The sequence below is a fragment of the Hylobates moloch genome, unplaced genomic scaffold (genome assembly GCF_009828535.3).
Source record: "Hylobates moloch isolate HMO894 unplaced genomic scaffold, HMol_V3 SCAFFOLD_1, whole genome shotgun sequence".
NCBI classification, from domain to species: Eukaryota; Metazoa; Chordata; class Mammalia; order Primates; family Hylobatidae; genus Hylobates; species Hylobates moloch.
The window spans coordinates 8,387,171-8,530,126 of NW_026652276.1; the positions used below are offsets into that span (position 1 = coordinate 8,387,171).

The window sequence follows — 142,956 nt, forward strand, 5'->3', positions numbered from 1 at the left end:
GTTCCATCCCAGAAGGCTGATCCATGTGTACTCCCCATCTAGAACCCCTCCCACTCACCCTCTGCCTTCTGTGAGTAGGTTGAACTGTGGAGTAATCTCCAACCCCCATTTACCCTGCTCCCTTAAAGCATGGACCAGAGATGGACCAGAGCCTACTCATCCCCATCCCCTCCTTGGCTGCCATGAACCTGTTCAGTATCTGTGCCATCAGCAGCAGGCCCGGTGGGTACCTCAGGGCAGGAAGGGACCCCACAAAGGAAAGGCCCTGGTATCACCTCTATTATCCCTCCTCCACCTGCAGTTCACCGTCCTCCCTGACACTCAGAGTGCTCTCCCCTATGCCTTTCATGCCCAATCTCAGTGAAGCACGCTGTAAGTAAGCCCATGTGACTCACAATCAACCCCTTCTTCTGAGACTCTCCATCTCCAGGGCTGGGCTCTGCCATCGCTGACCACGGGGTGTTGATCCTCCCAGCCAAAGCCGAGCCAGTTGGATTCTCCTTCCCAATAACTGCCCACTGGGACCAAGAGATGCAGCAGAGCTGGGAGCGTGTGGTGCTGAGCCGCATGAAGAGCCGCCCTGGAGAGCGGGTCCCTGACCCCCCGAGCTTCTCTGACTCCTGCTTACCCCAGGTGCAGCAGCTCAGGTTCGTCCTTCAGTTCTCTGATCACACCAGGGTCCTCCCACTACCTTCCTTCTCCCCACCTCCTTAATTTAACCAAATCTGATTTTGTTTCTTGCATTGAATAGAACTTTACCAACAACCCAAAGCTCAAACAGGCACCTGGACCCAAAAGTTGAATCAGTAACCAAGAGTATTTTTGTCCGCAGGTGTTCTCTGCCCTGTTTAACTTAGGAGGCTCTTTAGGGGCCTGGAAGTTGGGACTGGTCAGGTAATTAGAAACATGCACACCAGGCCAGGTACAGTGGCTCACACCTGTAATCCCAGCACTTTGGAAGGCTGAGGTGGGTGGATCACCTGAGGTCAGCAGTTTGAGACCAGCCTGGCTAACATGGTGAAACCCTGTCTCTAATAAAAATACAAAAAATTAGGCGGGCGTGGTGGCACATGCCTGTAATCCCGGCTACTCAAGAGGTTGAGACAGGAGAATCGCTTGAACCCGGGAGGCAGAGGTTGCAGTGAGCTGAGATCACGCCACTGCACTCCAGCCTGGGCAACAAGAGCGAAACGAAGGAAGGAAGGAAAGGAGGGAGGGAGAGAGGGAGGGAGGAAGGAAGGAAGGAAGGAAGGAAGGAAGGAAGGAAGGAAGGAAGGAAGGAAGGACAGGAAGGCACTGTTTCCAGAGAAACAGCTCAGACTGGGACTCCTAGGAAAGCCCCTGGACACACCAAGGGCCCCACCTGGTGAGCACATTGATTTCCAGACACCTTCTCTCCCTCATGGGAGCGGTGAGCCCTTCTGTGGGAGGCTGGCCTCCCTCTCCCCAACTCTCCCACTCCAGGGACCCTAAAGGTGGCAGCTTGTGTCATGTCATCAACTCAGCCTCCCCAACAAATCAACCAACTCATGACCCAGGGGAGAACAAACAAGCTTTATTTCTCGGAAGAAGACTCATCCTTTCATACGTAGCATAACTCCAAAGGACTAAACTGTGAGGCTTTGCTCGTTGCACTGGTAACTACAGGTCATTTTCCGGCATCCTGAGCCGACATCTTCACTCATCAACGTCATTCTTGTCTCTCTTCCCCTCCTCAGCTTCTCCTGCATCTTTCAGATTATGGCGAGCAAACTCCTCAAAAACTAAATTTGCATCCTGATAACTAAAATAAAACAAATAATATTTTGATCATTGCACGCCCTTTGAAGCTGAAACTGAAACAAGATCCTTGATTTTTTTGCAACGAAGGAACTGATTAAGGTTTTCCCCATGATAGAACATGGGGGCACGCCATTTTCCTCAAGGCTTCGTTTCAAATTCCTTTAACTAGCACCAATGGGAGAAAACAAAGGCACGCGCAGAGTGAGCAAGCACGCCCAGGGTAATGGTGTATGCGTGCCCTAAGCACTAGGGAGCAGACGGGAAGTAGCGGATGTGCCTCCTGAGCTTGGGATATGTGCAGAGACTCAAACAGGGGTTTGTGCTGAAGGAGAAGGTCCCAGGGCATAGGGCAAATCAGGGCCACATTCAAGAGGCTCACTCACCTTTCCTTAGCTGTAAGCATGGAATAAAAGGGAGGCAGGGAAGAGGGAGAGAGAGACATTTGTTAGTATAAATTCTATATCATAGCTGGACCTAGAAAATGTCTACCATTTAGGTGACTTTACAATTTGAGAGATAAGGCCTAGATACATGTAATTCATGATCACTGTGTGTAATTCCTGCCTCCCTGCCTTTCCCATTTGAACAGATTTTCTCCTTGCATTTTATTTTAATTTATTTTATTTTATTTTATTTTATTTTATTTGAGACTGAGTCTCTCTCTGTCACCCAGGCTGGAATGCAGTGGCACAATCTCTGCTCACTGTAACCTTTGCCTCCTGGTTTCAAGAGATTCTCATGCCTCAGCCTCCCGAGTAGCTGGGATTACATGCGCCATTATGCCTGGCTGATTTTTGTATCTTTAGTAGAGAAGGGGTTTCAACTATGTTGGCCAGGCTGGTCTCAAACTCCTGACCTCAAGTGATCTGCCCGCCTCGGCCTCCCAAGTGCTGGGATTACAGGTGTTAGCCACCGCTCCTGGCCTCTCCTTGCATTTTAAATCACTGCTTCCTTTACAATGTGCCACAACCTTCACCTCCTCAAATGAAACCCCCTTTAGTCTCACCTCTAGGATGCTTTCCCTGATCAGCCTTGCCCCCTCTGATGTCGCTTCTCCTTTCTTATTTATTTATTTGAGATGGCATCTTGCTCTGTTGCCCAGGCTGGAGTGAAGTGGCACAATCTCAGCTCACTGCGACCTCCGTCTCCCAGGTTCAAGTGATTCTCCTGTCTTAACCTCCCAAGTAGCTGGGATTACAGGCGCTCACCACCATGCCTGGCTAATTTTTGTATTTTTAGTAGAGACGGGGTTTCACCGTGTTGGCCAGGCTGGTCTCGAACTCCTGACCTCAAGTGATCCGCCTGCCTTGGCCTCCCTGCCCAGCCAGTTGCTTTGCCTTTCAAAGTATTTCTCCTTCCATGTCCTCTGGACCCCATTGAGGTCAGGGTCGCCAGGGTGCCATGAGCATGTGCGCCCTGGCACCTCCATCTGTCAGGCTTCAGAGGGCTGAGACCTGGGACTTGACGTTCACCAGCACCCCAGGGTTAGAGTATGCATTAAAGCTTGAGGACCAACCCCCAGCCACAAAGTTTTCAATTTCTGTTAACATATTGATTTTGTTGTTGTTGGGTTATGTTTTCACATGTGTTGTATCCCCAGATTAACTGCTATTAATTTGAATGGTTCTTGTACCTTTTTAGCTTTCTGCCCACCTAGTTTTGGGGAGCACAGCAGCGATTCGATGGTGAGCCCCTGCTCTCATCTCTGGTGCCCACCTGGAAGCCAGCACTGGGAGGGAGTGTCTATGAGGGTCTCTACATACAGGGACCCTAGAGAGGCTAGCTTGTCAAAACATCCCCTGGGCAAGAAATACCCTGCGGCCCACAGTGCTAAGCGAAGAAATGACACTAAGCGGGACCATCAGCCTTGCAGAGGTAGACAACAAGGAAGAATCAAATCAGCATCTTCGGATTCAGTACAGATGCCCTTGACAGGGGACGATAAAAACTTGGTAGCATGTCACAGCACTTATTACACACAAATTACTTGGTCCCCAGGCTCCAGCAGGGCTTAACTACATATAGCTTATGCTTTCTCTGCTTAGAATCTTACCAGCCTAGACTCAGGGAGCCGAGAACTAGGCAGAGAAGACAGGAGAGATGACATTTATCTCTAGAAATCTCATCTATCTCATATCTCTAGAAATCAGCATTTTGTAACCATGGGGTGATTTGTCTTAACCTTTGCTCCCAGAAATCTCACAGTACAAAAGATCATTGTTTCATCCTGACATTGTGATATGTTCACTGTTAAGGCCATAATGACTGGAACGTGAAAGTTGTATATGGAGAAAGAATTTTTAAAAATTAAGTTAGGCCGGGCACGGTGGCTCACACCTGTAATCCCAGCACTTTGGAGGGCTGAGGCGGCAGATCACCTGAGGCCAGGAGTTTGAGACCAGCCTGGCCAACATGGTGAAAACCCATTTCTACTAAAAATACAAAAAGTAGCCAGGTGTGCTGGCGCGTGCCAGTAATCCCAGCTACTCGAGAGGTTGAGACAGGAGAATCACCTGAGCTCGGGAGGCAGAGGTTGCAGTGAACTGAGATTGTGCCCCTGCACTCTAGCCTGGGTGACAGAATGAGACTATGTCTCAAAAAAAAAAAAAAAAAAAAAAAAAAATTAAGGCATAAAGTCTACTCAAAGTTCCAGAAAACAACCCAACATAAACTATGACATCTCCTCAAGCGACTATCTTTTCAATGTCCTTGAAAGGAACCAGAAAGCATCTTAATCTCACAGCATTAAAAAGTAATATTTTAATGACACAAGCATAAATGAATTGAAAACATATAGCTAGACTACATTTTTCTCCAAGGGACAGTTTTGGAAAAGTTCATTGAGGGTCTGAATCCAAAATATTTGGAAGAGCTACTTTGAAACAAAGTACTGTTGAGACAAAACCTAAAATGAATAGCAGGGGCTCATTCTATTGTTTAAACGGCATTTCACTATCAATATAGAAAAGCTATTTGTAAAGTATGAGAAAAATAAACCCTGCTTGTTTATATCACTTTTACTTAAAATATCCCTTATCCCTATACCTATGGAGAGTTCTTATTTAGACAGATCTGTTTTTCTTTCCCGTCAACTAAGCTGCCTCAACGCGAAGAGAATGTTTCTTCAGAATTTCTGAGATTTCACCTATATTATTTTTGCTGCTTCATTTACCTTTTTAGAAAGAGAATGATCGAAATCAAATTCATATACCATATAATTTACCTTTTCACAGTGGACAGTCTAGTGGTTTTTATATGTTTTCAGAGTCATACAACTATTGCATCATTTCGCATCCATATAAGAGCCAGTAGATTTACAATTCAAATGAGCTGAGGTGTCAGGAACCCAGCCTGACCCTCTTTTCTAGTATTTTCTGTATTCTTGCCATAACTGCCACTGTCAAAAATAGTTATCTTCAGGCCGGGCGCCGTGACTCACGCATGTAATCCCAGCACTTTGGGAAGCTGAGGCGGGTGGATCACCTGAGGTCAGGAGTTCAAAACTAGCCTGGCCGACATGGCGAAACCCCGTCTCTACTAAAAATACAAAAATTAGCCCGGTGGGGTGGCAGGCGCCTGTAATCCCAGGTATTCAGGAGGCTGAGGCACGAGAATCACTTGAACCCGGGAGGCAGAGGTTGCAGTGAGCTGAGGTTGTGCCACTGCACTCCAGCTAGGTGACAGAGTGAGACTCCACCTCAGAAAACAAAACAACAACAAAAAAAACCCCCAAAAAAACAGTTATCTTCAGGCAGGTGCAGTGGCTCATGCCTGTAATCCCAGCACTTTGGGAGGATGAGGCAGAAAGATCACTTGAGCCCTGGAGTTCAAGACTAGCCTGAGCAACATGGCAAGACCTCATCTCTACTAAAAATCAAAAACATTAGCTGAGGGTGGTGGTATGCCTGTAGTTCCAGCTACTTCAGAGGCTGAGGTAGGAGGATGGCTTGAGCCCAGGAGGTCGAGGCTGTAGTAAGCTTGATCACAGCACTGCACTCCAGACTGGGTGACAGAGTGAGACTCCGTCTCAAAAAAACAAAAAATTATCTTCTTTTAAATGTCTGTTAATGCTTTCAAATGCAACATGAGGCCTTTTGTTTCCAAATGAAATGCAAAATCCTCGTGCTCTCAAATTAAGTTTTTACTTAAATCATCTTTAATTCTAAATCCAGGTCTGTTGACAGCAGAGCTTCTGCTGTTAAATCATTCTTGATAAAACCTCACGAGATTGTCCCTGTCCAAGAGCAAGGATGCTACGTCTTGCAGACTCCAGCTGAAGATGGATAATCTACCCGGCTCAGCGCTGAACAGATGGGCCCTCCCTTCCCCCCAGACTATTCGCCTTGTAGATGACATGGAATCTCTTCCACCTGGCCACTCCCATGCTCTGAGGTGTGGTCAAGAAAGACTAGAAATACATCAACAATAAATCTGCAAGTAGTAAATAATTAAAGAAAGTCAAAAAAGGACATAACTGACCTGGGTCCTCAGGCTGAGGGTGCATGAGGCGGAATGGGACCTCAGTGGCGACTTCACTAGAAACAAAGAATGAAGATTGGTGTGAACACACACGCACACAATTACAAGTAACACAGCAAAGACCTATGACTGCGGAGATTCACAAAAGATCCCCAGGCCCAAGCTGAAAGACAATGCAGTGGGATTTTTTTTTTTTTTTGAGATGGAGTCTCGCTCTGTCACCCAGGCTGGAGTGCAGTGGCGCAATCTCAGCTCACTGCAACCTCCACCTCCTGGGTTCAAGCAATTCTCTTGTCTCAGCCTCCCAAGTAGCTGGGACTACAAATGCATGCCACCATGCCTGGCTAATTTTTGTATTTTTAAAAAGTAGAGATGGGGTTTCACCATGTTGCCCAGGCTGGTCTTGAACTCCTGACCTCAAGTGATCCACCTGCCTCGGCCTCTCAAAGTGCTAGGATTATAGGCGTGAGCCACCCTGCCCAGCCTTCACCATTTTAAAGTGCAGAATTCGGTGGCATTAAATATGTTTACACTGTTATGCAACCATCACCACTATCTAGTTCTAGAACATTTTTATCACCCAAAAAGAAAATCTCATCCCCATTAACCAGTCACTCTCATTTTCCCTCCCTATAGTCCCTGGCATAACCACTAGTCTGTTCTCTATCTCTATAGATTTGCCTGTTCTGGATATTGTGTGTAAATGGATTCATATGATATGTGGCCTTTTGTTATTGGTTTCTTTCACTTAGCACAGTGTTATTGGCATAAGGTTTATCCATGTTGTAGCTAGTACTCCATTCCTTTTTATGGCTCAGTAATATTCCATTGCATGGATATACCACATTTTGTTTATCCCATTCATCTGTTGGTGGACAGTTGGGTTGTTTCTACCTTTTGGTATTGCAAATAGTGACGGCTGCCTTTTAAATTATGCACGAAGAAGCAGCAAGCTAAGAAATGTTTGAGACAGGCATTGAGGTTATGTACTCCATCATCCCAGCTCTTAGTCGGGCATAGTGGCGTGCGCCTGTAATCCCAGCTACTCAGGATGCTGAGGCAGAAGAATCGCTTGAACCAAGGAGGCAGAGGTTGCACTGAGTCAAGATGCCACTGCACTCAAGCCTGGGCAACAGAGCAAGACTCCGTCTCAAAAAAATAAATAAAATAAAATGGTTAAAATGGTAAAATTTATGCCAGGTGTGGTGGCTCATATCTGTAATCCCAGCACTTTGGGAGGCCAAGGCAGGATGATCACTGGAGGTCAGGAGTTCGAGACCAGCCTGGCCAACATGGTGAAACCCCGTCTCTACTAAAAATACAAAAATTAGCCAGGTGTCATGGCACACGCTTGTAATCCCAGCTACTCAGGAGGCTGAGGTGGGAAGATTGCTTGAACCCAGGAAGTGGAGGTTGCAGTGAGGCGAGATCACATCAGTGCATTCCAGCCTGGGCAACAGAGTGAGACTACGTCTCAAAAAATAAAAAATAAATAAATATAATGGTAAAATTTATGTTATGTGTATTTTACCACACACACACACACACACACACACACACATACAAGCTGGCTGTGTGGAGTGTGCCAGTTCTCTGGGTGTGTATGTGTGTGTCCTTACCCAGGCATAGGTCTAGCTGTGGTCCCAAAGAAATCTGGTCCCAAAGAAACCCTATGAGCCACGATTCTGTGATGCATCCAAAGGCAAACCATCATTCCTAACACCTCTGAGCACAACTGCCCAGAAAGCAGCTTTCACCAGAAACTGTTTTGGAGCCCCAGGTTTACTGCCTTTGATATCTCGAGAAACAAGCAAACAAGGAAGGTGAACAGGCTTACCTGGAGGTGAGCTCTCCCAGAAAGCTAGAAAACACAAACAAATGCCTGCAGTTAACTGTCACAGTGGTAACACGACCCTTTCCCATGATTCAGAGGCAGGACAGAGCCCAGCTGTCATGGCCCTTGCGCCCGAACTCACAATGTCCAGGGTCTTCCCATCCCTTAACGTTCAACTTCGTTACCTGTGACTTCATCTCTTTCTCAACATGATTAGTTTAAAAAGGCTGGGCATGGTGGATCATGCCTGTAATCCTAGCACTTTGGGAGGCAGAGGTGGGCAGATCACTTGAGGTCAGGAGTTTGAGACCAGCCTGGCCAATGTGATAAAACCCCATCTCTACTAAAAATACAAAAATTAGCCAGGCATGGTGGCAGGCACCTGTAATCTTAGCTACTCAGGAGGCTGAGGCAGGGGAATTGCTTGAACCTGGGAGGTGGAGGTTGCAGTGAGCTGAGATCATGCCACTGTACTCCAGCCTGGGTGACACAATAAGACTCTGTCTCAAAGAAAAAAAGTTGACTGGGCGTGGTGGCTCACACCTGTAATCCAGCACTTTGGGAGGCTGAGGCGGGCAGATCACTTGAGGTCAGAAGTTCGAGACCAGCCTGGCTAACATGGTGAAACCCCATCTCTACTAAAAATACAAAAATTAGCCGGGCATGGTAGTGGGCACCTGTAATCCCAGCTACTCAGGAGGCTGAGGCAGGAGAATCACTTGAACCTGGGAGGTGGAGATTACAGTGAGCCGAGGTCATGCCACTGCACTCCAGAGTGAGATTACATCTCAAAAAAAAAAAAAAAGTCAAGCCCTAACATTCAAGATAAGTCACAGGGGTCATTGTGAAATACCTGCTGGTTGCTTTCCTGGACTGCTAAAAGAAACTCCACCCTGTTTTTAGATCCTTTTATGCACTATCCACTGTGGAAAAAAAAAAAAACACACTATGCTAACGAAAAATGCAAAATAGACCCATGTTCTACTTTGTTAGAAATTTGGGAAACTCTTTTTTTAAACCCTTATTTTACTCAAGGCAATTCTTTACTACTTAGAAGTATGAAACCTAGGCACAGACTTGCCTTTGATGGCAGAATTACCCAAGGCTCATCCAGGTAAAAGGCCAGAGCCTTTGGCAATGGAACTTGAAACGAAAATGAGAATTCAAGTTTTTCCCTTTTGGTAAGATTAAACAAATGGAAGAAACTGGCTTCACATGAAAATGAAAGTGGAAACCTGTTCCCTTCAAACTCTGAGCTATTGGCACTCTTTTTTTTTTTTTGAGACGGAGTCTCACTCTGTCACCCAGGCTGGAGTGCAGTGGCGCAGTCTCGGCTCACTGCAAGCTCCGCCTCCCGGGTTCATGCCAATCTCCTGCCTCAGCCTCTCCGAGTAGCTGGGACTACAGGCACCTGCCACCACGCCCGGCTAATTTTTTTGTATTTTTAGTAGAGACGGGGTTTCACTGTGGTCTCAATCTCCTGACCTCGTGATCTGCCCGCCTCGGCCTCCCAAAGTGCTGGGATTACAAGCGTGAGCCACCGCGCCCGGCCGGCACTCTTGTATGAAAAGAAGACTCCTGTGCCCTGTGATTACATGTGTGAGAGGGGAGGGGAAAGTCCCCACTTTATGGATGGATACCTTCTAAGATGCAAATACACGAAGATTTACTGAGAGTTATTTCACAATAGTTATTCTTTTCTGAAGGATAACATTTGACTAATCCTCATTCTTGCACATCAACTTCCACCACATGCACATATGCACACGTATTTTTGCAAAGTGGCACTAACAGTGCACACATTTCAGAGTCTGCTTCTCCACCCTTTCCCACCTGACATTTTATCAGACAGAAGCATGGTACTAGACAAACAGAATCTCTCCCAAGCTCTACTTGGTAACTCTTGGTAGAAGCTGTGGGCCTTTCCTTGCTTTCTGTCTCCCAGTCATTCAGGAAAGGAAAAGTTCAGACCATCTAAGACCAGGACAGAGCAGCCCAAGGGTTAGTGCCGGGACACTTACCCTGACACTGTGAGCTTCACCTTGATCTGGTAAGACACCAGGATCCCCAGGACGGTCCGGTCTATGCCCTCCTTAATGCTGCCCAAACAGAAAGGAAAAGGAGAAGGATGATGGAGAGCAGAGGAGGGTGAAGAGCGGATGGGCAGCCTTTCTGGTCCAGGCAGGCACGCCGTCATGGAGGTTCTCCAGGGACTGGTGAACTCACTGAGCTTCCAAAGTCCTAGAAGTTCGTGTACTTGGGGAGTGGGTGTGGGGACTCCTTGCATGCACTGGAGGAATTCCTGTGTCTTCTCCTCTAGAAGTTCCCAGAGGGCAGAGCGTGCAACCCCCTTCTCTGTGCTCGACCTCTATAGATGCACATCCCCCGGTCATCCTCCTCGGCAACTCCCTCCTACCACTTGCCAAAACTGCAAGTCCCCAAGTCCTCCAGCAAGCTTTGCCTGCCTGGATTATCTCAGCAACTCATCTCCCACGTGCCAGGCCCCTTCTCTGAGCTCTGTGGCCACTTGCAGGTTCAGCCTCAGAAGCAGCCCACGCGCTGCCCTGGCCTGCCTTTGGTACTTCACCCCCAGCTGTGTCCCAGCGCCCCCCGCGCCAGCCTTGCCAACACAACCCTACACCAGAATGCCCCCTCCTTCTCTCCTGCCTTCCAAGATATCCAGCTGTGTGTCCCCAGCACCCAGCATCAGACCTGGCACCAAGTGAGAGCTGTCAATGTTTAAGTGAATGAGCAGGATGGGCGAGACCCTCAGATGTGTCCCCAAAGACAGTGTAATGTGACATTCCTTGACAGGAATGTCATTCCAGATCCCACTAATATGTACTGAAGTCCTACTATCTGGCAAGCACCGTGCTGGGCATTTTGTCACGGATGCTTATTGTGTGAGATCCAATGCGGAGGACGTGAGTACTGCAGGATGTCTAAGAACAAGAATTAAGGTGTGAAAAAAAATCATGAAATGCTAACAAAAATCATGTAAATAACGATAGAAAAAAAGACCAAGAAACCTGAAGGCTACAGGCAGAAGGCAGTGGAGGATGCAGCAGCTCTGGAAAGAGTTGGGGCAGCAGCCAGCAGGTGCTGGGCCTGGAAGAAGACGTCAGCTCGGGAGCCTCTGAGGGGAGGTGTCTCAGGCACGTGGTTCCAGGACCACAGTGCTCCCCAGGGAGCTCCTTCGGCTCACTGGTGTCTGGAGCTCCTTTAAAAGAGGACAGAATAGCTGGACGCGGTGGCTCACATCTTTAATCTCAGCACTTTGGGAGACCGAGGCGGGCAGATCGCTTGAGTTCAGGAAGTTCAAGACCAGCCTGGACAACATAGTAAAACCCCATCTCTATTGAAAGTACAAAATTAGCCAGGTGCAGTGGTGGAAGCCTCTAATCTCAGCTACTCAGGAGGCTGAGCCAGGAGAATCCCTTGAACCCGGGAGGCGGAGGTTGCAGTGAGCCAAGATTGTGCTATGCACTCTAGCCTGGGTGACAGAGTGAGACCTTGTCTCAAAAAAATAAAAATAATTTTTAAAAAGAGGGCAGAATATCTTTATCTGGACTTGTGGAGTATGGCCAAGTACCTGGTGAAGAGAGGATGCTTCCAAAGGGAGAAAAGGGGGTATGAGCTTGAGACCCCCCGCTTTGCTGGGATTGACTTTTTTTTTTCTTTTTTGAGACAGGGTCTCATTTTATCATCCAGGCTGGAGTGCAATAGCATGATCATAGGTCACTGCAGCCTCGACCTCCTGGGCTCAAGCAATCCTCTCACCTCAGCCTCTCAAATAGCTGGGACTACAGGCACGTGCCACCATGCCCAGCTAATGTTTTAATTTTTTGTGGATATGGGTTTTCACCATGTTGCCCAGGCTGGTCTCAAACTCCTGGGCTCGAGCAATTCGCCCACCCTGGCCTTCTAAAGTGCTGGGATTACAGGTGTGAGCTACTGCTCCCAGCTGGGATTAACTCTACTTGCGCTGAATGGGGCCGAGCAGCTGCTGAACAGAACATGCTCTGCCACATGCTTGAGAACACCCTGCAAGCGAGAGCCCCTGGCATCCTCCTGGGCTGGGAGATTTGCTGTGGAGTGGACTTTGCTCTGCTATTAACTGATTCAGTGACCTTGGATAAGTCTTTCATTCTAGCTCAACCTCAATTTCCTTATCCATAAAATGCATATAAATATACCTTCCTCATGGAGGTGTGGAGAGTCATAAATGTTTTTTCGTTGTTGTTGTTTCCTGAGATGGAGTCTTGCTCTGTCACCAGGCTGGAGTGCCATGGCGCGATCTTGGCTCACCACAACCTCCACCTCCCGGGTTCAAGCGATTCTCCTGTCTGTCTCTCGAGTAGCTGGGATTACGCCCCCGCCACCACGCCTGGTTAATTTTTGTATTTTTAATAGAGATGGGGTTTCACCATGTTGGCCAGGATGGTCTCCAACTCCTGATTCGCCCACCTCAGTGATCCGCCCACCTCAGCCTCCCAAAGTGCTAGGATTACAGGTGTGAGCTACCGTGCCCAGCCGAGTCGTACATGTTCAGAAACTAGTCCACACACCATCAAACATTCCGACAGTGCGGTGAGCCATCATCATTCATCTTATGATTCCTACGCCCTTGAATACGTTGATCTAGGCTCTCGGTTTCCTTGATATTCTCTCTCCCGGAGCTTCACGAATGTGCTTTAGAATCTAACACAGTAACTTGGCCAATTATCCTCAGAAAATCCTTTGACTTCTACCTGCTTTCTGCCAGTTGTTCACTGTTCCCCACTCTTGGTCTCAGAGAGTGTGAGCTACTGAGCATCGGGGTCATGGGGTCAAACAATCCAGTTGGCATCACCTCAGAGGTGGTCTACTGGGGCCACAGAGGGAACCCCCAGCACATCACATGGGGAGGTGGCAGTGAGTGGGCCTTGAGCCTGGGTTTTGGCTCCAACCCAAAACTCTCAGAGTTCACCAACAGACACGCTTCTGGGAAGGGAAGCACAAAAGCATGGCTTGGAAGGACAGCGGACACTGACTTGGGAACTTCACTGTACAGTCTTCGCTAGATCTGCTGCCCAAATTCAGCCAGTCATCCTCTGAGTCAGGGTCAGCAGATCAGTACTTAATTTCATTGAAGTTTAATGGATATCTAAAGTCATTAGGACTTCCTGTTCTTCACAATTCCTGATGGAAATGGACGAATGAATGAATGAATGAATGAATACAGCCAAGAGCATTACTCAGTTTACATGCTTAGGGAACTACACTAGCTAGTGATGCTTCTAAAAACAGTAGCTGACATTCCTGGAGCACTCTCTGTGTGTCAGTCCCCACGCTTTACATGGATTGTCTCACTGAATCCTTATAACCACGCTATGAGACTTGAACTATTATCGCCCCACTTTAAAGACAGGAAAACTGAGGTTCTCAGAGAACTCAAGGCATTTTCCCAGGGTCAGCAGCAGAGCTGAGGTTAGCGCACAGCTGTCTCCAGGACGCACGGGTGTAACCCCCACCTCACCAGGGGTGAGAGTGGGATCCTTGTGTGGGCCCCTAGGTGTGCACTCCACACTACACAGGCTAGGCCGCCATGCTGCACATGCGCACCTGCGAGCCCAGCGGGGTGATGTGAAGGGGAGCAGACCAGCTCCAGCCCTCCCTGCCAGGGCTTATTCCCTGAGCCTCCAGGACTCACATGGTGCTAGAGGCAAGGTTCGTGTCCTCATGCTTGATTTTCCCATCCAGGGCAATGCCTCTCCTTTCTCGATTGTTAGCCAGCAAGGGCAGCAGCGTCAGCGTCTTGGTCAAAGTGCTGTTTGGCAGCACTTTTTCTCTAGAGGAAGAAGAACAGAGGAGATTTATAATCATCAAAGCTGCCATGGACCCCATGAGCCCTGTTTGACATTAGGCATTTTCCAGGATCCACATCCCCTGATGGACCTCCTGGGAAGAGGGGTTCAGGTGCCTGGGAACTTGCCTTACGAGAAGCAGAACAGTGCTTGTGAATCTCAGGGTGGGCTGGCAGCAACAGGAGGATATTTCTTCAAGCAACTCAGCCTATTCTGAATTGCTGAATTTCTAGAATGTTCTATGGAGTTAATGAGACCAACTGGCTCAAGAGTCAGAGACCACAGTCTCCTCCTGAGACTTTGTGAACCACACGGTGGCCTGCAGAACCTTCTGGTTGGTGTCAGCAAGTCCAGACCAGAAAGGCTCTTGTCACCAAAAACTGTCACTATAAGGGGGTCACAGTGTGACTGTGTAGTAAGTTGTCTAGAGGGGCAACGCAGGGACCCACAATTTGTGGATCACACAGACCGACTGGCTTAGGTCCAAAGCAGCACATGCTCTTTCTCTACTGGATCTTCTTCATCATCAGTCGGGGTATAGATTTCTCAACATCTGACAGATGGCGGGGACCCTGTGCCAATGGGCGGGTCTGGGATCAAGCTGGGGACACAGCAATGTGTGTTTCTCCAGGCAGACACATGGCAGCACGGCCAGGATCACGAAGCAGCCTCTGCGGCTGGAGGGTTGGCCCCTCCACTCATGTGCATGCTGTGTGCCAGGCCTAGTGCTAAGTCCTGTCCTCAAAACTCTCACCTTACCCTCATCAACCCCATACCAAGGGTGCTCCCAAGATCCCCATTTTCCAGACGGGAAGTGTGCCCACAGTCACGTGGCTGCACACTCTCTGACGGCAGAGCCCATTCATGCTGGCAGCACACCTTCCATCCTGTGCCTAGCCAGAACAAGGTGGGGTGTGGCCAGCATCAGGACCATTCTAAGGCTGTCCTGAGACAGCTGGAAGTCTGAACTGCCTCTCTGGGAAAGGACTTCCTTTCCCTAATCAAGTTTCCCTGGATAGGTAAAAGCAGCTGTCCCCTATCCTTCCTCCAGTGTCTACAGGAAGCTCTTTACAGAAATCTGCCAGAGCCCAAGGTGGCCCACATCCTACCATCTGGGTCCTGGTGGAACCTCTCTTAATGAGCATAATTTGGGCATTGAAAAAAGCAGAAACAGCATTGTAAAGATGGCTGGAATAGGAAGAGGGCCCTTGGGGTTGGGCTCAGAGGATGGACTTTTTGTGTTTGTGCAGAGCTTGCCAAAGGACTATGCCAAGGCCCTGGGGCCACTCCCCAGAGCTTCAGGATGTGGGTTTGGATGGCGGGGAGCAGCTTAGGAGTCAGGTCTGACCTGGTTCCGTGGAAGCCTGCCCACCAAAGCCCCATAAGCCACAGGGCTCTGGGACGATGGCTCCTGCTCTGCAGCTTTCTGAGTGGCCTCTAGCCTGAGACTTGTCAGCATGGTCCAGTCCAGTTCCCAGGCTCCTCCAGCCTTTGGGGGACTTTGGGATGCTTTCCAGTTTCCTGGGAATCTTTGACCCAAAATGCACCCAACACTTTGAAAGTGGACCAGGTGATGGAATACATATTAGGGGAAAACTCAGCCAGGACCCTTTGCTCCGATGCTGCTGAGCACATGCGGAAAGGTGAACCAGGGCCAAGACCCCCCAGGGCACAGGGATGTGCGAGGATCCCCTAAAGGCAGAACAGAGCCCAGGCTTGGCAGAAAGGAGGCAATGAGTAGCAGTTCTTTCCTGTCTCCCTCCCTTGTAGACCTAAAGGTTGAATCTGTTTTGAGTAACAGTAAGTTTCTCCTAAAGTTGCCTTTTAAATATTCCTGTATAGGCCAGGTGTGGTGGCTCACGCCTGTAATCCCAGCACTTTGGGAGGCTGAGGCGGGCAGATCACCCGAGGTCAGGAGTTTGAGACCAGCCTGGCCAACAGGTGAAACCCTGTCTCTACTAAAAATACAAAATCAGCCAGGCACGGTGGCTCACGCCTGTAGTCCCAGCACTTTGGGAGGCCGAGGTGGGCAGATCACCTGAGATCAGGAGTTTGAGACCAGCCTGGCTAACATGGTGAAACCCCATTTCTACTAAAAATACAAAAAATTAGCCAGGGGTGGTGACGTGCGCCTGTAATCCCAGCTACTCAGGAGGCTGAGGCAGGAGAATAACTTGAATCCGGGAGGCAGAGGTTGCAGTGAGCCGAGATCGTGCCATTGTACTCCAGCTTGGGTAACAAGAGCAAAACTGTCTCAAAAAAAAAAAAAAAAAAAAAAAAACAAAATTAGCCGGGTGTGGTGGTGCGCACCTGTAATCCCAGCTACTTGGGAGACTAAGTCAGGAGAATGGCTTGAACCTGGGAGGTGGAGGTTGTAGTGAGCCAAGATCGCACCACTGCACTCCAGCCTGGGCAACAGAATGAGACTCCATCTCAAAAAAATATATCTATTACCTTATATTATCTTAAGGAATCAGTTTGTCTTTCATCACTCCCCTACCCTAACCTTCCTCTAACCCTGCTAAAATTTTTTACATACAACGGTGCTTAGAACATGCCATCAAGGCAAAGAGTTAAGACCTGGTCGAGCTATCCTCTCAGGGGCTGGAGGTGGGGGATCAGCACCCCCCACCCCAAGCCATGTATTAAATGAATCTATTCGACTTTGTGGCACACAGCAAAGCTGGGCAGGTCTCTCAGGCCAGCATAAAGGAAACATGGCAGGATTCTCATTTGTTTTTGATTCTAACAAAGGGGAAAAGTCATTCACAACACCCGGCTAAGAATGGATATATTCTAATCCAGTTGTCACTGATAAAAGATTTCAATTTGAGATCAAAAGATAGGGAATCCTAGCCTGGGCTGACAGTTCATTTGACCATCTTCTGGGAGGCGGAAATAGTATCAAATTCCTAACAATTCATTCCAAGGATAAATAGAAAAAGCCAGCTGATCCCATGGTAACATTTCTGTCTTTATTTCTCTCCTCTGCATCATTCTTTGGCTTGGATTAATCCTCAGAACTCCTGTAAGATGGGCACAGAGGGGCGTGGTAGATGCAGAGCTAAGATGCTACCTTTCTGTGCAGCCCGCGAAAGGAGAAAGAGGAAGGAAGTGGAAGGCTGGTGAGCTAGCTGAACATTCTAGTTCCTTCTTCAGCAATAAACGGCGAGAAACTTGACACAGAAGGCTGAGACGCCCAGGAAACGGAAACCCCACCAGCTACTCACTGCGCTTCCTCCATAGCCACAGGCTTGACGTAATAATCACTCGAGTAGAGAACCACATTGGCCACCTGTTCCACTGCAAGGGGAAGACGGGAGTCGGGTGGTCAGCACTGGTCCCCCGACACATGCACGTTCCCTGCGGCCTCCCAGAGTACGCACTGGTCTCTCCTCTCTGATGATGGTTTCCCTCCACTTCCCAGGCTAGGCTTTCTCAGCCCTAGCTTCAAGATTTTGAAGTCCTGTCTCCAGGCCATTTCTGGTCACCCATAACCTGCTCTGTATCAACTCCCACCCATGGCCCAGTGCCCTAAAGCTGCACCTCCTGGGAGATCCCTCCTTTCCCATGCTCAGCCCCATCTAACATCCTCCATCTTACTTCATGAACATTGTCCTTCCTGGCCTCCAAGAGACTAGCTAGAGGCAGCACAGGACTGGCTGGTGGGTGGAACATGGTGCACAGGAAGGTGGACCTGGAGCCAGGCTGTTTGGGTGTCAGTCTTGGCTTAGCCACTAACTGTGGGGTGAATTATTTAGCTATTCTAAGCTTCAGTTTCCCCATCAGTAAAATAGGGGTAATAATTGCATCTAACTCATAGGGACATTGTGATGATTAAAAAGATGACTTTTAATCACCTTTAAAATTAAGCTTGAGGATTTTTTTAAAAATAAAGGCAGGGTCTCCATATATGGCCCAGGCTGGGCTTGAACTCCTGGGCTCAAGGGATCCTCCCACCTCGGCCTCCCAAAGTGCTGGGATTACAGGCGTGAGCCACTGCACCAAGCCAAAGTTTGAGGATAAACAATTTGTGCAAGGCATGCAGCACAGTGTCCAGCCTATAGAAAGCAATTAATATTTTGTTTTAAAAGCGTTAACAGCTATCTGGGTGCAGTGGCTCACGCTGGTAATCCCAGCACTTTGGGAGGCTGAGGCGGATGGATCACCTGAGGTCAGGGGTTTGAGACCAGCCTGGCCAACATGACGAAACTCCCGTCACTACCAAAAATACAAAATTAGCCGGGCAAAATTGGTGCACGCCTGTAATCCCAGCTACTTGGGAGACTGAGGCAGGAGAATGGTTTGAACCCAGGAGGTGGAGGTTGCAGTGAGCTGAGATCACACCACTGCACTCCAGACTGGGTGACAGAGGGAGACTCTGTGAAAGGAAGGAAGGAAGGAAGGAAGGAAGGAAGGAAGGAAGGAAGGAAGGAAAGAAAAGTCTAGAATTTCTTAGTCTGCATGCATCAGGATTTCTGACCCTCATCTGTGATGACTCACAGGGAAAAGTGGTATATGACACCTAGGGCCACTGCTCACCCTGGCTTGCCCAGAATAGCCCATTTTAGGACTGGAAGTTCCACATCCTCAGTCCTGGGCCCTGGGACAGTCACCCCAAGATGTATAAGTCTAACTTTGTCTTGGTCATCGAATGTTTGAGTTAAAAACTGAACTTAGAGGTTACCTTCACAGGTCATTCCATAATGTCTTTCTCATGAAAGTGCCACATAAGACCATCATATAAGACCCCCTGTGCTTTGATGCCCTTTGAGCTTAGTTAATGTGTGGGAACAGCAGGCAGAAGGTGCCTCCCCTGTAGGATATGGGAAGGTCAGCCATGACATGATGACCATTTGAGCCGAGACAGTCACACTTCACCATTTACAAAGTGCTTCCACGTGGGACCTCTCCTTAGAGCCACACAAAGCCTGGGAAGGTAGACAAGGAGCCCCTGCTGCGGATGCCAGCTGGGATCACAGAGCCCACAGCCTGAGTCCACAAACTAGGCCTCACCCATGACAATGTGCTGCACCTGTCAACAACGATGAGCACTGTGGGGCCCCTCCAGGAAGGCATAACCATGGAAAGAGATCACTTGTCAGGAATTTTGTTCCAAGACAAAAGCCAGCCGTAAGTGGGCAGGAAGTTGAATGAGATGACCTGTAAGGCCTTTCTCCCTCCGCAGTCCTGCTGCCTATGACAGCAGAGACAAGTAGCCAGTTCCAAGGACCCAGAAGGGCCTTATCAGACCAGAGAAGTGACCCCTCAGGAAACAGGATCAGAAATTCTAGAAGACTCTGCCCTCTACTTTTGAGAAGAAAGTCCTACCGAATGCTTTAATCTTCTTCACGGTCTTCTCTGTGTTATTGGTGACAGTCACGGTCACAGGGATGGGCTCCCCATGGAAATAGATCTAGAAAAGTCAGCAGATAGGTCAGAAGAAGAGAACAGATGTGGTGGTGTCTTTAATCTCACAGCTTTCTAGATTCATCTCAATCCCTTTCACTGGAATAAAAGCAGCAGAATTTAAGGAAGATGAAGTGATAGCAATACGTTTCTTCTAAGGAAGGGCCTGAAACACATTCCACCCATCTGTGGGAAGCTGGGGAGGGGAATGGAGGAGGCCAGGGGTCAGGAGGTTATGGGGGCAGGATGAGTGAAGTGAAAGGAAACCACTGGGAAAGCCAAGTGCTGGCATCCCGCCCAGCAGAGCCTGTGTAGCCCAGCCCCAGAGCCTGTGTAGCCCAGCCCCTGGGCACACCCACACACGTGTACACACACACGGTGCACACACGGCTGACTGCTGATCAGAGGAACCAGAGCCAGCCTCGGCCAGCAGCTCTCACCTTTTCCCAGCATGACACCCCTAAGAGATGACATCACAGGTGACACTGCCATCCCACATGGTTTCTGCGAAACTTAAATTTCCCAGGAAGTGAAGAATTTGGGATACCAGCTATTGATGCTCCATGGGTGAACAAGGCCCATGGAGGTGGAGAGGGCAAGGACAGCTCGGGGGCAGGTATGTGAAAGGCAGTGCCCCTTCCTTCCCCAGTCCCTCAGGACAGCCAGTGGGTGGAACGCAAGCCAGTTCCATCCTCCTCTAAGGACCATGCTGACCAGCTCCAGGCTGTGAAAACAGGCCAGTCACTTACGCATGTTGGTGCTTTATCCTAGAAACAAGCTTCCTTGCAAGGCACCTTGCAAGGCTGGGGAAGAGAGGGCTGTGGGGCCTGCCCCTAGGCCTGCTGCCCTGTGGGTAGTAGTGATGGTAGGTGGTTACCTCTTTGTTGAGAGAGACCGCAAGGTGCAGCGGCTTGTCAGACATGAAGAACTGCCAGGCCGCCTCAGCTCGGGGCTGGGGACCCATCTCAAGTGGCGCATGCTGTACTTTGCGGATCAGTAATCGCACAGAGCTCCTGCGGGGAACAGCCACAGACAAGCCAGGGATTGGCACCCAGGCCACTTCAAGGGGGCCTCTGTTCTCTCCCCATCGTCACACGGAGATTCTCCAGGAACGCTCCCCACGGAGACAGGGTGGATGGGAAGAGGGCAAGGACACTGGTCAGAGCCTGAGGCAGCCCTGACGGTGGAAGAGCCTGGGGGTCTGGTTTCTGGTCCCTTCCCTGCGGGGGAAGCTGCGGGGCCAGGCAACATCCCGAGGGCCAAGCTTAGCCCCTTAGGCTCCGTGGATTCCCGGATCTGCCTCCTCTCAGCGAGGCTGAGGTGTGAGGGCATCAAGGGCCTCATGGAATAGCTGCCATATACATGCTAGCTCCATCACTGCAGCTCGCTATCCTGCGCCTCCAGGGATGTGTACATGGGGCATGAGGAGACAGTGCGACGGGCCAGGCGGAAATCTTGTTTAGGTAAAAAAAGAAAACAGCACAGGGGGTGGGAGAATGGGAGGGATGGAGCAGTAGGCTTAATGGTTGTAGAGTTCCTGCTCAGGCAATGGGAAAGTTTTGGGTATAGACAGCGGTGACGGCTACACAACATTCAGAATGTACTTAAGTCACTGAATGGTACATTTGAAAGTGGTTAAAATGGGCCGGGCACAGTGGCTTACGCCTGTAATCCCAGCACTTTGGGAGGCCAAGGCGGGCGGATCACCTGAGGTCAGGAGTTCGAGACCAGCCTGGCCAACATGATGAAACCCCGTCTCTACTAAAAATACAAAAAAAATTTAGCCAGGCATGGTGGCACACGCCTGTAATCCCAGCTACTCAGGAGGCTGAGGCAGGAGAATCGCTTGAACCTGGGAGGCGGAGGTTGCAGTGAGCCGAGGTCACATTGCACTCCAGCCTGGGCAACAGAGCAAAGCTCCACTTCAAAAAATAAAAGAAAAAAAGAAAAAAAAAGTGGTTAAAATGGCAAACTTCATGTTGTGTACATTTTACCACAAAAAACAAACAAACAAACAACAACAACAACACCTAAACAAAGGGGAAACCCGGGAGCTTTTCGGGGCTTACGTGAGCCCTGGAGGTTGCTAACGGCCCTGTCATTTTCTTTTTTTTTTTTTTTTTTCCCAAAAAATGATCAACCTTTGACCTCCATCCCACATGCAGATGGTACCCCAGCCATGCTAGCCCTATGGGAAGAGGTCTGTCCCACAGAGACAAGGTGGAGGCCATCTCTTCCCTCCACCCCCACCGCAGACCCCTCACCTATTCCGTAACCACACTCTTACTTCTTGGGGATTTTGTCCTCTTCGGCATCAGTGCTGTCTGTGGCGAATGCTTTGACCTCAAAGTCAACCCCACAGGACTGTTGGGGAGAGAGAGCAGACAGGCAGCGATCAGTGACTCCCTCCCTGGGTGCCAGGCCAGAGGGCCACACCTCACACAGGGCACATGATGTGGCACTATCTCTTTTTGTCTTGGCCATGTCCTATTCGGGATTGCACCATTTAGGGGTTTGGAAGCATACTAACAGTAAAACAATGACAGTAGTGCGAGGAGTGTGCCATAGGCCCAAAGCCCCCAGAGGGAGGGGATCCGCCTGCCCCATGAGCCCTCCTGCTGCTGTGGAGAGTCACTCGCATCCTGGCTGTCCTTGCCTCCCACCACCTTGCACACTTATGTGTCCCCAACTGTGATCCCACGCATGTTACTGACTTCCACTGCCTACAGCAGGGGCCAGAGGTACAGGCACTCACGGGACCAGTGCTGGGGTCCAGGAATGCCCTGATAGGGTATGGAAACCCTGACCCCCCATGGTCACCTGCTGTTCAGCGGCAGCCTCATGTGGCCAGGCAGCAAGGCACCCAGTGCTGGCAGCTCGATTTTTTTTTTTTTTTTTTGGAGACAGAGTGTCACTCCGTTGCCCAGGCTGGAGTGCAGTGGCATGATCTTGGCTCACCACAACTTCCGCCTCCCGGGTTCAAGCGATTCTCTTGCCTCAGCCTCCTGAGTAGCTGGGATTAGAGGCGTGCACCACCATGCCCGGCTGATTTTTGTATTTTTAGTAGAGTTGGGGTTTCACTATGTTGGCCAGGCTGGTCTTAAACTCCTGACCTCTTGATCCACCTGCCTTGGCCTCCCAAAGTGCTGAGATTATAGGCGTGAGCCATCGCTCCCAGCCAGCTCGATTTTTAAAAAAGAAACTCCACATGGAATTTGGAGTGAAATCTCCTAGTTTTTAAATTAAATAAAAAGACTTTCAAGCATTGTGTGGGTTGAATGAACGCATCTGCCAGTGACCTTCACCCAATTCCCAGTGTGTGAAGCCCCTGGCCCCCAGTGCAAGCCCTTTGTAACCTCCCTCATCTCTGCATGTTCACAGGCGTTGGGGAGCCAGAGGAGGGCACCGGCCTGCCCTCCACCACTGCCTGGAGGGGAAAGTAGAGCTGGCAAAAATTACAGGAAGCCAGCTCTGTCCATGGTGACATATGAGGCACGGATTTATCAGTTCTGCAACCAGGGAATCACAGCAGTACTAAACTCTAGGTGGAAAATAAATATGCATCCTTCCCTGCCATCAGCCGGCCATTGTTCAGCCACACCAACGCCTGTTCTGCTCGCCCACCTGGGCTCCTCAGCTGTCAAGGCCCCAGGCCCCAGGCCCCCAGGCATTCAGGCACTTCTCTCAAGCTCCCTGGGCTCAGGGCGCATCCCCTTTCCTGAAGCCCTGCAGCTGTGCTAAGACCTGCTCCCCCTCCTAGAACAGGAAACAGGTGGTGCTTTGTTGGGCCTGTACAGTGTTATAAAAATCAAGAAAGGTCACTTAAAAATCTGAATTTGGGGTCTCTCTTATAGAGCACTATAAGATCTAACACAACCAATTACATTCCCCATTGTTCTGTGCCCCCTTCTTCTGTAATCACCTCATCTTCCCCCATCTTGGCTGCGCACACCCCACCCTGTTTTCCTGGACCAGTAGCTTCGAGTTGTTCTGAAAATTGGATTTGCAACACAGCCCAGTAAACAGACACAAACATGTGCAACAACTCTCCTGACACCATATTCAGCTTCGCCATGTGTGACACACTCTGAGATTTTCCAATCCATTCCATTTTGTTCTATTCTATTCTTTTTTTTTTGAGACGGAGTCTCGCCCTTTCACCCAGGCTGGAGTGCAGTGGCGCGATCTCGGCTCACTGCAGGCTCCGCCCCCCGGGGTTCATGCCCTTCTCCTGCCTCAGCCTCCCGCGTAGCTGGGACTACAGGCGCCTGCCACCTTGCCCGGCTAATTTTTTGTATTTTTAGTAGAGACGGGGTTTCATCGTGTTAGCCAGGATGGTCTCGATCTCCTGACCTTGTGATCCGCCCGCCTCGGCCTCCCAAAGTGCTGGGATTACAGGCGTGAGCCACCGCGCCCGGCCTCTTTTTTTTTTTTTTTAGATGGAGTCTTGCTCTGTTGCTCAGGCTGGAGTGTAGTGGCGCAATCTCAGCTCACTGCAACCTCCGCCTCCCGAGTTTGAGTGATTCTCCCACCTCAGCCTCCCGAATAGCGCACCACCATTCCTAGCTAATTTTTTTTTTTTTTTTTTTTTTTTTGAGACGGAGCCTTGCTCTGGTGCCCAGGCTGGAATGCAGTGGCACAATCTCGGCTCACTGCAACCTCTGCTTCCCAGGTTCAAGCAATTGTCTGGGATTACAGGCACCCGCCACTATGCCTGGCTAATTTTTGTATTTTTAGTAGAGATGGGTTTTCGCCATGTTGGCCAGGCTGGTCTCAAACTCCTGACCACAGGTGATCTGCCCGCCTCGGCCTCCCAAAGCGCTGGGATTACAGGTGTGAGCCACCACGCCCAGCCTGTTCTATTCTATTCCATTCTGTTCCATTCCATTCTGTTTTTTTAAAATGCCATTTTGGATCCACTACATTGATTTCACAAACTACTAACGGGTCAGATGCCCCGCAACAAAAACACTGCCCTTGTCATCACCTATCACTGCCCATCCCAGAATCCAGTTACAGAACCTGCCACTCTGTGAATCCCAGATCCAGTGGCTTATGGGGCCTGAACCCATGGGTCCTGGCACCTCCCTCTCCTCCTGTCCCCACCACCTCCTTCCATGCTGGGGCCCCGTCCACCTGGCTCACTCCTCTCTCACACACCCTCAGTCCCCACAGCACATGCTTGGCCAATTCAACTCTGTTCTCAACTCTGTGGCCATAGTGACCGTTTGGAAAGTCAGCGCATGTCATTCACAGCCTGCCAATGGCTCCCATCTCATTCAGGCAAAAACGCAAGTCTCTGCAACATCGACAAGGTCCTTCATTATCTGGCCACACCAACCCTTCCACTCTAACCTCAGCTTCCCACTTTTTTTTGTTTGTTTTTGAGACAGGGTCTTACTCTATCACCCAGGCTAGAGTGCAGCGCAGTGGCATGATCACAGCTCACTGCAGCCCCTGCTTCCAGGGCTTAAGTGATCCTCCTACCTCAGCCTCCCAAGTAGCTGGGACTACAGGCATGTGCCACCAATCCTGGCTAATATTTGTATTTTTTGTAGAGATGGGGTCTCGCCATGTTGCCCAGGCTAGTCTTGAACTCCTGGGTTGATCCGCCCACCTCAGCCTCCCAAAGTGCTGGGATGACAGGCCTGAGCCACTGCACTTGGCCTCCCTTTCATCCCTTGCTCCTCTCACTCAGCAGGCAGCCTCCTCGCTGCCCCCGGAACACACCAGGTGAGGTGCGCCCTCTACCTGGAAGGCTCTCCCCTGGGAGAGTGTGGCTTTCTCCTTTGCCTCATTAGAGGCTGGCTTTAAACACTCTCAACACACATCCCACCAGATACTCCCCTTGTCTCTCACAAGCCTCCTGTCCTCCACAGCATCTGTGGCCACCTGGCATGCCGTGCAGTTCCCTGTTATTTGGGTTTACCTGGTTCTCTCGGTTAATGTGTGAGACTCATGGGAGTCGGGACTCTGTGATTTTGTTCACAAGGATGTTCATGGTTAATATCTGCTGAAGATGAGTGATGGGTTCATGGAGGATCTTTATACTGGTCTCTCTAATTTTGGGTATGTTTGAAATTTTCCATGATAAAAAGCTATCTTTAAAAGTCTAATGGGCCAGACGCGGTGGCTCACGCCTGTAATCCCAGGACTTTGGGAGGCCAAAGCGGGCAGATCACCTGAGGTCGGGAGCTCGAGACCAGCCTGACCAACATGGAGAAAACCCGTCTCTACTAAAAATATAAAATTAGCCAGGCATGGTGACCCACGCCTGTAATCCCAGCTACTTGGGAGGCTGAGGCAGAAGAATCGCTTGAACCCGTGAGGCAGAAGTTGTGGTGAGCCGAGATCATGCCATTGCACTCCAGCCTGGGCAACAAGAGTGAAACTCCATCTAAAACAAAACAAAACAAAAAAGTCTATTGAAGGAGCCAGTGCAGTGGCTCACACCTGTAATCCCAGCACTTTGGGAGGCCAAGGCAGGCAGATCACTTGAGCTCAGGAGTTTAAGACCAGCCTGGACAACGTGGTGAAACCCCGCCTCCACACAAAATACAAAAATTAGCTGGGCATGGTGGCACACACCTGTAGTCCCAGCTACTCAGGATGCTGAGGCTAGAGAATCGCTTGAGCGCAGAAAGCAGAGGTTGCAGTGAGCCAAGATCGTGCCACTGCACCCCAGCATGGGCGACAGAGTAAAACCGTTTCAAAAAAGAAAAAAGTCTATTGAAGGAATGAACAAATCCATAAAACCATGGCATTTCTTCTTGAACTAACCTTCCCTGAATCTTGCGGAGCTGGCTGCAACATCACTGAGCAGGGCAAGTAGTCAGGAAACTGTGGAAAGAAACAAATAAAAATTCATTTATTTCAGAAGGGGCTGTTCCATAGGTAATATATAACCATGTAAAAATTAGAAAATAAAGATGATAAGCAAGAAAAAAGAAAAAACACATTCACCTATACTCCTGACACCCAAATACATGTTACTAACATAACCTTCCCCAAATTTCCTGCCTGTACACATAAATATGTATGTTTTGTTTTGAGATGGAGTCTTGCTCTGTCGCCCAGGCTGGAGTGCAGTGGAGTAGCTGGGATTACAGGCACACACCAGCACACCCAGCTAATTTTTGTATTTTTGCTAGAGATGGGGTTTCACCATGTTGCCCAGGCTGGTCTCAAACTCCTGATCTTAAGTAATCCACCCACCTTGGCCTCTCAAAGTGCTGGGATTATAGGTGTGAGCCATTGCACCTGGCCACGCCTAAAAATATATATGTGAGAAGACGTTTTACAGAAATGGGACAAAGTGATGATCGTGTTCTGTAGTCTGTTTACTCACTTCATTAATTCTAGCCCTTTTCAGAAAGCATTGTGACCATTTTCCCACATCATAAAATACAGTTCTGAATCATCCTTTTTAGGGCTCTATAATATACATTTGACGTAGCCAGTCCCCTTTGCTGGCTACTGAAGTGGTCTTTACTCTTTTTTATAAACAATGCTGTAATAAATATAAACAATGCTGTAATAAATCAGTTTTAGCCAATTAATTCCATAAGCTGAACTGCTAGAAAAAGCACTTTTTTTTTTTTTTTTTTTTCTCGGAGAGATAGTCTCGCTCTGTCGCCCAGGCTGGAGTGCAGTGGCACGATCTCGGCTCACTGCAAGCTCTGCCTTCCGGGTTCACACCATTCTCCTGCCTCAGCCTCCTGAGTAGCTGGAACTACAGGTGCCCACCACCACGCCCGGCTAACTTTTTTTTTTTCTTTTTTTTTGTATTTTTAGTAGAGACAGGGTTTCACCATGTTAGCCAGGATGGTCTCAGTCTCCTGACCTCGGAGAAGCACATTTTTTAAGGCTTTCAATACATGTTGACATATTGTCTCTAAAAGGTTATGTCACTTCAAACTCCCAGCACAGGTACATGGGAGCACCCAGGACCTTATAACTTTTTTGTAAACGTGATTTTGTAAAACAATTGTGATAAACATAGAATAACATCAAATTTACCATTTAAGCTCTTTTAACTGTATGGTTCATTGGCATGAAGTACATTCACACTATTCTGCAGTCATCACCACTATCTATCACCAGAACATTCTTCATCATCCCAGTCTGAAGCTCTGTTCCCATTAAACCCCCACTCCCCATCCTCCAACCCCCCAGCCTGTGGGAAACTCTATTCTGTCTCTGTCTGTATGAATCTGATTACTCCAGGTATCTCCTGTAAGTGAAACCATGTAGTATTTGTCTTTTTGTGTCTGGGTCCTTTCATTTAGTATAATGTATTCAGGATTCATCCATGGCGTAGCACAGAACAGAATTTCATTCCTTTTTAAGGCTGAACCATGTAACTTTGGAAGTGTATATGCTCTTAAGACAAATACACACGCTTGTAAAGCAGATGGTAGCTTCCCCCAATTGAGCTCACGCCCAAGACTTCAGAGAGTTTGCACGCTGGCACTGTTGGTAGCCAGGTCTCAATGGATGACAGACGGGCCCCCAGAGAGATGAAGATATCTCCTGTGATCCCCCAAGCTGTGGGCAAGGAAAAGGTGACATCTTACTTCACCAAGCTCTCCTGTCCTGTAGGGAACCCCTTCCTGCTTAGAACTCCCCAGGGCCAAGGGGCACTTCTGTGAGCTTTCTTTTTCGAGCTTAGCAAGCAAAGGAATAACACGTGCTCATGTAATTAGGGGGTCGGGTCAAGGGAAATATGTAAACGGTAGGTTGAAATGGTGTCTTCAAAGGCTAAGAGGCTATTTTCAACGACTTAAAAAAAGACAATCACAGACCATGCAATCTAGAATTTCTTTCAAGGGTGCAATTTCCAGGCCCACAGATGTGAAGTTCTTCCTCTGTCCCCTTTCTTTTGCCCCCATCCACATGATAAGGTGCTGCGGGTGAAGGAAGCAGGGCTGGCCGGAGGAGTCACCCACCGTCAGGAGAAAGGGGTACGTGTTGCTCCCCAGCTTTTTGAGCAGGCTCTCTTGCAGTTTTGTGGGGGTGCTCGCGGCCCCCACAGGAGGATACACCTGGACCCGGGAGAAGTACAGGTCCCTGCGGAAGGTCAAGCCAATCACGTCAATGTCCTCTTGGCCATAGCGGAAGGCGCAGGTCAGAGTGACATACACTGCAAAGGAGATGAAGGCAAGGTCGGACTTGGCCCTTGGCCTGGCGCCCACCACCACTGATGGAGTGGGCAGCGAACATGGGTTTTCAACCTTTAGCATCTGGAGGGGATAGGGAGAGAACCCTGCCACCCAGCTACTCTACACCGCTCTGGAGAATCAGCCCCTTCGTGAGGGTTCACCGCTCTAAAGGGAGATCCTGGCATCTTCCTCCCAATTGTATCATGTTGCCAGAATGGTAAGAATCTGAAGACAGAGGACCCAGTCCCCTCCATCCTGCCCGCCCCCTTCATTCCCTAGCTCTGTGGCCTCAGAGGCTTTGAGGCAGTGCTGGCTGCTCAGGTTCTAGAGGGCAGGATGTCTGGACGAATGAAGGAAGAAGGTAAGATGCAGAGGGAAACAGCGCTGGGCAGCAAAGCAGATGTGGGCCAGGGTCAATCGTGGGCTGAGCGAGGAGCCGGAAGGCTCACAGGCCACATGGGGAGGTGAAATCCAACTTGAGAAGGCTCAAGTTCCAGCCTCCTTTTCACGCTGCTCTGAAACATACTGAGCATTCTCCAAACCCCCACTTCTGAAAATTCCACTTGTTGAACAGACTTAAAGTGCACGTCCAGTAGACCAAAAGAATTGTATGAAGTTCACTACACCTTCTAAAAAAGACACGAAGCACCTATTTCTCAAATATAAAGCACATCAGAGGCAGCCCCTCCAAGTGCGTGGTAGCTGTTGGTTGAGAATTTTGCCTGTAAGCCCCAAAGGTAACTGCCCCTTGCTGCTGACTCAGAAGAAACAGTGGCCACTCACTTGCCCCTCATTCAAGGTCAGGACTAAGAAGGTGCTCAGAGACCACGTGGTTTGACAGCTGTCCTGTGCAGGGGCTTTCCCTGAGAACAGGCGCCCATCTCTGGTCAAGGACATGGGCTTTTGGGGCTCAAACCAGATGTCTCCTGGTCCAGAGAGGAGCAGGGCACCCAGAAGGAACGTGGAGAGGACAGAGGGGGCCGTTTGGGGCCCCATTTCAGCCATGCCCCTCTCGATGCTGATGGCGCCACAGCTGACATATTCCAGTGGCACATCCAGGGTTCTGAACAATTCCTTGATGTTGCCAGTAGCAACACTCAAAAAGGCATATTTAGAATGGAACTGAGTCAGTGACATTATCACAAGGATAGCTGGAATCTGTTCTAATTTGGTTTACGCAACTGTTATTAGTAACAAATTACTTACCACACACATCAAAACTGCCAGAAATCTTCAAGGGCACCGTGACACTGGTTCAGAACCATGGAAGTAAGCACCATAGTAAATTCTGGGTCTTACTCCCCCTGCCTCCCAGCAGGCATCATTTCCCCCTTTTTGGTGTTGGTTGAGAATTTTGCCTGTCAGCCCCAACGGTAACTGCCCTTCGCCACTGACTCAGAAGAAACACTGCCCACTCACTCGCCCCTCATTCATTCAAGGTCTGGTGTCCTCCTGAGTCCTAGGCACCCCAGGCACCCTCCTGAGTTTGCCCCTAGCACAGAAGTACATGATACAGGGGCGAGCACACAGGGATGGAGGCCACAGACCTGGGCTCCGTCTACCGTCTACTTATCTACCACCCTGGACAACGACTGTGCTGAGCGAGTGAGCTCTGGTGTCAACAGGACCTATGTCACATGAATTAGGTACAGGGTCAGTGGGCCTGGCACTGGTTCCACGTGCAAGAGCGCTGCCTCTGCCTTCCCGTCTCTCCTTCCACGTAAATGCCCCTTCCCAGAGCCGCCCAGAGAGCAGTCCACTCCGCCCAGAAACCAGCCTGAGACAAGGGGCTTCATCTCACCTTTCTTTCCTTTCACAAGATCAGGATCAACCAACACGACACCATCTAAGGCAAAAGAGGGAGAGAGCATTGGGGGTGGAGAAGATCAAAGAAACCAGACACCTACTTTAAAAACTATGTATGTTTTTAATTGCACATGTAATCCATGTTCATTATAAGAAAGAAAGAAAAGTTAAGCAAAGGGAAAAAAGTCATCCAAATTCCTACTGCCTGAGAATACCTATTGTGAAGATCTTGGTGCAGATTTTTATTTTATTTTTCCAGGCCAGGTGTGGTGGCTCATGCCTGTAATCCCAGCACTTTGGGAGGCCAAGGCAGGAGGACTGCTCGAGTCTAGGAGTTCGAGAGCAGCCTGAGCAACACAGTGAGATCCTTGTCTCTACAAAAAGATTTTTAAAAAATTAGCCAGCAGCCTGGGTAACAAAATGAGAGCCTGTCCCTACAAAAAACAAGAAAAAATTAGCTGGGTGTGGTGGTGCATGCCTGTAGCCCCAACTACTCAGGAGGCTGAGGCAGGAGGATCCCTTGAGCCTGGGAAGTCAAGGCTGCAGTGAGCCATGATCATGCCACTGCACTCCAGCCTGGGTAATAGAGCCAGACCTTTTCTCAAAACATACAAAAAAGAAAAAAGAAAAAAAGTTAGCAGGGCATGGGCCAGGTGTGGTGGTGCACGCCTGTGGTCCCAGCTATGTGAGAGGCTGAGGTAGGGGGATTTCTTGAATCTGGGAGGTTGAGGCTGCAGTGAGCTGTGACTGTGCCACTGCACTCCAGCCTGGGTGACAGAGACAGTGTCCCACACCCCTGCCAAAAAAAATTTTTTTCCAGACATATATAACTTAATTATATGAATGCTTTTACTAAGTAAAAAAAAAGATCCTATTGTACATACTATTCAGCTAACTGCTTTCCTCACTCAATTATACATTGCAAACATCTATTCATACTCACAGGCATACATCTATACACACACGTATATATATATATATATATATACACACACACACACACACACATATAGAGAAAACATGCACCAATCATTTTAATAGCTACATATTACTCCATTGAATGGATGTACCACAAATTATTTAATCACTTCCTATTGTTAAGGCATCTAGGTTGTTTCCAATTTTTCCCATTGTAAGTAATATTGTGATGAACATCCTTATACATACATCTTTATATCTCTCCATGACTTTTTAAAAATAAATTATAAAATTGGATTTGGCTTTTGATAACATGCTGCCAAATAACCTTCCAGAAAGTGTTTTGCCAAGGCACATTTGCATATCCAGTGTCTGAAACTGCCAGTTTTCCTACACTCTTTAAAAAACGTTTTGTGTTGAAATGATTATAGATTCACAGGAAGTTGCAAAGATAGTACAGAGACGTCCCTAGTATCCTTCATCCAGTTTCTCTCAACGGTTCCATCTGCCATAATTACAGTACAATATCAAAACTAGGAAGCTGACGTGGGACATTCTGAGAAACATTTTGGTTCTTTCCGGTTTGGAGCTACCACAAATAAAGCTGCTGTGAACAATCACGTATAGGTTTTTATAAGGACACAAGTTTTCATTTCTCTGAGATAAGTGCCCGGGATGCAACTGTTGGGTCATATGGTAAGTATGTGTTTCATGTTTTAAGAAGCTGCTGCTGGGTACAGTGGCTCATGCCTGTAATCTCAGCACTTTGGGAGGGTAAGGCAGGCAGATCACTTGAGCTCAGGAGTTCAAGACCAGCCTGGGTAACATGGCAAAACTCCATCTCTGCAAAAAATACAAAAATTAGCCAGGTGTGGTGGCACATGCCTGTAGTCTCAGCTACTAGGGAGGCTGAGGTCGGAGGATTGCTTGAGCCCAGGAGGCGGAGGTTGCAGTGAGCCAAGATCTCGCCACTACATTGAACGTAATGGCAAAAAACTGCAATTACCTTTGCACCAACCTAAAATATTTTAGCCATTTTGGTAGGTGTATAATAAGCTCTCACTGCAACTTTAATCTGTATTTCCCTAGTGGCTAATGATACCAAAGATGTTTTCACGTGCTTGCTTGTCTTCGTGTATCTTCTTTGATGAAATGTCTCTTCCTGTCTTTCCCCCGTTTTCTCATGGGATCTTGCTTTTTGTACTGCTGAGTTCTGAGCGTTCTTCATACATTCCAGACATGAGTCCTTTGTCTCCTCACACTCTTTAAAATTCTTTCCAGCTGGACACGGTGGCTCATGCCTGTAATCCCAGCACTTTGGGAGGCCGAGGCGGGTGGATCACCTGAGGTCAGGAGTTTGAGACCAGCCTGACCAACATGGTGAAACTCCGTCTCTCCTACAAATACGAAATTAGCTGGGTGTGGTGATGCATGCCTGTAATCCCAGCTACTTGGGAGGCTGAGGCAGGAGAATCACTTGAACCCGGGAGGCAGAGGTTGCAGTGAGCCGAGATTATGCCACTGCACTCCAGCCTGGGCAACAAGGGCGGAACTCCATCTCAAAAAAATAAAAATAAAAATAAATAAAATTGTTTCCAATCAGCCAGTGGCACCTCACTGATGTTTTAATTTGCATTTCTTTATTTAGATTATTAGCAAGGCCAATTTTTAAAAATACAAAGTGAGCAGTTATCTGCGACTTAAAGGAAAACCCGCATTACAATTTTCTCCAAGCAACTTACCCACAGGCTGGACTTGGCTGACATGGTCTATGTAGTCTCTCTTCCCCAGGTAGATGGTCACCTGCAAGAAGAACAGGTGTGGGTCTAAGGGCCAAAGAATGCTAAGCTAAGGCATCCATGATAAAAACCAGCAGCAGCCCGGGCGCGGTGGCTCACGCCTGTAATCTCAGCACTTTGGGAGGCCAAGGCAGGCGGATCATGAGGTCAGGGGTTTGAGCCTGGCCAATATGGTGAAACCCCATCTCTATTAAAAAAAAAATACAAAAATTAGCTGGGCATGGTGGCGCATGCCTGTAGTCCCAGCTACTCAGGAGGCTGAGGCAGGAGAATCACTTAAACCTGGGAGGTGGAGGTTGCAGTGAGCCAAGAGCACGCCACTGCACTCCAGCCTGGGCAACAGAGTGAGACTCCATCTCAAAAAAGAAAAAAAAAAAAGAAAATTATGTAAATGAGACTCTTGCCATCCATTTGCATGTTAAATCTTTTATTTTCAGCTGTGGAATGAAAGGTAGCCCCTCTTTGTTACAAGAACTTCTGGACAGGCCGGGTGTGGTGGCTCACCCCTGTAATCCCAGCAGTTTCGGAGGCTGAGGCGGGCGGATCACCTGAGGTCAGGAGTTTGAGACCAGCCTGGCCAACATGACGAAACCCTGTCTCTACTAAAAACACAAAAATTAGCCAGGCATGATGGTATATGCTTGTAATCCCAGCTACTCGAGAGACTGAGGTAGGAGAATTGCTTGAGCCTGGGAGGTGGAGGTTGCAGTAAGCAGAAATCGTGCCACTGCACTCCAGCCTGGGTGACAGAGCAAGACTCTGTCTCGAAAAAAAAAAAAAAGAATTTCTGGACAGAACAAAGAGGTAGGAGTTCTGGAGAAGCCCCTGAAATCCCACCAGGTGAACTACTGCACAGGTAGACCTAAAGCCATGCCCTGAGGGAGCTGGGTGGGGAGGGGATGGCCACTATCTGGGCCCACAGGCCCTGGCCCTGTCCTTTCCTGGCAGCAAAGGTCTCTATCCACTTATGGGAGAGCAGGGTTGGGTTCCCCAGCCCTCAGCACTTTAACCCATAGGACTGTGCCTTGGTGGTAGTAACCCGGAGTCTCTGCACATCTTTAAGCATCTACTGCAGAGTCTAGTACACACAGGGATTCAGTGTTTGCCAAGTGCACCAATGAATGAGAGCACACTCTTTCACTGAGCGTGGCCCCCTTGGCTGGCCCCCTTCTTCGAATAAATATTTTGAATTCCAGGAATGGCCTAAATCATTTTTGTTGGCATTAAGTCCTCTCCTATACGCTCCCCTTTCACCCATATCAGATGTCCTGAAGCATAGCCCTGTGCCCTCTAGGTTACTCGCATAAATGATGCTGAAGTGACTTCAAGCGAATACCACTGGAACCCTGGTTTACAGAGAAGATTCCGTAGGAAACCTTATACTCGAGCACTAAGCATGTTTGGGAGGCCTCACTAGCCTGGGTGGTGTGGAAGCCTGGCATCTGAGAGGAGCGGGCTGACCGGGACACACACTGCTACCTGCTGGTTCCTGCAGTGCGTCTCAGGCTGGAGTGCAGTAGCACTATCTCAGCTCACTGCAACCTCTGCTTCCCAGGATCAAGTGATCCTCTCACCTCAGCCTCCCAGGTAGCTGGGACTACAGATGCATACCACCAAGCCCAGCTAATTTTTTATATTTTTTTGTAGAGACAGGGTCTTGCCATGTTGCCCAGGCTGGTCTCAAACTCCTGGGCTCGAGCAATCCACCCACCTCAGCCTTCCAAAGTGCTGGGATTACAGGCATGAGCCACCACTGTACCTGGCTATTTCTTGTGATTTCTTTCACATCTGCCTACACCTTAGCAAAGAGCCCCCTTTAAAAACTCTCCGCTGGTCAGGTACAGTGGCTTATGCCTGTAATCCCAGCACTGAGAGACCAAGGTGGGAAGGATCGCCTGAAGTCAGGAGTTCAAGCCTGGGCAACAAAGTGATACCCCCTCCTCTACCCCCTGCCATCTCTCCAAAAAAAAAAAAAAAGATTAGCCTGGCAAGGTGGTGCCTGCTTGTAGTCCCAACTACTTGGGAGGCTGAGGAAGGAGGATCACTTGAGCCTAGGAGGTTGAGGCTGCAGTGAGCTATGATCGTGCCGTTGTACTCCAACCCTGCTCTCCCACAAAGGGGGCAAAGAGATCTTCACTGGTCTCCAGAGTAAGACCCTGTCTCAAAAAAAAAAAAAAAAATTCTCCTCATATCAACCAATTTGGAGGCTGCCTTGCAGGAATGGTAACTATGACATTGCTATTCTGCTGCTCAGTGTCTACCGCCTGCTCACTCCTTCTCTGTGGAATAAACTCCAGTGCCTTGTGCGTGGCCACCTGAGAGCATCCTCTCTAACAGCTCCGCTCTTCCCCGGGCTCTGGCCACAGCGACTCTGCCACAGCTCCCCCAAACACCACAGATTTGTGCCTCTGTTCCTATTGTTTCCACGGTAAGGAAGGCCCTTCTGCTGCACTTTCACCTGGGGGCAATCCTACCCACGCTTCAGGGGACACCTCAGGGTCCCCGTCTCTCCCTTTGCCCAGCCACCCTGGCTTTTGGTGCCCTGGGAGCATGTGGCTTGCGACCCCACCTTAGCGTGCAGCACACTGTGTTCTGGGTGCTCTTGCAGGGGCCTGTATCCTTTGCTAGACTTCGCCTGTCAATTAGGCAAATACTGCTTCCATCCATCCCACACATGGTTACGGAGGCCCCAGCAGCTGCTGGCTACTGAAAATAAAAACCGAAGAAGACATCCCCTTGGTCCCCAAGGTTCCTGCTCTTTGGTTGGGAGCCCAGCAAGTGAACTGGCAATTGTGCCCCTGGAATAAATGCCAGGGCAAAGGCTGGTGGGGAGGAAGCCCTAGGGAAGGGCAGTGAGGAGGGAAGGAGAGAAGGAAGGCTCTTGCTTTCAGAGGAGACTCTACCTGGTGGACAAATGGCATAGCCAGGGGACAGGGGATGGTTGAGGGCATGCTCTCTGAGCAAAATGTATACAAAGCCCGGGGCCCCGAGAACGCTTCCGGAACTGCCAATGGCTTCACCGTGCCACCGAATGGGGATGCAGGCTACTGCTGCTGAAATGGTCTCATAGGACGTGGCCCTAAAGAACCTCAGAAGACGTTGAAGCGTTTTAAGCAGGATGAAAGACTTGAATTAAACAGTATTTAGAAAAGCTAAATAGAGAAATAGCTTTTGGAAGAATTAAATAGCATTTAGAGTGCTTATCATGTATCAGGGGCCAAGCTAAGCACTTTGACCACATGGTTTCACTTAATCCTCACAGTAACTCAATGAGATGGGAATGGAGCCCATTTTATAGAAGGGAGCACTGAGATTTAGCTCATACCAGCAGCAAAGTGGAGAATGGATCGGCAAGGGGAGAACCAGTTAGGCAGCCTGACCGTGGTGCAGATGAGGGGGACTGCAGAGTGGATGGGAGAGATGAGGGTAGGTATTTCTTCTCTTCCAAAAGGTTTGGCTGCAAGGGAAGAAGAACTAGAAAGGATATAGGGTCGAGGGTAGCTGGTGGTTGTTCTTAAGGTGCACGAGGTCAGTACTTATTTATTTATTTATTTATTGAGACAGAGTTTCGCTCTTGTTGCCCAGGCTGGAGTGCAATGGCGCCATCTCAGCTCACTGCAACCTCCGCCTCCCAGGTTCAAGCGATTCTCCTGCCTCAGCCCCCGAGAAGCTGGGATGACAGGCGTGCGCCACCACACCCAGCTGATTTTTGTATTTTTAGTAGAGATGGGGTTTCTCCATGTTGGCCAGGCTGGTCTCGAACTCTTGACCTCAGGTGATCCGCCTGCCTTGGCCTCCCAAAGTGCTGGGATTACAGGCATAAACCACCGCACCCAGCTGGTACTTATTTTTATGCTCAGACAAAGTACTAGCAGAGAGGAGAGGCTGCAGACACAGCCAGACCAATGGCTGAGGCCCCTGAGGAGGTGCCCAACCATGAAACCCAGAGGGTAAGAGGTGGTGAACCTCAGATGGGCGCAAACTACCCCTTCCACTGCAACAGGAAGGACAGGGGCAGGTAGAGAAGTGGGTGATGTGAGACTGTAGCCAGCCTTCGGGGGCCCATCCAACAGCCACACACCACTTCTTCCTGGATAAAAGCCGCCAACTGTGTTCAGGGACCACCATCTTCCACCAGGCTGTGTGCTCAGAGGAGGCCAGCTCCAGGGAACGATTTTTTTTTTTTTTTTTTTTGAGACGGAGTCTCGCTCTGTCACCCAGGCTGGAGTGCAGTGGCGCAATCTCGGCTCACTGCAAGCTCCGCCTCCCGGGTTCACGCCATTCTCCTGCCTCAGCCTCTCCGAGTAGCTGGGACTACAGGCGCCCGCCACCACGCTCGGCTAATTTTTTGTATTTCTAGTAGAGACGGGGTTTCACCGTGGTCTCGATCTCCTGACCTCGTGATCTGCCCGCCTCGGCCTCCCAAAGTGCTGGGATTACAAGCGTGAGCCACCGCACCCGGCCTAGGGAACGATTCTTGATTGGCCTGATTCACTATGATCATCTAATTCTTCTGGCTTGGGATTGGTTTACGGTGGGCATGTGACCCAGTTTTGGCCAATGAGATATGAGAGAAGAGGATTGGGAAGGATTTCCTGACGCTTACAAGAGACCCCAGGAAACCACAGCCTCTTCATTCTGGATGTTGTCAAGTGGGGGTGAGACGCCAGGAGCGGGGGCAGTCATTTAGCCACCTGCTGGAGGATGAAGGTCAAAGAAGAGGGCAGCGTCGGGAGAATCACAGAGAAATGGGCTCAGAACACTGGCACACCATGCCTGGGGCCACACAGACGTCGCTGGCAAAATGATCTGAATACATGAGACAGGAATTGAATTCTCTTTTCCCCCCTGTGAGGACTTATCTGCAAAAACCATCTACATTTCTTGGTGGAAAGGATGTCTATCTAGGAGCGAGGGGAAAACAACGTGGGAAACCCACACGAGTGGTTTCCTCTTCAGCCAGAAGTTGAGATAAAATGAACTGGAAAGTTACAACCTGGGAAAGAGCTTGGAGAACGAAAGAATCAGGGTACTTGATTAAAATGACCGAGTTCCTTAACTAGGAGAGGAGAAGGCAGAAAGCACACAGGCAAAGCCGGACCTCCTGGGTGGCACGGTAAGGATGGGTAGGTTCTTTGGACCCCATACGGGGGTTCAGAAGTCAGCCACAATGGGCCAGACATGGTGGCTCACACTTGTAATCTCAGCACTTGGGGAGGCCAAGATGGGCAGATCACCTGAGGTCAGGAGTTCGAGACCAGCCTGGCCAACATGGTGAAACCCTGTCTCTACTAAAAATACAAAAATTAGCTGGGCGTGGTGGCGCATGCCTGTAGTCCCAGCTACTAGGGAGGCTGAGGCAGAATTGCTTGAACCCGGGAGGCGGAGGTTGCAGTGAGCCGAGATCACACCACTGTACTCCAGCCTGGGTGACAGAGTGAGACTTTGTCTCGAAAAAAAAAAAAAAAGCCAGAACGATGGCGAGCTACCCTGTCCAGTAGGGTAGCCACTGCTTAAGGTGGCTCCCGGACACCTGAAATATGGCCATTCCAAATTGACATGTTCTGTAAACACAAAATACACATCAGATTTCAATAATTCTTCTATTATTATTTATGAGTTGAACTGATAGTTTTTTGGATATAATGGGCTAAAATAAAATATAGCATCAAAATGAATTTCACCTGTTTCTTCTTACTTTTTAAATGTGGCTACTAGAAAATTTAGAATTACATATGTGGCTTGCACTGGATGGTGCTGAGCTAGATTTTTGGCCCATAAGAAGCTGTCGAGTGGAGCTATCCACAGAGGATGGACAGTGGACCCTCTCCCATGCCAGGAAGTTCATGGGCACATCTGGAGCATCTAATGTGTCCCTGGAGAGTGGTGGAAAGGGGGCAGACTGGGGCATGTTCCCTTATCCAGTGGCCCTGCAGGCCCAGCTGAGGCTTGAGAGCCCCCGGGTGGGGTAGGTGCACGGAGAAGAAGGAGTCACATTGATCATTGTCTGGGTTTTACCCAGGCAGGTGACACAATAGATAGACAAAAGGCCAAGGGCATCACAAGTACTGACAAAACAGTGTTTAAATAACAGTGTTTAAATAGTAAGTCAAGGGTTCAAGGCCGGCTAGGAAAAGTAGAGGTGGGGGGTGACAGTATGGGGATTGAGGGATTGGGAGAAAACTGAGGGTCATAGGACTAAAGTCTTGATGAGATTGAAGAGAAGCTCTATTTCTGCAGTTCATTCACTCATTTATATCTCAGTGATCATCCATCTTAGACAGAGATGAAAACAGACACAAAGCTTCCCTGGCCCTCACAGGGTTTGTTTGTTTTTTATTTGAGACAGAATCTCCCTCTGTTACCCAGGCTAGAGTGCAGTGGCACGATCTGGGCTCACTGCAACCTGTACCTCCTGGGTTCAAGTGATTCTTGTACCTCAGCCTCCCAAGTCTAGGATTACAGGTGCCTGCCACCATACCCAGCTAATTTTTGTATTTTTGGTAGAGATGGGTTTTGCCATGTTGGCCAGGCTGGTCTCGAACTCCTGGCCTCAAGTTATCCCGCCTCGGCCTCCCAAAGTGCTGGGATTACAGGCATGAGCCACCGCGCCCTGGCCCTCAAAGAGTTTTGATGTTGATCATGACTACACTATACTTGAAAAAGCTCCATTTTTTTAAAAACAATAATTTCTATCAAATCACTCACTTGTGCACCACTCACCGATTTGTCCCGGGAGATCTTCTTGAAGATAACATGGTTCGGTTCGGACTTGCTGGTCTTCCCGCTGGCTGCCATGTTATCTGTCCCTGGCAACTTCTACCACCTCGGGGTGTTGGTCAGGTGTTAGAGGGCTGGAGAAAGGTAAGACAATCCTAAATATCAAGTCAAGAACATCCTGGTTATGAAACCGACTCATGAGATCCTGTGCATCCTCACCATGCCCTTCTACCGGCTTCAACGTCCGAGTTTCATCGATGAGTCTTTGCTTAGTTTGTATTTTACTGCGGCATGCTTTGGGGTGTTTTCAATATTTTATTTCTCTTGGTAAGCTTCAAACATTTCTCAGTACACCTCACCAGGGAGTCTAGCTAGATTCCAACGAGGTTTTACCTTCTGGTGTTATCACACTTAGCCAGGTTGAATTTAAAGTTCTATCGTGACTGTGTCTAATGGCAAATAAATCAGAAAAGTTCCTGAAAACCACAGTATAACCACTTCACAAAGACTGTTTTCAAGAAGATACTAGTGGCCAGGTACTGTGGCTCACACCTGTAATCTCAACATTTTGGGAGGCTCAAGCGAGAGGATCATTTGAAGCCAGGAGTTGGAGACTGGCCTGGGCGACATAGCAAGATCCTATCACTTTTTTTTTTTTTTTTTTTAAAGAATATATTAAAATCCCAAAAGTTCTATTCAGCAATTCCTACTAAGAGATAGCCACTCTGTTTTACAATTAAGAGGCCATATTAGTGGTCTGGAATTAAACATACTCTGAGGTTTTTGTTTTTTTTTTTTAAGATACAGGATCTCGTTCTGTTGCCCAGGCTGGAGGGCAGTGCCACAATCATAGCTCACCACAGCCTCGAACTCCTGGGCTCGTGATCCTCCTGCCTCAGCCTGCTGAGCAGCTAGGACTACAGGTGTGTGACACCATGCCTAGCTAATTTATTTTTGTTTTTGTTTTTTTTTGTAGAGACTGGGTCTGACTGTATTGCTCAAGTTGGTCTCAAATTCCTGGCTTCAAGTGATCCTCCAGCTTCAGCCTCCTGAGTCACTGGGACTATAGGCATGCGCCACTGCACCTGCTCACTCCAAGTCTCCTTAAATAGCAACCAAGTCTTATGGAAACCACGCAGAAAAGGTGAAGGCAGGACATACTGTCTGCATGAAAATGCCCATCCTTGCTCTTCCCCACACCTGCCCCAGGTTTCTGAGAAGGTTTTGGCCTGTGGTGGTCACATACCTTGTGATTTGTCACCAACCAGGTAGGAAGGGCCGGGTGGCAAGGAGAGGGTCTCTATGCTCTGAGACGATGAATAGCCAGCCCCTGTTCTGAGCAAGCTGGTACCGTCTCACCAGATGAGCCTGCAGAGGAACCGCTGAGGCTCCTGGCCTACGTATGTTGGGAATTTGTAGGGGATCTATCGAGGATGCCCAGCATCCAGGTCTCAATGTCTAAAAGCCAAATCCCACTTAAGGAGCAGAGTTGGATTAGTGCTGAGACAGTGAACTGGTAGTTTCAGCAGTTCTAAGCATTAAGCAACACCCCCCCGGGCCGGTCTCCATACGGAGGGTTTCACAGATGTGTGAGTCACCCGGCTGACTTGGGGAAGGTTGGTGGGAGGGCCAACAGCTAAATGAAAGCTACTTTTTCTTCTAAACCTCTTTGGATTCTGGAAATAGACTGATTATCCCTTCATTCCCGGGCATTGCCAGGACAGGAAGAGATTTGATTAAACTCAGCAGGCATCTAATGCGACCTTGGGGGTGGGGACTAAACAAAAAGGTCAAGGAGAAATGTCAACCTCAAGATGAACCTGGCGTTATGCAAGCCAAGCTGGATCTGTCTCTCTCCTCCACCCGGTCCTACTGATTGATGGCTTCAGGAGTCCTGTTGATCCCCTCAATGTCTCTGGAACCTGTCTGCGTCCTCCCATCCCCAGCACCGCCTTTACTTCCCAGGACCGGAGTGATTCCCCACTGTCTGACTACATCTATTTCTTTTCTTTTTGTTGTTTTGTTTTGTTTTTTTGTTTTGAGATGGAGTCTTGCTCTGTCTCCCAGGCTGGAGTGCAGTGGTACAGTCTCAGCTCACTGAAACTTCTGCCTCCCAGGTTCAAGTGATTCTCCTGCCTCAGCCTCCAGAGTAGCTGGGAATACAGGTGCCTGCCACCACACTCAGCTAATTTTGTATTCTTAGTAGAGACAGGGTTTCACTATGTTGGCCAGGCTGGTCTCAAACTCCTGACCTCAGATGATCCACCTGCCTCGGCCTCCCAAAGTGCTGGGATTACAGGCGTGAGTCACCACACCCAGCCGACTACATTTATTTCTACCCTCCAAGCCCTTTTCCACACAGAGGCAGAGAGACCTTCCGAGCCTGGACCTGTCACCCCTCGCTTACAATCACCCATTGCTCTTAGAATGCAGGCAAAAAGCTTGCAGCCTCTGGAACCTCCACCTGCCTTTCCTTCCACGCCGTCTGCCACGCCTCCTCCTTCCCACTATTCTTTCTGCCTGGAACAAGCCTCTTCTCTCTCCACTTTGTTGACTCTTCTTGGCCTTTCAAATTTTTGACCAGGAGTCACTTCCTCAGGGGAGCTATCCCCAACCTCCAGGACCAGATTGGAGGCACGCTTGCATTTTACTCTTTTTTTTTTTCCTTTTGAGATAGAGTCTCACTCTGTTGCCTGGGCTGGAGTGCAGTGGTGTGATCTCGGCTCACTGCAGCCTCCGCCTCCTGGGTTCAAGCGATTCTCCTGTCTCAGCCTCCCGAGTAGCTGGGATTACAGTTGTGAACCAGCACGCCCAGCTAATTTTTGTATTTTTAATACAGATGGGGTTTCGTCATGTTGGCCAGGTTGGTCTCGAACTCCTGGCCTCCTGAAGTGCTGGGATTATAGGCATGAGCTACCGTGCCTGGCCACATTTCACTCTTGCTTGGGAATTATTCTACAGTCTCTCTTCCCTCACTGGAGTCCAGGCTCCATGAGGGCAGGGCCTAGGCCATTTCATTTCCTTCACTTTTGTCTTCACAGTGCCCAGAATAATGCCTGCTCCCAAGAACATTCAGGGAATGGATGGAGGGGACTCTGTGACCACTAACACACTTACATGGGGGACTGACTTGGGAATGAAACAAGTATATGCAGAAAGCCTGTTCTGACGATTGGGGTATCAGCATCCACCCAAACATTCCAATGGCTTCCCATCTAAGTCTGGACAATGCTTGCCAGGTCTGGCATGCTCTGCCCCCCTTTATCTCTGACTTTATTTCTCACCACTCTCTCCCTTGCCCACTTTGCTCCAGAGTACTGAGCCTGTTTTCTTTTCTTTTAGAGACAGGGTCTGGCTCTGTCACCCAGGCTGGAGTGCAGCAGTGCCATCATAGCTCACTACAGCTTTGAACTCCTGGGCTCAAGCGCTCCTCCTGCTTAAGCCTCCCGAGTAGCTAGGACTACAGGCACGTGCCACCGCACCCAGCTAATTCTTTAACTTTTTTCTAGAGATGGGGGTCTTGCTATGTTGCTCAGGCTGGTCTCGAACTCCCGACCTCAACTGATCCTCTCACCTCAACCTTCTAAAGTGTTGGGGTTACAGACATGAGCCACCACCACTGGCCTGCTTTTCTTTAAACCTCTGTCTAGGCCTTTCGACTTGCTATTTCCTCTCCTGGAACACTCTTCCCACAGCCAGCCACATGGCTCACTCCTTCAATTGCTTTGAGTCTTTACTTCAATGTCATCCTATCCTTAGCATACTCTATGGTTGGCCTCACCATACCTGAACTGCAAACCCCCTATTTTAAAACACAAAGATTATTCATTGGTGCTAAAACCATTAGGCGAAGAGTTGGTGGGAAAATGACTGTAGGACTAAAGCGATGCCACATGGATCATGGTGTCATCCCAAGGTGCACAGCAGATGCCATGGTCAATCTTAGCATTGCCGGTGGTGTCAGCCACATGGGATGTGTCCCCTTGGGTTAACTTGAATCCAGGAGCCTTCAGACATCATTTCTAGTTTATCGGAAATACAAGGAACGAGCTACATGACACAAGTGAGCTGCCAGACAAATCCAACAAACAGTGCCATAGAAATGGGTAGGCTGGGTGCAGTGGCTCACGCCTGTAATCCTAGCACTTTGGGAGGCTGAAGCGGATGGATCACCAGGTAGGAGTTTGAGACCAGCCTGGCCAACATAGTGAAACTCCGTCTCTACTAAAAATACAAAAATTAGCCAGGTGTGGTGGTGGGCACCTGTAGTTCCAGCTACTCAGGAGGCTGAGGCAGAAGAATTGCTTGAACCTGGGAGGGGAGGTTGCAGTGAGCCAAGATCGTGCCACTGCACTCTAGCCTAGGTGACAGAGCGAGACTCCATCTCAAAAAAAAAAAAAAAGAAAGAAAAGAAAAGAAAAGAAATGGGGTTTACTAGATTAAAAGATGCTAAGGCACTTGAGACCCGGATGTCATGTGCAGCTCCAGACTGAATACACAACTGGTCAAAAACGATGTGTAGGACATTTTGGGTTCATTGGGAAAATCTGACTATGGTAAAATGCCTGAAGTAGAAAGGTGAGAGATTGTGACAGAATCAACAAGACTGTGGAATGGTATGCATAGCATGTCCACGTTTTGAAAACACACAGAGACTATGTATTTGTGTATACATACATATATGTACATTTACACACACAGGCATATACACACAAGCATATTTACACACATACATGCATGTTCGTATGCATGCTATACTTATGCATACTTTGCAAGAATATACCTTAAGCTAACACTGGTAGTCTCTGTGTAGTGGAGATGGTAGGCTTTGTGTCAATTTTCTTGTCTGTAATTTTTCACATTTTCTCCTATGATCATTTACTGCTCCTATAATAGAAAGGTTAAAATACAAAACTGTATTATATATTATAAGTGAGGTGTGGTGGCTCACGCCTGTAATCCCAGCACTCTGGAAGGCCGAGGCTGGAGGATGGCTTGAGCCTGGGAGGTTGAGGCTGTAGTGAGCCATGATCACACCACTGTATTCCAGCCTGGGCAACAGAGCGAGTCCTTGTCTCAAAAAAACAAAACAAAACAAAACAAAACAAAACAAAACAAAACAAAACAAAACCATAAATAGGGCCAGGCACAGTAGCACACTCCTGTAATCTGAGCACTTTGAGAGGCCGAGGCAGGTGGATCGCTTGAGCACAGGAGTTTGAGAACAGCCTGGGCAACATAGTGAGACCCTATCTCTATAAAAAGTAAACAAAATTAGCCAGGTCTGGTGGTGTGTGCCTGTGGTCCCAGCTACTTGGGAGGCTTATGCCAGAGGATTGTTTGGGCCTGGGATGTTGAGGTTATAGTGAACCGTGAGCATGTCACTGTATTCCAGTGTGGGCAACAGAACGAGACCCTGTCTCAAAAAAAAATTGCTGTGGCCAGGCACAGTGGCTCACACCTGTAATTCCAGCACTTTGGGAGGCCGAGGTGGGCGGATCACCTGAGGTCAGGAGCTTGAGGCCAGGCCAACATGGTGAAACCCTGTCTCTAATAAAAAAAAAAAAAAAAAAAAAAAAAAAAAAAAAAAAGCTGGTCATGGTGATGTGTGTAATCCCAGCTACTTGGAAGGTTGAGGCAGAAGAATCACTTGAACCCAGGAGATGGAGGTTGAAGTGAGCCAAGATCGCACCACTGCACTCCAGCCTAGGCAACAGAGCCAGACTCCATCTCAAAAAAAAAAAAAAAAAACAAAGGGGAAAAAATGACTAGGGTGCTCCTTTCAGTGTCCCCATCAGAGGGCTGCCCTGAGCTGAGGCTGCAGGACCCAGGCCCAGTTTGCAGCTGTGAGTGCTTCCAGATTCCCCCATTCTCCTGCTGCTTCATCGTTCCCGGCTGCTGGAAGGCACAGATCGGCAGATCTTAGTCACTGCCCTGCCAATGCCGTGTAGGTGGGGAAATCTGGGTGGACTGGATGACAGATATCACTCTTTTTGGAAATGTTATTCCCAACTCTTGGTCTGTGATTTTTTCTCTTCTTGGTGGAGAAATGAGAAAAATAAGGACACTCTTGTGAGTTTTTCTGGGAGCCAAACTTATTCAATATAAAGGACTGTCCTTTAGAGATTATGAGCTTTTTAATTTTTTGGTATTAAAATATCCTTCTTCAGCCAGGCATGGTGGCTCATGCCTGTAATCCCAGCACTTTGGGAGGCTGAGGCGGGCAGATCACTTGAGGTAAGGAGTTCGAGACCAGCCTGGCCAACATGGTGAAACCCCTTCTCTATGAAAAATACAAAAATTAGCCGGGTGTGGTGGTAGGTGCCTGTAATCCCAGCTACTTGGGAGGCTGAGGCAAAGAATCACTTGAACCTGGGAGGTGGAGGTTGCAGTGAGCCAAGACTGCATTCCAGCCTGGGTGACAGAGTGATACTCTATCTCAAAAAAAAAAAAAAAAGTCATTCTTCTTCTTCTTGCCCTCTATCTTTATTGAGATATATATATGAAACAGGTGAATTTTGAAATAGAGATAGACATAGATGAGTGCAGGCAGATACATATAGAGAGATAAAATATATCTATTTAATAACCAACAAAATTCACCCATTTTGAGTGTACAGCTTGATGAGTTTTGGTCATCATATACATTGTGTAACAATCACTGTGATCAATTCCACCACTCCCCAAAGTTCCCTGTACCCATTTCCTTCAACTCCTCCATCCACCCTCCTGCCCCAGGCAATCACAGATCTGCCTTCTGTCATTAGCTCTGCATTTTCTACAATTTTGTTATGAAATTTTAAAGCACAGAAAAGTTAGAACAATACAATAGACACCCACACAGTCAACCTCAAGACTTGACACTTAACATTTTGCTGCCTGCAATCCTCTATGTCTATCTCTGTTTTTTCCCTTTTTAACCATCTGAACATACATGCAGACATCATGACACTTCACCCATATTTCAAAATGCAGCTCCTAAGCATAAGGACAAAAATGTCCTTTCTTTTTGTGAAATAATAATCAAGAGTATATGGTAGTTTAGAAAAAAGTCCCTACTTGGCAAAAATTAAAAGCTGGCAATCTTCCCCTAGATTTATTTTTGAGAATTACTGGTCTATGAATTCTCAAAGTCTGGGAACCGGTGGCTATAGCATGCTTGTTTCTCTGGGGTTGGCTTCCAGTGAGACAATACTATGAACCCTGTGTTTCATCTCCAAACACTAAACACAGCAGCCGGCTTGCCGGGCAGGGGAGGTGGGGGTGGGGTGGAGACATCCAGCTAAGAGGCTTATGGGCTTTGGGGTGGGGTTGTCGTCTTAAGGGTTTACTGGGGCACATGCACGAGGAAAATGGGTACACTCTGCTAAACATCAGCTACAAAATGAAAATCTTGTGTCCTCATTGCCATGGTTTTACTGAAGCAGAGAACACCTGGGCGGTTTGAGGTATCTATAAAGAGTGCCAGGGAATCGGAGCTTTTAAAAGTCACCTTATTTCCAACATGTATCTCCTAGACTTAGTCAATCAGTTTAAACAATAGAGGGCTGTTTTGGGTTGGGCTGGCTAATAATATCTGAAATCATAAACGCAATCCTGTGGGTTCACAAGGTAATCAGAGACCTTTAAAAAAAATCACTTTGTTCCCATTCCATCCCTTACTTTGATCTCCTCTGTTAACTTCCCCAATAAGTTACTGAATGCTTCCAAGGATGGGGAAATCACTACTTTGTTGTATATCCATCTTTTTTTCAAATAGCATAAAGAGTGAAAAAACTATTATTTACTAATTATTAGTATTTACTATTATTTACTAGTATTATTTACTAATTATTAGAATTAGTAAATTATGATTTACCAACACTAAATTATTAGTATAAAGAGTGAAAGATTATGTTAGGATGGAATTGGCTTCCCTTCTGCTTCTCTCCATTGCTCCAAGTTAATCTCTCTTCCACATGTGAATCCTTCCATGATTAGCCTTGTAGGCACTGAAACCCTCTCACCACCCTGTCCCACCCCTAGACAGATTTCCAATGTCTGTTGGGAGGCATCCTGCTGAAAATGGTACTTAATGTTGCAGGTTCCCATGTAATAGGAGCATGATGTACAAACAGCCCCAGATGGAGTCCTGGGTTCTTGGCCTACTGCTGAATCCATTGTGACCTTGAGGGAGTAGCCTGGCCTATTTCCTTTATCCATCTGTCTGAGGGGACCCCCCCAGCCTGCCTTGTCTTGCAAGGTGGAAAGATTCATGGAATGTGCAGATGGCCTTAAGAAGGTCAAGTCTTGTGCAGGAGGATCCTGATCAAGATTTTCTCTTGTCCTCTCCAGCAGTGAGGCTGACGTCTATCTTGTGTGCTTCTTCACCCTCTGGTCATGCCACCTGGGCCCCAACACTAAAGGGGGTACTGATGACGATGAGGTTGCTTCTACAGAAGAGTTGAGAGCCAACCACAAACCGAGGGCTTACCCTGGGATCCCTGGATGGGCTTCAGGATCTGTGAACCTAAGTTGCATGCAGAATTATGTAGATATGCCTTTTTCTGGGGAGAGGGCTCGCAAGTTTTCTTCAGATAGATCCACTGCTACTGATCAAAAAAGTCTGAAAAGCACTGATCCTCTTTCTTGTTGGAATTAGAAGGGGTGGTTGCACAACACTGTGAATTTATTAAATGCTGCTGAATTGTTTACTTTAAAATGGTTTATGTTATGTGAATCTCAATTTTTTTTTTTCTTTTGAGACACGGTCTTGCTCTGTTGCCCAGGCTGGAGGGCAGTGGCACCATCACGGCTCACTGCAGCCTTGACCTTTGGGGCTCAGGTGATCCTCCTGCCTCAGCCTCTTGAGTAGCTGGGATTACAGGGATGTGCCACCACACCCGGCTAATTTTTGCATTTTTAGTAGAGACAGGGTTTCATCATGTTACCCAGGCATGTCTCGAACTCCTGGCCTCAAGTGATCCGCCCACCTCAGCCTCCCGAAGTGTTGGGATTACAGGCGAGAGCCACCACGCCTGGCCTACTATTACATTTTTAAACGATTCTCTCTTCCTTTCAGCTAGTTATACTTTGGGACAATCTTGGGGCTGTTTTGGTTTGTTTTCCACTAATTCTACTACTATAGACCCACCATGTGCTAAGCACTCTATCGGGTGTAAAGCATATGATGGCCCTGAGATCTCCTTAGTCTCTCATGACCATCCGGGTGTACTCCTGGGGGCAACAGGACTTACGGCTTCCTAACTAGAAGCCAGGCTGTTTACAGTTGATCCTCTTACTGCCTGGCTCACAAGCATGCCTACCTATCCTCTCCTCACTGTAGTTCTCTGACAAAAATGAAGCCCAAAGCCAGAATTTGCCTGCCGTCATCTTCCTGTGCCTGGGGTCAGAGCAATCCACAGTGGGGACTGGGCCCACAGTCATGTGCAAGACTCATGTCCCTACTTGAGACATAAATGTATGCTTACGGAGAAGTCAGCCACATCCAGTGTGGGGCATTCAAAAAAAGCTCCGTAAGAATTACTGTTCTAGAATAAATACTCAGGTGATGGGGGAACAGCATGTAGACCCTGCTGCAGCCAGCTGCCCAGATGGCCGCCCCGTTCCCCTTGCTGTGCTCTCACTGCAGTGGGCTGCCTGTGCCATCCACGTTAGACGATGGAACGTTAAAAAGGTGACCCAAGGCCGGGCACAGTGGCTCACGCCTGTAACCCCAGCACTTTGGGAGGCTGAGGCGAGTGGATCACGAGGTCAGGAGATCGAGACCATCCTGGCTAACACGGTGAAACCCCATCTCTACTAAAAATACAAAAAAATTAGCCGGGCGTGGTGGCGGGCGCCTGTAGTCCCTGCTACTCGGGAGGCTGAGGCAGGAGAATGGCGTGAACCCGGGAGGTGGAGCTTGCGGTGAGCAGAGATCGCACCACTGCACTCCAGCCTGGGCGAAAGAGCAAGACTCCGTCTCAAAAAAAAAAAAAAAAAAAAGTGACCCAAGCAGAGTGACAAGGGCTTGCTTACACACGGATGTTTGCTTGCTTGCTTGCTGTGCCAGCTGTACCCCCAGCAGATGTGTGAACAAAGCCACCTCCACCATCCATTCCCACTAGGCCAGGCCAGCTGCCTCACAGAATCTTAGTAAATAATCATTGTCTTAAGCCATGAAGTTTGAGGTAGTGTGTTATGCAGCAAAAGCTAACTGGATTTTGTTTCAAACCAATCACAAGAAACACTGCTGCAACAATTAGGAACATTGGACTGGAGGGTGGGTGATACTGTCACTGTTAATTCTAGTAGGTTAATCACAGCCAGGTACCTTTGCCGATTTGGGTTGGGATGCATGGTAATTTTTTTTTTTTTTTTTTGAGACGGAGTCTCGCTCTTTCACCCAGGCTGGAGTGCAGTGGTGCTATCTCGGCTCACTGCAGGCTCCGCCCCCCAGGGTTCACGCCATTCTCCTGCCTCAGCCTCCCGCGTAGCTGGGACTACAGGCGCCTGCCACCTCGCCCAGCTAATTTTTTGTATTTTTAGTAGAAACGGGGTTTCACTGTGTTAGCCAGGATGGTCTCGATCTCCTGACCTCGTGATCCGCCCGCCTCGGCCTCCCAAAGTGCTGGGATTACAGGCGTGAGCCACCACGCCCGGCCGGGATGCATGGTAATTTATGGGTAAGACGACATGCTTGAAATTTGCGTTAAAATACCCTGGGGGGAAAGCATCAGAGGGCTGACTGAGACTGACAGGGCTGTTGAGTGGTGGGTACACTGGACTCATTAGAGACAATACTGTCCCCTTGGGTTCTGTTTTTCCTGGTTTGGATGTTCTCACTGTGCTCGCCAACTGCAGGTTAGAATATGAAGGCAACACGGTGCCGGGGAAGATTCACTAAGGAGCGGGGAAGGTTAAGAGGACAGGAACAGTTGGAGTATGCACAGAGAGGGAGGATCTGGAACACGCCAGGAAGGGTTGAGACCTGTTAGGAAAGCCAGCGTTCCTGGAGGCCCGAGAAGTCAAATTTTGCTTAAGTGAGGCAGCTAAGAATCATTCTGTGATTAGTCCTATCTTTTACTGGCAGGCACCACATACCTCATGCACTTTTACAGAATCTATGCAGATACAGGCATACCTCATTTTACTCAAGATTTCCAAAGGTTTTTTTTTTTTTTTTTTGAGACAGTCTTGCTCTGTCGCCCAGGCTGGAGTGCAATGGCACGATCTCGGCTCACTGCAACCTCTGCCTCCCGGGTTCAAGTGATTCTCCTGCCTCAACCTCCTGACTAGCTGGGACAACAGGCGTGCACTACCACGCCTGGCTAATTTTTTGTATTTTTAGTAGAGATGGGGTTTCACCATGTTAGCCAGGATGGTCTCAATCTCCTGACCTTGTGATCCGCCCGCCTCGGCCTCCCAAAGTGCTGGGATTTCCACAGTTTTTTGGATGAAAAATAGGAATTTCTAACATAAGCGGGACTTACTAAAGCAGGACCCAAGAGGAAAGGCCATGCGGAGGAGCACAGCCCATTCACTTCTGAAGGCACACCTTAGCATCACGCCTGCCCCTGTGGGCCTGGTGTGGCAGGCAGTGCTGAAGCAGGTGGGCCCAGGACTCTAGGACGAGGAGAACTGCTTGCTGAGCTGTTAAACGTTTCCCCATTTGCGAAATGGGGTACAATCCAGATTACAGAATTTGAGAGCCACAGATTTATTTGATTACTACCCAAGCCATCTTATAAAAACAAAAATGCCTGTGGTTTCTGTATCAAAGTAACCAGGCTTGGTACAAGCCAGTGTTATCACTGTCATTCTTGTCTCCTGGTGCTGGAAATAGGTATGAGTGGAAAGTCCACGTTTCAAAACATCTCATCAGGCCAGGTGCAGTGGCTCACGCCTATGATCCCAGCACTTTGAGAAGGCAGGCGGGTGGATTGTTTGAGTCCAGAGTTCGCGACAACCCTGGCCAATATGGCAAAACCCCATCTCTACTAAAAATACAAAGAAATGTGCCGAGCATGGTGACACGTGGCTGCAGTCCCAGTTAGGAGGCTGAGGTGGGAGGATCACCCAAGCCCAGGAGGTCAAAGTGGCAGTGAACTGAGACTGCGCCACTGCACTCCACTTGGGCGACCGGAATGAGACCCTGCCTCAAAAAAAAAAGAAGAAACTATTGTCCCAGCTACTCGGGAGACGGAGGTCGGGGGATCACTTGTGCCTGGGAGGCAGAGGCTGCAGTGAGCCAAGATTGCGCCACTCCACTCCAGCCTGGGTGACAGAGACCTTGTCTCAAAAAATAAAAATAAAAAAATAAAAAAAATAAGGCCAAACAAAAGTGGCTCCACTCCGGTACTCCTCGCACTTTGAGAGGCTGAGGCAGGAGGACTGCTTTTGGCACTGCTGTTGGAGACCAGCCTGCAACATATTGAGACCCCATCTCTATTAAAAATAAAATTAACCAGGCATGGTGGTGTGCTCAGGTTTAGGGAGTAGATCATTGGGCCTGGGAGGTCAAGGCTGCAATGAGCAGTGATCACACCACTGTACTCCAGCCTGGGCAGCAGAGCAAGACCCTGTCTCAAATAAATAAATACATACATACATACACCTATGCATGCCTCCTGCTCTGACCAACAAAACTAGCAGCTGGTAAGGCCCTAGTCCGTGCGCTAGGCAGAGAGTTAAACAGAAGTCACATTTCCTGGTGCTGTGAGACCTCCTTACCTTTAGCTCGGCATTGGCAGTTAAGGGACTGGAATGGAGCTCAGGCTGAGCACAGAGAACAGCCATGCTTCCCTACAAATGCAAAAACAGGATGATCTGAGACTATTCAAACACTTATTTGGGGCCTATTTGGAGAATCACCTTCTTGAAGGTGATTGCAAAGGGCTCGTCCAACCTTTTTTTTTTTTTTTTTTTTTTAAAGAGACAGGGTCTTACTCTATCACCCAGGCTGGAGTGCAATCATAGATCACTGTAGCCACCAACTCCTGGCCTCAAGTGATCCTTCTGCCTCAGCCTTCCAAAGTATTGGGATTACAGGTGTGAGCCAACACATCTCGCTTTCACCCAGCTTTTTGTGCAAGTGTTGGCCGCCTCAGACTTCAGACCCTGATGGCACCTTGACTCCAGGTGCTAGGCTAAGTGGGCGACTGGCTGAGTTTCCTGACAAGGGTGGTCATCATTTGTTACAGCTCAGGCTGTGTGTCAGCAATCTGAGCCACCACAGGTGAATGCCTCTCCAGTGCGGCGATTCACTGAAGAAAGACTCCGTGTGGAGGCCGAAGAGGAATCTGTACTGGGCTCTTCTACTGCAGCCGGTAATGTTCTGAAGAAACATCTTTCCAGTGTCCGTTAAGATTTGCGCGACATGAAACTGGTACACTGGTGTTTACAGAGAATGATAACTTTGTGGAATGGAGCTTACATGATGAACGAGAAAAGACCGTTAAAAAGTACTAGCCATTGTTTACAAATAACTACCAGGTAAACAAAGAAATCACTTTCTTTCCCCTTTCTAAGGATAAGGGAGAATAAAATAATCACCAAGAGGCATGGAGTTTGAAAAGTATATAACAGATTTATTATTATTTACAATCAAGTTCTGTTGGCCAACATAATGAAATAAATAAAAGATGTGCCCTGGCCTGTGAATTTCAACTCTTCTTGACTTAAGTTCTCTGAAGGGCAAATTGGAAAGTGGTGATCAGGCAGGGAAGAGAGGGCAGGTGGAGGCCAGGACCATCGGTGGGAAGGCCGCCTGACTCCTCTCTCACCAGCTCTAGCACTCACATCCCCAAATGTCCAGAGAACAAGCATGGAAGAAAAAAAATAAAGTGCAAATTTAAAAGTGATAAAGGGTGTTTCGCACACCCAGTGAACTAAAACTTTATACACAGGTAAAATGGTAAAGATAAATGCTTTTCCTTGGCCTTCATCACAACCCCTGAAACGGAAAGATGGTGCTGCTGTGCTTCTGAGCCTAGGCTTCTTGCACTAAAGCACCAAGGGCATCGCACACAGGCTTGGCAGAGGGGCCGTGGCCAGAATCACCAGCTTCAGACAAATACGTTGGAGGTCTCGAATCCCTTGGCAACCCCAAGCATGCAGTGTGCACCCACCTTCTGGGTGTCTGCAGATGGATACAAGAATACATCCTTACTTCTGCAGCAAACCCATTTCCCTGGAAAAGATTTTCACACATCCTCTCCCACCTCAAAAAAACAAAAAACCATTTTTTAAAGCCACACAGAGATTTTTAAATATGTCGAATTTTGTGGGGGAAAGAGAGCCAGAAAGCTCTGAAGAACAGTGGAAGAGATGTGAGGACATTTCAGCAGTAATGAGACACATTCATGCAACCCACCAGGCAGGGGTCTGTAGTCTCGGAGTTTCTGTTAATCCAATGCTTAAAGTGAGTTCACCGGGCAAACGACCCCAAGGTGTTGGGACATGCATTAGGCCAGAACCGACTTTGGAAGGACGAGAGAAAGCACAGAGAACACCACCTTGATGTGGGGGCTGTTTTTGGCACTGCCGTTGGTGAGGAGGCCCAGAGGGGCCCTGTGCTCCCCCAAGTGAGGTATAGAAGGTCAGAGCTAGTAGTGTTTCCCAAGGCAAGAACCTGAGCCTCTGCTAAGTGACCGCAGCGTCAGGCTTTTTCAGTGTTATTCTTCCAGGCCAAGAGAGGCCTCAGTCAAATCTTCAGAAATCCCATTCATGGCAAAGCTACAGCGCCACATAGCTTGAGCTTCTCTGGGAGGTCCATGCTATACCCGGCACATCACCTGCCAGGACAGGGCTGCAGGAGCCCACATGCTTCTTCTGAGGAGGGCACTGGGGTCCTCCCAGCCCTGAGAGCCCCATCAATACTGTGCCCACAGCACAGCTTTGCATCCTTTGTCCACACTAACAACGTGCGAGCCAGCGGGCGACCACGCCACCGCATTGATGGATGAGCTTCAAAGGAGAGATCAGAAAAGCACCGAGTTTCAGAACATTTGGGATGAGATCTTAGTAAACCAAACACCAGAAGCTTGTGCATTCAGGGAGTCCTAATTTTTCCAACTTCCATTTTACTCTCTGGCACTGTGCCCGCGGCAACGCAGGAGCTCACTAACATGCAAAAGACCTCGGAAAAAATCCAGTGGTGTACTTAATTAAGTCATGCTGGGATGAAGGGAGTTTGGCCCCTTTGGCAGTCAGGCCTTATCACACTCTCCCTAAGAGAGGAGCTCTGAGTGGGCTGGAAAGACAGTACACATGCCTCTGAAGAGCCAGGCAGTGGCGGTCAGCACTGGTTAGGTCTGGGAGCAGTTGCTGCTGCCCAAGGGCAAGGGGAGAAGGTTCTGAAGGAAAATGGTATCTGGGTTCCAACTAGCAGGTGGGCTTGTGTGGGCAGAACAAAGCTAGGAAAAAAGGGGGTCTGGGGCCTGCCTATCAGGTGGAAGATAAAAGAAGGTGTGTGGAGACCAGTGTTTAGGACACGTCGATGCACTGAAATGCACTGACAACAGGGACTTCCAAGGGAGAGAGGGAGGCAGAAAGGAAGGAGAGTAGAGAAGGGGAAGGAGACACAGAGGACGTGGGACATAACCAAAGAGACAGGGATGTGTTTCTATAACCCTTTCTCCAGCAGCTGCCACTCTAACCGCTCTACCTGGCGTACTCTGTAGACTGTGGCCTGCTGTGCTGTGAGTGGCCCCAGCTTCTCTCCACTGACCTAGCTCAGCCAGCTAAGCAGGTGGGTGGACAGTGCCCTCACAGCGCCAACTGAGGTCTAAACCGGATGACCCCTGAGATGAAGTCAAAGGCCTTGCTCGCAACGCAACAGGGGGCTGAGACAGGGTTCATCTTACCTGTGCTGCTTTGAAAGAACCTTTTCCACTTTCCCTGTGAGCACACTCCAGATATAGAGAGAGCCCTCAGCAGAGCCTGCCGCCACGTAACTGCCATCAGGGCTACAGAAGACAGTAAGAAAAGGAAGGTTGTCAATTGCCCACCCCCAATTCAGCATCTCTGTGGCCTTTTTCCCAAGAAGGAATGTTTGTTCTTCACTGATGACCACTCCTGTGTACCCAGACCTCAGAATGTGTGCTAGTCATGGCCCTTCCAGCCAAATCTGCTTTTCCCCAGTATTTCAGCCCCATCCGGCTGATGAAGAGTGGCATCACATTACTTCTTGGGGCTCCAAGTCCTTAACCATCTACAGACTTCAACAAAACAACATATAGGGAGATCAAAGCCAAACTCCACATAGCTAAGGGTTTCAGCCCATGGACTGCCTTGTTACATGCGTCAAAGAGAGGAGGAAAGAAAAGAAGCATCTCAGCAACTGAGCCTGGAAAGGTATTTGGAAGAAGCACGATACATGGAAGAAGGGAACAAGGAGCAGAAAACTGCAGACCACCTGCACACCCGTCTCCAAAAAGCCTTTTCAGTCCCGCCCCAGGCCCACAGCCACTCCTGCCCTTTCCTAAAGGCTCTCCAACAGCTCTTGCGTGAATGAGTGATGAGAAGTGAACCTAATGGGCTCACCCAGAACAAAGCAACCAGCCAACTGTTATTTTTTTGGTACAACACGTTAGGTTCATGTAATCACAAAAGGAACACTGGAAAGGAAGAGACAATAATGGTGGCCTGCAATTATGAACTTACAGGCACACTCCTGGAAACATAGGTTGGGCACTGAATAAAATTTAGCTCTATATCCCCAGTGGGAAAATGCCCATGCAGGACTCTTTGTGATGAACCAAATTGGCGGGGGGTGGGTCACTACTAACCTGAAGACAACTCTGGTCCAGTCAGAGCCGCACTTGAACCCAGGTGCACTGAAACAAACAACAGTGCACTGTCACTGAGGGAGCTCAGGCCATGCAGCATGTAAGAGAGCAGGGCTGGGCCTCTGGTCTTCATGCAACCAACACATCTTCAGTTACCTGAATGTCTGCTTGACAGCATTTGTTCGGAGATCGATAACTTTTAGCAAGTCATCCCGGGAGCAGCTCAGGAGCTCAGTCCTTTCTGGGTTTAAGTCCAGGGCAGTAATCTTTCCCAACAGCTCCATCTCTCGAACTATGCTCTCTGATCTAAGAGGGAGAACAGATTTGAGAAATGTAACATAGGCCAGAACTACTACACATCATGCCGTGGAGGGAAAAAAAGGCACTGCAATTCAACTAGCATGCAATGCTCTGCCAGCGCAGTCAATGTGTTCCCAGTCTTCTAATAACCTGTGACTGCTTTTCTTACTTTCCCATCAATAGACCCTAAGAGAGTCGTTCCCAGACTAGAACTCTGAAGTTGGTAAGAATTTCCTCATCCATTTTTGGAATGACAACAATCGCCAATCAGTTTCTGATCAGCATGAGCTAACTAGGGCTACTACCCAATTAGCATTATTTTCAGTGATGTGATTTCAACTTTTGGATAAAGTTGGCAAAGAAACCTGCATTAGTGGGCCTGGGCTACCTTGTAAGTGTAACTCTAGCCTCTTGCAGGTTTCCTGCCCTATTCGGTGTGGCTCTGTGGCCCTCCACCTCTAGATATGGGGCCAGGAAAGCCAGGGCAGAGCCACGGCCCTACGCACCTCCCTCTTCTTCTCCGTGCTCTGGCCCATGTCCAGGTCGGCTAACAGCCACCCCAGGCAGGGCCCTATTGGTGACATTCATAGCCAAAGGGGGTGCTGACCTGTTCTGTGATGATTTTGTGGTAGGCTTTCAATGAAACCTTTTTCTATCTCCCACCTTAACTAAGCAAGAATTTATCTTATTGTTGCTAAATATGCAGCTTGAAGCAAGCTACTCCACTTCCTTGGGACTCAGGGTCTTCACCTGTCAAATTATGGGATGGACTAAGAGACTTCGAACATCCAACTTAACTCTCAAATTCCATGTTTCAAGTTCCAATTTCAGGTTTTAAAAGCAAACTAAAGATTATGAATAAAATGTGAAGTGGTGTCCAGGAACCATGAGCATTGTCAGGACTTTCTGGTGCCATGCTGTGTTTCAAAGCATCATCTATATCACCATGGGCCCGGTACCCCCGCCCTCTCTACAACCCTGCCGGGAGGCTGTCCTCATTTACTGTCCATCCTGTCTTCCCCTTCCTCCAACCTGTCAATAAGCCCTGTCCAAATTCTCCTTCAAACAGATTCCCTCCTCCACATGTTCCTCTGCTGACTTGAACTTAAGTCCTTATCAACTCTATTGGTTTCCTGTTCCCCAATATGCGCTCTCAAAATGCCACCAAAGTCATCTACTAAACTCCTGCAAAGCAACCATTTCCTTGCTAAACACCCAACGACTTACAAGATCGAGTGATTTAAAAATGGCTTATCAAGCCTGTGGCAACCTGATTTCAACCCATCATAGCCACCTCACTGGCTTCTGCCCTGTTTCCTGCTCACTTGTCGTGTATCAGCCACCAGACACACACTCAAAAGTTTGAGTGGCTTTCCTGCCGTGTGAATCCTACTCACATCTCCGGAGAAATCTGGAGAGGCATTCTTTAACACACTTGGACAAAGGTACCTGCCTCTACTTCAACACACTAGTCACTGACTTTTGTGTCTGCCTTCCCTACTACAGTTTAAATTACCTAAAGGTAGAAAGAGTATCCTATTTGCCTTTTCTTACCCGCCAGCTGGTGAAGGGCCTAGCACTCACTGCACACTCAATAAATGACTGCTGAGCTCCACAGTCTACTTTATGGGAAAGAATAGCCAAGTGTTGATAAGCTAACACTATACATCTACTGAAGCTCATTTCTGCCATGTCCTGAGATCTTAAAAGCACAACCCACGTACAGAACCATCACTGTGGAGACTCTTATGTGCCTCCTGTCAGGCGCTTGGGTATCATACCGAATGTCCCAGAAACGAATTTTCTTGTCAAAATGTCCACTCATTACACATTGCTCTGTGCAGACAATATCATTGCAACTGGATCCTGCAAACACTGTCTTTATGCCTGAAAGAAATGCAAACATCATTAATCAAGCAGAGGCACCAACGTGGCTGTTTACATAATGCTGCTACCCTCTAACCACTGACTTGTCAGAGTTACTCACTTAAATGAAGCTTTAAACAAGAAAAACTATCACTCCCCTCAGTGCCCCTCTAAACATGAAGCCAGATCTGAAATTCAAACTATATTACATAAATGCAGGCTCTGACGTGCAAACACACACCTCCACGCTAACATCTAAGCATATACACAGACAGAGAGACTGAATTTCCTCACAGACTTTGCTGCGTAGATCCCAGAGTTTGAGAGTCCGGTCGTGACTTCCTGAGACAATCCGCGCATTGTCCAGCAGGAACTTAGCAGACAGCACTTTCCCACTGTGTCCCGTGAGTGTGTGCTAGGAGAGAGAACACAGCCAGGGTGAGCCTCAGGGCGCCAGGCCCTGCCTATGCTGGCAAAGTATCCACAGCATCCTTACCTCCAGAGTCAGAGTGTCACACCACCCTGAGATCCGGCCAGGAACACTCAAAGCGATAAGACAGCAAAGGAAAAAGAAACAGGTCAGGCACAGTGACTCACGCCTGCAATCCCAGCACACTGGGAGAACAAGGTGTGAGGACTGCTTGAGCCCAGGAGTTCAAGACCAGCCTGGGCAACACAGTGAAACCCCCATCTCTACAAAAATTTTTTAAAAAATTTGCAGGGAGTGGTGGCATGCGCCTGGGGTCCCAGCTACTTGGGAAGCTGAGGCAAGAGGATTGCTTGAGCCTGGGAGGTTGAGGTTGTAGTGAACTATGATAGTGCCACTGTACTCCACCTGAGTGATAGCAAGATCCTGACACACACACACACACACACACACACCCCAAACAGGATATGAAGCAACAATTTCATTCACTGAGTCTTATCCGGAGGCCGTGTATTTCATAGGAAGCCTATCTTTGAGTGTTGGCCAAAGGTGAGGTATCAAGACCAAAAGGTTAAAGCTCCCACTAAAAATAACATTAAAAACAAAAATTCAACATCACTAGGGCCAAGCTTCACGTGCTCCCCATCCTCAATCTTGAATTTGACATAGCTGATGTCAAATTCAGCTGTACCACAGATACCTGCTGTACTGTTTTTATAATTTTTCTATGTCTGAATTATATCAAATTAAAAAATGTTTAAAGCCTCGATTTTGCCCCATGCTGCTGAAAGTCAGTCCATATTTAAAGTCAGACTAGACAAGGTCACCACAGGCGTAATTTACAAAAGGAAACATCAGGACTCCTTATGTGAACAATTAAAACCCCTGGGGGATTTTCAATCAGAGGTCTCAGCTTGAACAAGTCAGATCACAGACACAGATATCAGCACTCCCAACAATCAAATCCCTTTGTGACTAAGCTGTTGGATGCCAACCAGTGTCTTCCCTGAGCTCACGGAGGAACACAGAATGAGGGACATCACGGAGTGTAAGCTGCCCTCCTGCCCATCACAGCACTTCTGAAGCGCGATGGAAGAGAGGCAGCTGGGGATAACTGGGATGTTGGGAGGGGATCTGAGGACTCAGACCTTTTACCATTCATCATTGACCTCTATGCAGTGCATGATCAACATTTTTCTATGTGTAAAACACTAGAGGTTCAGAAGGTATTCACTGATGTTTTCTTTCCAATTAGAAAATGCAAGGGTGGGCAAAGTGGCTCATACTGGTAATCCTAGCACTTTGGGAGGCCAAGGTGGGAGGATTGGTTGAGCCCAGGAGTTCAAAACCAGCCTGGGAAAAATAGTGAGACCCTCATCTCTAGAAAAAAATTCAAATTAGCTGGGTGTGGTGGTATGTACTTATAGTCTCAGCTACAGGGGAGGCTGAGGTGAGAGGACTGCTTGAGCCCAGAAGGTCGAGGCTGCAGGGAGCCCAGATCATGCCACTGCACTCCCAACCTTAGCTCCCAAAGACAAGACCTCATGGTTCAGGGTTAGATTTTTTTGTGTTAACATTTTTGAAACCAATCTTTCCTCTATTTTCAGTGGGGTGAACTCCAATTTAGCACAGAAACAAAAAACTTAGGGCCACACATATACTCCCCTCTCCTCTTCAATGAGGGAAGCTTGCATGAGTTCTCAGACTGCCTTATCCCACATTCAAACCTCTGAAACTGGGACAGCATCTTACAACTGCTGCCAGTCGGGTGCCGGCTGTGCTGTGGTTGTGTGAAAACCTCCCACTGATCCTTCCATAAGATCAAGAAAGCTCCAGTAACAAAGCCTACACTAGATACAGTCCATGAATAATGACTGCATTCAATAGAAAACATCCACTCTGCACAAAGCATGGGGAGAGACAAAACTTGGGTAGGCTACTTCTTAAATTCTTTTTCTTTTTCGAGATGGAGTTTTGCTCTTGTCACCCAAGCTGGAGTGCAGTGGCGTGATCTCAGTTCACTGCAACCTCCGCCTCCCAGGTTTAAAGGGATTCCCCTGCCTCAGCCTCCTGAGTAGCTGGGACTGTAGGCGTGCGCCACCATGCCCAGCTAATTTTTGTATTTTTAGTAGAGATGGGGTTTACCATGTTGGCCAGGCTGGTCTTGAACTCCTGACCTCAAGTGATCCGCCTGCCTCGGCCTCCCAAAGTGCTAGGATTACAGGCATGAGCCACTGTGCCTGGCCTTACATTAAATTCTTAATAACTATTTTATCAAAAATTCAAATTTGTATTTATATTCACTATCTGTTTCTTTCTTAATGTTAAGAGTAAAATCACATTTCACAAACAGGGAAGAAAAGGACATTGTTCATAAGTGGGATATGGCAAGTACAGATGATCCTCAACTTATGATGGGGCCAGTCCTGACAAACACACTGTAAGATGGAAATACCCTACGTTGGGGACCATCTGTATATTCATTTTTACATACTTTACAGCAATATGTTAATCTTTACACAATTATACTCTTCCTAAAAATTTATCCATTGCTCTTTTAAGCTTATAGCATAAGCATTTTTTCATATGATAGCTGAAAATTCATGGGCTTTGGGGTTCCACTGATTTGAACACCCTGGGTCTCTGTAACATCTGTGAACGGGAAACATCCTTGTGCTATCTTAGTATGGACTCAACAAGATGAATGGGATCAAATCTCTTCCTTGTTGCACCTCCCTTTCTTTAAGAGTCTGTCACGAATGCTGTTGCAGTGAACATCTATGAGCACAGAGCTTTCTTCTCTTGACTTATTTCCAGGAATGAAACTGCTGAACTAATGGAATAAGGGAAAGAGACGTTTTGTTTCTTGGCTCCTCGTACGTATTGTCAGCTTGCTCTTTACAATGTTTGGGCTTCTGCTCACCTTATTCTCAGTGAGAATAAGCTGGAGCTGCCTGAAGCTGACTCACTGTCTCGGTGCTTCCAGTGGTATAGAGCTGGGCCTCCTACAGGCATTCATTCACCTCTATCATTTATAGAGTCCTTTGAAATGGATCAGATTTAAAATTCGTATATCCGTTAGGTGTTTCTGAAATTTATTTTTATGATTAACACCACTGTTAGGTTTCATCTTCTACTTTTAAACAGGGATTAACAATAGAGGGGCAGCGGGTTTAGATGTCATCAAGGCCGGAGCCTCAAAGTGGGGAGGCTTCAAGATTTCTCTGCTCCACTGGGCTCTGCACAGACTCTCTCTGTGCCTCATGGCAGATAACAAGTGCCAACCCCTATTTCTAAACACAAAATTGCTCATTCAGATAACAACTTAATCATGCAGCTAACATAACACCAACCAAAGACAACTGATTCCAGAAGAATGCAGAACTCAAAGAGGAACATTCCAAACAGAAACCATCACCTAGCAGCCATAGCCAATCCTCACTGTGGCCACTTCACCACACCACGAGAGAAGCGGGCAGGGCGGTTCTCAAGCAAGTTCCTCAAGTCAAACCTTACCGAGCAGCCGGGCAGTTTTGTCCTGACTTTAGATTTTTAACGGAGGCATCACAGAGGACTCCTTTCAATGCCAGGTGGTTTCTAGGGTGCGTTTACAAAAAGGATGTTAAAGCAAGCACTCAACCAGCTGCTTCTTGTTTGCCAGTCTCTCCCGACACCATTCCCTTGTCGTAAGAGCAAAGGAGATACTGAACAGGGCATGGATGTCTGTGAGTTTCACAACATAGATGAATGGATTCCTGTCCTCCAGTACCATCTGTTTAACTGGGGTCTTAAAAAAAGCCAGCACTCCCTAGAATAAGGAGCCTATTTTACTTTCTGGAACCTGGTAAGGTTTTCAGGAGAGTTCTCTGGGTACAGGGAATCTGCTGAAAAATGCCTCCCAATCTTCACACATTTACCAAGGAACAGGACAAGGTTATGAGCAGGCCAGAAACTCAAAAGCCAACTAGTCCAGCACAGGAGGCTCCCGCCCCAGCACGGCATCATGGGAAGCAGCAGCCCAGCAGCCTGCGCCGGGCTCCAGCACGCTGAGAGCATTTCCCCAGTGAGACGTGTGCCAGCTCAATATTATGACCTTCGTCTGTCAGGCTAGCTCCTGCTCTAGGTCCCCTTCTTGTTATTTCTGACCCAAAGGCTGATGCCCACCTGTATAGGACTCCTCTTTTACCAGTTAAAAAATATCATCCTACACTACTGGTTGACTCAACTTCTTCCTCCTCTCCTCTAAGGGACTATCATAAAACAAGGGTGTAGGCCTCTCTTCAATAATTGGTCAGTTTTACTGTATCTCAGTCTAGAATAAAAGATCAAGGATTAGATAAATCACAGTACATCACAGGATGGATTAGAACGTAGCCATGAGTACTGGCTAGGCCATCTTTTCCATGTGCACAGTACAGAACTACAGGGCTTCAACTGAACCTGTTCAAGCATCTGAATCGATGTGCCCCGTGGCAGGCTCTCTAGCAGCGCACTTCCAGTCCGTCCTTAAGACAAGAACATAGGCTCCTCAGCTCTCACAACACGTCCTTGTCATCGTCAGGGCTCGTTATTTTGCATGTTCGGACCTGGATCTTCTTTCAATTGCGAATTAAGAATGACTAACCCTGAGGTATTGGCTAGCATCTAATACTAATAATCTATACAACCCTCTCAAGAAAATCACCAGAAACCCACCTAATATACCATTCTACTACAGCTCCTTCACCTCCCTTGTAGATTTAAGAAATTCACCTGGGCCAGGCGTGATGGCGCACGCCTGAAATCCCAGCACTTTGGGAGGCCGAGGCAGATGGATCACTTGAGGTCAGGAGTTCGAGATCAGCCTGGCCAACATGGGGAAACCCTGTCTCTACTAAAAAAAATACAAAAGTTAGGCCAGGCGCAGTGGCTCACGCCTGCAACCCCAGCACTTTGGGAGGCCAAGGAGGGTGGATCACGAGGTCAGGATATCGAGACCATCCTGGCTAACACGGTGAAACCCCATCTCCACTAAAAATACAAAAAAATTAGCCAGGTGTGGTGGCACGTGCCCTGTAGTCCCAGCTACTGAGGAGGCTGAGGCAGGAGACTGCCGTGAACCTGGCAGGTGGATCTTGCAGTGAACCGAGATCACGTCACTGCGCTCTAGCCTGGGCGACAGAGTGAGACTCCATCTCAAAATAATAAATAAATTAAAAAAAAACAAAACAAAATTAGCCGGGCGTGGTGGAGGATGCATGTAATCCCAGCTGCTTGGGAGGCTGAGGAAGGAGAATCACTTAAACCTGGGAGGCAGAGGTTGCAGTGAGCCGAGATCACGTCATTGCACTCCAGCCTGGGCGACAGGTTCCATCTCAGAAAAAAAAAAAAAGAAAAAAGAAAAAAGAAATTTAGGCCGGGCATGGCGGCTCATGCCTGTAATCCTAGCACTTTGGGAGGCCGAGGTGGGTGGATCATGAGGTCAGGAGTTCAAGACCAGCCTGGCCAAGATGGTGAAACCCCATCTCTACTAAAAAAATACAAAAATTAGCTGGGCGTGGTGGCGGGCGCCTGTAATCCCAGCTACTCGGGAGGCTGAGGCAGGAGAATTGCTTGAACCCAGGAGGCGGAGTTTGCAGTGAGCCAAGATTGCGCCACTGCACTCTAGCCTGGATGACAGAGCAAGACTCTGCCTCAAAAAAAAGAAATGTATCCTGCTGGGCGCAGTGGCTCATGCCTGTAATCCCAGCAGTTTGGGAGGCCGAGGTGGGCAGATCCCTTGAGGTCAGAAGTTTGAGACCAGCCTGGCCAACATGGTAAAACCCCATCTCTACTAAAAATATAAAAATTAGCCATGCCTGTAATCCTAGCTACTCAGGAGGCTAAGGCAGGAGAATTGCTTGAACCCAGAAGGCGGAGGTTGCAGTGAGCTGAGATCACACCACTGTACCCCACACAAGAGTAAAACTTCATCTCAAAAAAAAATAAATAAATAAAAAATTCATCTTAACATTACTTCCTCTGTTTTTGGTGCGGGTTGATACACACAAACGGCTTGTGTTAACTTTTTTAAAAAATTTTTTTTTTTTTTTAGTAAAATGCCTACTAATGCCAAATTCATCCTCCATTATATCTTTCAATAGCTTGTATTTAATAAGCTTATGTGATGATTCCTTCAGGCTTACGGGGAAAAAAAATGTCTGCAAATTAAGTTACATGCTTCACCCTCCGCCCCCTGCCCCAATCAAAAATGATACAACCAAGTTTTGGTCTCTATCTTGGATGCCAAGAGAATTCTCAGCAAGTTTTGGTTCAGATGCAGCTTTCCTCAACATCCAATCATTTCTCCCTACTCTGACACCTGTCCCCTCTTTCTCAGCTTGGAGTTTTTGTTTCAGAATTGTCTTATCCCTATGATACATCCATTTGTACTTCTATATCCCACTTTACTCTGTGAGGTAATTAGGTTTTAGAGCCCACAGGAATCACAATTCACATGCTGTTGCTAAATTCTGTGCCATTAAGCCACAATTGCTATCTACCAAAGTATCTAGTCCTTATGAAGAGTATTCCAAGGTTTTCATGCAAATGTGAGGGTCCTATTGCAAACATTTTGAAACTGAGTCTTTGACAAAGAGTATAAAGTGGAAACACAGATTTCCCCAAGGAGGAAAGGAAGGGCAGGGTCAATCAAGCATGATTTTCGGGAAAACAAAGTCCCCTAATTAAGCACCTGCCAGTTTGTGCCTTGATAACAACACATGAAGTTTGGAGATTACACTAACTTTCTTAACTGGGTCTTACCCGTAACCGATAATCATCCACAGTCCAGATTCGGCTTGCAAAATCATTTGAAGCTGCTAAGAGGTAAGATCCCTGTGGGAATAAAGAAGAGGAAAACCAATTTTTAGCCAAATCAGAGGAATTAAGTTCACACGATATAAATTCCCCAATAATCAAGTACAAGAAGGTTTAGATGCTTCAAACTATACACCCAGTCTGAATACCAGCTATTGTCATGAGTGTGCTTCAACTCGCCAGTCTCCTTCGAGTTCAGACCTTTTTTTTTTGAGCTTGCTCAATTTCACCTGAATATTGCAGACACCTCAAGCTCAAAATGGAACTCAGCCTTCCCTACTCACTTTTCCCTTGACAACCTTCACTAGCAGCAAATATTAACAAGTCAGAAACCTCAGAGGCACCCTTGACTCTCTCCTTGCCAATTCTCCCAACTCTCACTCTGAGAACTGTTCATCTTCAATGTGTCGAGCCTGGTCCTCTCCTCTCTCCCCTATTGCCTCAGCCCCCACCTGGGCCTTTTGCATCTCTGCAGAAGCACTGAACGCACGGGCTGCTGCAGACCTGCTTCCTCCAATCCAGTCTTCAACACAGTCACAGTTATACCACAATTTAACACCACACCCATTTCTAAAAATCTCTCAAGTCTCCACATGGCTTTACAGAAGTCTAAACCTTTCAATACAACATACCCTCATTTTCCAACCTTATTTCCTTATCATTCCCCAATTAAATTCAAAGAGCAGTTATTTAGAACCTAATAGGCACTGTGCCAGGTGCTGGGGGTACAAAGATGATTAACGCCCAGACACTTGTCCTCAGGTAGTCAGCTCTCAGCTTAGTAAAAGCAGCAGATATAGATCACCACCGTGCCATAGAATAGGTTTACACAAGATGCTGGGAACACAGACACTCAGCCCACCCAGGAATCTGAAAAAGGCTCCCCAGAGATGACAATTAAGATAAGGACTCTTGGTAGATGAGGACGCTGCCTTGGCCACACCCAGTCATCACCTCCACCCAAGCTTCTGCACCCGCCCAGCCCAACCTCCTCTGCTCCCTCTGCCTGCGGTGTCTGTCCCTGGCTTTTTGCCTCTGACCTTTGATTATCTTTAGATCTGCTTTAAATGCCTTACTATGGCCCCTAACCCTTGCCCCAGAATGAGCTACTCTCTCATCAGTATTTCCTTTCTAATCCACACACATCTCAACGATAACCTCAGCACAACGCTTTGCAGTTGAATGCTTTCCCATCACTCTCATTTAGATGGCCAATCTCTGAGGGTAGAGACCACGCTGGCCCCTGGAGTGCAGCATCTATACACTCAAAATACAACTATTAAAGGAAATTATACAGAGTACTGAGTAACATCACAAGCCTAATGCATGAAGCACAACCCAAGGGTTTATCAGAGTTGATACAACAATTAACCCACCCTATAATCTACTTCCATCTTTCTTTAACATAGATTTGACTTAAGATACAGAGAATGGCAGAGAAATCGGGTAAGTTATTTTATAATTTCAAGAATCAAATGTCTTAAATTATTTCTAAAAACCTCTAAAATCATAGCTATTCGATACTTACAGCGCTATCAAATTCAATGCTTGTAATTCCTGCATTACTGCCAGATAGGGAACCCTTGAACTCACATTTTTCTGTATAAAAAGAAAAAATTAGGATGACAGGAAGTTAAATAAAGCCAATAAATACATTAAAACAGGGCACTGAAATACAATGGAAGCCAATTACACTGCTGAAACAATAGCTATCCTGTACCTTTACAGAATCAAACAAAATAGCAGGACAAACAGAATATGAGAGATAAAAGATACTGCTAGTTTCTAAGAGGAATGCAAGTCTAAGTGGACACTGACCCCAGTATCTTGCATGTGTGTTCTGTTCTTTAAGAAATGTAGTTATTCATTCTCTTTAGAAAAACCAAGTGTAGGAATTTATAAACCATGTCAATCAAACTAGAGACTGGGTTTGTTCAGTTCCATTATTTCTCAGTAAATTTTAAAAACTTATGTACATAAATCTTTGGGTCGATCAGTATTTGTGCCAACTTAACTATCACTTTTGTAGAAACTGGCAGTCAATTTCCGGATCCATGGTGTGGCAATTTTCATTAAGGTGTGAAAAGAAATTGTGTTAGTTACATTTAAATGACTAGTCATTAGAATACCAGTCAAGCTAGTTTGGAGTTTCTGGAATTTGCCCTCATACTTTATCTCCATGAACCTAAGATCCTGGCAAGCGAACTAAATGCCAGCACCTCCCTTCCCTCTACACAGCTCTCCCTCACCAACAGAGCCACTGTCCACTTTATCTACTCTGCTTCCAGACAGCCTGGCCACCCACATGGAAATTTCAGTAACGGGCAATCCCAAACTGGGAAAAGCAAACATCTCAATGATTTGATTAAATTCCTTTTAAAAGGGTAACTTAAGGATGATCCACACAGATAAGCTAGGAATTAAGGAACCATTGTAATCATATTTGTAAAAGAGGAACACAGAACAGAAAACATTTCAACACATTTTTATCTTTTTCCGTACTTCTAAGTAGTAAAAATAATGATTGGAGCCAGATATCAAGGTGACACGAATACTGGTTTGAAGCTGTCATGTACATTCAGGCCACAGACTGTTAACCTGGTTGATGAACCTCTCCTCTGAACTCACTTGCAAAATATAGCATATTTGATGGCCTTTTCTGGATCCTAGCTTTCTTAAGATTTTCAAAAGGGTTGAAAAAGGCTAATATTTGCTAAGATTTTCCTTTAGATGAAATCTTCAGATAAAAATATTACTGCAAATTCTAAGAAATATCTCTTTGGCTTATACTTAAAATACTGGTCTATTTGCTTGGCACCTAACACAGTGCCGAAATGTAAGAAGTGACCAAAAAATTAATGCTATTCAATATGAGAGATTGATCTCAAAAGAACAAAGACCGTATTAAAACTCTTAATTATCTACAAGGTACGGGGTTGGGGGCGGGGGGTGCTATGTCAACAGCATTTGTATAATTCCCAGTGGAACTTCTGCTTTGGAGAGAATGAGCAAAAACAGATGTTCCCACTGGGTAGAAAGTGTGATTCTTCTGATATTCTAAAAGGATGAAAAACAGGACCCCCAAACTATTTCAGAAAAGGTCTCTTGAACTTGGCCTCTTCCAAGATTCAGTAAATAAATATTAGCCAAGAGGAAAAATCTTGTAGACTGAAAAAGCTGTTTGTAGAAGAAAGGCCCTACACAAAACTGTAAGAAATGCTGCCACACATTCTGCTATTTCTGTAGATTAGGTAGAAACTTGATTTTATTAATACAAATTATGTGCTGGCACATATTATGTCAGTATTAACTTCAACTGATGTTCGTTTCCTTTTCAGCAGCAAAAAGGTTACTAGAATTAAAGGTTGGTACCTCTAATTTTCTTATAGGTGTTTTTACTGACCAAGGAGTAAAACAAAAATATTTCTAGTGTTATTTTTATTTAATTCTCAATGGCATAATCAAAACAGCCTGTTTACTTTGATTTTAAAATTTCCCTAAAATTTCCTTTTTTAAAAAGACACAGGGTCTTGCTCTGCTGCCCAGGCTTGAGGTACAGTGATGTGATCACAGCTCACAGCAGCCTCTCACTCCTGGGCTCAACTGATCTTCCCACTTCAGCTTCCCAGGAAGCTGGGACTGCAAGTGCATGCCACCGCACCCAGCTACTTTTTAATATTTTTTCTGTAGAGACAGGGTCTCACTTTGTTGCCCAGGCTGGTCTTTAACTCCTGGCCTCAAGCAATCCTCTTGCCCCAGCCTCACAAAGTGAAAATTTCTTATAATTTGTTTTTATTATTGTTTTCTAATAGCTTCAGCCATTATCATTCACAAGCTAAATGTTTCTGGGCAAAACAGCAAATTTTAGTATGCTTCAATGGGCTGTAACTGCTGAGTCCCTTTCCTGAAAATCAAAGGCCGGGGCAGATAGGAGGGGTGCTTTACTAATAACCTATTCTAATAAGTTGCTCCTGCTCTAATAAACCTTAAAAGCAGTACCCCTAAGATTTTTCAGTTGCTAGAGAAGGCTACAGTAAGAAGAGCATGGAATTTCAAGTCTTCTGACCTGCATTAGTCCTAGTTCCACCACTCCCTCACCATAGAAATCATTCACTAGCCATGTAAATCACGTAGTGTCTGAGTTTTATTCCCTCTATCTGTGAAATGGCGCAATCTCTACCATTCTAACCACACAGGGCTGTTAAGAGACAAAACCACTTTGGAGCTATTTATTGCTGGACAGGGATAATGTACGTGTTGCGACTATGGACACTTGACAAAGTGGTTCCTATTAAAAGCCTTAAGCCTTCTTCTTTGGCCTTACTTTAGTCAAAACACACGCGGATTTAACTGAATCTTGAAAATGTCAAAACTGGGAAATGCCCAGTTTCAGATTTCTAAGAGATGGTTTCATCAACTTCCATTTTCTGTTTTAATGCCATCCATCTCTGAGCATCCTAAAAGTCCAAAGAGACTGAGTCTTGATCTAAGGGCCCTTGACTGATACACTGTTGTAAATACATCTTTTCTAGGCAATACGCCTCTGTTTTCTCAAGCTTACACATGACTCCAGTCATTTTTTCCCTAGGCTACTGCCATTGTCATTCAATGCATCAACCACAGGTAATGTATCGTTTAATTGTAGAATCCATGATCATAAGACTTATTTTCCTCATAAAAACAGTACTATTTTGCAAGATGTTCTGATTGGTATATACTTGAGAAAAATTACAGAAACCTTACTAACATAAACATATCCATAACTTAACAGTATTTTCTGGTCACTACTTAGAAAATGAGAGCAAACATCCACTTGGATGTAAAGAATAACTGAGATATACAACAAAGCCTTGGTCAAATGATCCCTTACATAAAATGTATGTTTTGAGAAGATGAACAGTTCACAGTGCCTGAAAGCAAGGCCAACCAGATGCCAGCAACACGGCTTCTTTCTGTGGTGCCAGGGTGCGTCATCTCAAGTTTTCAGTCTGAGATCATGCAGCAGGCTCTCACCTCCAAATACTTCCCAAAGCTTCACCCTGCGGTCCATGCCTCCGGTGGCCAGTAACCGGGAACCTGGACTGAACTGCACAGCGTTGACCTCCCCATCGTGTGCATCCTGCAAGACAAGCACCCTGTGTCAAACCCAGTCATTCTCATCCCAAGAGCTCAACATGCACGAACACTCCAAATGCCTAATTCATGGGGAAACACTCATCCTTAAAGACAGGTGGAGCCAATCAGAAACTAAACTGGACTCCTAGCCCAGGTCAACTAAGATTCTATTATCATTTTATTCTTCTAGTTACAGTTGCATTAGCGTACAGTGCAACCTTCTCAAAAAGTACTCAAAATCTGTGTAGACTGCTTTAAGTTGGTCCTTGCATTAATTTCATTTGTTCTAACAATAATGGCCTATATTTATCTTAATAGTTTAAAAGTAAACCTAGAATTTTGGTCCAGACTGAGTTAATACTACTTATTGATCTACTAGTAATTACTAATTTACTAATAATATTAAATACTACATATTTAAATAATGTATAGCACATGGCCTCTCATAATACAGCTTTCACAATGAGTCCTAATATAAGTAGATGGCAAAAACATCAATCTGTGTTATAATGGAATTCTATGTAGTTCTTTCTGGAAACATTATGAGACTAGTGTGTACTGGCAGTGTGACCTCTGCCAAGTTTCTGAAATCTCAGTTTGCTCAGCTCCAGAAAGGTTTTTGCAACCCAGAATGGTGCCTGTTAATGAGTAAGCCTTAGATAAAAATGACAGTCGTTATTTTAGGAGAATTTTTATTCTTCACAGGGAAATTTCTGATACTGGCATAAACACCAGCAAAAGATGGTACTTATGTTCAGGATGAGAAAGAAAACCAAGTAAAAAAGCATCCTGGCTGGGTGCGGTGGCACACATCTGTGATCCCAGCACTTCGGGAGACCGAGGTGGGCGGATTGCATGAGCTCAGGAGTTCAAGATCAGCCTGGGCAACGTGGCGAAACCTCGTCTCTTAAAAACTAAAAAACAAAAATTAGCCAGGTGTGGTAGCACATACTATTGTTCCAGCTACTCGAGAGGCTGAGGTGGGAGGATTGCTTCAGCCCAAGGTTGAGGCTGCAGTGAGCTGAGACTGTGCTACTGTACTCCAGCCTGGATAACAGAGTGAGACTCAGCATCCCATTCTAGAATGGGAAAAGGGAATAATCGAAAAATTCACTATACTCTCTTAAGAAGATTATGGGCAGTGAAATATTTTTGGATGAAATATAATGTCTAGAATTGGCTTTAAATTGCTCCAGCATAAGTGTGTGGGGGGGGGGAAGAGATACTGCATATGTTCGGAAATTTCTATAATAGAGAAGGAAAAGAAAGACTAGAAAACATAGACTATCAATATGAGATTGTTAAGTAGATAATCACTTGTCTAAAAGGTCACTTGGGGAAGAGAATATGTGATATTTACATTTGCTTGGGACCAAAAAAATAAGATGCTTGAAGTATCACGGAGAGAGTGACTATTAACAGGCTGGGCAACAGGCATCACTTTGGTAATTTCATTTTCCACTTTGCCTCCCTCTTGTGACCCACTGGCTGAAAAGTATGACAGGTGACCAAACCTTTTACCCCCATGAAATTTCCTTTTCTTTTTTATGGTTTCTTTCTCCTTAGGAGGTCTCAGATTGAAAACTTGAGATCATGCACCATCACACCCATGACTGCCACTCGTCAGTCTCCTGTATAACTGGTTTTGTTGGATACTCATCAGTTGTGAACCGATCACTCTCAGAAACACACACTGACAGAATCCCAAATTATCAGCTGCTCCATGATCCCATACACATGACTTAAATGTGATGGGAGGGAAAAAATGGGCTGCTGGGAGTTGAGGGCAACAAAGGGACTGTGACATTCAGTGCAATCAGACCTTTTACCAATCATCATCGACCTCTGCAGGTGCCTGGTGCATCACGGAATCACAGGAGTGGAGTGGGACTGGGAAGGGGCGCTGATGTGCCCCATTCCAACTCCTCCTCCAAAGCGGAACTCTCTTTACAACAGTCAAGGCAGTTCATCACTCAGCCAGTCCACTGTGTAACTAGCAAAGTCCCTCCTTATACCTGGAACCCAAAGCTCCCACCATATAAATTCCATCCCATTTTTATGGCAAAATCTTCCCTGCTTTGAAAGCTGGCTCCTTTCACTCACCCGCTGCCAGTTATTATGCCAGTATTGGAGTCAGTCCAACTCTCCAGGTTCTGTTCTTTGTGCTCTGTTTCCTACCCTCCTCATGCTTTGACAGTTCCGAGCCAGGTACTGAATGTTTCCCCAGGCTGGTTCCATTTCTGCTCAATTACCCCAGCTGGGGCACAAACTACCTGCTAGTACTAGGACCCAGCTCTGAACTCTGGGTGACAGCCCCGGTATCTATCACAGTGGCTTCTGCCCAGGACTGCTTCCAATCATAGACCCCTATGGTTGGGAGTCACACAGATAGGGGTATAATTCATGAAACCATCAGCTGTCCTACTGAACTACCATAATAGACCACTGACTGGCAACTCACTCTAAACTGTAGCCAATTGGTGACAATAATTATATAAATCACTCTCCCATTTTTCACCATCCCTAATTACTTTTCTTTTGCCCCATCCCTCATGCTAGCAATCCTTTCTCAGTCAGCTCTGCCATTACAGAGGATGGTTGTAACAAATTCTGTCCTCTGAAACTAAGCAAAATATATCAATTTCTCACAGCTGACAGAGCCAACAGGTATAAAGGCTTGATATAAGTAAAACAATGGAACGCTTAGCTGCAGGCATAGAAAGGACCCTTTAATTGCCAGGCTCTGTTACCATATCAAGCGCGGTGGGGTTTGGAGCTAAAGCATACTTACGAAGACACACAAGGCAGTAGTTGGTACCCTCACTTCTTTACCAGAACCAGGATGAGTATCCACATTGTCCTGGGGGACTGGGAAGGAAGAGACAGAGCGTCTCCTAAGAAATAACATAAAGACAAATATTAGACAGGACTGCAGAGGTTTACTGCTCATCAAATTGTTAGAAAGGACTCCAAGACGACCTTGCTTAAGCAGACTGCCTCTGTTGACAGCCTGTCCCTTCTAGATTCTTCAAACTACAGAACAATTCACAAAAAAATCAAAAGCACCCTCACTCAAATGAGAAAGAGAGCCAGCACATACATGCCTTACTCTCCTGCACACTAACCTGTGGACTCCAAAACCCAACAACGAAAAGCAATCCTGAACAACTGCTTACCCAGTCAATAAGCTGCTGGGAAACTTTCTCAACTTAATGTAGCAGCTAGCTCAGAGGTAGCTCTTTGGTATTTTTTTTGCAAAACTATTTTATTTCTATGCCGAGTTAGAATCAACCTCATCACTTGTGATCAATGTGGAGTCTAACGCATGCCAAAAGAAAGCAACAAGAGCATGAGTACTGTACAAAGTGTTCAACCTGGCAGCCCTGCTCTGAGGGCTCCCGGCATTCCTAGGAACATGCAAAGCATCCTGGTTAGCACGTGAACATCTGATGACTGAGGGCAGTGAAGCGGTGATCGGCATAATTGTTAAGGACCCACACTCACATGCTGGACTAAGAGAGGATAATAGTTTCACCTGGCAGCATCAGAAGAAGAATGATGTCCCAAAAGGGGAGACTCGGACAGACTAAAGGGAAAGGCCAGAGATCAGCACGCAGCGAGATTAAGAGGAAAGGAAGTTGAGGAAAAAAGGAAGAAGCTAAATGAAAGCTGATATTAAGGCACATGTATACTCTGCACCACCGAAACCTGGTGTACATTTAAAAAATAAAAATAAGTCATGTACATATACTTAGGTATACTTATACACATTTTAAAAAGGAAAGGTCTTCTAACCTACCCAAAGATATTAGTGATAGAATCCAGAAGGCCTCCAGCAGGCTGCGAGAGTCGCTTACTAAAGAGGAGGGGAGGATAGGTTTAAACCTTAGAAACATTTTGCCCAAATAATCAATCAATAAACAGCCCACAAAAACAGGTACCTGGGAATATGTTTCCCATTTAGTTCCCAAACCCCAGCCAAGAGAAACCCAACACAGTACCAAACTGCCAGAAAATAGTGGGAAGGAAAAGGGAAAACCCAGCCTAGAAGTTTCAAAAGAAACAAGGTTCCCTAGTATTAAATTAATTTCTCTGGAAATAAAGGATTAGACAACCAACCTCACAATTCCTGGCTAACTAACTTCACAATTTCTGACTGTTAGTAACCAATCCCCACTCTTGAAGGGCGGTGGGGGCGGGGGGAAGCCCTAGTAAGAATGAAACAGGATGATCTAAACCTAAACAATCATTCTGCTTAATAAGATTTCACTGTCCATATTTTAGTAAGCCACTATATTTTTTTTGTATTTAGAAGCATTTGAAGCCACCCATGTTCTGCTTCCCTCCCATTAAGCAGAGGTGAACTGAGAAAGACTGGACACCTCCGTGGTGTGTTCGACGCTGGGTGTCCCAGAAAAGGGGTAAGGGGTTGGGTGCATCTGACTGCATTCTTTGTCATGTCCACAGATGTGCCTTCATATTGCTCCTCAAGCTGTCTTTTCCCTGGCCCAAACCTGCCTACTTACGTGGCTGCTCTGCTGATGGCTCGCACAGGAGAGGTCTCTTCTGTGTGATCAGAGGTTTCATCCACAATGACCTCAATGTCATCATCCCTGGAAAGAAAGGCAAGAGATTCTTTGATTCTCCTGAACAGGAGCTCTGTGATTAATCTGTTCTGCAAATGTTAATGTCATTTTCTAGTTAGATCCTAAATCACTTGGCTATGACAGCAATGCGTTAAAGATTCTTTGGAGAAAAAGGAAGAGCTGCCATGTTCTGAAGAACACTACAATAAACACTTAACCTGTTCAAATCAAATCCAGAATTTCAACTGAGAATAAACTTAAAAGTGAGCTTTTGATCCTTTTAGGTATAAACACAGTTCCCACTTGAAGCAATAAAATATGATCTGTTGAGTCTATAACCACATAACCAGTGTCAAAGTAGGGCATTCCATCAGCAGTCAGCATCACTGTTGAAGGGCTGTAGTACTCACCAAGCACAGTGCCCATGACACAAGGGCTGAGGGGTACCTAGGGTAGGTAGTTAGGGGCAGCAGCTATGGAATATAAGAAAACAACAGTGTAGGGAAAATTCAGGGAAAGAAGGGATGGCTAAATAGGCCATGAACTCAACAGCTAACTTAACCCAGTTTCAAATATTACTTTAATTAAAAAATAGAAAAGCAAAATTTAAACACTATGCATTTTTGACTCTGCACATTTTATGCTTAAATAAGTAGTGTCTCTGACATTAGGAGAGCCCATCACACTTCAAATGACATAATCAAGTCATAGCACATGCTCCCTTTGTTGCTGTTTATCCCAGCGGATGCAAAGTACCTCTGGAATCCCCCTTCCTCATTTTTATGGGCTACATCTTTCCTACTTGGAGAAGGGCAAGTAATTATTTTAGTCTCAATGACCTCCTATTGAGATGCAACCTTCACGGAGAAGTAAGATAATTAAATGTAATAACCCAAGATTTCATTACCTACTGTTTGGATTCATAAGAATTTGACAGAAAGATTTTTCCTTTTCAATAAATAATTATCTGGATTAGGTAAATATATACTTAAGAACCTGTTACTAAGCAAGTTAAACCAGGTCAAAGTAAATTTATTTTCCTTAGCTATTTATTCCAGGACTATGTGTAATTATTGCACCACATTCTTGGCCAGGATGCAGAAGGGAATAAAGGCAGGGCAAAAGAAAGAGGACAAGGCTGTGCTTTATTTTCTTGATTGGCTTTCCCAGAGATCTAGGTTTGTGAGAGTCACCTGCGCCCACACAAGGATGAGAGGAGAACTGCAAAGACAGGAACTGCAAATATGAGCTGAGCCTTTGACAATGTCCTGTTGAAAATAGAATTTTATGGTTGTGAGTACTTGCAATTGTGCTTAGGCCCGGGACCACAAGAAAACACTAGCATTTGCTAAGTTATCAAAACCTTTCAAAGATGTATGTCCTCTGACCCAGAAACTCCTTAGGGAAGCATAGAGTTTAAGAACAGGCCTTAGGCCGGGCGCAGTGGCTCATGCCTGTAATTTCAGCACTTTGGGAGGCCAAGGCGGGTGTATCACCTGAAGTCAAGAGTTCGAGAACAGCCTGACCAACACGGAGAAACCCCGTCTCTACTAAAAATACAAAATTAGCTGGGCGTGGTGGCGCATGCCTGTAATCCCAGCTACTTGGGAGGCTGAGGCAGCAGAGTCGTTTAAACCCGGGAGGCGGAGGTTGCGGTGAGCTGAGATCGTACCATTGCACTCCAGCCTGGGCAACAAGAGTGAAACTCCATCTCAAAATAACATAACATAACATAACATAACATAACATAACATAACATAACATAACATATAAAATAAAATAACAGGCCTTTACAGCCCTGTGTTTGCATCCTACCTCGGCCCCTTCCTGTATGATCTTGGGCAGGATGCTCAACCTGTCTAAATTATCACAGTCAACCCGGTTATGCAAATGACACTTTCATAAGCTGTTATTTTGAAGAAACCAAATCTCATTTCCAGGTCAACTATTTATTTACTTTGTGGCTTGGGAAAATACAACTGAGATTAATCTTCCACATCTGAGAGTGCAGACACATCTAAAGCAAAGGCATGATATGGGAACCTGTTTCTTTATAAATTAAGACGTTAGTTGGTGAATGACTCCTAGTTGAATTTAAACCCCTCCACTTATAAGGAAGCAACCAACATTTTAAAAAAGTGGATCAAAACTCTAAAACTATACTCCAAAACACATTTCAATAGAAAAGAAACATCCTAGAGCAAAGGAAACTCTTTTCTGCCACTATCAAAGCTTCAAATCTCAGAGAAGATACCCCACCTTAACTTGTAGGCAGATTAGGAAAAGCTCCAGAACTAGTTCGATTCCTTTTGTTCCAAGAGATCTTAGTTTTCACTTATGTTTCCACTTTAAGTTACAAACCAAAGGAGCAAGGAGGGAAAAAACAAACAAAACAACAACAAAAACAAAAACCCCACCGCAGCATTACATGGCAAGCACAATTAAGAGCCAGAAAACTGATCGTTCAAAGTGTCAACAGGAAACAGTGAGGCAGTAACGTGTACTGAGTGCAAGAAGTTAGAATTCACATTCACAGCTGATGAACACAAACTTTTTGGAAGGTTATTTGGTGATATGTTCCAAAAGCTTTGACCCATCAAATTTTATTTTCAATAATCTATCTCAAGTAAGTAATCAGAAATAGGGTCAAAGGCCATATCAGTACATTATTTGTGAGAAATCAGAAGCCAGCAAAATACAATTAAAATGACATATGGATGTTAGTTCTGAGTGGTGGAAGAATTGTATGTTTTCATTTTCTTCCTTTAACATTTTTCTTTCTAAAATCTGTAAGATGATTTTACAGAAATAAAAACATTAGAAGCTATGATCACACCACTGCACTCTAGCATGGGCAACAGAGCAAGACCCTGTCTCAAAACAACAAAACAAAACAAAACAAAACTTTTAAGAGAGCCAAATTCTCAGGAGTACAGTTTTGATTCATTTATCTTTACTTACTGTTCGACTGGTAGAGGTTCCTTTGCTGCTTCTGCAAGTTCTTTCTGCAGCCGGGCTTGCCGCCTCCTGTTAAAAAAAAAAACAAAAAAAAACAACAAAAAAAAACCACCCACCATTTATGTCTGCTTAAGAAAGCATGGGGTTTGGGCTCTCTAGAAGCTACCAGTTCTAATAACACATTCAGTGCATGTAAAATAACAACTACACTGAGCAAAATACTCAAAGTCACAAGCCCAAACTCATAACATCAGTAAGGCTCCCCTTTTAAAGAGTTTCAGAGTAAAGCCTAGAAGGGAGATAGGCCACGTTATTAGAGAAAGCAGTGAACTGGCAAAGGAGGAGGCCTGCCTTCTGGGACCCAGGGTCTCTTAGAATAGACACATGCCTCAGGCTCACTGAGGGTTAGTCATGGTTGTGACTTAAGTTTTCTGCAGCAAATAGTCTTACACGGGTTGAGCATCCATTACTTGAAATGTTTGGGACTACAAGTGTTTCAGATTTCGAATTTTCTCAGATTTTGAAGTTTTGCATAAACATGATATAAATCTTGAGGACGGGATCCAGGTCTAAACATGAAATTCAGTTGAATTGATGGTAAATTGGAAATCTGAAATGCTCCATTGAGTACTTCCTTTGAGTGTCATGTTGGCACTCAAGAAGTTTCAGATTCTGGAGCATTGTGGAGTTTGGGATACGGGATGCTCAACCTGCATTAACACACCCATAGCATGATTACTAACAGTGAAGATTTACTTAAGACTTCCTCGTACCTGACATTGTTAAATACTTTACAGACTTTAACTCATTTAAGCCTTATAACAACCTTTTGAGGTAAATATCATTATTGCCATTTATAAATGAGGAAACTGAGGTATAGTGAGATTCTTCAACTGTCAAAGTTTACGTAACGTTAGTAACTTTAATTTACTAAAGCTTGACATAGAAGTCTTGGCTGTGACAAATTTTTAAGATGGTCAAAGTCTCATCCACTAACTCCCCTTCTCAGAATCATTTTTGTCTCTCATTCAAGTTCTAAATTCAGAAACTCCCTAACTTCTAACCCTGACCTTACTCTCTCTTCTTTGATAAATTTCACTTCTAACTATGGCTATACCTGCTAGGTGGAGGACCCCTAACTTAGAACTCTAGCAATGCTACTGAGCTGCAATCAAGAATTCTGCTGAAATTTCTCTTAAGCTTTTACCATAGTGATAATTCTCAAAATGAAGGAAAGTCATCTAGGCAGTATAGCAGAATCTTGGGAAGGGATGTGGGTATAGCTTAAAAAGTGCATTACACTCTTGATTTTATACCTGGAAGATGAAAAATAAGTTTTACAGGGCAAATTACCAAAAATACAATTTATCCCAATTGTCTTAGCTGGTAGAGACAACTGTGAACTAACTCTCTTTGAGGAAAAACCAGAATCTCAGTATGAGGTGTGTGAGTACCACTACTCTATGATTAAAGCACTTGTTGACTGTCCAAAATCTACTTTCTATAACTTTACGTCCCAGTTCTGCAAGATGGAGAAAAAACCTGACCTAGGGTCACAGGGAGAGGAAAACACCACCTGTTATTAGGGATTCATCACTATAGCTGAAAGGAAAGGTCTTTAATAGCTCAAACAGAGTCTCTCTCTGTCACCCAGGCTGGAGGGCAGTGACATCATCTCGGCTCACTGCAATCTCCGCTTCCTGTGTTCAAGCGATTCTCCTGTCTCAGCCTGAGTAGCTGGGATTACAGCCACCCGCCACTACGTCCAGCTAATTTTTGTGTTTTTAGTAGAGACGGGGTTTTGCCATGTTGGCCAGGCTGATCTTGAACTCCTGACCTCAGGTGATCCACCCACCTCGGCCTCCCAAAGTGCTGGGATTACAGGTGGCAGCCACCGTGCCCGGCCCTGAGTGCATCTTATGAAGCAGCCACTGTGCCTGACCGCAGGGACACGTGGCAGCATAAGGGAAGGAGGCAGAGTGTGAAGAGCTATCTCAAAACAGTACTACATATGGCCCAGGTAAACCACAGCTGCCTGAAGCAGGAAGATGAGGGACATCTAAGCTGGGGAGGCAGGAAGTGGGTAATGAGGCAGGAAGGCTTCTAGGAGGAGAAGTAATGAAGCAAAGTAATGAAGACTCCTCAGGCCCCACATCTGCAATCACATGATACATCCAAGTGCGTATCCCTAGGAAGATGCTTCAAAGGGTGGGCTAGGGAATGAGGACAGCATTTGCACTAGGAAATGTGCATTACCCCCGTCCACTGCACTGCTCAGGGGCTCGTCCTTGGCATCACCACACATTTCCCCAACTTCTCCCTCCAGCAGCCTCTCAGCTGACGTGAACATGCAACCTAGCAGCATCCAGCTCACCTGGGGCCCCCAACACCCTCACACTGCTGACAAGCTCCACAGCATAAGCCAAAGAATTCTGCTTAAAGTAAATGTGAGACAGAAACAATACAAAAAGGACAGCTTATTTTTTCTTAATAAAAACCAGAAAATTAGAAAATACAGGTTAAGTATAAAATGAGAAATCAAAAACCATAATCTCACCACCCCCAAAAATAAACACCGGTAACAGTATATGTAATTCCTTCCAGTCATTTTTTAAAGTATACAAAATTGGGATCATCTGTATGAAAACATTTTGTGTCCTATTTTCGGTTATATTAATTTTAGGCATTTTCCACAGCACTAAGTATTCTTTTTGTTTTGCTTTTGAGGCAGAGTCTTGCTCTGTTGCCCAGGCTAGAGCCTAGTGGCATGGTATTGGCTCACTGCAACTTCCACCTCCTGGGTTCAAGCGATTCTGCCTCAGCCTCCTGAGTAGCTGGGATTACAGGCACCCGCTACCATGCCCGGCTAATTTTTGTATTTTTAGTAGAGATGGGGTTTCACCATGTTGGCCAGGCTGGTCTCGAATTCCTAACTTCAAGTGATTCACCTTCCTTGGCCTTCCAACGTGCTAGGATTAGTGTGAGCCACCACACCAGGCCAATCTTACACCTTCTAACAGTATTTTTATATCCATTTACAGTATTTTTGTATCCATTAAGTAATCTCTCTTTAACCTCCTTCCCCACTACTTTTCCCATGCTCTGGCAACCACAGTTATACTCTGTATCTCTCAGAGAACATTTTTCTTTTAGCCCCACATGTAGAAGCATGCAGTATCTGCCTTCCTGTACCTGGCTTATTTCACTTAATATACTGTCCTCCAGTTCCATCCAAGTGGTTACAAATGACATGATTTAATTCATTTTTATAGCAAATAATATTCCATTGTGTGTGCATACAGCACGTTTTCTTTATCCATTAAGCCAATGATGAATATGTAGATTGATCTGTATCTTGGCTATTGTGAATGGTGCTGCCACACACATGATGGTAGTGCGGATTATCTCTTTGATATGCCAACTTGTTTTTCCATCATCACTCTTAAGACTTTCCTATCGTCATTCATTCCCTTTAAAAGACTCTTTGCTATTGTCATTAATTCACTTTTAAATTAACTGGAATAATCACTTCAAACTCCAAACTACTGATATGGGGATTTAAAAATATGTATGTTCTAATCTGTAGAGTTTTTCTGTTTGTTTCTGGATGGGGTCTCGCTCTGTCACTCAGGCTGGAATGCAGTGGCACAACTTTGGCTCACTGTTGCTTTAACCTACTGGGCTCAAGCAACTCTCCCGCATCAGCCTCCTGAGTAGCTGAGGCCACAAGCACATGCCACCATGCTCAGCTTTTTTGTTTTTTTGTACAGGTGGAGTCTCACTATGTTGCTCAGGCTGCTCTTGAAACTCCTGGTTTCAAGCGATCCTCCCGCCTCCGCCTCTCAAAGTGCTAGGATTACAGGCATGAGTTACTTACTGCACCTGGCATCTGTTGAACTTGTATTAACAGCTTTTCAGCTCATTTTCTTAGGTTTCTAGGTGGATGATCACTCCTTCTTTTCAATGGTTGGTTGGCCAGAACATCCAGATCGGTGTTCTCTATGAGTTGTGAGAGTGAACCTCTCCTTGTTCTCTTGCAGGTTTTAGTAAGAGTGTATACAGATGGTTCATCAGTGGACCTTGATTCATGACTGGACTCTCTGGGGCAGCTTTGAAACACACACATTTTCCACAACAGAGATTCGAATTTCTAATGTAATTGATTTCTTGATAATCTATCTTTTAATTGCCATGTCTCAGTAGGTTTCAGATTTATCTTAAATAGACTTAGTAGGATTGCAGGGAATTCTTTAAAAATCTATCAATGGCCAGGCGCGGGGGCTCACACCTGTAATCCCAGCACTTTGGGAGGCCGAGGTGGGTGGATCCCCTGAGGTCAGGAGTTTGATATCAGCCTGGCCAACGTGGTGAAACTCAACCTCTACTAAAAATACAAAAATTAGCCAGGCGTGGTGGTGTATGCCTGTAATCCCAGCTACTCAGGAGGCTGACGCAGGAGAATCACTTGAACCTGGGAGGTGGAGGTTGCAGTGAGCCAACATCACGCCACTGCACTCCAGCCTGGGCAACAGAGGGAGACTCCGTCTCAAAAAATAAATAAATAAAAATCTATCAATGAGTCTGATTTAGGAATTCCACATCTATATTCATATGAGGTTGGATTATAGTCTTTTGTGCATTAGCAAGATCAGAATTTTTATATGGATACAAAAAGCTTCACAAAATTATGGGGAAGAATTCTAATTGTGGTTTACTTCCTTTTTCTAACTCTGGTTTGATTTATAGTGTCCAGAATTAGCTTTTCTCCTTGAAACACTGAAAGAATTCCCTGGCAAACCTCCTGTAGTAACTGCCAGGTTTCTCTCTTTCTTTTCAAAGACCTAGGTTCTACTCTACTAAGGATGGAAACCACTAACTGTGGATTGATAGCCCACCTGGAGTCTTTTTCATTCTCTGCGTTAAGCCGATTGGCTTCCTGTGCTTTCTCAGCCATCCATCTGGTGACCAGCTCCTGGTTCTCTTCCGTAGTTTTCCTCAGTTTTCCCTCCAAGGCAGTAAAGGTGATCTGCAGGGCATCATATTCATCCTTCAGGGTCTGGTTGGCTCTTTCAAGGTCACAAAGCTTAGTGCGCAGGTCTAGGCACTCCGTCTCCAGGTCAGAGATAGTCTGCAAACATTCTGCAATTCTGGAAGCATGACATCAGAGGACGAATAGTACCTCTCCAGAGCCCTGTGCCAGAGCCCTGTGCCACAGCCAGACGCATCTGGCTGAGTGCTTAACACTTTGTGTCTGTTACATCTTTTAGCCAGGCCCATCCCCATGGTTTACAGGATAATCTATTAGCAGAGGAAACACCTAAGGTGAAATTCATCCTATTAATGACTAGGAAAAACACGATGTGAAGGAAGAAACTTTCAATGCTTAGATTGGTAAAGGGGATTTAAAAGGAGGCTGGAAACCCTATATATTTCACCAGCTCTGACATTTCCCGAGCAAGAAAGCCTGAGCAAGTGCCCCGCCTTTCCAAGCCTCTAGACCCCTTTCCACATATTAAGGAAACCCAAGCACCCACTACCCCAGCTCCAAGGTCTCAGGATTCAGAGTCCCCATTTTTCTTGTCTGCCAGGCTTCTCCCTGATCAGCAACAGTTTTGCTCACAAACTCATTCCCCTTTTCCCAAGGGCCATGCACTCAGCTATCCTGGCCCTACCACCTCCACCACAGGAACATACTAGCTCCCACACACAGCGGCCACAGGAGAGCTGCTAGTGTCTCTGGGACACTTGCAAGAGCCAAGGTGACTTCCCTAGGAGGATGCTAGAAGCCTGCGGGCACTGTCCTTGCTTTTTCCTTCTCAGAGCTGGTAGAAAAGGATCCCAGAGCGTGCATGCACTGAAAATCAAACTCTCGCTAAGTGCACTGTGGCCACTCACTGCCACTGGCCCTGCTCACAAGAGGTCAGCAGAACAAAGGACATGGGACCCAATGACCAGGCTCCAAGGAGGCGGGATCTCTACTCACTTTGCTTCATTCATCTGCATCTCCCTGTCCTTCCGCTGCATTTGGTTATTCAGGTCAATCACCAATTGAGCTAACTGGGAGATAAAGAAGAATACTTTCATAAATAAAAATTTTAGGACCTCATTTGGAAACTACACAGTGGGTGGTGATTCATTTTTAAGAAAGAATAAATGAGCTGGGTGACAGCAAGGAGCCGAGGCGCCTATGGGGACACAAAGGGGAACTGTCCCTGCCACTCCCTGTTGAAGGACAGCTTGGCTGGAATGAGAGTGTTCCAGGTGCCTGCAGGGGCTTGCTGAGGACAGCTGTCTACTCCTCAACCTCAGCTACCTTTTTGGAGACTCATTTCTGCTGAAAAGATAATCAATTCAGCTGCACTGATGGTGAACTGTATTTTCCCAACTGGAGCTTTGCTGTAAGACCACCATCCAGGCGAACACAGCCTAGGACTTGATTCTTTCTCATGAACATCTCTGAAATTTCAGGGTTTGTACTGAAAAGCTTTATGAAACCATCAGTGAGGCCTTCAGCGGGCAAGGTAGCAGGGTTTTCTGTTCTTTAAAGCCTCTCCACTCTTGCCTCTCATGCTGATTTTGGAGCATGGTAACTGGCAGCACTCTCAGAGGACTGCCCTTCTGGCGATGGGCCTCAATCTGCCTGGTCTTTTCATTCTGTTTTCCTCACCCTTTTATTCCTATAGAGGGGACTTTTGATGCCACATATGGCTAAGGCTGCTGCCAATTCTGGTGAGAAGTGACTGAGCTCCCCCGCTCCCCACAGGACTCTCATAGAGGGCAGAAGACAGATGAGGAAAAGGGCTAGCTTTACCTCCCCACGTTTCTTGTGTAATTCAGTCAGTTCCTCTTGGTGCTTAATCCTCAGTTGGGCCATTTCTTGTAGCTGACTGTCATTCCATGTGCCATCATGTCCGGGACTAAATTGGCAAACCAGGCAGATGAAGAGAATGTGCAAAAAAGGGAGGGGGAAAAATGAGACTCCAAACCTTTCCAATTAGGCAATGAAACCATAACTCCAGAAACATGTTCACAAAGCCAATAAACCATTCGGGTGTCTCCTGCAACTGTGGTTACAGGCACTGTGAGTGGAAAGGAGGAGACGTGAAACACATGAAAAAAGCAAAGCAACTGTGACCACCAGGCACGTCAGGAATAAAGGGTGGAAAGTTCCTGAATGAAGTCCCAGTAACAGGCGCCAACGAGGCCCACTGGCTCAGCAAGGACCTGAGTGCCAAGGATGCAGCAGTGACTGCAGGGCTCTGCTTTCACACAGCTGACAGTCAACTGAGAGCATGTGTGAGGTCAGGAGTCACATGTGCTTGCAGAAAACTCAAGCAGAAGAAGGGGAACAGAGGGAGGGCGTCCTATTTTAACATAATTGAGGAGGGTTTCTCCAACATGACCCATGACTAGAGACTGTAAGGAAGTGAGGAATAAGCCATGTGGACCCTTGAGGGAAGGGCCCTCTGGGCAGAGGGAGCAGCAGCAGCAGGGCCTGGAAAGGCGTACAGCGGGTGGTGTATTTGGAGGAAGGGTGACTGAAGCCCCAGCACAGGGGGACAGAGGAGTGTGGTCAAGGACAAGGTGGGGAAATGATGCAGAGCCTCGTGGGCCCCTCTGAGGGCTGTGAGGTTTACTAGGCGTGAAGGGAAGCTGCTGTAGGGCTCTGAGCAGCTGAATGACTTAGGTTTTAAAAGGAGAGCAGATTGCAGTGGGGTAAGGGCCGAAATAGGAAGACCAGCCAGCAGGCTACTGTGTAGTGCAAACATGGGACAGTGCAGCTCAGACCAGGGTGGGAGCAGTGAGGTGAGATACGGTCTGATTCTAGATCCATTCCAAAGATAGCGCTAACAGGACTTGACTTTGAATTGGCTATGGGGTGTGAAGACAGATAGGAGTCAAGGATGACTCAAGGCTTTTGGCCTGAGCAACTGGTAGAAGGTAGGTGTCACACACTGAAATGGGCAAGACTGTGGGAGGAGCAGGTTTTGGGGGAGGCCTAAAGAGTTCAGTTGGCCGGGCGCAGTGGCTCACGCCTGCAATCCCAGCACTTTGGGAGGCCGAGGTGGGCGGATCATGAGGTCAGGAGATCGAGATCATCCCGGCTAACAAGGTGAAACACCGTCTCTACTAAAAATACAAAAAATTAGCGGGGCGTGGTGGCGGGCACCTGTAGTCCCAGCTACCCGGGTGGCTGAGGCAGGAGAATGGCGTGAACCCGGAAGGCGGAGGTTGCAGTAAGCTGAGACTGCGCCACTGCACTCCAGCCTGGGCGACAGAGCGAGACTCCGTCTCAAAAAAACAAAACAAAAACAACATAAAGAAAAACAAAAGTGTATCAAAGAGTGACAACAGAAAGTGTTAACCACGTTCAGAGGCAAAGATTTCCCCAGACAAGGATGGTTTCATTTTGGGAGGGGTTTCCAAAGAGGAACTAAAGTAGGAATCTCCTAGGAAGGGTAAAATGGAGGCAAGATCATCAGGCAGAGGAACCTCAGGATTAGATGCTTAAACTTCAAAGTCTACCAAGACACAGAACTCAACAGAAATGCTAGGAGAGACTAAGGCAAGCAGGATACAGCTCTCTCCATGACCGAAAGCCTCCAAGGACTTCTTATTTTACTTACAATGAATATCAGCCCACTAAGGTGCTTCGGCAAGTAGAAAAAACAATCACTTGGAGGGCATGTTTCAAGCACAGATTCCTAGAGCCCACTAACAGGTGACCTGGTTTCCTAGCAAGCCCAGCAATTTCTCACTTTCTGCGCTCTGGTGATGGGAATGTTGCTGGTTCCAGGAAGTCTGAGTAGCAGTAAAGGTGGTAGTGCTCAAACTTTAGAGGTCACTACTATCAGCTAAAGCATTTCTGAAAACACAGATTATCAGGCCCCACCCCCAGAGTTTCTAATAGTGTAGGTCTGAGGTGGGGCCCAAGAATCTTCGTTTCTAACAATTTCCCAGAAGATGTCACTAGTCCAGGAACCATGCTTAGAATAAACAATTTCAAGGCTGAAGAGTTTTATTTTAAACTGTAGGCAAAGTGATGAAAATACTTGAGAAAGTCTGATAACTGATGCAGATCACTATTTAAGCAGTGTGCAGTGTTTTACGGTTAATTAGGATGAGATAGGCAGGAACTTTGGAGGGACAGGAAGGAGGAGAAAGGAAACCAACAAAGTGCCCAGCTTCTGTGAACACCTTTACGTTCTCTAGCATATGTCCCTTTGAGTTGGTCTCCCCCACTAGACTCTACTCCTCCTCAGACCAGGGACTCTGGCTCACTCATCTCTACACCCCTAATGCCCAGCCCATACTGCGGTCACAGGAGTCTATTGAGTGAATGAGGCTCTCACCACAGTCTGGGAATAAGAAGATAAATAAACAAAGGAGGTGGCAAAATAAATGCAAACCAAAGGATGCAAGAGGCTAGGGGGTGGATAACCAATGGGCTTGGTGAATATGGAGAATATGAGGAATAAAGGAATATGGGGAGGGGAAGATCTAGAGGGAAGAAGGAACCATGGATGACTCGTGGAAAACAACAATACCGTGAATGGAAACGAAGTCAGAAGGGCAGGCTTATTATGGATAATGTTTGTGGAAATGGAAAGACTGAACAAGGGGTAACCTGATGAAGCCCACCGTTCAACCTGCCTTGCCTGCTTTTCATCACTTTTTTCTACTTCCAAACTCCCACTAGCAAGTCGAGTTGCCAAACAATACATAACTAAACTCCCACTAGCTTCCTTATCAACAATAACTGACTGTGGCTCACTACAATAACTGGTGCTTAAAGTTTTTCTCCAGGAACTAGGAGGCAGCTCTTGCTCATAAAAGTCAGTTGAGACCCCCAACCCTTCAACTGGGCCTGTGTGAATGCCCAAGAGGTGATCTTTTGACATCAGAGGGCCAAAACACTCCTCCCTCAGATGGTGCTAACGCCACCATTTTCTGCATGTGTCCTGTGAGGAACCACATAGCTAGATAATGCTTGCGTGGAAGCCCCAATTATCTCATCTTTCCTACCCACCAATCACCTACCTCTTCCCACACTTTAGACCACCCTGCTTTCTATCACATAAGTACCCCCAATCCCTATTTTCAAGGAGGTGGATTTGAGACCTGTTCTCCTGCCTCCTTGCTTGGCCACATTATGAATAAACTCTCACAAAACCCATCATCTCAGTGATTAACTTGCTGTGTGTAGGCTGAATGAACCTGGTTTATAACAAGACCTCCAACTAAATGACCATCCCACTGGGTGTGGTGGCTCATGCCTGTAAACCCAACACTAATGGAAGGTTGAGGAGGGAGGATCGCTTAAGCCCAGGAGTAAAGACCAGCTGGGTAACACAGTGAGACCCCTATCTCTACAAAAAATTAAAAAATTAGACTGGAATGGTGGTGCACACCGGTAGTCTCCCAGCTACTCAGAAGCTAAGGCAGGAGGATTGCTTGAGCCTGGAGGTTGAGGCCGCGGTAAGCCATGATCATGCCACTGCACTCCAGCCTGGGCGACAGAGAGAGACCCTGCCTCAAAAAAGACTATCCTAGTGAAATTCAGCCAAAAGAACAGCTGCATATTCCAAGCACATAAGTTTGGCTAACAGACAAAGAATACAAGAATATAGTCACCAAGGGTTTAATCACATAGAAATGTTTTTAGTTTTCAATTGGATGAATTTAGATGAAAATGGTGAAACAGCATTATCTACACCTAAAATTAACCAAAATACTAAAACCAGTATCTTAAGTACTACAGAAGGCCTCCCAGGGCCACAGCCAGGCAGGATCTCCTGAACTGTTACAAAGCAAGGATGGAAGCTAGGCCCTGCCAAGCCATCTGTTTTCTGGTATCTTTCCCACTCCATCCTCTACCAGGAGACCATCCTGCCAGATGAGGAGACATGAGAGCAGCTACAGCTCCAGGAGTAAATACATCAGGCTACAGCTACCATTTCTAGATACCATAAATCACCAACCTTGTTTTTACAATTGATAAATGTGTGGAGATTTCAGAGCAATAATGGCTACTGTTCCAATACAAAATTTAACATGCAAACACAATGAATATTATGGAAGAGGACCATAAGACTTCAAATATACATAAATGCAAATGACCCAGTGAACAAATACCGTACCATGAACACATACGTATTTCATGAAATATTCTATTAATACACTGATATATATATATATATATATTTTTTTTTTTAGATAGAGTCTTGCTCTGTTGCCCAGGCTGGAGTGCAGTGGTGTAATCTTGGCTCACTGCAACCTCCGCCTCCTAGGTTCAAGTAATTCTCTGCCTCAGCCTCCCGGGTAGCTGGGATTACAGGTGCCCACCACCAAGCCCAGCTAATTTTTGTATTTTTAGTAGAGATGGGGATTCACCATCTCGGCCAGGCTGGTCTTGAACTCCTGACCTCGTGATCCACCTGCCTCGGCCTCCCAAAGTGCTGGGATTACAGGCATGAGCCACTGTGCCCAGCAAACATTGATATTTTTCTAATCTAGTTCTTAAAGCAAAATAAGAGCTTATTGCAATCTGCTAATTTGATTTCACAGTCTACTAAGACTGATGTTCCTCTACTTACTGAGGCTATGTCTCTTTAAACCCATCAGAAGTTGAAAACATATAGTAGGTTGAAAATACATTCAATACATCTCACCTACTGAGTATCATAGGTTACACTTACATTAGCCTACAGTTGGGCAAAATCATCTAACACAAAGCCTATTTTACAATAAGTTGTTGAATATCTCATGCAATTTATTGAATACTAAACTGAAGGGGAAAAACAGAACGGTTGGATGGATACTCAAAGTACAGTTCTACCGAAAGTGTATCGCTTCTGCCCCATTATAAAGGTTAAAAATTGTAAGCTGGGCCGGGCGCGGTGGCTCACGCTTGTAATCCCAGCACTTTGGGAGGCCGAGGCGGGCGGATCACGAGGTCAGGAGATCGAGACCACGGTGAAACCCCGTCTCTACTAAAAAATACAAAAAATTAGCCGGGCGCAGTGGCGGGCGCCTGTAGTCCCAGCTACTCGGAGGCTGAGGCAGGAGAATGGCGTGAACCCGGGAGGCGGGGCTTGCAGTGAGCCGAGATTGCGCCACTGCACTCCAGCCTGGGCGACAGAGCGAGACTCTGTCTCAAAAAAAAAAAAAAAAAAAAAATTGTAAGCTGGCCGGTCATGCCTGTAATCCCAACACTTTCGGAAGCCAAGGTAGGTGGATCATTTGAGGTCAAGAGTTCGAGACCAGCAACATGGTGAAACCCTGCCTCTACTAAAAATACAAAAACTAGCCAGGTGTGGTGGTGGATGCCTGTAGTCCCAGCTATTTGGGAGGCTAAGGCAGGAGAACTGCTTGAACCTGGGAGGTGGAGGTTGCAGGATGCAGTGAGCTGAGATCATGCCACTGCACTCCAGCCTGGGTGATAGAGCAAGACTCTGTCTCAAAAATGAAAAAAAAAAAGGAAAAAGAAAAATTATAAGTCGAACCACTGCAAGTTGGGGACCATTTGTATGTTGAAAAAAACACCAACCTAAAAAGGATCAAATAGATCCACACTGCACAAAAGCAATTTTTGTGTATGTGCCAATCAATCCTGTATTAACAGGATCTACATAAACCTGCCCAGAAATACTTAACTTGTCTGTGATTATTTAAAAACAAACAAAGAAACAAAAAAACATGAATCTTGGCAGGTTAGACGAGAAACTGACCTAGGGTTACCACATGAACCTGCCTTAAGAAATTTCTCAAGCTGAGAGCACTGTACTGATAATAACCTTTCTAGGTATATACATACCTTTTAAAAAACAATTTTAATTACATGGTTTTAGTTCTTATTTGAAAGGAGCTGACAAAAACCGGAACACAGAAATAGTACTTGATTTGCTTTTAAATTAGAGAAGTGACAACTGAACTCAGATAAATTTCATTAGAGGAGACATAAATAATACAAGTTCGTTTCAAAATACCTTATCTCATGCCTGTTTGGTACGTCATGCTTTTCAGCCTGTAGTTTCTGGGCCAATACTGAATGAAGATCTGACTTTTCCAGCAATTTGTTATCTATTAAAATAAAAAAGTCAGAAATTAAGTTATTTATTATAACGTATGTACACTTGCTAGGTACCTACCTTGTCATGTATTGAAGGATAAAATACAGGAACATACATTTCTCAGCTATAGTAACCTACAGAATCACCTGCAAGAATGTCTTCCCTATTAAAGGGAGCTGAAAATGCTTTCCACCCCCGAAGTTATTTGTTTCTACCTTACGAGGAAAAAAGAAAAAGAAACACACTAAACACAATGGCAAAGTGAAATGCTATGTACCTTTAAGTAACACAGGAGAACTGTACCATAAATTGATATATCTAATTACTTTTTAGGTCAGGGAACTAGAAATACAAATGACAGTCCCCAACATGGAGTTAACATTTAATTCAGTCAAGTATAAAAAGGTACAGAGAATACACTCTGTACTCATTTTTATGAATGGTGTCACAGGTGGTGATACATGAGTTAAGTCTTAAAAAGATGATGGGCCATGCAGGAGGAATAACAGAGTCTTTTGGTAAGTGGCTGGAAATAAAGGTTGGAGCCAACACAGGAAAAAGCAGGATCAGAAATTTAGACTTCTTCTTACTGGCAATGATGAAATAAGAGATTATAAAAGCAGGCCGTTACACTAACAGATTCGTATTGGTAAAAAGTCAAAGATTATTCTGAGGCTCCTCGCTCAGGCAACTGGGCGGAGGATGCTAACGTGTGAGAGAACACAGGAGGGGAGAGCTCAGACAGGAAATGAGTTCTCTTTCCAAACGTAATAAATTTGACAGGAGACAGAGTACAGAAATTCAAAAGACAGGATTAGAAAGAATATGTGGTTAAAAGTAATAGGCACACAGGCCTATTACTGTGGCTCACGCCTGTAATCCTAGCACTTTGGAAGGCCGAGGAAGGCAAATTACCTGAGGTCAGGAGTTCGAGAACAGCCTGGCCAACATGGCAAAACTACTAAAAATACAAAAATTGGCCAGGCATGGTGGCACTTGCCCATAGTCCCAGCTACTAGGGAGACTGAGGCACAAGAATCGCTTGAACCCGGGAGGCAGAGGTTGCAGTGAGCCGAGATCGCGCCACTGCACTCCAGCCTGGACGACAGAGCGAGACTCTGTCTCTAAATAAATAAATAAATGAAATGAAATGAAAAATAAGAGTAATAGGCACACAGGCACCAGTAAGATCAGAGGTGGGTACCTGTTCTGCAGGTACCAAGCAGAACAAGGCTGGGTTTATGCTAGTGACTATTCCTGTTAAAAGAGCTTGTGTCTCCTTTTAAAGAGTTTTGAGTCCCACTTCTTGATACCTGAAAAGAGAATTCCTGGGTAGAAACACTCTCATCTATTATTAGTCAAACGAATTAGCTCAGCCAAACTGGACATTGGTTTCAACCTGGCAAATCATGATCAAGAGAAAGGTTTCAAATCCACCAGTGTCAAAGGGCTCTTGTAAGACCTTCAGATGTTAAACCAAAGCTTAGTGCCCTGTGATAATTTTAGGTTCTTTAAAAAAACACAGGCATTCAAAAGGAGTCCTTCCTAAAGGTTCCTCCTTGAAGAGAAGGCTGGAGATGGAGGGAAGTCTTTCCCCTCCCCCTACGGCTTCTTTTCGCCTTTCTCTTCAGACTCCAATGCACGGACTGAACAGGGAATAGACTCCAGGTTGATGGAGGATCAGAACTTGACTGGCCTGGGAAGGCTGGAATGAGTGGAATGAAGGTTTTTCACAAACTATAATAGAAATGATCTCCCTAAATGTCAATCCCTCCACCTAAACAGAAGATCTTAACGTGCAAAGCCTATCTCACTCTCCTGCCCCTTGTCAGCTTCTCATTCCGGTCTCCTCTCCTGGTCCCTCAGGCAGGCATTACTCGCTACTCTAGCACCCTTTAAAGCTATCTTCTCTCCACAACTGACCTCTTATTCTGACTGTTCTACGTGCTCCTGCCCCATCAAGATGCCATTTTCAAAGTGCAGGAAAACATTCCATTTATGTCAAAGAGATAACGCTTTACAATTACAAGCTATTATACAGATGGCTTTGAAAGCACTTATATGCACAGCACTGTTTTTATGAAGTGGGCAGGGCAAGCTTCATCCCCATTTTATAGATGAGGCAAAACAGACTCAGAAAGTAAGTGAAAAGGTTCAGTGAGGGGTGAGTCAAGCCTCCAACCCAATTTGACTTTCAAAGGATATTAGCTTTTAAAGCATAAGCACCTAATAAACTGATTTATGTCATCTGTCAGGGAATCATGTTTTGAGTAAGAGGGACTTCTCGTGCTTCTGGCTTTCTGAAACAGCACTGTTCTTCAAGGCCTCCTAGAACAGCAAAGCATCCCCCTTTCTTAGTTTTGTTAAAACAATGGGTGCAGTGAAGGCAAAGAACCATTTGCTAGGGGAGCCAGTGAGAAAAGCAAATGCAAAAGTTAATCAACAACCCTGAGTTCAAATCCCAGTCCTGGCTGGGCACGGTGACTCATGCCCGTAATCCTAGCACTTTGGGAGGCCGAGGCAGGTACATCACCTGAGGTCAGGAGTTCAAAGACCAGCCTGGCCAACATGGTGAAACCCTGTCTCTACTAAAAATACAAAAATTAGCCGGGCGTGGTGGTGCTTGCCTATAGTTCCAGCTACTAGGGAGGCTGAGGCAGGAGGATCTCTTGAACCTGGGAGGTGGAGGCTGCAGTGAGCTGACATCATGCCACTGCACTACAGCCTGGGTGACAGAGCAAGATTCTGTCTCCAAAAAAAAAAAAAATCCCAGTCCCACCATTAACCTGCTGTGCAACCTCAGAAGTTACCTAATCTCTCTTGGGCTCAGTCCCATGTGTGAAAATGGCAATAACAGTTCCTGCTTCATACATAGAATTTTGGGAAAGATAAAATGAAATAAGACATGAAAATACTTAGCTCAGTACTAAAATTTGTCTGCACCGTAGAGTCATTTGGGAAGCATCAAAAAACACTGATAACTTGGCATGCAGTTCTAGGCTTAATCACACACACACACACACACACACACACACACACACACACACACTGATACTTGTGTCCTAACTTCATATATTGTGATTTAGTTGGTCTGGGGTGTGGCTTGGGATTTGTAATTTTTTAAAAACCCATAGGTGATTCTAATATGCAGCTAAGTTTGAGAACTACTGATTTTGCACAATCAGAATGCAATAAAAGGCAGCAATTATTATTTTGAATCTCATCATCAGCATAACTTGAGAAAGTTGTCAGGTTTACTTTCAGGGGCAGCCGGAACCACCTTAGGACCATTACAATTTAGGTAAAGGTGCAGACATTTTTGTACCCTTAAGCTGCAAGCAGTAAGGGGAAAGAAAAGCACCTCTTTCATACGGAAGATTTCAGTAACAGTAAAGGTTCTGTCCCGCCTAAAAGATATTAAGATATTAACACGAAGGTGGGGCCAGGCTCGGTAGCTCACGCCTATAATCCCAGCACTTTGGGAGGCCGAGGTGGGAAGATCGCTTGAGCCCAGGAGTTGGAGACCAGCCTGGGAAACAGTGAGACCTCGTTCCAAAATTTTCTTTTTTTTTTTTTTTTTTAAATTAGCCGAGCGTCTGGGCGCGCGTCTGTAATCCCAGCTACTGGGGAGGCTTAGGTGGGAGGATCACTTGAGCCTGGGAGTTTGAGGCTGCAGTGAGCCGTGATCTCCGCCACTGCACTCCAGCCTCGGCGACACAGCGAGACCCTGACCCCCCATCCCCCTTTCCCCGCAAAAAAACCCACCAAGGTGGAGTAACGGAAGTAAGTTTGAGGAATCAAAGGCCACCCGTTCCAGTGCACTGAGAAGGCAATGTTAATTCGGCGACTGAAAGTCAACGACCGTTTCATTAACATGACCCCATAGATGGGATGTTTCTGGGACTTATTTAAGTGCATAAGCATTGTATGAGCTGCTAGGATTTACAAATACAATCACGAACTGTGCCTCCCCACAAAGATCGTACAATTTAGTAGGGAAAATCCTCCAAAGATAAAACGCAGGTTAGAAAAAACATTTAAAAGGCGTGCGGCGTCCGAAGAGCGGGGCACCCGGGGCGGCCGCCATGCGTGCGGGCGGCGCTGGGGACTCGGCCTCAGGTTCCCGCTGGCGCCCCGCATGCCTCCACGGGCCCGCCCGCCCCGCTCCCAGCCCGCACCGGCGCCGCTCACACTGCAAGATGATCTCTTCGAACGCCTGTCTCTGCAGCCGGTCCCGGCGCCTCAGCTGCTCCGAGATGTGGCGCTTCCAGCGGGGGAAGTCAGCGGCGCGGAGGCCCGACGACATGTCGCTTGCGCCCCGGCACCTCAGCGCCACCGATGAGAGTGGGGGCTGGCGGCCACAGCCTGCAGCATGAGGCAACCAGCAGACGCGGGAATGCCGGCAATCCCAGAGCTCACCTCCACACACTGGCCGTCCCCTAGGCCATCCGGGACGGTCTTCCGGCTCCTGCAGGAAATGGTTTTCAAGAGGGCCGGAAGACCCTCCCCCTCACCCAGCGTATTACGCCGCATGGGCTCGGGGCCGGTGCCTACGCAGGGCGCTCGCTAGTGACGCCAGCTTGTAGCCGGAAGCGTCTGCGGCGGAGAGGCGGCCGCTTGGGGGCGTGCGGGCCCTGCGCAAGGCCCAGCTCGCGGCGGGAAGGAGGCAGGAAAGGGGCCTCTTCCGCCTGACTGCTTACTTTTCTTTGGCTGCTTTTCAACCCTTTTCGTGTTTTCTTCCTTGGCCTGTCTCCCCCCACTTTTTTTTTTTTAATCGCAGTTTAGGAACAAATGGGGTTCCCTCCATAGTAGCTCTGTGGCTGTGGATGAGTGACAAGCTCCCTAGGCCTCAGTTGTCTAATCTGTAAAATGGGGACAGTAATGATACCTACCTCAGAAGGTTGTCACGAATACTAAAAAGAAAAACCTATGTAATGCAGTCAGCACTGTGCTTGGTACAGGGGAAACCTAAGTTTACAAAGACACCTGGTGTCTTCCCAAGGCCTACCCTGACAGCAGGAGCATTGCCATCTTGGCCAACTGCCACCATTATAAGTTCCCCTTGATTAAAAAACCGTCCAAATCCAACCCAAAAACATCAGCCTAATGGCTGTCAGCATAACCAGAAACATTCCAACTCTAAGATAAACCCACTTCCAACCAGAAACATGCCCAGCCGGAGATAGCCTCCCCTCTGACCAGAGACTTTCCAACCCCACAATAAACTTTCCCTCATATAGAAACATTACGAACCTGCAATAAGCTCACTGCTTCGTGAACCCTTAAACACCCTTAGTGTGTAAGAGAAAACGCTCCTGACCAAAAAAAAAAAAAATCGACAAGAAGCCCCTCTCGGGTGTATTCTCCAAAATAAACCTGTCTTTGTTAAGCTGCTTTTCATGTTTCTTTCTTGTTTCTTAACTCTTACATACCCAAAGTCAGTGTGCTTTGGCAAGAGTGTCCCACTGAACTTGGAAACAGGTTTTGTGGTTTGTTTGGGGTTTTTGTTTTTGTTTGCAGTGGAGAAGAGGACTGGAAACAGGAGCTAAGAAACATGTGAATCATGTATCAGAGTTTGTCTTCATCGTTAGAATCCTAGAAATTGTGGCCTGACAATAAATGGAGCCTTAGAAGGTAATCTAAGGCTGTAGATGTTGAAAGGGGGAGATGAAGACACACTGGCTCCTGAGAAAGTTGTGTCTGTGAACAAGCTCAGTAGAATGGAAAACCCAGTTCTGCAATAGAGTTGCTGGAGCTCCATCTGCCTTTAACAGTTAGTAAATTTACTGCATGAAAATGGAACCAGACAAAGTAAGTGGCCAAAAGAGAGGAAAGGAATATCAGAAACTACCTTCTCTTCCAGTGTGTCTCAAGTCCAGGGGAAGGTACTTCAGAGACAGATAAGAAGAACTTAGGCTGAGGAGAGGAGGACAGTCAGGCTTCTAGCACTGTTGTTAAAGATGTTTCACTGGTAGTCAGTATTGAGTGGACTTGAAGTCGTTGGAAGGATCCAATGGGATCAGAAATAGAAGTGACTTCCTCACGCACTGAAGAAAATGAAAAAATTCTGAAAGTGACTGAGAATGCCTTCAAATGCAGCAGTGGCACCACCCTTAAAAGACCATTACACCAAATCTTGACAGTTCAGCATGTTAATTTTCAACATTTATGATTAAAATATGTTTCCAAGGCTGGGCATGGTGGCTCACACCTGTAATCCCAGCACTTTGGGAGGCCAAGGTGAGAGGATCACTTGAGCTCAGGAATTTGAGACCGACCAGCCTGGGCAACATAATGCAATTCTGTCTCTACAAAAATACAAAAAATTAGTTGAGTGTGGTGGCATGTGCCTGTAATCCTAGCTACTGGGATGGGGCTGAGGTGGGAGGATTGCTGGAGCCTAGGAGGTCAAGGCTGCAGTGAGCTGTGATTGCACCACTGCGTTCCAGCAGCCTGGTCAACAGAGCGAGACCGTGACTCACTCTCTCTCTCTATATATAAATATGTTTACAAATTTGCAGTTTGCCTAACCAGCAATTCCACTTGCAGGAATTTATGCCAAGAAATACTTGGACACATGTCCACATACAAAAATCTCTGTTGCAGCATTGTTTTTAGGTTGGTGTAAAACTAATTGCAGTTTATAATAATGGTGAGAAGTTGGAGAAAAAAATCTACATTTCCAACAATAAGAGATTGGTTAAATTACTGTACATTTATTGCTGGAAATTGTTGATAGTAACAGCAGTATATGTCATAAATCAATTTATATAAAATGAGTGTGTCCCTAGCTCCTTGTAGATAAATATTTGTTGAACACATGAAGAATAATTTCTAAAGAAACGATATGAAGCCCTGCCAGTCCTGCCCTCTTCCTAACTCACCAGCTTTATCTAGCACACAACCGCAGCCACACTGAAGCCTCCTACTTCCTTCTGCTTACCGTGCTCCCTCTTGCTGCAGAGCCTTTGGATTTACTGTGTTGGGCACACCTTCCCTTCTGACTTCTCCAAATTAATTTCTGTGTGTTCATTCTCATTGCAGTAGTCACTTCCTCGCAACAGTAGGATAAGAGACCTTCACAACCAGATCTTATCTCCCTGTTACACGTGTACCTCTCCTTTATAGCATTGATCCCAGTTATAGCTTCACATATATTTGTATCATTACTTGATTAAGGTCTGTCTCCCCCAGTAGACTGTAAACTCCATGAGACAAGAGCTGTGTCTGTTTTTGCACATCATTATATCTCCAGCAAGAGTATGAAGCCCCTTTATGTTTTAGGTGCTCAGTAAATGTTATTTAATTAATGAATGGAATATGTGAAAATACTAATAATAGTATTATCTGTAGGCAGTGGTATTGCTGGTGTTTTTTTCTTATATGTGTATTTTATATGCATTTTCTAATAGGTAGACATATATATATACTATGTATGCATGAAAAAGTTGGGCTGGGCGCGAGTGGCTCACACCTGTAATCCCAGCACTTTGGGAGGCTGAGGCAGGTGGATCATCTGAGGTCAGGAGTTCATGACCATCCTGCCTAACGTGGCAAAACCCCATCTCTACTAAAAATACAAAAAATTAGCTGGACGTGGTGTCAGGTGCCTGTAATCTCAGCTACTTGGGAGGCTGAGGCAGGAGAATCACTTGAACCCGGGTGGTGGAGGTTGCAGTGAGCCGAGATTGTGCCATTGCACTCCAGCCTGGGCGACAGAGTGAGACTCTGTCTCAAAAAAAAAAAGTTATAGAAATAAACACATATTTATTGATAAAACCATTTATTTCAAAGCATGGTAGACTCTGGGAGATCAGGAATAAACAGGAACACTTCTACAGTGCTATGGGCTGTGCATTCTTCTGAGTAGTAGTTCACATATTATAACTCATTTCCTCCTCAATAACCCTGCTCAGTAGTATCTTCATCCTTATTTACAGACGAGGAATCTGAGGCACAGGGAGGTTAAGTAACTTGCGTGAGGACACCTGGCTAGTAAAGTGGCAAGACCTGGGTTCAAATACAGGCAATTTAATTCTAGCATCTGTGCCTTTAACCACTGCACTCCATCATCCAGTCTCTGTTCTGGCTGTCACTGCAGTCTACTGGATTAGAATACATGAAACAGAATAATTTTTAAGTAATATATGACTCACTTCTAAATTAGCCAATAGGGAGGGCAACCTGATGAAAAGCAAAGTCAGTGATGGGGAGGCTTCAGGTGTGTTCACAGGCCCCGAGGGGAATGACTGGATGGAGGGTGAGTAATACAGGGGATGAGTAATAGGAAGGAGGAGGAAATAGGTTGTCTGAATACTCTGGTGACAAATAACAGATCTTGAGAGTTTTTATATTTGTTCTGGTAAATAGTGATTGTCCAAAGGATTCAGCATGCTTTGCTGGGAAGCAGCATCCGTGAAATGGAGTCTGACTGCCTATAATGGATGTCAGATAAATGTAAAATATCCCAAGATGCTTGTAGCAATATGTTAAGCCTCACAACTTTGCTCACAGGAAGTAGAAAAGGCATCACTTATCAAAGGACTCTTTTTTTGTGGAAAGTCTAGTTTCACTGAAACAAAGTACCACCAGCTTCAACATAACAGCACTTCTGTGGCAGCATTTCCATTGCTAAAAACTTCCAAGAGATTCTCACCTCCATCATTGATGCCTACACATCTCATCTGTGAGATCCTCTACTTATGCTCCAATTCAGAGGAATTCAAGGGCCAACCTTCAAACTACTGTCCGATTTACTCTTTTCTCTGCCCTTTGGGTCTTCCTGATTTCCTTTACCTTCCACTCAGCAGGTTAAAAAAACAGTGCAATTCCAGTGTGGGTTGGGCACAGGGATGGGCATCCTAACTTCAAAGAGCTCACTCTAGGAAGGGAGATTGGAACATGTATCGTTTATGGATGCAAGGAATATAAAGTACAAAGAGCCGGCCTGATGGCAGTACCAAAGGGATTCAGTTCTCTTCTGTTGGTTTTTCTCTAGCTTTTATTCTTAAAAATCTCATTTAATATTATTCTTTTAAAAAATTATCTTAGTCTTTCTTCATTTCCACTCCTTTTCAGCTCTTCCCAAAATTATATTACTCAAAGTGAAAATAAACTAAGTTAACTGTGTTACTGTGTTAACTGTCTATTGTATAAACCCGACAGCTGCTAGAGTAAACCAAAGGATAGTCAAGAAACCAGGTAACACAGGTTTCCAGCCACAGCGCTGAGCCTTCCAAACCTTATTTATTTATTTATTTATTTTTATTTTTTGAGACAGGGTCTCACTCTGTCACCCAGGCTGGAGTGCAGTGGCATGATGTTGGCTCACTGCAACCTTCGTCTCCTGGGTTCAAGCAACTCTCCTGCCTCAGCCTCCCAAGCAGCCGAGATTACAGGCGTCTGTCACCACGGCCAGCTAATTTTTTGTATTTTCAGTAGAGACGGGGTTTCACTATGTTGGCCAGGCTGGTCTCAAACTCCTGACCTCAAGTGACCCGCCCATCTCGGCCTCCCAAAGTGCTGGGATTACAGGAGTGAACCACTGTGTCGGGTCCAAACCTCATTTCTTAATATGATAATAGCAATGCTCCCTTATAGGCATATGTTACTTGGCTCTTTTGCCCCTTGTTTTTCTTTGTTTTTTTTTTTTAGGGTCGTTGCGTTTGTGTGTGTATATATATATATATATATATGCACACGGCAGGAAATTTTCATTATAAAGAATCTCCGTGTACATAGATTAAACCACATGCAGGTCATGTCCTTCACTCCATATATATGTTGACACTCAGATTTCATGTTGTTTTATTTCATTTCTTGAGACAGGGTCTTGATCTATCACCCAGGCTGGAGTGCAGTGGCGCGATCACGGCTCACTGCAGCCTCAAACTCTCAGGCTCAAGCGATCCTCCCACCTCAGCCTAATTTTTTTTTTTTTTTTGAGATGGAGTCTCGCTCTGTCACCCAGGCTGGAGTGCAGTGGCACGATCACGGCTCACTGCAGCCTCAAACTCTCAGGCTCAGACGATCCTCCCACCTCAGCCTAATTTTTTTTTTTTTTTTTTTTTTTTTGAGACAGAGTCTCGCTCTGTCGCCCAGGCTGGAGTGCAGTGGCGCGATCTCGGCTCACTGCAAGCTCCGCCTCCCGGGTTCACGCCATTCTCCTGCCTCAGCCTCTCCGAGTAGCTGGGACTACAGGTGCCCGCCACCACGCCCGGCTAATTTTTTGTATTTTTAGTAGAGACGGGGTTTTCACCATGGTCTCGATCTCCTGACCTCGTGGTCTGCTCACCTCGGCCTCCCAAAGTGCTGGGATTACAAACGTGAGCCACCGCGCCCGGCCTGTTTTTTTTTCTTTTGTAGAGACCGGGTCTTACTAAGTTGCCGAGGCTGGCCTCAAACTCCTGGGCTCAAATAATCCTCCTGCCACAGCTTCCCAAAGTGCTAGGATTACAGGCATGAGCCACCTTGCCTGGCAGATTTCATTTTATTTATTTATTTATTTATTTATTTTTTATTTTTTAATTTTTTTTGAGATGGAGTCTTAGTCTGTTGCCCAGACTGGAGTGCAGTGACTCGATCTCAGCTCACTGCAAGCCTCTGCCTCCCAGGTTCAAGCAATTCTCCTGCCTCAGCCTCCTGAGTAGCTGGGACTACAGGTGCCTGCCACCAGGCCTGGCTAATTTGTATATTTTTAGTAGAAACGGGGTTTGACCATGTTGGCCAGGCTGGTCTAGAACTCCTAGCCTCAAGTTATCCACCCGCCTCGGCCTCCCAAAGTGCTGGGATCACAGGTGAGAGCCACCATGCCTGGCCAAATTTCATACTTTTAATATGACGTCTGAGGAAGTGTTATTATCATTATACTACAGTACAAGCATTTTAGTAACGTTTCAACTTTCTTGGAGATCTTTATCTCCTCTGCATATTGGCAGCCAGTGTCTGGAATGCTGGCCAGAGGATTCATCATGACACCTCCAGCAAGCTGGGAATGTGATCTGTGGTGGAGGTGGGGAGGCTATCTTCCTTGGTTTGTTTCTTTGATCTTTAAAGAGATGATAAAATTTCTCCTAGGCATTACTGCGATCTCCCACTACAAATAGTAGTTAACGTTATGGAGTGATTTTTACATGTCAGGCACTGTGTTACGTGAATCAACTTATTTAATTCTCACAACACGATAATGTAGGTACTATTAATATTTCCTTTTGGAGATGAAGAAATAGACATATAGAACTTAAATAACTTGGCCAGGCATGGTGGCTCATGCCCGTAATCCCAGCATTTTGGGAGGGTGAGGCAGGTGGATCACCTGAGGTCAGGAGTTCAAGACCAGCCTGGCCAACATGGTGAAACCCCATCTCTACTAAAAATACAAAAAAATTAGCGGGGTGTGATAGCAGACTCCTGTAATCCCAGCTACTCGGGAGGCTGAGGCAGGAGAATCGCTTGAACCCAGGAGGCAGAGTTTGCAGTGAGTCAAGATTGTGTCATTGCACTTTAGCCTGGGAGACAAGAGTGAAATGCCATTTAAAAAAAAAAAAAGTAACTTGTCTGGTGTCACAAGTTAGGAAGAAGCAGAACTGAGATACAGTCAAGGAAGCCTGGTGCCAGAACTCACCTGCTTCACCATGCTACTGGCTGTGTGTCAGGCTATGAGGGCTGAGACTGTCTGTTTTAGGTTGAGACTGTGTATCAGTTAGAATGTTTTTGATAGCAAGTAATAGAAGTGCAATATGAGCTACCGTTAAGGGAAAAAGGGGGGTTATTGTCTGGATTCAGGGTGCTGCAGAGACTGGCAGCAGAGCTGTGGCTGGATCCCAGGAATCACTGCAACCAGGATGCAGATCAGCCAGCGTGCTCAGCCCTTTGCATCTGCTTCTCTGTAGGTCGCTGCTTCCTTCTCCTCTCTTCTTGTGGCCCAGCCATTTGTGTTTTGCGGTTCTCCCATCCTCGAGGTAAAGAAATAGCTCCTCTGACAGCTCCTTAGTACACACAAGCAGCCAAACAGAGCTGGCGCCTCTAAGCTCCAGTTCTCAATTCCTGGGAGAAGACACTGATGGACCAGCAGGTGCCCATATCTAAGAATCCTTGTGGCAAAGGGGCAGGCCAGTCTTCCCGGACGGCTTCCTTTGGATGGAGGGGAAGGGGCAGCTCCCAGAAGGGACAGGTAGAACACATCTTCTGTTTGGCCTGGCTAGCTCGCTCTTTCTCTCCTTCTCTCTCTTTCTTTCTTTCTTTCTTTCTTCTTTCTTTCTCTTTCTTTCCTTCTTTCTTTCCTTTCTTTCTTTTCCTTCCTTCCTTCTTCTCTTTCTTTCTTTTCTTCTTTTTCTTTCTTTCCTTTCTTTCTTTTCCTTCCTTCCTTTCTTTTCTTTCTCTCTTTTCTTTCTTTCTTTCTTTCTTTCTTTCTTTCTTTCTTTCTTTCTTTCTTTCTTCTTTCTTTCTTTCTTTCTTTCTTTCTTTCTTTCTTTCTTTCTTTCTCTTTCTTTCTCTCACTCTCCCTCTCCCTCCCCCCTCCTTCTTCCCCCCTCCCTCCCTCCCTCCTTCCTTCCTTCCTTCTCTCTCTTTCTTTCTTTTTTTTTTGAGACGGAGTCTCACTCTGTTGCCCAGGCTGTCGCCCAATGCAGTGGTGAGATCTTGGCTCACTGCAGCCTCCACCTCCCGGGTTCAAGGGATTCTTGTGCCTCAGCCTTCCGAGTAGCTGGAATTACAGGCATGCGTGCCACCACAACTGGCTAATTTTGGTATTTTTAGTGGAGATAAGGTTTCACCATGTTGGCCAGACTGGTTTCAAACTCCTAAACTAAAGTGACCCACCTGCCTTGGCCTCCTAAAGTGCTAGGATTACAGGCATGAGCCGCCGGGCCTCGCCTTCCACCTTTCTTTTGTTAACAAATTTTACCCTCCTGCTAGTTAATGGGATTTCTCCACCCTTTCCTGCATCAAATTGGCCCCAGGGGTAGGCATAGGAACACTTCTCAGTCACCAGCCTCCACGGGAATTTTTAAAGTGGATCCAGGGGAGAGGGTCCGTTTTCTTCTTTGGTCGCGAAGTCTAAGGATCTAGAGCTAGATCTGCTAGTGGCTGTGTCCCCTGTCTCATGAAAAGGCCAATCTGAAAACAATGGAGCAATCCTACAGAGAGAAGTAGAGATGAGAAGCCAGGAGCCCTGATGAAGTTAGAGTCCCTGGTTCCAGCCACTCCTGCAACTAGCCCAGCCCTATTCTCCCCACCAGGATTTGAGCCAACACAGTCCCGCGGGTCACTTAAGCTAGTTTACACTGGGCTATTATCTTCACTCGCCACCCAAGACTAACGCAGGCAGGAAAGCCCAAGAAAAGACCAGGGCTGCGCAGACAAAATGACAGTCACTAAGTCAAGCTTTTCCACTTTAAGATATTGACAAGGGGGAGTCAACCGACTGCTCTGCCCGCCATGCGGTTTTTGTGTTTACCAGCAATCCATGTCCAAGCTTCTTGGGAAAAGTTTCTGGATCTGGATCGGAGATCTCATGAACTTCTAAGTAAGTTAAGCTCTGCTCTAAATAATAGTATCTGCAGGTGGGAGAAATTTCGAATTAAAAAAATCACAACTCCCAAAAAATCATAACCCCCCAAAAAAATCATAACTCCAAAATTACAGTTAGAAATATTAGAATAGGCCGGGCATGCTGGCTCATGCTTGTAATCCCAGCATTTTGGGAGGCCAAGGTGGGCAGATCACAAGGTCAGGAGTTCGAGATCAGCCTGGCCAATATGGTGAAACCCTGTCTCTACTAAAAATACAAAAATTAGCCGGGCATAGTGGCGGGCTCCTGTAATCTCAGCTACTTGGGAGGCTGAGGCAGGAGAATTGCTTGAACCCAGGAGGCAGAGGTTGCAGTAAGCCAATATTGCACTACTGCACTCCAGCCTGGGTGACAGAGCAAGACTGTCTCAAAAAAAAAAAAAAGAAATATTAGAATAAACCTAGAATATTAGAAAATACTGCTGCTGTCATACAACTATTTCCTCTTTCCCCCCTAAACAGAAAGTGAAGGGACACCATTTCAAAACGCACTGTTCCGGTGACTCACGAAATATGAATAGCTCTGCAGCATATCTAACCACTACTGCATTCTAGTACAGCAGAACCAGACAGTATGCAGCAGTGGAATCTGATTTTGATTCAATCAATAAATAAATATCATATGCCATGAGATATGGGTCTTTGCTTTAGTATCAAGTTGACATTTTGTCTTTATAAGGGCCAAAAATGGGAACAGCGATTTGTCTTTCTAACTTGCTCTGCAAATCTGAACGCCCAGGCACTTTGCCTTTGAGAGGCTCATCCCCAAATCAGGAGGAGTCGCCCAGTGACACAGCTTCCCGCAGAGATGGAGCTCCAGGACTGGCCCCTCTGCATGGCATGTGACGTCCCACGCACTCCAGCTTTTTGTCTCCGAGCCTCTTCTTTTCAATAAGGAAATACTTCCATCCCAAAGAGCACACTGGACCTCAGTTTCTTATGAAGCTTCCCCACAGCTAAAATTTCCTTAGAAATCCTTGCATATCTCCCTTCATTTTGTCAAATAGTCTGCATGGATAAATGGCTTCTCCAAACACCAGGGAAACCCCAGCGCATGGGGTTCTCCTCGTTCTCCTGGAAGTGTGGGACAGTCCAGTCCAGGGCAGAACGGTCTAGCCTGTGAAGCACAGGAAGGACCTTGAAAAATGTTCAGTTGTCCTTTGCTTCAGGCTTAAGAGATCTGGCCCAGCCCTTACAGAGTCCACACTGAGGTGGAGATTCAGGAGTGGCTTCCATGGTCTTTTCAACTTACCCCTGAGCTTTCCCTAGGGCCTGGGTCTGCCCAGACCATGGAGGTACATTCCTTAATCATACCCTGGTGGGTGGAGTAGGCCACACACTCTCCCTTACACAGTCTCCCCCTCCCCACGTTTTATTTTCTTTTCTTCTTTTTTTTTTTGAGATAGTTTCGTTCTGTCACCCAGGCTGGAGTGCAGTGGCATGATCTTGGCTCACTGCAACCTCCACCTTCCAGGTTCAAGCAATTCTTATGCCTCAGCCTCCTGAGTAGCTGGGATTACAGGCGTGTGCCACCACACCCGGATGTTTTTTTTTTATTTGTAGTAGACACAGAGTTTCGCCATGTTGACCAGGGTGGTCTTGAACTCCTGGCCTCAAGTGATCTACTTGCCTTGGCCTCCCAAGGTGCTGGGATTACAGGCGTGAGCCACCACGCCCAGCCTTCTTTACTTCTTTTTTTTTTTTTTTTTTTTTTTTTTTGTGGCAGAATTTTGCTCTTGTTGCCAAGGCTGGAGTGCAATGGCATGATCTCAGCTCACTGCAACCTCTGCCTCCTGGGTTCAAGTGAGTCTCCTACCTCAGCCTCCCGAGTAGCTGGGATTACAGGCATGCGCCACCACACCCGGCTAATTTTGTATTTTTAGTAGAGACAGGGTTTCTCCACGTTGGTCAGGCTGGTCTCGAACTCCTGACCTCAGGTGATCTGCCTGCCTCCGTCTCCCAAAGTGCTGGGATCACAGGTGTGAGCTACCATGCCCAGCCTTCTTTACTTCTTTTTATCTCTCTTCCTTCAAGGCCCCATCTCCTTGGTGTCCGTGATCCCCACCCCGATTAAGGTTTCTCAGTTAAGGGTGTGTGTATTGGAGGCAAGAGGAAGTGACCTTTACGGTTTGGTCAGGAAGTGGGGTACTGGGGAAGTATCTAAAAGACAATAAGCACTTTGATTCTTGCTAGTGACTCTCCTTTGCCTTATTAAGCTGTAAGACTATTTTCCTCCTTGCAAGTCTTAACTTCTCTTACAGAAGCCCAGCACCCACCTCACACCCATTACCTTAATCTTAAAAGTTACCATCTTTTAAGCTTAAGGTAAACTCATCCTCTCACTCAAGGAAGAATTAAAGTAAGTTACAATCTGCAGATTTGCGAACCTGAGCATCAGTGGATAATTATGATAATTTACAGTGGGGATTAGAGGGACAAGCAGCCTTAAGTCAGCATTCTTGCGTCAGCGGTATTTACTCCTTGACATTTTAAACCAGGGATCAGCAAAATATGGCCCGCAGGCCAAATTCAGACAGCCATCTGTTGTACAGCCCTCTGTGCATAGGAGAGCTAAGGGGTGGCTGAGCTGGGATCATTTGAGCCCAGGAGCTTGAGGCTACAGTGAGTTGTGATAACACCACTGCACTCCAGCCTGAGTGATGTGTGTATATATATATGTACACACACACACACATATGTATCACTCATATATATACATACATATATATGTATGTATGTATGTGTATATATGTATACACACACACACACACATAGAGAGAGAGAGAGAGAGAGAAAGAGACACGTAGTCTCGGCTTATTATTTCAGATAACAGAGAGTCCCAAAGTAGGGTGGGCTTCAGGGTTGGCTGTGGATGGGCTACACTGTGCCATCCAGGGCCCTGGGTCTTTCTACCTGTCTGCTCTGCCCTTCTTAGGGATGGTGTCATCCTCAGGCTGATGGAAAATGCCCGCGGCAGCTCCAGAAAACTTATTCAAATCCGAGCATGACCTGAGGAACAAGATTCTCTCTTAGGAATGTGAAAACTTTCCCCAGAAGCCCAGCAGACATCCCCCTTATATCTCATTGACCAAAACAGGGTCACATGCTCATTCTTGGCAAGGGGGGGGGCATCACCTTTAGACCCATCTTGTTCATCCTCAGGCTGGAGGGTGAGGCTGGCTGCCCTAGAGGCCTGTGGCTCAGTGGGAAAGGGGTATCCATGGTAGCTCCTCTCCAAAGCTCCCCTCACTCCCAGTCTGCCACACCATGCCTCCTGGTGATCCCTGGACTGAGTCTGGGCTGCTCCTATGTAACTAAAAAAATGTGGAGGAAGCGTCTTTGCACAAGGTTTAAGGCTGGGTTATAAGAAGCCTTGCAGCTCCTTCTCAGTCTCTTGGAATGCTTGCTGTGTGATAAACCAGCCAGCATCTACAGAGCTCGACTGCAGGGAGACCACCATGCTGTAAGGAAGCCCAAGATAGTCATGTGGAGAGGCTGTGTGGAGAGCCAGCAAGTGAGAGAGAGAGAGAGAGCCTTGGGTGACAGAGCGAGACTCCGTCTCAAAAAAAAAAAAAAAAAAAAGAGAGAGAGAGAGCAAGAAGAGGGAGAAAGACACACACGTGCGTGCATGCACACACACACACACACAGTGGGGGGAGGGGGAGAGAGAGATACCGAGATATCGAGATACTCAGCCAGTTTCCACTGTTCTGGACTCATGAATGAAGAGGCCACCTGGGATGTCCAGCTCAGTGGAGGCTTCCAATGACCCCAGCCTCAGCTGCCATCTGACTGCAACAACATGAGAAACCCCAAGCAAGAACCATCCTGCTGAGCCCAGTCAGCCACGGAATTGTGAGACAGGATAATGAATTGTTGTTTTCAGTTTTGGGGATGGTTTGTGATGCAACAATAGATAACCAGAATAATATCTGAAGGAAACTGGGTCTTTCTCAGGAAGGAAGAAGCAGGAAATGGCTGCTGGGTAGGCGATCAATGGTGTGTCCCCTTTACCCTGTTGGGAGTGTGCACAGAACACCACGTTATCCTCAGAAGACATCTGATGAGCGTAGAGCCAAAGCAAGGGTGAATGTCTGCAGGTGGGATCACTTTACATCGTCACCGTGGGATCCGTTTTTCCCACCATGTGAAGGAAACTAGTTATTGTCAGAAGAGACCATTGGGATGAAAAGTGTGTATCTTCAAAACCACTAAAGAAAAACTCAGTCTGTACCTTCTATAATAACAACTAGTAATGCCAGTAACAGAAGGTAACATTTATTGGATGTATACAATGTGTGAGGCTAAATGCTTTACAATTGTTCTCTTCTCAGTTTTCACAACAGCATAGTTGTGTTGGTGCTATTGCTGGCTCTACTTCACAAGGACAATGTAGCCTGGGTTCTGGGTTCAAATTCTGAACCCACTTATCACCTCTGATGTCTTAGACAAGTTGCTTAAACTGTGTGCCCCAGTATTAAATGAATTAATACTGACAACAGTGTCTTGCACACAGTAAGTGCTTTATAGGTATGGCCATTATTATTATTTCAGAGGAAGAAAGTGAGGCTCAGAGAGACAGGTAACTTGTCCAAGGGCACATGATGGGTAAGAGGTAGGCAGATTTCAACCCAGCCTGTGGACTCCATAGCCTGCAAGCTTACCAATCTGTGCTTTCCTTCTCCTGCTTCATAAAAAAGAGCCTGTGTGTTGACCTTGAACTTGTATCTCTCAGATCTCCTGCTGGGGGAAATACAATCACCTGACAGCCCTTGATGCTGTGCTCTGAATCCACCACCACATTCAAGCTGCGTCCACATTTCTTACCACTGCTCCCAACCAAGTCCACACGAAGTCCACACCACTTCGTCCCTGTGTGGACGAAGCACAGCAGGGCTGCTAAGGCAGAATGACTCCTCTGACACGTGGGACTCCTCTGATGAACTTTGCCTCAAGGATGCTGCTATGGACTGAATGTTTGTGCCCCTGCCCCAAATTCATATCTTGAAGCCATAATCCCCAGTGTGATGGTATTTGGAAGTGGGACCTTTGGGAGGTGCTTAGGTCACGAGGGAAGAGCCCCCATGTATGGGATCAGCACCCATTCATGAGGTGAGGACCTTATAAAAGAGGCCCCAGAGAGCTGCCTTGCTCCTCCTACCATGTGAGGACACAGTGAGAAGTCTACTGTCTGCAAACCAGGAAGAGGGTTCTCACCAGATACTGGATCTGCCAGCACCTTGACCTTGGACTTCCCAGCCTCCAGAACTGTGGGAAATACATTTCTGTTGTTTATAAGCCACCCAGTATATGGTATCTTATTAAAGTAGACTGAACTGACTTAGACAGATGCCTATCAACCCTGCCCAAACTTTGTTAGAATGTGCGGCAGGCTGAGAGTCTTCCTATCTCACCTTCCTTCCCTCTCTCCTTCACCAGGGTCAGACCTGCATCATGGCCTGACAGCTCTCCCAGCCTCCTCCTGTAATCTCCCCATCTTCCTGCACAGGCACCTCCTTCAGTAAATCTCTCATGTCTAACCCTGCCCTAGAACGTACTTCTTTGAGAACCAGAGAGGTTTGGATGGAACCCAAGTGATAGAAGAAAGTGGGAATGAAAGGAGCTGCCACCAACACTGCTGTTGACATTTTGGGGGTCCTGACTCTTCCCAAGTCCACTTCTCTTTCCCTCTAATCATGTCATGTGCCTGGGTGGCTGTGCTTCTATCCTATGACTGAAGCTTTCTGGCCAAGAGCTTTTAGAACCAGCCATGGACACCTAACTGGGCCCAAATCCTCTCTTAGGGGAGAGTGAGGAGCCGGGCCTCCAGGTCTGGAGCAGTCAAGGGCTGAGTCAGCACCATGGCAAGACAAAGCCAGGGAGAACCAGGAATAGACAGAGGACACTGGGCAGAGCAAGAAACAGGTGGGCAGAAGGAAACGTCCAGAGAGGACCAGGGCCCAGAGAAGAGCCACCCGCTGCCTGACAACCTTGTTCCTGGCTCCATGTGGCTGAGGCCTGGCTAGCTAGACTCTTCATCAGCTCTCCTTTTTTTTTTTTTCTTTTGAGACAGTCTTGCTCTGTTGCCCAGGCTGGAGTGCAATGGCACGATCTTGGCTCACTGCAACCTCCACTTCCCAGGTTCAAGTGATTCTCCTGCCTTGGCCTCCTGAGTAGCTGGGATTACAGGCATGTGCCACCACACCTGGCTAATTTTTGTATTTTTAGTAGAGACAGGGTTTCACTATGTTGGCCAGGCTGGTCTCGAACTCCTGGCCTCAAGTGATCCACCCGCCTCAGCCTCTCAAAATGCTGGGATTACAGCGTGAGCCACTCTGCCTGGCTGAGCTCTCCTTAGGGTTAGGTTACGTAGTCTCCGTTTGGAGCTAGTTTCTCTTCCCCATAAGCAGAAAGCCTTGACTGAAATGGAAATTTAGAATTTTAGAGCAGGAAGACCCCTTAGACATCATTTTATGGCAAAGACGCAAAAGCAGGACATTTCCACCCTCTCCTGCTGCCTTTACCAAGATCTGAGGACGTGAACTCCTGTGCGTCCTGGGAAGAGGCCCAAGAGCTGCTCCCGAGTCCTAGGTGGGAGTGGGAGAAGGGCCCCTAGCAGGAGGAGCGTGGCCTTGCAGAGCCCTTCTCGGGCCCTGGTGGATGACACTGCAGTGTGGGGGATCCGCCCACCCTCTCTGCCACCCCCGGCGGTGGCCTCTCATGCCACAGCTGAGAGGGCAGGTCTCCTGCGTCCAGGCCTGGATGGAATCTCCTCCATTCCTCCCAACAATCTTGCCTCCCCATGGGATGTGATTTCACAGCTTCTCCAAGGTTGATGGGTGGGAATTTGCTTTACCTTTGGGTAACTAGAAAGCCTGTTTCTGTTAACTTTCCCAGAGTAAATAAAGTCAGTTCCAAAGAGGCCACCTCCAGAAACGGAAAGCTACCAGCAACCTTCTAAGCAGCTTTCCTGCTAAAAATTAAAGAGGGAAAACCTAAATCCCATTTGAGGTGAGCCCTTGTTTTACTGGTAGAAGTTTTTTTTTAATTTTTAATTTTTATTTATTTATCTATTTATGAGACAGAGTCTCATTCTGTTGCCCAGGCTGGAATGCAGTGGTGCCATCTTGGCTCACTGCAACCCCCACCTCCTGGGTTCAGGCAATTCTCATGCCTCAGCCTTCCGAGTAGCTGGGATTACAGGCGCACATCACCACTCCTGGCTAATTTTTTGTGTGTATTTTTAGTAGAGATGGGGTTTCACCATGTTGGTCAGGCTGGTCTCGAACTCCTGACCTCAGGTGATCTGCCCACCTCGGCCTCTCAAAGTGCTGGGATTACAGGCATGAGCATGTGAGCCACTGCACCCGGCCAGTTTTTTTTTTTTTTTAATGAGTGAATACCTTACCTGAAAAATATTCATAAATATGGGTTTTATTCTAGTTGAGATAGAAAAAAACACTGTACTTTGTGTTGATTTTTAGTGAGTGAAGTTCAAGGAGGAAAAGTAACAAGAGAATTCGGAGAATTTTGAAAATGATTGTTTTGAATGTTGAGTTTTTGAATTTGGGAGATAAGATAGCTGTTACTATGGCTTTATGTTAACAGCTAAAGCATCCAGCAAGGGGTAAATGATGGCCCTGCAACCCCAGGCACAGGGGAAATTTTTGGAACATGAAAATAGGAGTTTTAGAAACATGATTCAACTGTCAAAACACAACAAATCAGCAATTCCAATTATGAAACTAAATGCCAGTATTCTGTTTGTTGGGCCACGGAGTGTATGTGACAAGAGTTATCCTTGTGAGAAAAAGTTAAACCAGGCCAGGAGCTGTGGCTCACACTTGTAAACCCAGCACTTTGGGAGGCCGAGACGGGTGGATCACATGAGGTCAGGAGTTCAAGACCAGCCTGACCAACATGGTGAAACCCCGTCTCCACTGAAAATACAAAAATTAGCTGGGCATGGTGGCGCATGCCTGTAATCCCAGCTACTTGAGAGGCTGAGGCGGGAGAATTGCTTGAACCCAGGAGGTGGAGGTTGCAGTGAGCCTAGATCGTGCCATTGCACCCCAGCCTGGGCAATAAGAGCAAAAAGAGCAAAACTCCATCTCAAAAAAAAAAAAAAAAAAAGACGTTAAACCAAAGAAAAACTTTGAGAGAATCTGTTGCTAGCTTACCTAAGTAACCTCTCCCTCTCCCTCTTCCTGCCATGTGAGTCCTGCTCGTGAAATCTCTATGGCTGGGTTCAAAGACTTTTTCCCCCTGCATTTCAGATTTTTTGGTAGGATAAGGTCCTAGCAGGGACTCTAGAAGAAAGGTCAAAGATGATGAAGATATCAAAGCCTCTAAGGATCTAGCCTTGTAGCTTTCCACAAAGGTTTACCACTTCACATTTCCACCCACAGTGCAGAATGTGCACCCTAACCACAGCTTTACCAGTTTTGGTATTACAACAACAAGAAATTCTTGTTGGTTTCATAGATTGTGATAGTATCTGACTGTTGTTTGAATTTGCATTTTATGGGTAAAATTGTGGATTTTCCCACATATTTGTTATTTTCTGTTTTTTTCTCTTGGGGTAATGTCTGTCTAAATACTTCGCCCATTTTGTATAGGCAAAGAATAAAAAATTACCTGTGAGTTATTTGGGGGGAAAGCTAGCAACATATAATATTTTTGGTACAAGTTTTCAGGATTTGTCTAAGAGACATTCTTTATAAGGCAGACAGGAGGTGGGTGTGGATGGGGTCACTCAACTTTTGAGTGTCAGGAAGCCTCTTATAGGAAGTTATAAAAATTCCTCCCTTAGTGCTTATGAAACATTGTGGTATCTGAGTGTTTCCATATGTTGGCATTTCCGTTATCTTTGGATGAAAAGTTGTGCTAACTAAGGTATTATCATAGGGGTGGGTGGTCACTACTTGCCCAAGCTGAGACTTCTGTGGGAGAATAAGACAGAATTATTTTAGAAGGTCAAGGAAAAGCTTAGTAAGTCCTCAAGTAGAGCAGCTGTGCAGGGCAGGACGGCTTCTGAACAGCCACACCGAGCACAGTGTAATGACACCCTTGCATTCACTGGCCCAAAAATTATATTATACCTCGAGGTAGTGGTGCCCCTCCTGCAGGCCCCGAGTCATGCCTAATGGCTTGGCTAGTAACCTTTTATGTAATCTATTTCTCTGAGCTCTTGACCTACTCCCTTCTTTGAGTCAGGGCCTCTTTGAGACTTAATTCAACAAATATTCATGGTGTGCTTATGATATCTCAGGCACTATTCTGAGTGATAAGCCTATATAAGTATCTCTGCCCTCAGTGAGCTTTCATTGTAAGGGGGAAGAAACAGATGATATTAAAAAAACAAAACAAAACAAAACAAAAAACAAAAAACACCGGCCAGTTGCAGTGGCTTATGCCTGTAATCCCAGCACTTTGGGAGGCTGAGGCAGGCAGATAACGAGGTCAAGAGATGATACCATTCTGGCCAACGTGGTGAAACCCCATCTCTACTAAAAATACAAAAATTAGCCAGATGTGGTGGAGGGGGCCTGTAATCCCAGCTACTCAGGAGGCTGAGGCAACAGAATCGCTTGAACTTGGGAGGCGGAAGTTGCAGTGAGCCGAGATTGCACTATTGCACTCCAGCCTGGCGATAGAGTGAGACTCTGTCTCAACAAAACAAACAACAACAACAATGCCCCCCACCAAAAAAATACGAAAGAAATAAATTGTCTATATTAGAAGGTGATGAGTTCTATGGAAAAAAGAAGCAGAGCCGGGTGACAGTAATGGGGAGTGGGTGGGGGTGCAGTTTCTGCATCAACGAGGTGGCCAAGATGGGCCCATTGAGAAGGTGCGATTTTAAGGCCAGGTGCGGTGGCTCACGCCTGTAATCCCAGCACTTTGGGAGGTCGAGGCAGGCAGATCATTTGAGGTCAGGAGTTTGAGACCAGCCTGGCCAACATGGTGAAACCCTGTCTCTACTAAAAATACAAAACTTAGCTGAGCGTGGTGGCACGTGCCTGTAGTCCCAGCTACTCGGGAGACTGAGGCACGAGGATCACTTGAACCCGGGAGGTGGAGGTTGCAGTGAGTTGAGATCATGCCACTGCACTCCAACCAACCTGAGTTACAGAGTGAGACTCTGTCTAAAAAAAAAAGGAAGAAAGTGAGATTTTAGCAAAGCTCTGAGGTGAGGGAGTTGGCCATGAGGTCATCTGGGGGAGAGCATCCCAGGCAGAGGGATCAGCTAGAGCAACAGCTCCTCCATAGTAGGTGCAACTGGGCCCCCCCAGCTCCTCTGTAGCAGCGCTGGCCCCCTCCCTCTGTTGTTGAGGGGGTGTTGTCTGCTAAAGCCTCACACCTGTCCCCCTCTTCAGAGGATAGCCCTTGGCTGACCTGACCTGCTTCCTGTCCTGGACATGCCTGGGAGGGGACCAATGCCTGACTGATGGAGGCAGGGACAAGTGTCCAATCCCCTTTCCCCTGAGAGGGACCATCTCTAGGAGGAGTAATGTATGTTCCAGAGCTCCCCCTGGGATCAGGCTGGGACTAGACTTCTTCCAAGAGAATCTTTGCACAAAAACCCCAGGCTCAGGCTCTGCTTCCAGGGAACCCAGTCTAAGTCAGTCCTAAGGCCAGAGCTTGCCTGGCATGTCCCCAAAACAGCAGGCAAACCATTGTGGCTACAGCGTGTCTCCCCAGGCAGTGTTCACGTACATACAACCTTGTGCACAACTCTGCCTGAGCGCTGTGGAACCGGGTTCAGCAGCGTGGCGTCTCCTGGGCCCCCACCTGTGGTTAGTAATCACACATGTTAACTTTCTGATAAAGCATCCATTTCTCCACAAAAGAGAAAAGGGTTGGAAGGGCATCTTCTCAGATAGAACTTTCTGTCTTTAGTTAAGAAAAGATGCCTATTTGCCTCTGTCCAAAGCTGCTTTCCTGGAAAATAAGTGGGTCCATCTGCTATGGATTGAATTTTGGGTCCCCACCAAATTAATATTTTGTAGCCCCAGCTCCCATTATGATGGTATTTGGAGATCGGGCTTCTAGGAGGTAATTAAGGTTAAATGAAGCCATAAAGTTGGGTGGATTTATAAGAAGAGGAAGAAAGGTGGCTGGGCACGGTGGCTCACGCCTGTAATCCTAGCACTTTGGGAGGCCGAGGTATGTGGATTACCTGAGGTCAGGAGTTAGAGACCAGCCTGGCCAACATGACGAAACCCCAGCGCTACTAAAAATACAAAAATTAGCCGGGTGTGGTGGCACACGTCTGTAATCCCAGCTACCCGGGAGGCTGAGGAAGGAGAATCACTTGAACCCAGGAGGCAGAGGTTGTAGTGAGCCGACATCGTGCCATTGCACTCCAGCTCGGGTGATGGGAACAAGACTCCATCTCAAAAAAAAAAAAAAAAAAAAAAAAAAAAGAAGGGGAAGAAAGGGAAAGAGAAAGCAGAAATTTCTTTCCTGCTATCTCTGCCGTGTGAGGACACAGTGAGAAGACAGGCGTTTATCAGCCTGGAAGGGAGGCCTTATCAGAAACTGAACTTGCTGGTACCTTGATCTTGGACTTCGGCCTCCAGAAATGTGAGAAATAAATTTCTGTTTTTTAAGCCACCCACTCTGTGGCTTTTTGTTGTGGCAGGCTGAATAGACTCATACATTACCAAAAGCACAAAAAGCAGTTTCGAAAATTCTAGAGTGAGGTTTGCGAAGATCACTTTTCTAATCCTGTTGGTAAATAGTCCTTGCAATGCCACCACCCAGCTCCAGGGAGGCCAGCGACAGAGGGTGTGAGAACCAGGCCCCAAATTACTTTTCTACTTTCATACCTAACCATAAGATGGAAGCATTGTCTGAAGACAGACTGAGGGAGACTTTTCTCAGAATTTTAACCATTGCCTGTGTAGCTGCTGTTCTGCGAACACTGAGATCATCTCCTCTTGTATAGAAAATTAATACCAAGAGGTAATGTGTTGTTTTTTTTTTTAATGTAAAATGCTTAACCCATCTCTGCATATTCTGGCAATACAACCAAACTCTTGACAAGGAGTTGAAAAGAACAAGCTTAGAGATTGGAGACACAATTTGGACTTGGTTCCCTACCTTTCTTTCTTTCTTTCTTTCTTTCTTTCTTCTTCTTTTTTTTTTTTGAGACAGAGTCTCTCTCTATCCCCCAGCAGTTGCACAATCTTGGCTCACTGCGACCTCTGCCTCCTGGGTTCAAGCGATTCTCCTGCCTTAGCCTCCTGACTAGCTGAGACTACAGGCACACACCACCACGCCTGGCTAACTTTTGTATTTTTAGTGGAGACAGGGTTTCACCATGTTGGCCAGGCTGGTTTCGAACTTCTGACCTTGGGTGATCCACCTACTTTAGCCTCCCAAAGTGCTGGGATGACAGGCTTGAGCCACCAGGCCTGGCCTTTACCTTTCTTATATGACCTTTGCCAGTGCCCTGACCTCCCTGAACCTCAGTTTCTTCCTCTATAAAATACACATAGGCCCCACCCTACAGAGCAGTGAGGATCAAGTAGAGAACCTATGAGATAGTGCATTTTATCTTAACCCAAAGGCATCCATCTCTTCAGCCAGTACTAGCAATTCCTGGGATAGGTAACTTGCTGGATTAGAGTGGATTTACCTTATTCCTGAGTAGATTGTCATGTGGCCTTAGCCCAAGAGAAGTCCAAGAGCTCAACAAAATTTCATAATCTTGGGTGCACACCTGTGTCTGCTCACAGGTGAGAGAATAGATGGGTACGAATAAGGAAGAAAGAGCCTCTGTAGGGAGAATGGGCTAGCCAGTGCTCAATTAGCTACATCAGCATGACCTGGGGCGGGGGGTGGGGGGGAGTGTTTAAAATGCATGTTCCTAGGTTTTGCAACTCCCCTAGCTCCTCTGTCCCCTAGCTACTGAATCAGATTCTTTATGAATGGTCCCAAGACATGCACTTTTTAAAATTTTATTTATAGAGATAGGGTCCCACTATGTTGCCCAGGCTGGCCTTGAACTCCTGGGCTCAAGCAATCCTCCCATCTCAGCCTTCTAAATTACAGGCGTGAATCACTGCACCTGGCCAAGGACCTGCATTTTTAAAACAGGTTCCTCACTAATTCTTATGTACACCTAAGTTTGAGAAGCAAAGGTCTGGTAACTAGATTAGATTTTGCAGTCACTAACAGGTTACTATAGATTTTACACCCCTAAGTTATAAGTACATGTTCTGAATAGCCTGCTTGGAACAGCTTGCAGTTAAAATTTATTCTCCGTAACCATCAGTATTTTTTTTTTCTGGGACGGAGTCTCGCTCTGGCACCCAGGCTGGAGTGCAGTGGTGCCATCTCGTCTCACTGCAACCTCCGTCTCCTGGGTTCAAGCAATTCTCCTTCCTCAGCCTCCTGAGTAGCTGGGACTTCAGGCATGTGCAACCATGCCCAGCTAATTTTTGTATTTTTAGCAGAGACGGGGTTTCACCATGTTGGCCAGGCTGGTCTCAAACTCCTGACCTCAAGTGATCCACCCACCTCGGCCTCCCAAACTGCTGGGATTACAGGTGTGAGCTACAGCCTCAATCAGTGTTTTTATGCTACTTATTGACCCCCCCAAAAAAAAAAAAATTGCAAGCTAATTATATGCCACCTAGGATTAGTACTTACATTATGTAAAATATTCCTCCAGTAATACATTATCACTCTTATGTTCAATTAGGGTGATTTAAGAGGAACAATTAGAGACTCTTTTTACATTTGTTCACTGAAAACCAAGTGAGTAAAAAATTAGGAAAGACATGCAGTGGTCTTTAGAATCTGGGCATAATCAAAACTATTGAATTATGAGGTCTGAGTTTTGTTTTGTTGTGTGGGACCTGATGCCAAGATGCACAGCAAATTAAATGGAAACATGATGTATTTTGCAATGAACAAAGAGCAAAGGTTCCATTAAATTTAGCATTCTGACTTCATTAAAAATTTTTATTCCAGCACATAGAACATGCTGTGAAAAAGAAATCGCAGAATGACATAAAACAACCTCTCTGTCATTTGAGAGTCTATATTTAGAGTCATTTCTAAGTGTTTCCGCACCACTGGGACTGTGGGAAAGATTTTCCTTTTCATTATGCAACATTATGAACCAGAACCAAAAATTTAAGACAGCTAGTTTTAATATTTTTTGTTAACATCATATTGTTGAATGGTATCATGCCAACGGCAAGAGATAATGGGTAAAAAACCTGTTGTCCATATGCTGCAGGATGAATAATAATTTCACAAGTGGAAACAAGGAAAGAGTGAGCCTGAAAAACATGAAATCTATGAAATGCAGTATCTCAGGATGGCACTCAGTGACTGCAAGGAAACAGTGCTAAGATGGTACCAGACCAGCTGATCTTACAGTTGCCATCCTCATGGGTCTTCGAAGGTAGGATTCTCAGAGCCCAGTTACCTTGAGAAAGGCTCACCCAAGAAACTTCTGGGTACAAATAGTGAAAGCCACTCTTTTCACCCGATTTTTATTTTTCATTTGCTACCTCCAATTTTCCTAATGACTCCAAAGTCTGTATTACCCTTCTTGCAAATGATTATCGGAGAAGGTAAGCTGCCTCAATGAATTCATGGCAAAATTGGGATTGGAACCCAGCTCTGGCTCTTAATCATTCCCCCACTTCATCTGTTACAGCACTTTGCCTCCTTATGAGTATGAATCCATGTGTCTAATGCTTTCAGTGGTGTTTCTCCAAATGTAATGGCCCGAACACCAGCATGAGAAGGACCTGGAGTGCTTGCTGAAATTCAGATTCCTAGGCATCATGCAGACCAACAGAATCAATCATCCTGGCAGGGCCCAGGAATCTGCATTTTAACAAGTTCCCCAGGTGATTTTTATGCATAGCAAAGTTTGAGTATTATTATCTTTGAGGAATCGAGAGGAAGCATGAGATACAGTAGCTGCCCTTAATGCTTTTACAAATGAGTTGGAGACAGCAGCCCCCACACATCAAAAGCAAAAACTTCCAGGTACTTTTGCATCATCTGCAGCAAATTGTGAAATCCCAGCCTGGCTTCCACCTGGTGCTCAGTGTATTTCTGAGCCATCCTGCCTTGTGATCAGGTGGTATTTACTTGGGGAGTCAAACCCTCATATTAACATAAGCAAAACATAATTAGAAAAATCTGTTATAAAAACCATTCTGTTTTCCAAGCCAAATATAAATTACTTTGGGGTAAGTCATGCCAGGAATTCCACTTCATCAGCTCATGCAATTAAGAATGACTGTCATGCCAATTGCTCACTATCTATTTTTCTTCATTGTTTGGGCATGTGGCCCCCCCACCATCTTTTACTCCCAGTATATGTAACAGTTTGAAAGAGTTGGCTGGGTGCAGGGGTTCACGGCTGTAATCCCAGCACTTTGGGAGGCTGAGGTGGGTGGATCACCTGAGGTCAGGAGTTTGAGACTAGCCTGACCGACATGGCGAAACCTCGTCTCTACTAAAAATACAAAAATTAGCTGGGCGAGGTGGCCGGCACCTGTAATCCCAGCTACTCAGGAGGCTGAGACAGGAGAATCATTTGAACCTGGGAGGTGGATGTTGCAGTGAGCTGAGATCACACCATTGCACTCCAGCCTGGCCGATGAGAGTGAAACTCTGTCTCAAAAAAAAAAAAAAAAAAAAAAGAAGAAAGAGTTTCCATCAAAAGATGATCTTATTCATTTTTAAACAAGTTGTGCTGGGTACTCTCCATCTGCCCCTCTTCCTCCCTGTCCATTGTCTGTTCTTCTCACTGTGCTCTGGGCTGGAGGCTGAGCCCTGGAGGACAATAACACGACCTGCCCTCTGGATTCTGGTTGGGTTTGACCAAAGGGAAGAATCAGCAGGGGATAAAAAGGCAGGAGAAAAGAGAGGTCAAAGTAACTTTAATCTACAACTTTTTAACTTCTTGGTTGTTCTTGGTTTCTTTTCTGACTGCAGCTTCTAGCAGGGGTCAGGCTCCTGGGGTCTGGCTACCACCACCTGGGGTATGCCATATCCACCCCTCTTCAGATTTAAGGAAGGTGATGGCTTCCTGCTGTTGCTAGTGCCTGGCCGCCTCCACATCCCTGCTACTTCTCTTAACGCTGCCTGCACCTCTGTAAATGGACTCTTCATTAAGGTCTCTCTTAAGGGTGCCCTGTTTCCTGTACATTTAGGCACATGTCTTTATATTCATGGGTTATGTGCATATAAAAATATCTAGTCTATTCAAATTATGGGGTTAATTTGCAAATATAATTACTGAGTTAAAATGATTGGGTTTATTTTCAAATACATAGATGTGTTTATGTGTATACACACACATACACACACACACACCATGAAAAACGTTAGCATGGCAACCTACCTTCTCCCACCTTCCTAAGGAGGAAAGGCCTTGTTGGTTCATTTGAGGGAATCAATGGACATGGACCATGGAGAAAAGAAAAAACCTATGAGTCTCAATTTCACTTTATAAACCTGGGAGGGCACGAACTAGAACAGAAAGGAATGTGAGGGAGAAGGGGTGCAGAGAGGAGAGTGGGGTGCCTAGGCTGCCCTGAAGTCCTTTGGGAGAAAAGTGGGTAGTGAGGATTTTAGAGAAGCTTTCTCTAGATTGTACAGTATGATTTTCCCCTCATTACTGCCCATCATGAAAACTTTCCGTTATGATCAACATTCCTCTTTAAGGCTGTGGGATTTTAAAACATACCTGCAAGGTCTTCGACATCTCACCCATCAAAAGGTGGAGTCTAATTCCCTCACCCTTGAATGTGGGCTTGCTTCAAGTAGAAAGCAGCAGCAATGATTCAGCACGACTTCAGAGGCTAGGTCATAACAGGCGATATGGCTTCCAGCTGGTGCACTCTGTCATTTTCTCATTCTCTCTCTCTCTCATTTCTGTGTCTCTCTCTCATTTCTCTCTCTCTGTCTCTCTCTCATTTCTCTCTCTCTCTGTCTCTCTCTCTCTCTCATTTCTCTCTCTCTCTCTCTGTCTCTTCTCTCTCTCTCTCCCCCCTGGCTCTTAGAACCCAGCCAAGGGTGTTGTGAGGAACAGAGTGAGACCCTGTCTCAAAAAAAAAAAAAAAAAAAAATCCTTCTTAGGGAGGGTTATATATATAATATTATGACAAGCACTGTGTAGGAGGTGCTTGATAAACATATATTTTGGGTGAACACATAAGCCACTTGAGGTGGGGTGTGGGACTCCAGGGGGCACACTTGTATAACAATAGCCATCGAGGGTGGGTTTGAATGCCTCCAAGGCTCTTGTTTGGCTTGGATGAGTGGACAAGTTTGGATCCGAGCTCATTTGCTCTGTTTAATAGAGAAGGGAGACAGAGATAGCTTGGTGGTATATCTATGTAGGAGGAAAGAAAAATGGGTTTGGAAGCTGGTAGTGGAATTTTTCAGAGAGAAAACTGGCTTTTTACAGCAGAACATCTCAAGGGCCATGGCTGTTGTGAAGCAGCGGCACCTCCCCCCCACCAACGCATGGCCAGGATGGGCTTTGAATAGACAGAAAGTCATGTTGCTCAAAAGGACAGGTAAGAAGATTGTGGAAAGTTCTTAAGAGAGGCAGGGCAAATGCAAGGGGCAAGGTAGTGGGGGAGCTCCAATAAAGTAGATCAGAGAGAAATTTCTGACGGCCTGGAGACTGAAGAATTCTAAAAACAAAGATTTCTTTAGCTGGATATGGTGGCATGCCTGTAGTCCTAGCTACTTGGGAGGCTGAGGGAGAAGAATCATTTGACCCCAGGAGTTTGAGGCTGCAGTGAGCTATGATCGCACATCTGCCCTCCAGCCTGAATGACAGTGAGACCCTTTCTTTATTATTATTATTATTATTTGCTTTGAGACAGGGTCTCACTCTCATCCAGACTAGGGGCAGTGGTGTGGTCATAGCTCACTGCAACCTCGACCTCCCTGGGCTCAGGTGATCCTCCCAGCTCAGCCTCCTGAGTAGCTGGAACTACAAGCATGTGCCACCATGCTCAGCTAATTTTTTTTTGTGGTTTTTGTAGAGATGGGGTTTTGCCATGTTGCCCAGGCTTCTCTTGAACTCCTGGGCTCAACTGATACGCCTGCTTTGGCCTCCCAAAGTACTGGGATTACAGGTATGAGTCACGGCACCCAGCTGACTCTGTCTCTTAAAAAAAAAAAAAAAAAAACAAAAACAGAAAAAAAAAGGTTTCTAATGGTTGTTTTTAAGTTGTTGACTGTGTGGTCTGTGATGAATCATCCATTGCCCCCCACTTTCAGTGAAGTCTGCCTTACACATGGCCTTTCGTTGGTGGTATTTTAGGGAGTAAAGGAATCAGGGCAGGGTCTAGCATGGGACAGAAAAGGGTCAGAGGACTAGAAATATGGATGTGAAACTAGAAGCTACTGAAAGACCCATAGCTCCCCCCAAAATCCCCTTTGAGTGGTTGCTCTAGAGATTTAAATATATACATATATATATATATATATATCACAGTCTGTTTAGAGTTAATATTGTACCATTTTATGTAAAATGTATAAACCTTGCCTGGGCACGGTGGCTCACACTTATAATCCCAGCATTTTGGGAGGCCGAGGCGGGAGAATCACTTGAGGTCAGGAGTTTGAGATCGGCCTGGCCAACATGGTGAAACTCCATCTCTACTAGAAATACAAAAATTAGCCAGGCATGGTGATGCGTGGCTGTAGTCCCAGCTACTCGGGAGGCTGAGGCAGGAGAATCACTTGAACCAGGGAGGTGGAGGTTGCAGTGAGCCGAGATCGTGCTACTGCACTCCAGAAGCCTGGGCGACAGAGCAAGACTCCATCTCAAAAAAACAAAAAAACAAACAAAAAACAACAAAAAATACGTGTAAACCTTGCAATCATATAGCTCCATTTACCATTCTCCCCACTTCAATTGTCGTAAGTATTACATTGGTATCATTCTAAACTCTATAATAAAATGTTATAATCATTTATTCACACAGTTATATTTTAAAGAAATTAAGAAAATTAAGATAAAAAGTCTTTTATATTTATCCATGTATTTACCATTTTCAATCCTTTCCATTCCTTCTTGAAGATCTGAGTTTTCACCTATTATCATATCCTATCAGCCTGAAGAAATTCCTTTAGGATTGTTTGTAGTAGATCTGAGAGCAACAAATTCTGTCAGTTTTCTTTAAACTGAAGATGTTTTCACTTCATTCTTAAGGATATCATCACTGGTACTAGAGTTCTAGGTTGACTTTTTAAAATGTCTCTTTCTCTCTTGAGATTTATATCATTTTGCTTGTTTCAAGATTATTTTCTTTTATGCCCCTGAGTATAGTTATAGTAGCTGCTTCAACATCTTTGCTAATTCCAGCATCTAGAATGGGGTTGATCATGGCTGTTTGTCTTTTCTCTTGAGATGGGTCATGTTTTATGGATTCTTCTTATATGAAGCAATTTTGAATGGTGTTTGGACTTTAAGAAAGATTATGGATTTTCAGAATTCTATTTTATTCTTCTGAACATTATTGACTTTTTAAGGGCAATTAATTTGGCTCAACACAAATCGCAAATTCTGTCTTCTCTAAGATGTTAAATGATTTGTCCAAAGTCACACAGTTAATAGATAACTTACTTCAGATAACTTATAGGTGAGACTTTGGCAGGAATTACTTACTTCTCTAAGTTTTCATCTAGGTTTAAAATTTTTATGCTAAAAATGGGCACTCTCTCAGCTTCCACTGGGTTCTCTTTGATGTGAAGTCAGTACTTGCAGCCCTGCCTGCAGTCTGTGCTGTTTACTGTCACTGCTCCTTGCTTGCCTCAGGTTTGTGTCTTATAGATCCTGAGTGGTGGTGGCTCATTTCAGCTGTGTCAACTTGATTAGATTGAAGGATGCAAAGTATTGTTCCTGGGTGTGCCTGTGAGGGTGCTGCCAAAGGACATTAGCATTTGAGTCAGTGGACTGAAGAGGCAAACCCACACTCAATGTGGGTGGGCACCAATTTGATCAACTGCCAGTACAGCTAGAATAAAGCAGCCAGAAGGAGATGGGAGAAGGGGACTTGCTGAGTCTTCCAGTCTTCATCTTTCTCCCATGCTGGATGCTTCCTGCCCTCCAACATCAGACTCCACATTCTTTAGCCTTTGGACTCTTGGACATAAACCAGTGGTTTGCCAGGGTCTCTTGGGCCTTCAGCCACAGACTGAAGCCTGCACTGTTGGCTTCCCTACTTTTCAAGTTTTGGGACTTGGATTGGCTTCCTTGTTTCTCCACTTGCAGACGGCTTATCGTGGGACTTTACCTTGTGATCCTGTGAGTCAGCTCTCCCTAATAAACTCCTCTTCATATATACATCTGTCCTATTAGGTCTTTTCCTCTACAGAACCCTGACTAATGCAGCAGCCCTCCAACAGGGAATGGAGCCTTTTTCTAGATCCTGAGATAAATAGAGTAGGGCTAGGGTTGCCAGATAAAATACAGGAAGTCCGGTCGAATTTGAATTTCAGATACAAACCTTGAATTTTCTTAGTATATTTTAGATATAATATTTGGGAATATACTTGCACTAAAAATTATTGTTTCTTTGAAATTCAAACTTAACGAGGCATCTTATATTTTATTTTTTATTTTTTAAAATTTTATTTACTATTCATCTCATCAAGAAGCAAGGCATCTTATATTTCTATTTGCTAAATCTTTGACAGTTGGGCACTGAGGTATTATTGCTTGTGCTCCTGCTTGTGTCTGGCAAAGTACATCCCAGAAACTGTAGCAGCCCCTCTTCCCATGGGGCCCTGGGGGAGTGTTTGCCAGGCTCTTGTTCTGTGCCAAGCACCCGGGGACAGAGTGGAGAGGTCATGCCTTGCCATGGGCCTCGGTGGTCTCTCCTTTTCTTTAGTTACCCAACATAGCCTCTCACAAATACCCTCCCTCTTCCTTCGGCTATCAAAGTGCCGTGCCGCATCCCTATTACCTTCAATAGGGATGGCACCAGGTTCAAGAGGCTGAAGAAGAGATGCAATGCCAGCAAATGGGACATAGGATTTACTGGGAACTTACACACAGTGATGGTCCATTTGGGCTCAAGACAGAGTGGAGCAGGCAGACAGGAGAACTGCCACCACTTGCAAAAAGCATGCAGTTTATACAGCACCTTCACTTAGCAACTTCTACCTGGCAACCTTCCTTTAACCCAAAACAAAGGGCCTTCATGCTCTCTATGGCCCACCTTCCACAGGATGTGCTGGGGGCTCAGATGTTCCTCAGAGTTAAGGAATGAATCTTCAGATTGGCCATGCTGTAAACTCCAAACACACATTCAGGTGCATCTGCCATGCAGGGTTGTTCTCAGGGTGTGCTTCAGTTATTGCTGTCAGGTGCAGCCACCATACACAAGAGACATCATCAGGCAGATCAACTCTGGCTCATGGACGCCTCTCGGGCCCACCTACCACTTCATGGATTGTGTGACTCTCCATTTGGGCTCAAGACAGAGTGTCCGTCCTACTGAGGAGCCTGTGAATGTGTCTGCCCCGTGCCCCCACCCCACCACCCCCGGCCCCCTACTGCTCTAACTTCACCCTACTCACTGTCATTCATGTAACAGTGTACATGTAACTCTATTTTGCTCCTAACCCCTCACCCCTACTGCTATGGTATCTCTGCACATAGGCCAAGCTAACTATGAGAGAAATTTAGAGTTTAACCTTAAAGCAGGGATGATAACAGCCACTTCCCAAAACTAGCCCCCAAGGAGATAAGGAGGGTGTGCACACAAGTAACAATATTATGTTAAAAATGTATAAGAGCATTGTGACTTGACCAGAGACAAAGAAATTTACCCTTGCTGCCACTCAGTTGTCTGTGGTCATAGATCACCTTTTGATCGCAACCCCTCTCTCTCCCCTTTTTCCCTAATATAAAAGGATTCCGAAATTCATATTAGCTATAGATGTTTCTTTTTCTTTTTTTTTTTTTTCTTTGAGACAGAATCTCCCTCTGTTGCCCAGGCTGGAGGGCTGTGACATGATCTTGGCTCACTGCAACTTCTACCTCCCAGGTTAAAGCAATTCTCGTGCCTCAGCCTCCCAAGTAGCTGGGGTTATAGGCGTGTGCCACCATGCCCAGCTAATTTTTGTATTTTTAGTAGAGACAGAGTTTTACCATGTTGGCCAGGCTGGTCTTGAACTCCCAATCTCCAGTAATCTGCCCACCTCAGCCTCCCAAATTGTTGGGATTACAGGCATGAGCCACTATGCCTGGCCCAAGATGGTTCTTTAGGGCATTAGTCCATTATCTTCTCTCTTCTGCTGGCTTTCTAAAATAAAGTCGTCTTCCTTGCCCCCATACCTTGTCTCTTGACTTATCGGCTGTTGTGTGGAGAACAGTACAAGCTTTGGCCTTGACTGCATTCACCACACTCCAGCACACCAGTTCTTTCCCTTTTCTTGAACACACCAAGCTCTTTCTCCAGGCCTGCACATCTCCTTCTGTCTGGAATGTTTTCTCCTCATTCTTTGACACTGGACCATCCCACATTACAGAACTCCAAGTGAGGTGTCCCTCTTCAGCGACGACTTGCCGAGCACCCGGGAATGTCAACCCAAAGGCACAGAGTAGACATCAGAGAGGCCAGGGGCCTGCAGAATGGCCAGGCAGTAGAACTCTGTCGGGTGTTGTGACCCACGTCATGCACACCAGTCTGCTCCCACCTGCCTGAAGGCTTTCTGGCCTTGGGAGTTGGCTTTGCTGCATAGGCCAGAAGAGCTAAGGAGTTAACGCCTCTCCCAGAGGCAGCCCTTCACTGTGACTCGGAGTTGGCATGGTAGCACCCAACTTGCCCCTCTTTGGGTTTTTTAGAGACAGGTCTCCCTTTGTCAGCCAGGCTGGAGTGCAGTGGCACAATAATGTCTCACTACAAGCTCGAACTCCTGGGCTCAAGAGATACTCCTTCCTCAGCTTCCCAAGTGGCTGGGATTACAGATACATGCCACCACATCCAGCTAGTTTTTTTCTTTGTTTTTTTGTAGAGATGGGGTTTCACTATGTTCCGAAGGCTGGTCTTGAACTCTTGGCCTCACAGGATCCTCCTACCTCAACCTCCCAAATTGCTGGGATTACAGGCGTGAGCTACCATGCCTGGTTCCTGCTTGCTCCTCTTTGCATGGGGTGACACAGGCATGTGTTCCCATCAGTGCCTGCACAGTAAGCCCAGGTGGCCACAGTGGCTCCCTGCCCATAGAACATTCTGAAGCAGCTATCTTGTCTGGGGTAAATACCTGGGGTTCACTGTCTTGCCAGGAAAATTTAGGACATGGACACACACAAGGAGTTTAGGAGCGGAGGTTTAATAGATAAAAGAGAGACAGAAAGAGAAAGAAAAACAGCTCTCTCTCTGGTGAGAGAGATGGGACTTCCAAGAGGAAAAAGATAGGAGGCTGAGGCAGGAGAATGGCATGAACCCAGGAGGTGGAGCTTGCAGTGAGTCTAGATGGCACAGGTCACTGGGGGTATGATGGCTTAGCTTGGGCTCAGAGCCTTGACACTTAGGCAGATAGTGGGAATACAGAAGTCCCCAATAAGGTTGTCCTTTTAATGAAGAGCAACCCCAAATTATTTTCCTTTCTAACAAAAAGCAGCCTGTAAAATCAAGCTGCAGACGTAGACACCAGCAGTTGTGCCAGTCATGTTCAAGATGGCGGCTCTATCTTCCCTTATCTCTGTCAGCCACATGTACAGTAAGGAGCAGACAAGATGGCCACCAGCCAAGGGGGAAGGTCATTGCATAATAAGATTAGGGTGGGGCAACCAGCGTTCCCCTTGCTATGTAAACGTCATACCTGATGGAACCAATGTGTGAGCCCTGTGTAAATCAGGCACCGCCTCTTCAAGCCTGACTATAAAGTCCGGTGCATCCCCCACCAGCCCATCTTTTTTTTTTTTTTTTTTGAGATGGAGTCGCGCTCTGTCGCCTAGCCTGGAGTGCCATGGTAATCCCATCACAGTTTGCTGACTCCTTTTTCAGACTCAGCCCGCCTGCACCCAGGTGAAATAAACAGCCTTGTTGCTCACACAAAGCCTATTTGATGGTCTCTTCACACGGACACGTGAGACATTTGGTGCCCTCAAAATCACAAACTATGCTCAACTCACTCTCTACAGTTGTTTTTTTTTTTGTTTGAGACGGAGTCTCGCTCTGTCGCCCAGGCTGGAGTGCAGTGGCGCAATCTCGGCTCACTGCAAGCTCCGCCTCCTGGGTTCACGCCATTCTCCTGCCTCAGCCTCTCCGAGTGGCTGGGACTACAGGCGCCCGCCACCACGCCCAGCTAATTTTTTGTATTTTTTTTTTTTTTAGTAGAGACGGGGTTTCACTGTGGTCTCGATCTCCTGACCTCATGATCCGCCCGCCTCAGCCTCCCAAAGTGCTGGGATTACAAGCGTGAGCCACCGCGCCCGGCCTACAGTTCTCATAACTTCCAAAATCTATTTTCTTCCTCACACCTGACACATATACTTTCTGCTCCCCAGCTCCTTCAGCTATATTCACTCTTTGTTGAGTCTCCCACAATTACCATTGTTCCTGGCCCGGACTTCAATCTGGCCTTCCACGTTATTCCGGATACCACACCTGACCCCTATGACTGTATCTCTCAGATCCACCTGGCATTCGCTCCATTTCCCCATATTTCCTTCTTTCCTGTTCTTCACTCTGATCATATTTGGTTTATTGATGGCAGTTCCACCAGGCCTAATCGCCACTCACTAGCAAAGGCAGGCTATGCTATAGAATCTTCCACATCTATCATTGAGGCTACCGCTCTGCCTCCCTCCACTACCTCTCAGGAAGCCGAACTCATTGCCTTAATTCGAGCCCTCACTCTTGCAAAGGGACTACACGTCAATATTTATATTGACCCCATATCCTGCACCACCACGATGTTTTATGGGTTGAAAGGTTTCCTCACCACACAAGGGTCCTCCAACATTAATGCTTCTTTAATAAAAAACGCTTCTCAAGGTCGCTTTACGGCCGGGCACGGTGGCTCACGCTTGTAATCCCAGCACTTTGGGAGGCATGAAAGGCATCAAGACCCATCAGGCCATCTTTGATATAGAAACAGTACATTCATTATCCTCAGCTGGCCACTCCCACCTACTCCCCCACTGAAACTTCCACCTATCAATCTCTTCCCACACAAGGCAAATGGTTCTTGCACCAAGGAAAATATCTCCTTCCAGGCTTACAGGCCCATTCTTTTCTATCGTCATTTCATAACCTCTTCCATGTAGCTTATAAGCCGCTAGCCCGCCTCTTAGAACCTCTCATTTCCTTTCCATCGTGGAAATCTATCCTCAAGAAAATCGCTTCTCAATGTTCCACCTGCTATTCTACTACTCCTCAAGAATTTCTCAGGCCCCCTCTCTTCCCCACACATCAAGCTCAGGGATTTGCCCCCGCCCAGTATTAGCAAATTGACTTTACCCACATGCCTCTAGTCAGGAAGCTAAAATTCCTCTTGGTCTGCGTAGACATTTTCACTGGGTGGGTAGAGGCCTTTCCCACAGGGTCTGAGAAGGCCACTGTGGTCATTTCTTCCCTTCTGTCAGACATAATTCCTAGGTTTGGCCTTCCCACCTCTATACAGTCCGATAACGGACCGTTCTTTTTTTTTTTTTTTTTTTTTTTTGAGACGGAGTTTCGCTCTGTCGCCCAGGCTGGAGTGCAGTGGCGCAGTCTCGGCTCACTGCAGGCTCCGCCTCCCGGGTTCACGCCATTCTCCTGCCTCAGCCTCTCCGAGTAGCTGGGACTACAGGCGCCCGCCACCACGCCCGGCTAATTTCTTTTTTGTATTTTTAGTAGAGACGGGGTTTCACTGTGGTCTCGATCTCCTGACCTCATGATCCGCCCGCCTCGGCCTCCCAAAGTGCTGGGATTACAAGCGTGAGCCACCGCGCCCGGCCATGGACCGTTCTTTACTAGTCAAATCACCCAAGCAGTTTCTCAGGCTCTTGGTATTCAGTGGCACCTGGTTTTACCTCAAACTGCCACCCTTAAGTCTCTCTTTAAGTGGATAGAAGATCTTCAGTGACAAAGTGCACTCCAATACTTTCACCCTGATGAAGTCCTATTCTTTGCTTTCCTATTCTTTGCTTTTATACTTACTCTTATTCTCGTTCCCGTTCTTATGTCACCCTCTACCTTTCCCCAGCTATCTCCACCACACTATCAATCTCAGTCACTCTCTCCTAGCCGTTTCTAATCCTTCTTTAACAAACAGTTGCTGGCTTTGCATTTCTCTTTCCTCCAAAATCACCGAGGCCTTGATTTACTTACTGCTAAAAAAGAGGACTCTGTATATTTTTAAATGAAGAATGTTGTTTTTACCTAAATCAATCTGGCCTGGTATATGACAACATAAAAAAACTCAAGGATAGAGCCCAAAAACTTGCCAACCAAGCAAACAATAATGTTGAACCCCCTTGCACACTCTCTAATTGGACGTCCTGGGTACTCCCAATTCTTAGTCCTTTAAACCTATTTTTCTCCTTCTCTTATTCGGAGCTTGTGTCTTTTGTTTAGTTTCTCAATTCATACAAAACCTCATCCAGTCCTTCACCAATAGTTCTATATGGCAAATGCTCCTTCTAACAGCTTACAATATCACCCCTTACCCCAAAATCTTTCTTCAGTTGAATCTCTCTCACCGTAGGTTCCCACGCCACCCCTAATCCCGCTCGAAGCAGCCCTGAGAAACATCGCCCATTATCTCTCCATACCACTCCCCCCAAATTTTCGCCACCCCAACACTTTACCACTATTTTGTTTTATTTTTCTTATTAATATAAGAAGACAGGAATGTCAGGCCTCTGAGCCCAAGCTAAGCCATCATATCCCCAGTGACTGCACGTACACATCCAGATGGCCTGAATCAACTGAAGATCCACACGAGTGAAAATAGCCTTAACTGATGACATTCCACCATTGTGATTTGCTTCTGCTCCACCCTAACTGATCAATGTACTTTGTAGTCTCCCCGACCCTTAACAAGGTTCTTCGTAATTCTCCCCACCCTTGAGAATGTACTTTGAGAGATCCACTCCCTGCCCCCAAAACATTGCTCCTAACTCCACCGCCTATCCCAAAACCTATAAGAACTAATGAGAATCCACCACCCTTTGCTGACTCCTTTTTTGGACTTAGCCCACCTGCACCCAGGTGAAATAAACAGCCTTGTTGCTGGTCTCTTCACACGGACACGTGAGACGCTAAGTAATCTCTCCTTTTTTTTTTAGATGGAGTCTCTCTGTCACCCAGGCTGGAGTGCAGTGGTGCGAACCTGGCTCACCACAACCTCTGCCTCCCAGATTCAGGCAATTCTCCTGCCTCAGCCTCTGGAGTATCTGGGACGCAGGCATGTGCCACCACACCTGGCTAATTTTTCTATTTTTAGTAGAGACGGGGTTTCACCATGTTGGTCAGGCTGGTCTCGAACTCCTGACCTCATGACCCTCCCGCCTTGGCCTTCCAAAGTGCTGGGATTACAGGCGTGAGCCACCACGTCCGGCAGTAATCTCTTCTTTATCATTTCTTTATGGCTTCTTTCCCTTTCCTGCCTCAAATCCTCACTCCCTTGCTCCTGTAGTGTTTCCTGTTATCCCCAAATACCTTCCTTGCACTCAAATCTTTGACTCAGAGTCTGTTTCTGGGGAACCCAAACTAATAAGACAAGTGGAGATTTACAGACCCCCAAACCAGCCTTCCCAGCAGATTTCAATGTAGGCTATGCCCAGAGAGGCCCAAATACGTGGACGGTAAGAAGTGTGGACAAAGCAGTGAGGAGAAGCAGCAGAGCGGCCACTGTGGTGCAATCGATCTAGGGGGAGGAGGAAACTCTGGAGTTTGACAGGACACAGGATGCGGGACCCCGGGGCTGGCTCTGAGCTCACCAGGGGCTTCTATGTCCTGACAGTGGAGGCTTCCTCACTTCCATGCACCCTGGTGACAGACCCATCTCCTGAGTGTCAGGCCTCTGAGCCCAAGCTAAGCCATCATATCCCCAGTGACCTGCATGTATACATCCAGACGGCCTGAAGCAACTGAAGATCCACAGAAGTGAAAGTAGCCTTAACTGATGACATTCCACCATTTTGATTTGTTTCTGCCCCACCCTAACTGATCAATGTACTCTGTAATCTCCCCCACCCTTAAGAAGGTTCTTTGTAATTCTCCCCACCCTTGAGAATGTACTTTGTGAGATCCACCCCCTGCCCCCCAAAACATTGCTCCAAACCCCACCACCTATCCCAAAACCTCTAAGAACTAATGAGAATCCACCACCCTTTGCTGACTCCTTTTTCGGACTCAGCCCGCCTGCACCCAGGTGAAATAAATAGCCATGTTGCTAACACAAAGCCTGTTTGGTGGTCTCTTCACATGGACACGTGAAACACTGAGGTGACCTGCTACATCTTTGCCCCTTGAAATGGAAGGAGCCTAACGGGCCCTGTGATCTTTCTTTGTTTTCTTTGTTTTCTTTTTTTCTTTTTTTTTTTTCTGAGACAGAGTCTTGCTCTGCTGCCCAGGCTGGAGTGCAGTGATGTGATCTCGCTCACTGCAGCATCTGCCTCCGGGGTTCAAGTGATTCTCCTCCCTCAGCCTCCCAAGTAGCTGGGATTACAGGTGCCCACCACCACGCCCAGCTCATTTTTGTATTTTTTAGTAGAGATGGGGTTTCACCACGTTGGCCAGGCTGGTCTCGAATTCCTGACCTCGTGATCTGCCTGCCTCAACCTGCCAAAGTGCTGGGATTACAGGCATGAGCCAACATGCCCAGCCGAGTCCTGTGATATTTCTCCAGATTTGTGGGGGGCACCTCCTTCCTGCTAGCTTCCTGCACGTGTGCATGCGTGCGTATTTGTGTGTGTTTGGTGTCAGAATTCAGATCTTCACCTTCTTCAGCAAGGAGTAGGCTTTTCTCAGAACTGCTCTGTGGGCAGTTGTCCACTTCTGGGGGTGATTCTGCCATTCTCTCTGCCAGATGGTGACGTTTGGGAACGTCTGGGGGTGGGTTCTAGTGTCTAGTGGGCAGAGGCCAGGGATGCTGCTAAGTGGTGCACCAGCCAGCGCCACACCGAAGAATGACCCAGCCCCACGGTCCAGAACCCCTGCCTGCGGGGAGCAGTTCCGCATGGGTTAGTTCCTCCAGCAGTTAGCCTGCAAGATGGAGGCACACTTATCCCAGGTCCCCCGTTGCTTTGTGTGAGTCATTGGTGGTCGGACAGGATTCCGGGGCTGGATTGTAGAAGGCATCCGAGGATGGGGAATGAGTGATAGACCTCACCGGCACACGGGTGCTGGGACTGTGGCTGTGCTTGGTGGCTGTGCTGCTGCAGGTGCCATGCCGCTCCTGGCAGGCACAGGGCCTTACTTCTCATGTCACAGGTGTCACAAATGGTGTGGCCTGCAGGAGTGACCTGGCCAAGGCCCTGCCGCTTGTCAGATCTGGGGCCAGGACCAGGCCCTGAGTCCAGAAACGAAGGAGTCACCTTGAGAAGGGCTTGTAAACAGTAAAAACTGTGGCCTTGTAGCTGTCGAGGCTGCAGTGGGAACACGGAGAATTACGTTGTCTTTGTGAGAGCATCTTTTGTTTTTGTTTTGTTTTTTTTTTTTGTTTTTTTTTTTTGAGACGGAGTCTCGCTCTGTCGCGCTGGAGCGCAGTGGCGCAATCTCGGCTCACTGCAAGCTCCGCCTCCCGGGTTCACGCCATTCTCCTGTCTCAGCCTCTCCGAGTAGCTAGGACTACAGGCGCCCGCCACCACGCCTGGCTAATTTTTTTGTAGTTTTTTTAGTAGAGATGGAGTTTCACCGTGGTCTCGATCTCCTGACCTCGTGATCCGCCCGCCTCGGCCTCCCAAAGTGCTGGGATTACAAGCGTGAGCCACCGCGCCCGGCCGAGAGCATCTTGTTGATAACAGTGACACGTATTGAATGCTTACCTGCAGCCAGGGCTATTTACATTAGCACGCCTTTTAATCCTCACAAGGCCACCCGGGCGTGGTGGCTCACGCCTGTAATCCCAGCACTTTGGGAGGCTGAGGCGGGCGGATCATGAGGTCAGGAGATGGAGAACATCCTGGCTAACAAGGTGAAACCCCGTCTCTACTAAAAATACAAAAATTAGCCGGGCGTGGTGGCGGGCGTCTGTAGTCCCAGCTACTCGGGAGGCCGAGGCAGGAAAATGGCATGAACCCAGGAGGTGAAACTTGTGGTGAGCCAAGATTGTGCCGCTGCACTCCAGCCTGGGCAACCGAGTGAGACTCCGTCTCAAAATAAATAAATTAAATTAAATTAAAAAAATAAAAAAAATAAATCCTCGCAAGGCCTCCGGGAGGGTGATGTTATTATCATCTCCTTTTTACAGATGGAGAAACTGAAGTTAAGTACTTAGCCATGGTCATATGGCCCTGCCAGTCAGTGGCAGGTGGTAGGGCTAGGGGCTGAACCCAAGTGTTCTGAACCCAGAGTCCAAGATCCTCAGCACCAGTCTGGTTATCATTCTGAATACTAACACTAAATCATGAAATATTTCCCAGCCAACCCCGAAAGGAAATTCATCGCCGGGGGCTTTTGTCTGCATCCCCCTTATCACTTGGCACTGTAACTGCTGGCCTGTGCATCGGCCTCTTCTGGAAGCTGGGCATGTTGCCTTCTTCTGCACAATGGTCACAGCCTGGCACATTTTTGACATGTTTAAGCAGTTTGGCTCCCGAGTCTGTGCTCTCAACTACTACCTAAACAGAGTGCTTTTTAAAAATAACAGAAGCGGGACAAACCATTTCTGGGGATGTACTCTAAATAAGGCCTGGAAATTCAATTTATAGCCCGCGCACTAAATCAGGATGCCATATGATGCAGAGGACGGCCTCTCCCGCCTGCACCTCCAGCCCTTCCTTCTCCCAAGGCCCTGCCAAGGCTGCGGGTCGGAGCGTCGCCACCTTTCAGCCACAGGAATGCGGCTCCTTCTGGAATCTAACTTTCACTTTTCTGCCTGCTCTGCAGGGCTTGGATGAAGGGGAGGCAAGACAGGGATGGGCGGGGGGATGTTTAAATCTGAGGTGGTGCAAGTTCAGGGTGAACACTGGAGAGTGAGCGTAGGTTACCTTTTGCACCCCCTGAGACTTGCTGGCCTTACCCTATTCTCGACCTTCCTAAATGCTGAGCAAGCACGTCATTGTGTGCTCCGGAGTCCCCAAGGCTCCCCATTCCCTGCAGAATGAGGCAGGAATGCAAGTCATTGACATGGTTAGGGAAGGGGGAAGAAAAAGCCAAAGGAGGGACAGACAAGTCTCGCAGGGACAGACCCATCCAGAACCGCCATGGGGTACAAAGCTGCTTCGTGGTGACTGGATCTGCCTACATGTCCCTGGTGGCCAGAAACACTGCCCAGCACTGCCCCATGAAGTGTTCCTATGCGTCCGCTGGGTCTGCTCCTATTGGCTCAAGTCATCTGAGCAGCTGTGCTCTGTGTAGCTAGAGAATCCACCTGCACCTCTGGCTTCAACTAGTCTTCCTGGCCTCAACTAACCTCGCCTCTCCTTGACCTCAACTAGCCCCTCCTTAGCCTCAAATAGCCCACCTGGCCTCATCTAGTTCCTCCTGGCCACAGTTATCCATGCCTTAGCCTGATCCAGCTCCCTGCTCTTCATGGCTTTTCACAGCCTTGACTTGCCCTCTGGATGGCCTGCCTTGTGTATGTATTTGTGCTCTTGCCTTTACCTCCGCCTTGGACATTCCTGCATCCCCGAAGCTCTTCTCTTTGCTTCTTTTCCAATGCTGTGCACCGTGCCCTCCCTCACTGCCTTGTCTCGCAGGATGAGGGAATGGGATAACACTCAATGAACCCCTACAGCAGGGCCAGGCACTGAGCCAGGGGCTTTGCAGAGATGAGCTCAGTGAATCTTCGACAACCACAACAGGCAGAAGGTAGCCTGCCTTCCATTGTACAGATGAGGAGACTGAGGCTCAGAAAAGCTAAGAAACCTGGGCAAGATTATAGTTTTAGGAAATGAAAGACATTTAAGCCCCATTCTATCTGTTACCATAGTCCAGGATCCCTCCCACCCCATGGCCTCCCTCAATAGAAGCACTGACCCCCAAGGCCCAGTGCACGCCATCAACATGTGTGGTCAAGTGCATGGAGGAAGAGCATGAGCTGGGTATGCCTGCTGTGATATTAGTCACTGGTAAACCTAGTGCGTCGGTCTGCTGTGACCTGAAAGAGAACTCACCAGTGCAGGCCAGCCAGCCCGTCAGAAAATAACAAGAAACTAGATTGCCTGTACCTAGACTCAACCTCCCAGTGTGTTCCCTGGGTGGTTCAGATTTCCCAAAATGGGACCTTCGTGGGTGGGAGTGTCTGTGGGGGTGAGACCACACATTTGCATTATAAAGGGTCTCTGTCGGAGTGAAGGCTGGGAACTGAGTTTGCTGCCTTGCAGAAAGCTTCTGGGCCTTCCCATATCTGGGTCTCCATGGAAATTTGTTTGCCAAGAGAAAGGAGCTATTTTAAGGACATGTAAAGATGAGAACCTGGTAGGCTGAAACTAGGGAAGGTAGCTGTGGGAGAGAGCTTTTCTGAATGACTCACTAATTTCTCTCCTATGGCGTGGGGAAAATGGTGTGGAAAAAGAATGGAAATCCAGGAAGGAGGAGGAGCCCATGGCTGACTCTGTCCCTGCAGGTGGCACAGGCTGCAGGCGCTGCCCTCCAGGCTGCGGGGGTGGGGGGGGGGGGGGGGGGGGGCGTGGAGGCACTGGGAAGAGCACCGCTAGAGACTGTCCGTCATGAGGGTAACACCTTCCTGTCGGCACAAACTGCTGCTCTCAACCAGCCTTCATGGCATCATGCAGAGAAGGAAAAAATTACCTCTTAAAAGGAACAGCGACTGTAGCAGCATCTGCAATCTCAGAGGGTGGTGGAATTCATCCTAGGAATGGAGCACTTTGATGAGGAGAGCTGGCTAATTGACCTGCCTTCTTGGTTAGGGAGCCTGGTGTCGGTGAAATACTTGGAGGTGAATTATGTAGGTGATAAGGAGGTAGGGATGTCTGGGTTCCCCTTCACCCTGCCAGAAGAGGGAAACTGGGTGTTTGGAATGCCTAGAATTGTCAGGAAAGGAGAGACAGGAGAGAGACCTGGTCAAGGTGGAACCCAGAGGATCATGGCAGCAAAGAGCCTAGGGAGAAAGTGGTCAGGGACCTCTCGGGGTGGGTGCAGGGTTGAGAGATGGAAAAGGTAAGGGTGAAAATTCTTGCATTCCATAGCGTTTCCTGTTCTGAGCACCAGGTGGGCCTCAGCTGTCCGACCACGTGCAATCAAAGCCAGGTCCTCACAGCAGCCCTGGGTGTGACTGTGGTGGGGGCACTGCGTTTGCTTGAGTGACTAGAACCCAGAGCAGGTGAGAGGGAGCATGACGTATGCCCCATACAGCTGCTCTCCTGCCCGTATCTCCTGGGAACCCACAGAAACGCTGGGGAGCACCTAGACATCCATCCTAAGCAGGCATGGGGCCTTGGGCTTGACATTCTCCCCGTGGGTGAGCAGATGATGGCACTTGTGTAGCATGCCAGCCCACCCCAGCAGCCAGTGGGTTCCCCAGGGACCATGGGCATCCATGCCTGGGTCCTCAGCTCTGGTGATGGGGGCTGGGAGACTAAAGAATGTCTGGGTGTCTCCAGCTGTCTCTCCACCCTGGCCCTTGGTCTGTTGAGTCAGAGGCTGGGGCCTGGGACTTAGGTCAGGTTCTACATGGACACCAGGCAGTGAGCCTGCAGGGCGGGGACACCTGAGTGGGGGTAAGGAGCCACGGTCCCAGCAGGCACTCAGTCCTGCCGCTGCTGGGCTCCACGTGCCACTGAGGCGTGGGAGTGAATGGTTTGCTTGGAGGCTGCCAAAGACACTGCTCCAGGCCCTGCCTGGAGCCCAGGCCTGGTGTCTGCGAGCAGGAGCAGGGGCCAGGCAGCCCGAGGTGGGGCAGAGGCGCCGTGGAAGTGGCCTGCACCGTGCCTCTGGGCCGGGGGCTGCTCCCTGACCTGGGAACCCATGACCTGGGGAGTGTTGACATGTGTTTTTTTTGTCACTGCAGCTTAAGTGGTGAAAACTTATAAAAGCTGGGAGGAGGCCGGGCGCGGTGGCTCAAGCCTGTAATCCCAGCACTTTGGGAGGCCGAGGCGGGCGGATCACGAGGTCAGGAGATCGAGACCATCCTGGCTAACACGGTGAAACCCCGTCTCTACTAAAAATACAAAAAATTAGCCGGGTGTGTTGGCGGGCGCCTGTAGTCCCAGCTACTCGGGAGGCTGAGGCAGGAGAATGGCGTGAACCCGGGAGGCGGAGCTTGCAGTGAGCCGAGATCGCGCCACTGCACTCCAGCCTGGGGCACAGAGCGAGACTCCGTCTCAAAAAAAAAAAAAAAAAGCTGGGAGGAACTTGTGGGCTGCAGGACAGCAGGTTTGGAGGGGATGCTCGTGGCCTCTGGGTGGCCGCAGGGTGCTTGGAGCGCCAGGAAGATGTGTGGATGGAAGGAAGGAAGGAGTGCAGTTTACTCCTGTTCCCAGTCCAGGACTAGCTTCAAACTGGCTCTATGGTGTCCCATCTGGTCAGGGCAACACCATCCATCACCACCACGGACCCTTAACTGCCTCAGTTGTGCCCTGTGTAGGCCCTGCCATCTAGAATGATATCTATGGCTCCGAATGTCAAGAAAAACACCACACACATAGCTGAGTGAGAAAGGCACAATTTATTGGTCACGCAGACTTCCACCATGGGAATGTGGGGCGCATACCCTTCTGCGTTCACACATACCGCTGGATTTAGCTCCCTACATTAATTCTGCTATGTTGAAAAAGCAACATAAGGAAAGACATCACCCATCTATTCTCCTAATAACGAAGGAAGCAGAGCTGAAAGCCACAGAGATAGGAAGAAAAGGCTGCACTATTTCAAGAGCCTGGAACCAAGAGGCCCACCCTCCCTGGCAGCCAGGCTGGAGAGCACGGCTTTCGGGAGCCACAGCAAAGACTCTTCTATCAGCACGATGCAATACGTGTTGGGGGGCTTGGCTTAACTGTGGCTGGTGATGGCTGCCCACCTCGAGGAGGGCACAGGGAACCTGGCACGGGCCTTGGCATCTCTAGCCCAGCTTGAGACCAGATCTCTCCACTGGAGAGTAGGAGCTGATTTCCTGCTCCTTCCAACTAAAGAACTGAGAAGCCAGGTAGATCCCTGCTCTCAGCCCAGCGATGCCGGAGCCCCCGGGACTTTAGCTAAAGCAGCTTGTGTCACTGAAGCTGGACAGAACAGGCTTCTTGTACCCTAAACAAGCTACCCAGACTCTTCAGCTCCTTAAGGCCGAGCCCTTGTCTCACTCCAGGAGGGCACTGGGCTTCTTAATGCTTTCACCCCTCTGAACACACACCGTTTTAAACTGGTGGGTTTGGGCACGTGGTTTTAGGTGGCTAGAGCCTCAGCTCTCGAGGTCATCCTGATATGACGAATGTTTGTAAAGCACTTAGCACAGCACTTGGCACATCGTGAGTGTTCGATCCATGTGGCCATTATTATTATTAATATTATTATTATTTATATCTCCACCCTCGAATCGGCGCTGCAGTTCCTTTCTTCAGAATGGCGCCCTCAACAAAGCACTGGGGTTCCAAGTACCAAGAGCAAGCTGGGGACCCAGACCGTTTGTTGCCCGTCTGGTGTGCGTTTTTCTTCCAGCCTCAGCACTTGGTGCCAAGTCTCACAGGCAGTGAACTCCGTGGGCCACACAGAAGCTAGGCCCTTGCCTGAAAACACAAAGCCTTGCATAGGGAGCTGGGCAGGAGGAGCCAGCAGGAGGTCCCGGGAGAGGGTCCAGTGGCTTCGCGCTGTTCCTCTGGGCTCCCGACTCACTGGCAGCTCACGGAGGGCTTCACTGTGGGACAAGAACAGAAGGGCTGTCAGGGCTCATTCTCACCAGGCCATGTTGAACTAAGTGGCCCGGGTCCCTGCATGCCGTGGGCTAGGACAGGCTTCCTTTAACATGTAGCTGAGAAGAGCCAGCACTCACTGTTCTAAGTACTTTACCTACTTATTAAAAAAAAACAACTGTTTTTTAGAAATGGGGTCTTACTCTGTCGCCTAGTCTGGAGTGCAGTGGTGCAATCATAGCTCACTGCAGCCTTGTATTCTTGGGCTCCAGCTAGCCTCATGCCTCAGCCTCCCCAGTAGCTGGGACTACAGGTGCATAGCACCACACCCAGGTACGTACCATATATATATATATAATATACACATATGTAATATGTATAGTATATATATGAAATGATATGTAATGAATATCAATGTAAATACATAAATATAAATATGTAATTTCTATGTAGATGATAATACATGTTAATAATACATTATAGCCTACAATGCAATTCTAAGTCTATGAGGTAGGTACCATTAACAACCCCTTTTTACAGATGAGTAAACTGAGGCTCAAGGCACAGAGACAGGAAGTGGGAGGGCTGGGATTCAAACCCAACATAGCCTGGTTCTGCAGTCTGTTCTTCTTTTTTTTTTTTTTGAGATAGAGTCTCACTCCGTCGCCCAGGCTGGAGTGCAGTGTTGCGATCTCGGTTCACTGCAAACTCCGCCTCCTGGGTTCAAGCAATTCTCCTGTCTCAGCCTCCCGAGTAGCTGGGATTACAGGTGCACACCATAATGCCCAGCTAATTTTTGTATTTTTAGTAGAGACAGGGTTTCACCCTATTGGTTAGGCTGGTCTTGAACTCCTGACCTCAGGTGATCCATCCACCTCGGCCTCCCAAAATGCTGGGATTACAGGCATGAACCACCACGCCCGGCCTGGAGTCTGTTCTTAATCACTGTTAGTTTTGCTCAAAAAATTTTTTATTTTACATGAAGGAGAGGGAAAGTGTGCTGAATTCTCCAAAATATTGGGAAATGAAAGTATGAATGTGACTTAATAATAACAATGAGGCTGGGTGTGGTGGCTCATACCTGTAATCCCAGAACTTTGGGAGGCCCAGGCAGGCAGATCACCTGAGGTCAGGAGTTCGAGACCAGCCTGGCCAGCATGGTGAAACCCCATCTCTACTAAAAATACAAAAATTAGCCAGGCGTGGTGGCAGGTGCCTGTAATCTCAGCTACTCGGGAGGCTGAGACAGGAGAATCACTTGAACCCAGGAGGCAGAGGTTGCAGTGAGCTGAGATCACACCACTGGACTCTAGCCTGGGCAACAAAGAGTGAAACTCCGTTTTGTTTTTTTTTTAATTTGTTTTTTTTTTTTTTTGAGACGGAGTCTTGCTTTGTCACCAGGCTGGAGTGCAGTGGCACGATCTCGGCTCACCACAACCTCTGCCTCCCAGGTTCAAGCGATTCCCCTGCCTCAGCCTCCCGAGTAGCTGGGACTACAGGCGTGCGCCACCATGCCCGGGTAATCTTTTGTATTTTAGTAGAGACGGGGTTTCACCATGTTGGCCAGGGTGGTCTCAGTCTCCTGACCTCGGGATCCACCGTGCCTGGCAAAACTCAGTTTCCAACAAAATTTCTAATAATAACAATGAGATATAAATGATTTAGGCTCCTTTTCTTTATGGAATCTTCTTCCTCTGGGCCTGACACTAGACTAAGAGTTTA

General features: G+C 46.8%; 3 protein-coding genes and 2 non-coding genes across 10 annotated transcripts in view; all 5 read right to left on the reverse strand.

Moving 5' to 3' along the window:
- Window positions 1-1,534: 1,534 nt before the first annotated feature.
- Window positions 1,535-44,627, reverse strand: SAG (S-antigen visual arrestin). 3 transcript variants are annotated; one of them, XM_058437094.1, is made up of 16 exons: window positions 44,538-44,627; window positions 39,758-39,888; window positions 32,978-33,038; window positions 30,313-30,357; window positions 28,299-28,492; window positions 26,131-26,190; window positions 21,638-21,714; window positions 20,228-20,363; window positions 19,273-19,357; window positions 17,172-17,244; window positions 13,788-13,925; window positions 10,117-10,194; window positions 8,099-8,122; window positions 6,262-6,317; window positions 2,166-2,175; window positions 1,535-1,783 (listed from the first exon to the last, which is right to left on the reverse strand). In XM_058437094.1, the coding sequence occupies exons 2-16, from the start codon at window positions 39,830-39,832 to the stop codon at window positions 1,678-1,680; spliced, it is 1,218 nt and encodes a 405-aa protein (XP_058293077.1). In that variant the 5' UTR covers window positions 39,833-39,888; window positions 44,538-44,627; the 3' UTR covers window positions 1,535-1,677. The 3 variants fall into 3 exon arrangements, with proteins under 3 accessions (XP_058293077.1, XP_058293082.1, XP_058293080.1); XM_058437099.1 differs by lacking the exon at window positions 2,166-2,175 and having other exon boundaries at window positions 1,546-1,783; XM_058437097.1 differs by lacking the exons at window positions 1,535-1,783; window positions 2,166-2,175 and having other exon boundaries at window positions 6,191-6,317.
- Window positions 44,628-53,299: 8,672 nt separating this feature from the next.
- ATG16L1 (autophagy related 16 like 1) lies at window positions 53,300-96,148 on the reverse strand. Of its 4 annotated transcripts, XM_032753750.2 has the most exons (19): window positions 95,880-96,148; window positions 91,605-91,698; window positions 85,427-85,532; window positions 84,599-84,672; window positions 83,511-83,762; window positions 78,619-78,684; window positions 75,598-75,684; window positions 74,871-74,927; window positions 74,607-74,657; window positions 73,863-73,965; window positions 70,970-71,075; window positions 67,485-67,555; window positions 65,903-65,974; window positions 58,987-59,107; window positions 58,608-58,713; window positions 56,683-56,832; window positions 56,527-56,574; window positions 55,603-55,704; window positions 53,300-54,703 (listed from the first exon to the last, which is right to left on the reverse strand). In XM_032753750.2, the coding sequence occupies exons 1-19, from the start codon at window positions 95,992-95,994 to the stop codon at window positions 54,610-54,612; spliced, it is 1,875 nt and encodes a 624-aa protein (XP_032609641.1). In that variant the 5' UTR covers window positions 95,995-96,148; the 3' UTR covers window positions 53,300-54,609. The 4 variants fall into 4 exon arrangements, with proteins under 4 accessions (XP_032609641.1, XP_032609647.1, XP_032609652.1 ...); XM_032753756.2 differs by lacking the exon at window positions 74,607-74,657; XM_032753761.2 differs by lacking the exons at window positions 74,607-74,657; window positions 74,871-74,927.
- On the reverse strand, window positions 60,025-60,289 carry LOC116809920 (small Cajal body-specific RNA 6). The gene has a single exon (XR_004370083.1). It is a non-coding gene; the product is annotated as a small Cajal body-specific RNA 6 (non-coding RNA).
- Window positions 72,640-72,915, reverse strand: LOC116809921 (small Cajal body-specific RNA 6). Its single transcript, XR_004370084.1, has one exon. It is a non-coding gene; the product is annotated as a small Cajal body-specific RNA 6 (non-coding RNA).
- A 45,004-nt stretch (window positions 96,149-141,152) lies between the features above and the next one.
- Window positions 141,153-142,956, reverse strand: part of LOC116809740 (phosphatidylinositol 3,4,5-trisphosphate 5-phosphatase 1) — a 16,120-nt gene continuing 14,316 nt past the window's right edge. Inside the window, exon 7 of the mRNA XM_058444205.1 lies at window positions 141,153-141,239. Coding sequence (XP_058300188.1) covers window positions 141,237-141,239 — 3 coding nt within the window. The 3' untranslated portion in view covers window positions 141,153-141,236. The remainder of the gene's footprint in view (window positions 141,240-142,956) is intronic.

What these genes read in the sequence shown, in the direction of transcription:
- SAG (XM_058437094.1), bottom strand. Translation starts at nt 39,832, where the DNA reads ATGGCAGCCAGCGGGAAGACCAGCAAGTCCGAACCGAACCATGTTATC. An exon ending in CAGCCAAGTCCAGCCTGTGG is followed by an intron (nt 30,358 to 32,977) that starts GTAAGTTGCTTG and finishes CTTTTGCCTTAG; the next exon opens with ATGGTGTCGTGTTGGTTGAT. An exon ending in AACCTTGCCTCTAGCACCAT is followed by an intron (nt 10,195 to 13,787) that starts GTGAGTCCTGGA and finishes CTGTTTGGGCAG; the next exon opens with CATTAAGGAGGGCATAGACC.
- ATG16L1 (XM_032753750.2), bottom strand. Translation starts at nt 95,994, where the DNA reads ATGTCGTCGGGCCTCCGCGCCGCTGACTTCCCCCGCTGGAAGCGCCAC. An exon ending in GAGAATGAAAAAGACTCCAG is followed by an intron (nt 78,685 to 83,510) that starts GTGGGCTATCAA and finishes TTTTTTTAACAG; the next exon opens with GAGGCGGCAAGCCCGGCTGC. An exon ending in TCTTCTTCTGATGCTGCCAG is followed by an intron (nt 73,966 to 74,606) that starts GTGAAACTATTA and finishes GTTATTTCTTAG; the next exon opens with GAGACGCTCTGTCTCTTCCT.